This window comes from Diceros bicornis, chromosome 31, assembly GCF_020826845.1.
Source record: "Diceros bicornis minor isolate mBicDic1 chromosome 31, mDicBic1.mat.cur, whole genome shotgun sequence".
In the NCBI taxonomy this organism is placed as follows: Eukaryota; Metazoa; Chordata; class Mammalia; order Perissodactyla; family Rhinocerotidae; genus Diceros; species Diceros bicornis.
This window is the reverse complement of record NC_080770.1, coordinates 43425866-43570044: the sequence shown is the minus strand read 5'-3', so window position 1 is coordinate 43570044 and position 144179 is coordinate 43425866. Positions and strand designations below refer to the sequence as shown.

The 144179-nt window shown below is 40.2% G+C and overlaps 1 pseudogene; it reads left to right on the top strand.

The window, feature by feature from the left end:
• The first annotated feature begins 34917 nt into the window (after nt 1-34917).
• Nucleotides 34918-99894, top strand: LOC131395275 (centrosomal protein kizuna-like; annotated as a pseudogene).
• The last annotated feature ends 44285 nt before the right edge of the window (nt 99895-144179 follow it).

Sequence of the window (144179 nt, the reverse complement as noted above, 5' to 3'; positions counted from 1 at the left end):
TAGTATGGGGCTGTTCTCTGGTGAGTCAAGAGCAGATGTATTCAAGGCCACTTTCATTCCTTTAATAAATATTTACTCAGAGCCTACCACTTGCTGCAAGATAGCAGTGATCTACCCTAAGAACATTTATATTCTAGTAGGGTGACACAGACCATAAACAAAAAGAGAATCTTGAGGTGATCAATAAAGTTACATATACATCAAACATTTTTCATTCTGGACTGTTTTTCACCCTTTCCCTTCTTTTACTCTTTCCCAGAACTCTAAGCATGGACTTGAAAACCCAGAAAGCATGGGTCCCATGTTTCTTCTCGCAACACCCCTGTTTCAAAGACATAGTGTTTATCATCTGAGAGTATGTCTCTTTAAGACTAAGTTCCTATGAATCAGCATTATTTCATCACTTTCTTGAGAGGATGGATGATATTATGAAGGGAAAACAAAATATCATATGGGATTTATACTCGAAATGATGTTTCCACTCTAATTGTGTTATTTAATGTGGTGTGATTTGGAGCAAGTCAGTTACTCCTTCAGGGTCAGTGGTAATAATACCCTGAAAAGCATTCTATAGAGATTAAATGATACAAAGTATGAGAAACTGCTTTGTAAATTGCAAAGCCATCTTTTTCAGCTTATTTTTTCTAATAATATTTTCATTTATCCAATCCTTTTTGACTCTACACAACCTGCCTAGACTGAGTTTTATCATTTATTCAACCATAATAATGGGTCAAAATGGGTGAATATTAGAAATTTCATATGGTTCAACTTAATTAATAGGCCATCACAATATTTAATTTGGTTATAATTACAGTGAAATTTTTCATGTTGCCTTACCATGTGCCAGGCACATTCTAGGCATCTGACATGTATTCACTCATTTAATCCTCACAACAATGCTATGGAGACAATACTAGTAACCCCTATTGTATGGATGAGGAACATTAGAGGTTATATAAACGTCCAAGGTCACACATCTGGTACCCAGGCAGCCTACCTCCAAAGCCTCTTTTAGGGATCCATTAGAGGTTGTGGCACTCACATTGTAAAAGGATCACCCTGGTTTCTGGTTGGCGAATGGACCAGAGGGGACTAAGCAAGAAAGCACATGACTACTGAAATGATCCGCGCAAGCAATTCTGAATACAGGATTTCTTTCCTTTTTAAGGCTGAATAATATTCCATTGTACAGATGCCCCAGATTTTCTTCATCCTTTCACCCACAGATGCACAATTAGGTAGTTTCCATCTCTTGGCTATTGTGAATAATATTGCGGTGCATTTTGTCAGACATTTTCCTGGCACTTAGTGAGTTTGAAAAAATTCTCCTTCTACACATTAGTTACTGTAATGAACTACTTTCTAAATGTATAAAGTTTAAATATTTGTCATTCTACAGAAATACCTTGCCTAATCATGATTTGTGTTCTTATCAGTTCATGAATGATCGAAGATTTTTGTACAAAAACTTGTTATAATGGCTTTTTTTGCATGTATTCAGGAACCTTGCATAATATGGGTATTCCCTGATACTTGATTTTTAGTAGAGTTTTCTAGTAAGCCTTTAGGATAGGAAATATATTCCTAGATGTGAGGCAGAGAGCAGAAAAATAATAAAGTGATTGTTATATTTAATTATATCAAAAGAAAACTGTCGTTTTGCTAAATTGTTTTTACACACTCTTTGCTTATTTGTAAGAATGGCATATATTGTTTTATTAATGAAAAGAAAATTCAATAAACAATTTTAACATAAAACAACATCTATTGAGAAATTATATGAAAATTTTAGCAATATGCTGTCACCAATTTCCTCATCTGCAAAATGGAGATAGATAATACCATCTTCCTATGGGTTGCTGTGAAAATACTCAAGAGTAATGTATGTCAAATGCTTATCACCATGTCGGTTGGAAAGTGATGCCCCATTCATTTTTCTACTGGGATGATGAGAGCTTTTTTTATGCTTGAAGTCTGTAGTTTTCAAAATATGTTCTACTGTTGTAAAGTGAATCCTTTTTACAAATTATTTGTAGAGTTCGATGATCCCTTTGGAATGGAAATTCAGGCTCCCGTGTGTGCGTGTGTTTGTGTCTATACGCACATCTCTCAAATAATACTTCAAGCCTTTTAATGAAATCTACCTTCCCCACTCTTGACTCTCATTCCAAAAACAAGTTCTTTAATTATCTGGTTGAAAATCTGTATTTCTATATTAGCTACTCATACACTTTTTCATTTTTCATCTTTTGACTATTTATAGTTTCTTTCTTCTCTGAAAAAATCAGCATGAAGAGTTCTTACATACATTAAAAACATAATTCCCCTTGCCCAATATAACTATTTAATGAATTAGGATAAATCAAAATTCAATGTCTACTGTTTTATGACATAAGTGTTTACCATTTTATAGCATACGAATCTTATCCAGAGATGTGCTACATCAGATATTATGAACACATTTTCTTTCTCACTTTTTCCTTTGACCTTTTAAATGGTAAAATTCCCTTATTTCTTTCTTGTCTTCCTATGGATTCATCACTAGTTCATCTCCTTCCACCAGAAATTTAAATCTCTTTTCAGTAACTTCTGACGCATGAGACAATTCATGGGCTTCAGGTTTTGCTTGGGGACCTCCCTCTTGGGCTTGAACATATACACAGGCCCACATATACACAGTATGTCTGGAAGGATAGAGGAGAAAAGGATGTTTATCTCTGTGCAAAAGGACTGGGAGACAGTGGTAGAGTGAGAATATTTTACTGACTTTGCACCACTCTTTAAAGTTTTCCTATACGTGCATCTACGACGTAGTGGCCTCCCTCCCCCCAGATTTTTAAATTAAAATTAAAGTAGCGTTATATACTGCTTGGGACAGTAAGTTGTAGAGAAATGTGAATATATGATCCAATTTTTTAATGAAATTAAGAACAGCAAACACGCACAAAAAGTTTATAATTCTAAATATGGGCACATCATTCTATGAGGCTGTATAAACGTGAGGAAAGGAATGAAGAAAAGCTGTTCAACATCCAGCTACCTGTACAGTCTAGGGGTTCACGTAAAGCCCCGCCTCCAGCCCCGCCCCTGGAGCTGATTTCCTCCCACTGTGAAGTTGGCCAGACTTATTCCAGCCCCACCCCCGCCTCTTCCCGCCCCTGGAACTGGTCTCTGCACAGCACTCGGGCCTGGCTCCTCCCACAGCCTGGTCCCGCCCCTTGCCCCACCCGCACCCTTGTCCCCGCCCACAGCCCCGCCCCTAGAACTGGTTTCCACCCACAGCCCCGCCCCTAGACCTGGTCCCTGTCCCTGGTGCTGACCCAGCCCGCGGACCGGTCTCACATTAACTCTAGAAACTAGACACCTCCCCCGAGGCTGGGGTGCGCGGCCCCGCCCCGCCCCGCCCCCTGCCCCGCCCCCCACGCCGCCTCAACCCACAGCCCCCAAAGGTCCGTCCTCCCCGAACCTGCGTCCTCCCAGAACGCCCGCCCGAGACCGGAAGCGGAAGCGCGGGCGGCGCCGTGGATGGAGCGGGAGGTCTGCGCGGTGTGTCCAGTCTTCTCGGCGCGGACGGGATTCCCGTGGACCTTCGGCCGAAGGGGCGACGCGCGGTAAGCGGCGGGCGGTCCCGGCTCCGGTCGCGGTCCAGGGAGGGGCCTGGGCCGCGGGCAGCCCCGTCACGGCCCGGCGTCCCCGCGTCCCCCCGGAGCCCCGGTTCCCCCGGGCTGTTAGTCAGGGCGCCCGAGGCTGCTGTTCCTCCCGGCTCCGGGCGCCGCCGGCCCCTCCTCAGAGTCCCCGTCACCGTCCTCCGTGTGATTTTGTCCCCAGGGGGCTTATCCGCGTCTGGAGGCGGTGTTTGGGTTGTTACTAATGGGGGCGCTCCTGGCATCTAGGGGGGGAGGCAGGGATGCTGCTCAGCGTCCTCCGGGGCCCAGGACGGCCCGACAGAGAATCATCCGGCCCCAAATGTCAGTGGTGCCGAGGTTGGGAAACCTGCTCCAGGGCCTGAAAATCTCCCCAGCCCTGTATGAAGTGTGGGAAATGTTTACAAGTCAGCGAGCTACTTACAGGGGCCATAAATGACAAGCTTGTTTAAAGGGTCCAGAGTCACCAAAAAGTGTCTGTCCAGCCAAGTGAGTTGAGCGACACAAGTGCACACAGCACCAAGCTGCTTCCTCCCATCTTGGGGAGCAGGTGACTGGATAGGAATCGGGAAAATCCAGTCACAGCCAACAGTTACAGTTAAATCAGTAAATACAAAAAAGAAAAGTGAATGGGGTGAACTTTCCATCCAACACCCTAGAAAAGGCCTCAAAAGCTTGTTTGCGCTTTTGTTTCCCCCCCTCAGACACGAAAACATCCGTGGAGCTCAAGTTTGAGGTGAAACCAGCCTCAGGGTCCACCTGTCCTCACTGATCCATGGATTTCTGTGTGACCAGGTGAGTACCCTGTCGACCTGGTACCAGCAGGTTCCGGCAGCCTCCGCTGTGCAGAAGACCTGCTAGTGGGCTTTCCTGGGCTCAGGTTGTCACCACATGGACACTGAGAGTGAGGGTATCTTGAGAAAAATTATCGATCTTGGATGGATTATATTCAAGGGAAAGACGGTAAGCTGTGTGTGGTTCTATGTGGTAAATATTTCAGTAAGTACAGTTATATGCAAATAAGAACATATAAAACAAGTGTAAATAACTGCAAATGTGTATTATAGTAGAAAATATAGATTTACTGGCATTACATAATACTCAAAAATCAGGATTTATATGTAATATAAATACAGAAATGTTTTGCGTGTGTATGTAGTATTAGAAGACGTCCCATTAAATATTAGCAGGGATACTCAGCAACATTCCTTAGACCCATTCAACTTGACTTCTAAAGTCTTATAAATCCTCCACAAAAATTTGAAATATAGGAGCATTTAGGGAAAAAGATGATTGGAACTTCTTTGTATTAATAACAAATTTAACATTGAATTTGCCAGTAGCCAGATTTATTTTGAGCATTTTTTTCTTTATGCCATTTCAAATCATTGGGAGGAGTACTAAGCAACACTGTAGATTACAGGGCAGGGCACTAGTCTCTAAAAAGACTGTCCTCACCACTTTGCCTTCTAAAGGGAATTAACTTTGTTTCTTGAAACTTTTCTGAAATACCAGTCTGGTGATTCACGTTGCAGAGAATCTTGTTAAGTAATTTTGTATTTAGTTGTTGGCCTCTACTAATTGTGTGTGTATGTGTGTGTGGCTTTTTCATTCTAGCTTTCCTGTGATGTTCTTGAGGGGAATGTGTGCTTGTCATGTAATAGATAGTCTTTGAGTTTATAATTTATGGTGACCCACCATCCTCGTTTATTCAGGACAGAGGGGATTTCCAGGACACAGGACGTTTAGTGTTCAAACCAGGGCAGTCCTAGACAAACCGGGATGGTTCCTCATCTGACGAGCCAGGCCCTGGGCCACATGCATGGGGACCTGGAGAACCAGAGAGACCTTGTCCCACCTCCGTGGAATTTATCTTGTATTTGGGAATTTGGATTTTAGACAGTTCCTGATGAGAGTGATGTGGGAGTTTGGCACAAGGTGACTCAACCTGAGGGGGCAGGGAAGCCCTCTTGAGAAGGACTGATATTTAGTTTGAGAGCTAGAGTTGGGACTGGATTTAGCTAGTTGGAGGGTTAGACTGGAGTGAGGGTGTGGGAGTGTGTTCAAGAGAGCGTTTCAGACAGAGGGACCCGCATGAGGACACCCCTGAAGCAGAGAGCCTGGTGTGTCCGTGAACTGAGAAGAGGGATGGCTGAGCCGAGTCAACACAGGGGGAGGGGTGTGAGCCACGCCGGCGAGGGGGGACAGGCAGGACCAGATCAGGGGTGACTTGGGACTCTGTTCCAAGACCAGTGGAAAGACTCTGGAGAGATGCGAGTAGAAGGATGATGTGATTAGCGTTTGGTCTAAGCACGTGGGTTCAGATGGACTTCATGGTTAAGAATGTAGACTGAAGAGGCAAGATGGGAGGTGCTGCGAATAAGATGAGGAATAAAGTGACTGTTCCCTAGGCCTGGGTGATGGCTGTGGAGCAGGAAAGAAGTAGAAAGAAAAGACCTTGGAGTGTGGAACCGAGAGAACGTTAACGGTACTTTCTTGCCTGCATGTGTCAGATGGCACAGGGCACTGACTGTTCTCCTCGCTGCTGTCCGTGCAGACCTGCAGGCGCCCCCTCACCCAGGTCTGTGTGTTCACCCCTCTTTGTCACTCACAGGCCCCCCTCCACATCCTAAAGGAAGTCAGGCCTTACTTGTGAGGGGGTTGTCTCACACGGGAGACACCGAGGAGAGCCTCTCCAGACATCAGAGCAGCCCCTTCAGCCTCTCCCTCAGCCTCCTCCCTTCCCCTCTCTCGCTTTCCACACCCAGAAGGACCCCTGCTCAGTATTCCATGTCCCCAGGTTCTCCCTCCCCCAGGCTTGAGAAGGGTGGGGCAGCCACTGGGGTGGACATCATCTGCACCTTCCACTCTGACCCCCGCTGGTCCCGGGCTGGACAGAGAGTGACTCTACTGGGAGCCGTGCCATGAGACCCAGCATGTCACCCACCTGGCCTCCTTCACCCTGGACGGGGACAGCCTCTATGTCAGTGGTGAGGGGCTGTGCTACAGCCACACTCTCTCTCCCAGTCAGAGTTCTGTGTTGCCTGCGTTGCTCTAAAGTGAGCTATGATCCATCTCTCTATGCTCCTGGTCTGGGATCAGTCTTCTCATCACTGTGTGATCACTGGGTCCAGCCACCTTCCATCTCGTTGCCTCCCCCCTGAACACCACTCCCCTCTTCCCCTCTGCTTTCCCCGCTGCTTTCCCCACAAAGCTCCCTACACCCTCCCTCTCCCTTAATCCTTTATGTTCACCCCAACTCTTGCTCAGCTCCTCTCGCCTTCTCTCCACAGATTACACCTATGGAGCCGCAGCCCTGACGACCACCGGTGAGTATTCCTGGCCCTGATGTCCTGGGTCCCGTCCGCATTTGGGGTTGGGGAGCAGTGGTTCTCCTGCACCCACTGTCCTTGGTGAGGGAAGCACCTGGAAGGGCCCTAATTCATCCCTTCTCTCCCTCCCGGGTTCTGGTGGAGAGTTCCAGCCCAGGGTGAGAAAGCCTTAGACACAGACGTGTTCTCCACCACATTCTGACCCCACGTGGTTTTCACTTTAATTCTCCTGAAGCCCCGCCCTTGGTCCTCCTTTTCCAGGTGTCCCATCCGTCTGTCCAGTTTTCTGCCCGTCCATCTGTCTCTCCTCCGAGTTCAGTCTCTCTTGTTCACCTATCTCTCTCTCTCTTGGGCTCCTCTCATCCACAGGCTTGCTCATCCCTCTACTCACACAGTCACCCCTCCCCTCACTCTCATGTATGCTTCACCTGTGAATGGTGGTCCTGGGACAGCCACTGCTGGAGCCCGGGTGAGCCTGGGGGCTCCTCCCACTCTGTCCCTCCCTGAGACAGCCCTCGAGGCCAGCTCCCGAGCCGGCCACCACGTCCCTGCATACTTGATCATCACCTGTGCCACCAGAAGCCACCACAGGTGTCTGGGGGCCCCTTTTCCTTCCCAAGAGAAGCTCTCCAGCCCCACACCTCCACCAGCCAGTTGTGATCCAGGAGCTGGGAAGCCAGGGTGTGAAATTCTGGTTTTAGGGCAATCATGCTGATCACAAATTATAGATTATAGATTATACCAACGATTCAGTCTAAGGCCAGCCCTCAGAGAGCCCCTAATATTGTGAAATTAACACACCATTATAGTACAATGTGGGATGTTTCGGGGAGAGGCACCTGGCACAATTTGGAGGGGAAGAGCTTGCTAGAGAAAGTTTCACCAGAATGGAGTCTTTAAGAATAAGTAGGAGGGACCCTGGCAACTAGAGGATGAAGGGTTTTTCTGGCAGAGGGGATTCCATGATCAAAGGCTCCAGCCAGAAACAACATGCCGTATGGGGAGAATTGAAATGAATTTGGGTTGCGTGAAGCATGAAGTTTAACCCGCAGTAGATGGATAAAATGAGACTGAAAGGTGAGCAGGAGCCAGATTGAGTAGAGCCTTGAGTGCCAGGTCAAGAAGGTTGAACTAGACACTGAAGGCCATAGGGAGCCATGGTGGTACTAGAGCAGTGGTGGCCCTAGTGAGGTATTCATTTCAGAAAGATTCTTCTAGTGGTCCTTGTAGAACATCCTTTAGACAGAGCATGCAGTGAGCCTGCTGGGGTGTTGGTCCGGGTGAAGGAAGTTAAGACCTGAGCTGGGACAGGGATGGAGAGGGAGTGTATGTGAGGACCAGTGTTCAAGGTGAATGGGTGTTACTGGGAGGGAGGAGGAACTGAGCAGATGTGCTGGTTCTGACTTGGGTGACCACACGGGTGGGTGGTGGTGCCACTGGGAGAGAAGACGACAGATGATAATGAGTGCAGGACTCTGGTCTGGTCTCAGGCCAGCTCTCAGTGATGGCCATCGCTCTCCCTCTCGTCTTGCAGCTTTGGGGCACAACCTGAAGTCCCTCACAGTCACCTTCCCCATCTCCACCCTCAAGTATTCATCAGACAGAAGCAACGGCTCAGCCATGTTCAACTCCACTGAGAGGGTCCTGCAGAGCCTGGTGAGACCCTGGTCCCAGCAGCTCCTGTTGGGTTAAATCCCACCCAGCCCCTCCCCCACTCCCTGTCCCTCCTCTCATCCTCCTCCTCCTTCCTCCCCAGCTGGATCCTTGTTTAAGAAGAGCAGCCTGGGCCTCTTCTCCTTGAGTTGCAGACTGTTCTCCCTCAGGTGAGACCCTCCCCTGATTAGTTGCCCCTAATGACCACTTTTGTCACCACCCCTCTCTGTCTCGCCCCTGTCCTCCCATTTCCTCCTTCCTGTTCTGACCCCCACCCCAGAGGTTTCAGGACCTCTCTCTAGAGTCCCCACGTCCCTCTCTCCCCAGGCCTGAAAAGGATGGGGAAGCCAGCAGTGTGGACGCTGTCTGCACCCACCATCCTGACCCCATGGGCCACCATGCCTGTGTGCTGAGAGCGGAGAGTCTCCACCTGTCTGCTCTTCCTCTCGGTGGCTGCAGGCTCTGCAGCACAGAGTTTATCCATCCAGAGAGAGCACCAGCTACATTTCCACATCATCAGCTGGAACCTCAGCAACCCGGAGCCCACATCCTCGGAATACACCGCCCTGCTGAGGGACACCCAGGACCAGGTGGGTTCTCCCCTGTCCCGTCTCTCCTTGCCCTGAGGGCACCGTCATTCCTCCGTCTGACTTACATCTGTTACGTGATTGTTTCAACCCTTCACTTTCCCTGCGTGCCTGGGTTCTCTCAGTGTCCAGAGGTGATGTCCTAGCTGCCTTCCCCATTTCTCACGTGGGTAAACTGAAGCTCAGAAAGGGGATTATTGTGCCTAAGGTCACACAGTGAGTTAGGAGCAGAGCCAGGATTTGAAGTCAGGTCTCCCTTGCCCCAAGGTCTGTGATCTTTCACTGGCTCCAGTGGCCCCCTGCATCTCCAGGAGACCTCCATCTTCTCACCCACTCTCCCTTGTGTTTGTTCTAGGTCACCAAGCTTTACATGAAATTACATGAGAAATTCAGTTCCTCACTCACACACACTAGCCACATTTTAAGTGCTTGATAACAACATGGGGCTAATAATGAGTGTATTTGGTAGTGCAGGCAAATGTTGACATTGCTGCTGAAAGTTCTCTTGGACAGGACCCAGAAGCAGGGAATCTAGAATCAGGGTAGAATTCCAGACACCCTTGTTCATCCCTTGTGTCCTTGCAGGTCGGTCTCCCATGGTAACCACACTGGGTGGACTCACTGTGTACCCAGCCGCCTTGGCACAGAGACTGGATAGAGTTGCCATCTATGAGGAATTCCTGTGGCTGACCAGAAGGGTACCCAGCTGCAGAACTTTACCCTGGACGGAAAGAATGCCCTTGGGGATGGTAAGGCTCCCTGGTCATTGGGGAAGAAAGTGAGGCCTTTCTAGGGACTCTGGAGGCCTGGGGCTAAGAGAACACTGAACTTGCTCAGCCTGGCAGGAGGTGGCATAGTCCCCCAGTCTTTACCCACCATTGAGAGAGAGAAAAGGACACCAGTGTAGTGTGGGAGGCCCTCACCTTCTCCTAGACAGCTCTGTGACCTCAAGCTAGTCACCTCCCCTCTACGGACTTTTGTTTCCTTATCTCTGCACTGAGAGCCACTGGGCCAGATGGTCAATGAGGGCCTCCAGCTGTGTGTGAAGCAGACTTACAGGTTTGGGGGTGGATGTGGTTTCTGATCCACAGGCTATAGTTTGCCAAGTCCCGCTCTAGGTGAGCACCAACGCACTAGAACTTTCTGCAGTGGTGGAATGTTCTATATCTTTGCTGTCCAGTGAGTGCATAGCTGCATGTGGCTGTTGAGTGCTCGAAAGATGGTATTGTGACTGGTCTTTATTGTTACTGATTTTTAATGTTACTGAGGTTAGAATTTTTATTTTATTTAACTAAAATTAATTTTAATTCAAAAAGAGACTTGTTGCTGCTGCATATCAGACAGCACACCTCTAAGAGGTTGTCTGGGTAGAGGCACAAGTAGGGTGACCTGCACCCCTCCCCCCATGCCCACTCCCTCCTGGAGTTTATGTTGTAGCTGGCAATAACAAGAATAGAGAATTGAAACTTATCAATTATTTGATCTGAACAAACTCATATTTTTAGGGGGTAACCAGAGAAGACTTCCTGCAGGAAATTACATTGTAGGTTAATCCTAGGAAATGAATATTAAGCAAATAGATAAAGGAGAAGGGGATGATGTGTTTCTAGGCACGGAAGAACAATTTTGAGTGGGAATTTACGAATTTAGAGAGATCACATAGGCTTGCCAACTGTGATGACCCATTCTCCCCCCGGCCGTCATAAGATAGTCCACCCCAAATTCAGTCCTCTGTGCCCAGAGGTATTAATTTGGTTTAATTTATTACACTTTTGTTCTGTGATAATGGCCTTGGATTTTGTAGCAAAGTGTGCTCACTTTTTAGAGATGGAAAGTAAAATGAGGTGAAACATCATGATGTATACTTGACTTTAATATTTCATTGAAAACATGAGATGAATCAAGGTTGGCAAGTGTTAATAATTTATACATTGATGAAATATTGTTTTAATTGGATGGAATGTACATTGTTAAATCTAGATGATGGATGTTTATGAGACTGTTCCCTTTATTTTTCTGTGTCTAAAAAGTTTTATTAAAAAGAATGAAACACACTCACATGCATTCTCCATTTCATTCACTTCCAGAGTATTCTCCCAACAGAGATGACACCTTGACTGAGAAGCATGGTAAACCTGCAGGAAACCCCAGCCCATGGTAGGGGGCGAGTATCTTGATGCTGTGCCTCATTGAAGAGAACCATGCGCACAGGGTCTTGGATGATGAGGAAAGTTGGCCAACCCTTGTCAAGGACGGTTGAGGCACAGTGGGGTCAGCAGGAGCCCTGGGGCGATGACAGGAGGTGACTCACCCCACCACTTGTCTCCCCAGACCTCCCCTTCTGGACCCTCATCCTCATCTGCTTGGCAGGCCTCCTGGTGCTCATCACAGGCCTGATCTGCTGTCTCCTGGTAAGCCATGACGTGTTGATTGTCTTCTTACCATTGGGTTGTAATCGCTCTTTATATATTATAAGTACACGTCCTTTTCTAGGGATATGTTTTGCAGATGTTTTCTCCCAGTCTGTGCGTGGCTTGCCTTCTCCTTCACAACATGAGTCATTGGGGAAATGTAAGTGACAGTCATCATGAGATTCTACCACACTTGAGAATGGCTAAAATTAAAAAGACTGACTATAGCAAGTGTTGTTGAAGATGTCAAGTCACTGAAACTCTCATCGAGTGCTGGTGAAAAATAGCTTGGATGCGTCTTTAATAATTACATACGTCTATCCAGCCATTCCTCTCCTAGGAATCCATCCAAGGGAAATAAACTCATATGTCTATACACAGACTTGTACACACATGTTGATAACAACCTATTTATTCTAGACAAAAACGGAAAACAACCAAAATGTCCATCTACTGGTGAACAGATACACAAAGTGTGGTATATCCCCACGATGGAATACTATTCAACCATAAAAAAGAATGAATTATTTTTTTTCTTTTTTAATTATTTTATTGAAATTATAAAGGGTGTTAACATTGTGTAATTTCGGGTGTTCATTATTATTTGTGAATTTCTGTATAGACTGCATCATGCTCACCACCAGTAGTCTAACTATTATCCATCACCATGCATATGTGCCCCTTTAACTCTTTCACTCAATGCCCAGCCCCCGTCCCCTCTGGTAACCACTAATCTGTTCTCTTTATCCCTGTGTATGTTTATCTTCTGCGTATGAGTGAAATCATGCATATTTGATTTTGTCTGGCTTATTTCATTTAACATCCTACCCTCAAGGTCCATCCAGGTTGTTGCAAACATGATGATCTTGTCTTTTTTTTCTGGCTGAGTAGTATTCCATTGTATATAATACATACTACGTCTTCTTTAAGCATTCATCCGTAGCAGGGTGCTTGGATTGCTTCCATGTTTTGGCTATTGTGAATAATGCCGCAGTGAACACAGGGGTGCATAAATCTCTTTGAATTGTTGATTTCAATTTCTTTGGATAAATACCCAGTAGTGGGATAACTGGAAGGTATGCTATTTCTATTTTTAATTTTTTGAGAAATCTCCATAGTGTTTTCCCTGGTGGCTGCGCCAGTTTGCATTCCCACCAGCAATGTGTGAGCGTGCCCTTTTCTCCTTATCCTCTCCAACATTTGGTACTTTTTGTCTTGGGAATTTTAGTTATTGTGACAGGTATAAGGTGATCTCTCATTGTAGTTTTGATTTGAATATCCCTAATAATTAGTGATGTTTTACATCTTTTCATTTGTCTGTTGGCCTTCTGTATATCTTCTTTGGAAAAGTATCTGTTCGTATCCTCTGCCCATTTTTAGATTGGATTATCTGTTTTTTTGTTGTTGGGTTGTATGAGTTGTTTATATATTTTGGAGATTAACCCCTTGTCAGATATATGATTTGCAAATATTTTCTCCCAGTTGGTGGGTTGTCTTTCCTTTTTCTTTTTTTTTTTTTTTTGGTGAAGAAGATCAGCCCTGAGCTGACATCCATGGTAATCCTCCTCTTTTTTTCTGAGGAAGACTGGCTCTGAGCTAACATCTATTGCCAATCCTCCTCCTTTTTTTTTCCCCCAAAGTACCAGTTGACAGTTGTATGTCATAGTTGCACATCCTTCTAGTTGCTGTATGTGGGACGCGGCCGCAGCATGGTGGGAAAATTGGTGCGTTTGTGCGCGTCTGGGATCCGAACCTGGGCCGCCAGTAGCAGAGTGCGCACACTTAACCACTAAGGCTCGGGGCCGGCCCTGTCTTTTCGTTTTATTCATCGTTTCCTTTGCCTTGCAGAAGCCTTTTAGTCTCATGTAGTCCCATTTGTATATTTTTTCTTTTCTTTCCCTTGCGTGAGTAGACATGGTATTGGAAAAGATGCTGCTAAGATCGATGTCAAAGACTGTACTGTGTATATTTTCTTCTAGGAGTTTTATGGTTTCAAGTGTTAGATTCAAGTCTTTTATCCATTTCGAGTTAATTTTTGTGTATGGTGGAAGATAACGATCTACTTTCATTCTTTTGCATGTGGCTGTCCAGTTTTCCCAACAGCATTTATTGAAGAGACTTTCCTTTCTCCATTGTATGATCTTGGCTCCTTCGTCAGAGATTAACTGACCAGAGATGTGTAGTTTTCTTTCTGGGCTTTCAGTTCTGCTCCATTGATCTATGAGTCTGCTTTTGTGCCAGTACCATGCCATTTTGATTACTATAGCTATGTAATATATTTTCAAGTTAGGATTGTGATGCCTCCAGCTTTGTTCTTTCTTCTCAGGATTGCTTTGGCTGTTCGAGGTCTTTTGTTATTCCATATATATTTTAGGATTCTGTGTTCTATTTCTGTGAAGAATGTCCTTGGAATTCTGATTGGCATTGCATTGAATCTCTAGATTACTTTAGGTAATATGGACTTTTTAACTGTGTTTATTCTTCCAATCCATGTGCATGGAATATCTTCCCATTACTTCAGGTCATCAGTGATTTCTTTCAATAATGTCTTATAGTTTTCATTGTATAGGTCTTTAACCTTTTTGGTTAAATTTATCCCTAGACACTTTTTTCTTTTTGTTGCAATTGTAAATGGGATTGTTTTCTTGAGTTCTCTTTCTGTTAGTTCATTATTAGAGTAGAAATGCAACTGATGGTGGTAAGTTGATTTTGTACGCTGCAACTTTGCTGTAGTAGTTGATTATTTCTAATAGTTTTCTGATGGATTCTTTATGGTTTTTTCTATTTACAATCATGTCATCTGCAAACAGCAAGAGTTTCATTTCTTCCTTTCCAATTTGGATTCCTTTTATTTCTTTTTCCAGCCTAATTGCTCTGGACAAAACCTCCAGTACTATGTTGAATGGGATATGTCCTCTTGGTGGAAAGTCCCCTTTATCATTATATACTGCCACTCTTTGTCTCTCATAGTCTTTTTTATCTTGAAGTCTGCTTTGTCTGATCTAAGTATGGCAACACCTACTTTCTTTTATTTGCCATTTTCTTGGAGTATTGTCTCCCATCCATTCATTCTGAGCCTGTTTGTTTTTAGAGCTGATATGTGTTTCCTGGCGGCAGCATATCATTGGGTCTTCTTTTCTAATCCACCCCACCAGACTGTGTCTGTTGATTGGAGAATTCAGTCGATTTACATTTAGAGTGATTATTGATACATGGGGGCTTAATCCCACCTAATCTATATTTCCATTGTTCCTCTTCCTTTGTGTTTCTGACTACTATTTCATTTTGGGGGTTTTCTGTGGCAGTTTTCTCTATTTTTATGATCTATGGCTCTGCTCTGATTTTTTGTTTGCTGGTTACTCTGAGGTTTGTATGAAGATCTCATAGATGAGACAGTCCATCTTCTGATAGCCTCTTATCTCCATTAGCCTAAGCAGATTCCATCCCTTTCCTCTTCTCCTTCTGAGTTATTGTTGTCACAACTTATTCATTTTTGTGTTGTGCGTTTGTGACTAAGTTGAAGTGTTTATAGTTACTTTTGATGCCTTCCTTCCCTTCTTCTTTTAAGTTATAATTAAGTATTTGCTAGCCTGTCGTGAAACAGAGCTGTAGCTTTCTGATTTTGTCTATTTATCTCTTTGATCAAAGCTTTGTAGACATTTTCCTTCTTTTTGTTTCAGGTGTGAGGGCGTTCTTGATCATTGCTTGTATGGGAGATCTTGTAGCGATGAATTCCCTCAGCCTTTGTTTATCTGGGAAAACGTTTATTTCTCCATTGTATCATAAGGATCATTTCACTGGATAGAGTATTCTTGGCTGAAAGTTTTTTTCTTTCAGTATTTTTAATATATCATTCCATTCTTTCCTTGCCTGTAAAGTTTCTGCCAAGAAATATGCTGAAAGCCTGATAGGGATTCCTTTGTAGGTTATTTTCTTCTGTCTTACTTCCCTTCAGATTTTTTCTTTGTCATTGTCTTTTGCCAATTTTACTATTATACGCCTTGGAGAAGGTCTTTAAGCATTGATGTAATTAGGTGTTCTGTTGGCTTCATGTATTTGTAAGTCCGGTTCTTGCCCAGGGTTGGGAAGTTCTCAGCTATTATTTCTTTGAACAAGCTCTCTGCTCCTTTCTCCCTCTTTTCTCCCTCTGGAATACGTATAATTCTTAGGTTGCTTTTATAATTGCGTCCTATATTTCTGCAAGAATTCCTTCATTTTCTAAAAATCTGAGTCCTTTCTCCTCGTCCACTGGAAGCATTTCTATATTTCTATCCTCTAAATCACTTATTCTTTCAACCATGATATCAGCTCTATTTTGTAAGGATTCCAGATTCTTTTTTATCTCATTAATTATGTTCTTTATATCCAGAATTTCTGCTTGTTTTTTTTAATAGTTTCAGTCTCTTTGATGAAGTCTTCCTTTTCCTCATTAATTTTATTCCTGAGTTCATCGAACTGTCTGAACATTCTTGTAACTTGGTGAGTTTCCTTATGACCGTTATTTTGAATTCTCTGTCATTTAGATTGTAAATTTCTGTGACTTCAAGGTTGGTTTCTGGAGATTTGTCATTTCCTTCTGCTCTGAATTGTTACTGTAGTTTCTTATGGTATTTGATGAACTTATCTTTTGCCTGCGTATTTGTGGTAGTATCAGGTCGCAGACTGGTGAGGGTGGGCCTCTTTACATAGTCTATGGAATTGAATGCTAATCTCTTCCACAAACAGCCGTGTGAACACATCTAGAAATAATGCTTAACTAGCTTTCTGGGTATCCCTTAGCTCTGTCAAGTTGACACCTGAAATTAACCAAAAAGGGTCAAGTTACAGAAGTGAGATGGGGGATCTTTCACTGGGTCAGGAAGGAAAAGGACTGAGGTGGTTTTGGAAGGATCTGGAATTTTCTGGACTTTCTTGAAGAGCTTTGATAGAGCAGTCTTAGCAGTCATGGGGAAGGAAGCCTATTTCAGAGGGTCAAAGAGTGACTGAGAAACAGAAGGGCAGAGAGGGAGTGGAGGTGCACAGCTGTGCCTTGTGCCTCCTGACAATGGCCTCTGGATTTAACACAGTGATGGCTCCCTCCCAGAGCCCACAGCTTGGTGTGGGGCTGACTCCTCCCTAGGACTAGGGTGTTCTAATTCCTCAGTGTGAGCTAATCTGCATATTCCAAATCCCCAATGTCCTAGGAATGGGGTGTCAAATGGCCCTCTCTGGTCCAACAGGATCCAGGCACAGGACCCTTTATGGAACAGGAGGAGGAGCTGGGTATACACGGGGTTCTTACCTGCCAGACCTGGAGTTCTGGGGAGTGGAGCTGAGCGAGGTCACAGTGTAGGAGCCGCTGACAGGGTTTGAGGCCACCTGGGAGGAGAGCAGAGTAGGGGTGGGCATCAGGGACGGTCAGGACAAGACCTGCCCCCTCATTTGTATGCTGCATCTCTGTGCCTGGACACAATCTGCTCCTCAAGTCTCATTACCAAGAACTGATTTCTTCCCTCATCGACTCTTTTTTCCTTCTTCTTATATTGTTAAATTATTTTAAGTTAAATTTCGCTGGGTTTTCTCTCCCATACATTTAAAATTATTCCTTACTGATTCTTAGATGGAGACTGTGATTTCAGTGAGTTACAATGAGAAATGAAGGAGTTCAGGGGTGATAACTGTGGACCTGAGAAATTTAAATGATGGCATCGGGCATGGTCCATGATCTTCAGGACAGCCGTATGATAAGCCACATGATAATCAGAATTTTTAAGACAAGGTACTGTTAGGTTTTATGGTTTGAGTGAGAACAGAGGGAGAGGCCTACAATTGACACACAGTTTACCAACAGCAGAGAATCCTCCCTCACCTCTTCCAGCTCCTGGTGGTTCCTGCTTCCCTGCCTTGTGGCAGCAGATCTCCAATCTCTGCCTACGTCTTTCACATGATCTTTTTCCCTCCATGTCTCTGTGTCCTCATCTCTTCTTATAAGGATGCCAGTCACTGGATTGAGGGCCCACTCATTTAATCTTCTCAGCAATCCTGGAGGTAGATACTGTTGTTATCCTCATTTTCTAGGGAGGCTCAGAGGGGTAAGTTAACTTGTCTAAGACTGTACAGCTAGGCAGAGGCAAAAATCAAACCCTGACCATTTGGCCTCAGCAGCCATACTGTTAGCCATCTTGCTGCACTGCCTTATAAGTGAGCATGGGTGAAAGGCTCTTCAAATGTTGGGAGGAATTCCTGATCAGATAAAAACATCCTAGCTACATCATGTGAAATATTTCAATTATTTATTTAGATTCTGCATTTTTATCTAACTCTGGGAGCTAGTGAAATGGTCTCCCTTAGTGCTGTAATATTCCAGCTGAATCAGGTGAGCCATGAAAAGCAGAGTGCCCATCTCTAAACTGCTCACATTTCCAATAAAAGGAGCATCCATTTGAGTTGGCTTTTTTGGAGAGAAGAAATACCTTCAAGCTCCACTGAAGAAAATTTCAAGCAAGAAGACAGATGTGTGCCTAGTGTGCAGTGGCTTTGGCTGTGGATTTGAGCCATGTCAGGAGAGGTGGTGGAGCTGTGAGTGGAAGAAGCCCCACAGCAGGAGAGGCACCAGACGAAGACACCCCAGTGTTACACGGTGAGAAGAGTTCCATCCTGAGAGGGCAGCCTGCAGCTCCCAGGATCTGAGTAGTGTTCATAAGACCAAGGCAGCCACTGTAGAGCCCAGGCTTATCTCCAAGGGGTGAAGTGACCCGTGTTCTGGAGGGGACACCTGGTTAAAATAAACATCCTGGCAAGGGGAAAGGAGTCATAAGACTATCCTGAAGTGCCCATATTTAAAGAGGAAATGACTTAGGTTGGAGTTGCTGGGAAGCAGATCCTGAGACAAGGATTTGAGTATAAGTAGTTTATGTAGGAGGTGGTCCCAAAAATCCCAGATAGAGGAGAGAGGAAAGTGACAGGGCCGATAAAGAGTGTGACTGAGTAGGTTACCTCTGTGAGCAGCTGGAGCTCAGTCCCCTTGGAAGACTGTAGAACATGCCTCAGAGTTATTGCACACAGGGGTGGGAAAGGGAGGCGTTTACCGTTCCCCTCCCGTCTGTCACTGACTGACTGTTGTGCCTGGCTCCACTTCTGGCAGCTGCACAGCAGCGAGGGAAGTGCTCAGGCCAGGAGGCATGGGTGCTTGTAGGAGGACACTGTGGGCATGTACTGGGGTGGTGAGGGCCCCAGGGATATGGGCCTGGCCCTGTCATACTCGCTACAGGAAAGAACAGTAGGGGAAGGGGGTGAAGGAGTTGGGTTCTTACTTAAAGTTGTCTGTATAAGCCTCAGTTTCTTATCCTTGCTAGCCCACAGTGCTTCCTTCACCAACAGTCCCCTTGAATCACTGCTCAGTTATACACAGTGCACAAGAATCTCCCTAATGTGGGGCTCTGAGCGGTTGCCCAGGTTTCTAATACCAAGCCATTGTGCCTTCATGGGGATGGTGACCCCTCAGCTCTGCCATCCTCAAAGATGTGACTTCATTTGACCCAGAGCGATGACAAGTCGAAAGGTAGTCTCTCTGTGTTCAGCTGGACCTCTTTTGTCTTAATAGCTTTTAATTCATGTGTGTTTCTATTCAGAAAACAATTAGAAATTAAACTGAATACACAAACAGTTTTTCAAGTCCTGGCCCTAAAACTAGATCTGCAGGCCTGTTTTCAGGAGAGGGTAGTAACTGCTCTTCTCTCCAGGCTCGCTAGACCATGAGCTCCCATGGGGCAGGGCCCAGGGCCCCTTCCCCTGCTACACCTGGTGAGTGAGAATGGCCCGCTGACTTCAAAGAGGGAGAGGAGACAGCTGTTCTCTTTGAGCCAGGTGTGCATGCCTCCCATTTCACATGGAGTTAGAGGGCAAATGAAGTTTGAACTCTCCACATCCTGCTTCCTTTTAGGGGTGCCTTCCAGGTGGGTAGTGGGGAATGTGGCTCAGATTTACAGCTAACACTTACATTGGTCTTACTGTGTTTCAGGTACTAAGGTCTTTATATATGTGTGTATATAAATATTTATAAATATACACACAAACATAAACATATACACACTCTCATTGCAACAACCTTACAAAGTAAGAACTATTTTTGTACCCATTTTACAGGTTAAGAAACAGAGGCCAAAGAAGTTAGGTAACTTGTTCCCAGGTCACACAACTGGTCGGTAGAAGAGCAAATCTCAGCAGACGGGTTCAGAGCCTTAATTAATAAGTATATCTACTCACTTTTCAGTTACTGGAAGAAAGATTTCACTTAGGAAAATGATGAGAGGGAGCCTTTCTTTAAGGGATTTAGCTTCTCTCGTAGTCAAGAAAGAAAATAACAATAAAGTCTTACCTTTTGTGGAAATGTTTGGCTACCCAACTATCGTTCCTTTCGCCTTCTCTGTGGTGAAATTATGGGACAAGTGTGTTAGGTGTCAAGGCTCTTACAAGTGAGAAAGCTGTGTTCATACATATAGGTGCACATCTTACAGTGGAGTGATGGGGAAGAGAGGAAAAGTGAACAAGAATGGGAAAAGGAAACATAAGTCGATTTTGCATGAGGCAGATAAATTTTGTGAGTAACAGTTTCTTTTCTCCTTTTGATAGTAAAAGGGATTACAGAGGCCTCCACAGGAGAACAAATATTGATTTCTTGTTCTTTAGAAGACTTTCCAAACTTTGTGTATTTATAGTCTATGAAATACTGTATTAGTAGAAAAGGACAGCCTGCTTCATATAGCCTGAAAAAAAATGTTAGTGCCTAGAACTTTTTTTGGAAAGGAATCTAGCAATAACCATCACAGTTAATAGCCATATATACTTTATCCCAGCAATCCAACTTTTGGTAATCTATGCTCTAGGAATAGAAGCTCTAGTTAATTTAATAATGTTAATATAGTGAAAAAAAATTAAATATATGAGGAAGGAATGGACAGGTGGTTAATCCATTTTAGGAAAAAAGAGCCTGCCTGTGGATGAGATTGCTTTTTTAATTGTGGTAGAGTATGAGTTGCTTTTATCTTTACTCAGGTCTCTCAGAATTAGTAAAAGGAGTTGGTGTTCTGTCTCTCTGTGGTAATTCTTTAGTGAACAGGGAACTCTAAGAGACATAGTTATATCCTGAGTCACCCTATTTGGGAATTTCCGAGCAGATACAGGGCATATTAAATTGTATTATAAAAGAATGAGCAGTTGCCTTGATATTCGCAGACACTTGTTAAGCTTCTGTTCTTTACTTGAAACCAAGACTTAACTTGTATTGTTTTGGTGAAGGCAGTTGCTTTGGCCTAGAGGTATTGGGGAAAATGTTGAACAAAAAATGTTCCATCATTTTTTGAAAATCACCTACTGGTACAATTTAGGAATGCTGAATTTCTCCTGAAGCTTCTGTCTGCTTTTCTACTCTTCCCATTTACCCTACAGGGACTTGGTTTTATTTATCAGGTACAAGTTCCATTTAGAGTCTATTTTAGTAGATCTGGTTTTGTACTGGTTGTATTTAGTAAGAAATTAGACATAGACTTCAGATTAATTATTAGGGATTTTTATTTATTTTTTCAAAAAAGCTATGGTTCAGTAACACAATTTGAGTTTAAATGATTCAGTTTTGAGAATTGTAGCATAAGAAATGGGCACTGGAGTGCTTGTGTCTGGGTTTGAATCCTGTGACAGAGAGCAAATTGTTGAACCTTGCTAAATCTTGTAAGAGTGGGGATAATAATAATGGTTATTTTGAAGATTAAAAAAGGTAATAGATATCTGCTTGACATCTGGTAAGTGCTTGACAAATGTTCACTGATCTTGTCACCACCACTCTTACCACTGTCACCATCATCACCATCTTTGTTCTCCACTAGGTCAGCCATACTTTGGTCCTGGCTTCTTGTCGCTGATCTAGGATAGTGGAGAGGCCAGCTATGGGGATAGAGAGGCTAGCTATGAATTAAAGAAATGGGAGGTAAAGCCCCCTGGTGGTAACAACTCGTAAAATATTGATTTTATAGTGATTTATCCTACAAAATAACTTAGAATACATCCTTTGAAGCCTAAATTTAGTGGATTCATTTTAAAATTTAGATAGTTCCAATGACTATTGGATTTAATGGCCAGAGACATCTCTTTGTGGCCTCAGTTGAGAAAATTTGGTTGTGTCTATAATCTATCACAGTGGCAAAAAGGAAAGAACAGTTACAAATCACATTGGTGTGGTGTCTTAGTTGTGTCAGGCTGCCATAACAAAATACTACAAACTGGGTGGCTTAAACAACAGAAATGTATTTTCTCCCTCTTCTGGAGGCTGGAAGTCCAAGAGCACGGTGCCAGCAGGGTTGGTTTCTGGTGAGGCCTCTCTCCTTGTGTTGCATGTGGCCACCCTCCTCTGTGTCCTCATATGGCCTCTCCTCTGTGCCTGTGCGTGGAGAGAGAGCGATCTCTGCTGTCTCTTCCTCTTCTAAGGACACCAGTCCTATCAGATTAGGGCTCTACCCTTATGACCTCATTTAACCTTAATTACCTCCCTAAAGGCCCTGTCACATTGGGGATTGGAGCTTCAACATAAGAATTTGGGGCCAGCACAGTTCAGTTTATAACACATGGTAAAGTAAAATAATTCCTTCAGGATTGTTATATGTAAGTTTTTATTAAGGGATATTTTTGAAATCTTAATGTAATTTAAGGACTTGTTTATGTGGAAACTAAAAAGTGATAATTATACTGTGTGAAAAGCTGAAAATTTAGTCTGACAGCTCTGTTTCCATTCTACATTCACCTTGATGCTTCCCAATTCCCTTGTCTGGGGAAAAAATATACAAAGAAAAAATTAAAATTTCCTCAGCATATTGTAAAACGAAGTATAACAAATATTTTTTCAAAGTACAGTAGTGGTCAAGATCCTCTTGCTTTGAAAATTCCAGTTAGTAATTATTAACCGAGACATCATTACAATAATTCTAAACTTGCTGATATCTCCTTATATATGTCCCCTCTTTTCCTCCAGCAAAGAGGAATGCCTGATTGAAGAAGTTACCTTCTGTTCCTTAATAAGTATTTTCAGTTGTGTTTGTTTGCTTTGCTATCACTTTCCCCAACTCTCAATATTTTTTAAGAAATTGCAGATGGGTAACTGTGACAGGAAAAGGAAGAACTGAACTAAAATCTTTGATTATAGATTTACCTCAAGCACTCAACTACAGAAAGTAATAGGAAGGCGTAAAAAAGTTGACCATTATGTCAGATCCTTAAATTCTGATACACGGTCCTTCTTTCGGCAATAACATCTGTCTCTCAAAAACCTGTCAATTCCTACTGTTATTCTAGTGTCAACAATAATGTGAAACGCGACATTCTCTCTTCAGCTTCCCTGGTTCAGAAACTGCTTTGAGAAGACACATAATTATGTTCAGAATTTTAAGATTCAAGACCACCCTATTTCCTGTTGCTAAGCACACAAACTGACAGACTATTTTAAAAAAGAAAAGAGACGCCTGTCTTTGTGCCTGTTCTCGGCAAGTGGGAAATCTGCCAACCTGCAAAAGCCCAGCTTGTATTTTGCCAATATTTTACTTTGCGAATGTTGAGCCCGTTCAAATGTAGCATTACCTTATGGTGAGCAGGAGTTAATTTTTGCAGATTTCTTGTACATTTTTTGTTATAAAAGTTTAAACTGTTGCTGGTGGGAATGTAAAATGGTACAGCCACTTTGGAAAACAGTTTGGCAGTTTCTCAGAATGTTCAACATAGTTACCATGTGACCCAGCAACTCCACACCTAGGTATATACTCAAGAGAGGTAAAAACATATGCACACAAAATCTTATGTGCAAATTTCCAAGCAGCAGTATTCATAACAGCCAAAAAGTGGAAACAACTCAAATGTCCATCATCTGATAAATGGATAAACAAAATGTGGTATATCCATGCAATGGAATATTATTTGGCCGTTAAACGGAAGTACTTATAACTGCTACAGCATGGATAAACCTTGAAAACGTTATGCTGAGTGAAAAAAGCCAGTCAGGGGCTGGCCCAGTGGTGTAGCGCTTAAGTACACGCGCTCTGCTTTGGCGGCGCCGGGTTCGCAGGTTTGGATCCCAGGCACAGACCTACGCACTGCTCATCAAGCCATGCTATGGTGGCATCCCATATAGAAAACAGAGGAAGATGGGGACAGATATTAACTCAGGGCTAATCTTCCTCAGCAAAAAGAGGAAGATTGGCAACAGATGTTAGCTCAGGGCCGATCTTCCTCACCAAAAAAAAAGAAAAAGAAAAAAGCCACTCAAAAAAGACCACCTATTACACCTATTGTATAATTTTATTGATATGAAATGTCCAGAAGAGGCAAATCTTTAGAGACAGAAGGTAAGTGGTTGCTAGGGCTGGAGGTTGGGGAGGATGGGGAGTGATTGCTAAAGGGTATGGAGTTTCTTTCTGGAATGATGAAAATGTTCTAAAATTGATTGTGGTGATAGTGGCACAGCTTTGTGAATAAACTAAAAAACTGCTAAACTATATAGTTTAAAAAGATGAATTATATGATCTGTGAATTATGTCTCAATAAAACTGTTTTTAACCGTTTAAATTAAGTTAAATTTGTTAAATTGGAAAAAAAAAAAGCCAAGAAGACAATGTTCATTTTCCTGGCATAATCCTGTACAAACAGATTTTGGGTAATTTCTTTTTCCTGTGTTTAGATTGATCTTTACATAGGTATAAGCATACTGAATATATAATTTTTTTTTCATTTACCATATTTAAGCATTTCCCTTGATGTGACATAGTCTTCATTTGCCTCGTTTTTATGACTTCCTAATCTTGCCTATTTTGTTGTCATATAGGTCGCTTCCAACTTTTCATGATTATAAGTAATGCTGCAAATGAACTTGTTTGTCCACGTAGCTTTTTTTTCTGTTAGGTTTATTTCCTTAACAATGTTTCCATGTAGAATTATAGAATCAAAGGCAACAAGGATATTTAGGACCCTTAATGTCTGACTCTTTTCCAAGAGGATTCTGCCTGTTTATTCTGCTACCAAGAATGCAAGAGCTTCTGTTTTACCTATCCTTCATCAATACTGGGGGTTATAATTTTTTAAGTGAACTTTTCATTCTAGAATAATTTTAGGTTTGCAGAAAAGCTGCAAAGATAATATCAAGATTTCCCTTGAATCCCTTACTCAGTGTCCACCATTGTTAACCTCTTACATTATAGTGCCACACTTGTCAAATCTAAGAAACCAACATAGGTACATCACTATTGACTAAACTCCAGACTTTATTCAGATTTCACCAGTTTTTCTATTAATGCCTCTTTGCTGTTCCAGGACCCAGTCCAGGATTGAGTGTTATAGTTTTAATTTTAAAAAATTTAATGTAATGGGTATAAAATGATATTACATTGTTGTCAGTCTTGTTTTTTGTTTTTTTAAGCCAAGTTTTTAAGGGAATATTTCTAACTATTTTGTTTGATAGGAGAAAGATTGGAAGTTAATTTCCCTCCCAATAAACTTAGTTTATCAGGGCTGGCCCGGTGGCACAAGCGGTTAAGTGCGCGCGCTCCGCTGCAGTGGCCCGGGGTTCGCTGGTTCGGACCCCGGGCGCGCACCGACGCACAGCTTCTCAAGCCGTGCTGTGGCAGCGTCCCATATAAAGTGGAGGAGGATGGGCATGGACGTTAGCCCAGGGCCAGTCTTCCTCAGCAAAAAGAGGAGGATTGGCAGACGTTAACTCAGGGCCCATCTTCCTCACAAAAGAAAAAAAAAACTTACTTTATGAAAGTATTATTCCTGTCACTTGAAAACTAGAAACACACTTCTGTGGTCTTCCTGCCAAAAATGCATAACCAGAATGTAACCATGAGGAAACATCAGTCAAACACATATTGAGAGACAGTCTACAAAGTAGCCAGCCTATATTCTTAAAAAGATGTCAAGGTCAAGAATGACAAAGACAGACTGAGGAGCTGTTCCAGATTAAAAGAAATTTAAGAGACATGACCCTAGATTGGATCCTGAACCTGGAAAAAAGTTGGCTACAAAGGAGATTATTGGGCCAATTGACAAAATCTGAATGTGGACTGTGGAATGAAAAATAAGATTGTATCAATGTAAAATTTCCTGATTTTAATCATTGAACTCTGCTCATGAAAGAGAATGTCCCTGTGGACATTTGGAAATACATACTGAACTGTTTAGGGGGAGAGAGGGAAGATGTCTGTAACTTACCTTCAAATGGTTCAGGAAAAAATAGTATGCATATATATAAACATACTCACATGCATGTATGTAGAGGGAGAGAGAATGATAAAACAAATGGGGCAAAACATAAACAATTGTTAAATCCAGCTAAAGAGTATTAGGGAAGTTTCTTGTATGATTCTTGCAACTTTTCTGTAAGTTTGAAGTTATATCAAAATAAAAAGTTACCCCTCTCCCCCTCCAAAAAAGTAGAACTTTTTTCCCTATTGAGTCTCCTAAATAATTTTCTATTTATTCCTATTGGGTCTCAGCAGATCCTCAAATACAAGTTGCCTCCTTTGATCCTTATAGGGGAATAATGCACCAGACTGATTTTTATGCATAATTAAGGGTAATCTTTTTATAACGCCTGATTTATTACATGCCACTAAAATATAATGTTCTCATTAATTAGTGTATTACTAGAGTTTGTTGAGGACCCAGAGTTCCATATTCTAAAAAGTCTGGAATTCTTGTCAAAATGGCACTTAATAACTACTTGCTATCACAGAGAATTGTAACTTCTCCTGTTTTTAGGAAGTACCCACTGTTAACAGTGCTTTTTTGAATTGGTCATTGTTTTCAGTTCCTGTGGTTACGGAAGCGTTTACTGTAAGTTAAATCATGGTTTTGTGCTACTTTTGTTGATCGCACAGGTTACCATTTAGACTCTTGTTGTTTCTCTCCGCTTCTTGGCTCTCTGCCTTCTTTGTCCAGTGGAAATGGGCCTGGAGTCTTCTGCCTCTCTTAGTGGGTCAGAGGAGTTTGAGAACTACTGGTTGCAAGGAGTAACTCAAGGCACTTCCTTTGGCCCTCCCAGGTGGCTTTCTCATCTCTGAGACAGGCCTACACCTTTGCTTTATGTCTTGGCCTTTAACAGACCAACAAAGAGGGAGGGACTGCTGTGTACTCCCTGAGCTGGGTTAGTAATTTCTCTGGTATTGGTTCATCAACACTCCCTAAATGGGTCTTGAAAGTGAAATATCAAAGGCCTTCCAAACTCACAAGTCTGGTCACTGATTTGCCTCAGGTCTTCACTAAATGACCGCTATTGTGTACCTACTCTGAGTCCTCACGTGCAGCCAGCTGAAGCTCAAGCACAGTAGCACATCACTTGGAGCCATCTTTATAAATAACTTATTTTGAGAACAGGAAAAATGAAAGTAGTTGTTACATTAGGGTACTGGTAATAGGTGATTTTTGCCTGTTTTAAAATTTGTCTTTGTTATTATATCAGCTTTTCAATTACAAAAGGAATAGAAGACACATTGTATCACAAATACTGTTCATATTGATAAATCAGAATGTTGATTAATATAATTTTGCTAATTAAACCATATGGTATAATGGAAAACTCTTAGGAATGACGTAATGGCCTCTTTGGATGGTGAAATTGCAATATCCTCTAAGGCAATCTTGACCCAACAATTTTATTTCTAGGAAGCTGTCCCACTAGTATTGTCACGTTTGCAGATAGACATACACTCAAGGATATTGTTGCAGCATGGTTTGCAGTGGTAGATGGTGGGAAACAAACCAAGGTCCATCAAAATGAGACTGGTTAAATAAATTATGGTGCATCTATAGAACAGGATAATATGCAGCTGTTAAAATTGCAATATAGTCTCTTTGCCAGTCCAACAAGTAAGAAACTTAGAAGTCACTACTCCATCCTAACAAGTAAAAACACAAACAAACCAAAAAATCAGCAACTCTTCTTCAGTCTGTCAGAGAAGTGAGATCATAGGGCAGTCCACTACTCCTAAAATTGGAGGGACCGCCAGGTGCATAGAGAAATCACAACTTACCAGAACAGAGCTGAAACCTCTACAATAACCAGTGCTGAGGGAGAGAAACCTCAACTGTAACTGACAAATTGCTGGAGGCTCAGTGTAAATAGGTTCAAGAGATTAAAAACTCCGGGGGGACTAGTCATAGGGAGACTCCCCTCTTTTGTGAGTTTACAGGTCCTCACAGTGAACATCGGAGAAAAATTCCCTCATAATTCAGGTAGAGGAATGGGGAAAAGGAACCATTTTTGAAATGCACTAGAGCATTCTGTTCTTAGCAGTATCTGCCCTCAGGAGAAGCTATTTAACCAGAGCCTAACTGATCTAGGGAAAGGGAAATACCCAACTCCAGAAGGCCCTAGGCTTCTATGTGGAGAAAAGGAAATAACCAATTCCAGCCCCTTCTAGCCTTGAACCTAAAATTGCTCTAAAAAGATGATGTCTTAAAAATCAATTGACTTAGATGCATGGATTTATTTCTGGACTCTCAGTTCTGTTTCATTCATCTGTATGTCTGTCCTTATACCAGTACAGACTAGAATTACTCTAGTTTTGTAGTAAGTTTTGAAATTGGGAAGTGTGAGTCCTCCAACTTTGCACTTCTGTGGAAGATTTTTTTGGCTATTCTAGGTCCCTTGTATTTCCATATGAATTTTAGTATCAGCTTGTCAATTTCTGAAAAAATGCCAGCTGGGATTTTGATAGAGATTGCTTTGAATCTGTAGATCAGTTTAGGAGTATTGTTGTCTTATCAACATTAAGTCTTACATTGCTTGTACACAGAATGTGTTTCCATTTGTTTAAGTCTTCTTTAATTTCTTTCTTCAATGTTTTATAGTTTTCAGTGTATTTGTCTTGCACTTCTTTGTTAAATTTATTCTGTTGTATTTTATTCTTTTTGATGCTATTGTAAATGGAATTGTTTTCTGATGTCAATTTCAGATTGTTTATTGCTAATGTATAGAAGTACATTATTTCTATTTATATATTGATCTTGTATCCTACAACCTTGCAGAACTTGTTTATTAGCTCTGTTTGTTCCTTGTGGAGTCCTTTATATAAGATCACATTATCTTCAAATAGAGATAGATTTACAGTGATACATCACTTAATGATGGGGATATGTTTTGAGGAATGCATTGTTAGGCAATTTCACTGTTGTGCAAACATCATAGAGTGTACTTACACAAATCTGGATGGTATAGCCTACTACACACCTAGGCTATATGATACTAGTCTTTTGGAACTACCGTCGTATGTGCAGTCCGTCATTGACTGAAACATCATTATTCAGCATGTGACTACTTTTTCTTTTGCAGTTTAGATGCCTTTCGTTTCTTTTTCTTGTCATACTTCCTGGCTAGAATCTGCAGTACAGTGTTAAATAGAAGTGATGAGAGCAGACATTCTTGTGTTAATCTGAATCATAGGGAGAGAGCTTTCAATCTTTCACTGTTGACTATGATGTTAGCTGTGGGTTTTTCTTAGATGCATTTTATCAAGTTGAGGGAGTTCCCTTCTATTCCTAGTTTGTTGAGTGTTTTTTTCTTATCACGAACACGTTGGATTTTGTCAAATGCTTTTTCTGTGTCTATGGAGATAATTATTCAGAGGGATTGTCTTTTATTCTATTAATATGGTATATTACATTACTTGATTGTCATATGTTGAACCGACTTTGCATTGCTAGGATAAATCCTCCTTGATCATGGTGTATAATCCCTTTTATATGTTGCTGAATTTGGTTTGCTAGTATTTTATTGAAAATTTTTACATCTATATTCATAAGAAATATTGGTCTGTAATTTTCTTTTCTTGTGACATCTTTGTCTAGTTTCAGTGTTAGGGACTGGCCTCATAGAATGAGTTGAGAAGTATTTCTTCCTCACCTGTTTTTGGAAGAGTTGATGAAGGATTAGTGTTAATTATTCTTTAAATGTCTGGTAGAATTCACCAGTGAAGCCTTTGGTCCTGGACTTTTCTTTAGGGGAAGTTTTTTGATTACTAATTCAATTGCTTAACTTGTTATAAGCCTATTTAGATTTTCTATTTCTTCTTGAGTAGGTTTTGTTAGTGTGTGTCCATCTAAGAGTTTGTCCAATTCATCTAGGTTATCTAATTTGTTGGCATACAATTATTTTTAGTATGCCTTTATAATCTTTTTTATATCTGTAAGGTAGGTAACATAGTACCCATTTTCATTTCTGATTTACTTAGTAATTTAAATCTTCTCTCTATTTTTTTTTTTTTTTGGTCAGTCTATCTAAAGGTATCTCAATTTGTTGATCTTTTCAAAGAATCAACTTTTGGTTTTGTTGATTTTCTGTATTGCTTTTCTCTTCTCTAATTCATTTATTTCTGCCCTAATCTTTATAATTTTCTTCCTTCTGCTTGCTTTGGATTTAATTTGCTCTTCTTTTTCTAATTTCTTAACATGGAAGTTTAGGTTACTGATTTGAGTTCTTTCTTCTTTTTTGATATAGACACATACAGCTATGAATTTCCCTAGTCTAAGCACTGCTTCTGATAGGTTTTGGTATGTTGTGTTTTCCTTTTCATTCATCTCAAACTATCTTCTAATTTCCCTTGTGATTTTTTCTTTGACCCATTAATTATTTGAGTGTGTTTTTAAATTCCCACATATTTTTGAATTTGCCAAATTTCCTTCCTTTATTGATTTCTAATTTCATTCTATTGTCAGCAGAGTTCATACTTTCAATCCCTTTAAATTTATTGAGACTTCATTTATGGCCTAACATATAGAATGTTCCATGTGCAGTTGAGAAGAATATGTACTCTGCTGTTGGGTGGGTTGAGTCTTCTGTATATGTCTATTGGGTCTCATTGGTTTATAGTTGTTCAAGACCTCTGTTTCCTTATTGATCTTCTATCCAGTTGTTCTATCCATTATTGAATGTGGGGTATTGAAGTCTCCAACTACTATTGTTGAATTGTCTATTTCTCCTTTTAATTCTCTCAGTTTTCGATGCAGGTATTTTAGGGCTTTGTTGTTAAGATATGTGTAGATATATAGATATAGGTATAGATATCTGTTTCTCATTGTTATAAATTTGTCATAAACTGATCCTTTTATCATTATAAAATGTCCTTTGTCTCAAGTAACAATTTTGTGTCTTAAAGTCTATTTTGTCTGATATTAATATAGCCGCTCTAGCTTTCTTTTGGTTACTGTTTGCATAGTATATTTTTTCCATGAGGCTTTGTTCATATACCCTTTTCTGTCTCTTTGCTTGGAACCTCTTTGTGTCTTTGAATCTAAAATGAGTCTCTTTAGACAGCATATAGTTGGATCATGTTTTTTATCCATTCTACCAATCTCTTACCTTAATGGTAGTATTTATTCCATTTAAACTTAATGTCATTATCGAAAAAGTAGGATTTCCATTTGCCATTTTGCTCTTTGTTTTCTATATATCTTTTTTTGTTCCTTTAATCCTCCATGCTGCCTTCTTTTGCACTAAATATATATTTTCTAGTATACCATTTTAAATCTCTGTCATTTATTTTGCTGTGGGTACCCTACTGTCATAATTAATATCTTAGCTTATAATAATCTAGTTTGGATTAATACCAATTTAATTTAAATAGCATACAAAAACTTTGCTCCTGTATAGCTCCATTCTTTTCCCACTCCCTTGTGATGTTATTGTAATACAAACTATATCTTTATATCTTATATGCTACTCATCAACATAGATTTATAATTACTGCTTGATGCACTTGTCTTTTAAATTATATAGGAGAAGAAAAAGAGTTACAAACAAAAAATATATTTATGCTTTGTTTTATATTTCCCAATGTAGTTACCCTTACTAGTGCTATTTATTTCTTACTGTGAATGTGAGTTACTGTGTAGTGTCCTTTCATTTCAGCCTGAGGGATTCCCTGTAGTATTTCTTGTAGGGCGGGTATGGTAATGACAAATTTTCTCTGTTTTTGTTTAGCAAGGGATACCTCAATTTCTCCTTCATTTTTGAAGGAAAGTTTTGGTAGATATAGAATTCTTGATTGACAGTCTTTTTCTTTCAGCACTTTGAGTATGTTATCCTACTGCCTGCTGGCTTCCATGGTTTCTGATGAGACATCAACTGCTAATCTTATTGAGGATCCCTTATATATGAGGAGTCACTCCTCTGTTTTCACTTTCAAGATTCTCTCTTTTTCTTTGGCTTTCAATAGTTTGATTATGATGTATCTAGGTAAGGATCTCTGAGTTTATCATACTTGGACTTTGTTGAGTTTCTTTAAAGTGTAGATTAATGTTTTTCGTCAAATTTGGGAAGTTTTTGCCATTATTTCTTCAGAATTTCTTTCTGCACCTTTTTCTTTCTCTTCTCCTTCTGGGACTTTCATTGTGCCTATGCTGGTATGCTTGATGGTGTCCCACAGATCTCTCTCTGTTCATTTTCCTTCATTCTTTTTTCTTTCTTTTCCTCAGTCTGATAATCTCAATTGACTTATATTCAAGTTTGTTGATACTTTCTTCTGCCTATTTATATCTGCTGCTGAACCCTTCTAGTGAATTTTTTATTCTGGTGATTGTACTTTTCAACTGCAGAATTTCTATTTGGTTCTTTTTTTTTTTTTTAATAATTTCTATCTCTTTATTGATAATCTCTTTTTGGACATTGTTCTCATACTTTCCTTTATTTTTTTAGACATGATTTCCCTTAGTTCTTTGAACGTATTTAAAATAGCTAATTTAAAGCCTTTTTCTAGTAAGTCCAACATCTGGGCTTCCTCAGGGATAGTTTCTTTTGACTGCTTTTTTTTTTTTTTTCCTGTGTATGGGCTTTATTGTCTTGTTTTTTTTCATGTCTCATAATTTTTTGTTACAATTTGGACATTTGAAAATAATAAAATATGACAACTCTGAACATCTGATTCTCTTCCTCTCAGAGTTTGTTGTTGCTGTTTGTTTACTGACTTTCTGGACTAATTATGTAAAGTATTTTTTTGTCATGTGTGGTCACTGAAGGTTCTATTCACTTATTAGTGATCAGCTAATGATTAGACAGAGTTTTTTGAAATGCCTAAAACCAGTAAGTTTCACAGTCTTTGCCAAGGGGCTTTGAGTGTGTCTTCGGGCACACCTTCAGCCCTCATCCAGGCAGTTTACAATTCCACCTTGACCTTTGCTAAGTGCTTGCGCAGAGCCTCCGGGCAAGCCTGAGGTGAGAGCTTAGGCCCTTCTCAGGACTTTTCCTGAGCATGCCCAAGGCCTGAGCATGCAGGTGGCCATCTGGATTTCCAGGAGTGTGTTGGAGCTTTTCAAAGCCCCCTATGGACATCTTGTTAACCAGCTTTTCCTTTTAAGGTTTTTGGTTAGCCTGTTGTTTGCCCAACTGTTATCTACTGCCCAGCTTTTATATACAGCCTTGATGTTAAACAATTGTCTCTGATTTTTTTTTTTTTTTTTTGTGAGGGAGATCAGCCCTGAGCTAACATCTGATGCCAATCCTCCTCTTTTTTCTGAGGAAGACTGGCCCTTAGCTAACATCCATGCTCATCTTCCTCCACTTTATATGGGACGCCGCCACAGCATGGCTCGACAAACAGTGCGTCAGTGCATGCTGGGGATCCGAACCGGCGAACCCCGGGCTGCCGCAGCAGAGTGCGTGCACTTAACTGCCTGCGCCACTGGGCCGGCCCCTGTCTCTGATTATTTTTGACAAATACCCCCAAGGAGAAGGCTTTTTGCACTGTGTGAGCTCCAAGTTAAGTCAAATAAAGACAGTCTTGTGAGTGTAGCCTTCCAGGAAACCACCAGATAAGTCACGTAATGACAGTTCTCTGAGCATGGGGCGTTGAAGGAATTCCATCTCTTTTCCACTCCTTCCAGTAGCTGTTAGACTGCTGGGTTACAGGCTGTGGATTTTCAAAGTTACCGCAGACCTGAAGAGTGGGAAATGAGAATAGGACAAGTTAAAGCACCATAAAGTGTACTGTTCCTACCAAGATTCAGTTGTTTTTCTTGAGTAAATGCTCCCCTGATTGCTGCAAGCCTGTGGTCAATCTCCGGAATTCTAAGTTATTTTCCAGTGTCGAAGATGTTTTCTGGTGTCACTGTTTCTTTTATGAAACATAGAATTTTGAGAGGTTCTTATTCTACCATTTTCTCTGACATCTCTGTTCATTTGTTTTTAACATCAAAGTTGTTTCTTTTATTTTTTGGAATAGAAGAGATGGTATATTTGAAGAGAAGCAACACCTGATTCTGTTTCAGCTGTGTTTATGGCATTTTCTGTCTGAACATTTGGGCCTCAGTTTTTCCATATGCAGAAAAGGGGTGCAAATACGTCTCCCCATCTATTCTGTAGGGCTCTGTGAACTAAATGCTACTGTATATGTGGAGATGCTTTGGTTTCTTTGGAAGAAAAGCACTTAAATTCCTCAAGGCTTCAGGGTTGTTACTTCCAGTTCTGCTTCCCACTGCGCGTCCTTGATCAAGCCACTGAACCAATTGCTTCTGTTTCTTTTTCCACCTCTCCCCTCCCCTCTCTCTTTTCAAGGAAGAGACAATGTTCATTCTCCTGATAGACATGCCAGTAAATTTAAATTGCTTTAAATGTATTTAAAATTATTTGAAGATGTTCAGGAAAAACTGTTGTTGTTATTTGAGGTTGACTAGAAATTATGGCTGTTTGCACATATGCAGAATATTATAATGCAATCTTGAATGTGATTATTGGAGGGTTTTTTATATTACACATAATACCAGAAATAGAGTTTTGAAACCTCTGGTAGTCCTTTGTATGCATCTCTCTCTCTCCCTCTCCCTTTTTTTTTTTGCCATCAGGTACCTTCCTAGCTCCATCAAATCTGAGCATCTCTGAGGAAAGTGGCTAGAACTCACAGCTTTTTTTTTTGGCTTGTGCTAAAATATACATAACATAAAATTTACCATTTTAACCACATTTAAGTGTACAATTCAGTGGCGTTAAGTACATTCACATAGTTGTGCAATGTATGCATTTCTTTTTGAAAAATATAGATTCCATAGTTCCTTGACAATATTTGCTTTGTGAACCAACACTGTTTTTAAAATTAAAGAGTATGGACTATACCAGTTTTTTGCTCATTCATTTTGTAGGAAGCCATGAGTTTTATAAACATGGTAGCTGTTGATTTCAATGGTCATGCTTCCTTTACCTCATTTCATTTCTGAAAACAACCTAAACAACCTAATTGTTCATACACAATACATTTAACTCACGTCTCTTTTGGTGCTGCAGGTTGCAATGCAGGCAGGGATTAACTTGGGGACAGCTGTGTCAAGAGGATTGTATCAACCAGCAACAATCTTTATGGGCCGCCAAATGTCAGCCATCCCAAGCGCTGGAGATGTTAGTACAGAGCAGAAATCTCCCCAACCCACGAAGAACTTCAGAACAATTCCTGACCCACGTTCACAGCGACAGACAGCCAGAGCAGTGATGTGACAGACAGCTATGTAGTCTGCACTAATAGTGGCACACAGTGCTTAAATAAGTCTGACAAAATAGATGGAAGGACATCTCTTCAGATTGGTGAGAAAACGCCAGTCACAGCCAGCCCATTGTCTGAGGAGGAACAGACTCATTTCTTGGAGATAGGAAGCAACTCACGTCACGGCAAGAGTAATTTATCTGAAAGCAAAAAGTCTGCTGAACTCCATTCCCTGTTACGGGGAAGATTACGTCCAGGGAGCAGAACCACTGATTTAAAGTGTGACAGTTCCAGCAGATCAGGGGCATCAGAGGGAGAAATACTGACACGGGAACATATTGAAGTCAAGGAAGACAGTGCCAGACTACCAGTCGCTCCAATATCAGTCTCAGAATACTGTGCATCTGAAAGTAAGTGTTCTCAAGAGAAGCATTCTGCTCAGGAAGGATTCTCAGGTGGGGTGAGAGGCTGAGGTTGTTTGCTGATTTTTGTTGGTATTTAGTTTTTCTGGGTGGTAGTGGTCTTATGTAAGAACAAAGTGTACTCTCTAATTTTATCTTTTGTCAAAAAACAAAGTACAGTGGTGACTTTGCCAACAAATTCCATTCTAATGAATTCTTAAATATGTATGTGGAAATATTCTTACAAGCGAATTCTCTGATTTTTAAACTCATTGTTATATTTTTAATATATTTAATAAAATATTTTTAATGAGTTTTTAAATACTGTAATTAATCATGGATTGTTTCTACATGTTTTAACTGATGAATAATCCCACTCCGTGAGGTGGAACGTCTTACCTCGCTTCTCCCTGCACTTAGTGATCAGTAGTCTCTTCATATCCCCTCTTCCAGATCATCCTCCTCACGGGGACCCCGAGGCACAGAAGCCCTTCAGGAAAATGCAGCAACAGCAGGAAGAGGAAAGTCTGAGCAGCAGCAGTGACCTCACAGTTGCCGTAAGTGAAGATGGTCTGATTTTAGAGAGTCCAGAACCACAGCCAAATCTGAGTGACAAGATGGAGGGAGAAGATGGAATAGAGGCCTTAAAATTAATCCACTCTGAGCAAGAAAGAGGTGCCCTATCCACCGAAAAACATAATTGTATTTTGCAAACTCTAAGCTCTCCTGATTCAAAAAAGGAATCCTCCACTAACTCACCAACAAGAGAGTAAGCCATTGAATTTTTTTTTACTATTCTATAAATAATTATAGACATTTTTAGGGCTGGCCCTGTGGCTTGGCGGTTGGGTGCGCGCGCTCCGCTGCTGGCGGCCCGGGTTCGGATCCCGGGCGCGCGCCTACGTGCCGCTTCTCCGGCCATGCTGGGGCCGAGTCCCGTATGCGGCGGCTGGAGGGATGTGCGGCTGTGACATACAGCTGTCTACTGGGGCTTTGGGGGGAAGAAAATAAATAAATAAAATTATTAAAAAAAAAAACATTATAATTATAGACATTTTTAGAGATCATTCCACTGGGAATGTATTGTCGAGCACTCAGTCATGAATGTATAAGTTCCTTACTCATAAATAATCTCTTAGCAAAGGTCTAATTTGCTTTCTTTTCTTTTTTTATAAAATAGCTTTAAAAGTCTGAATACCATTGAAATCATGGTGATTTGCAGTTTATAATTATATCCAAACAATCCCTGGTTAATTCATAAGTCATTCCCCCCACCCCTACCCTCCAGCCTTTTAAGAAAACAAATCATTTTGAAGTTGTGGTAACACAGAAGGTGACAAACGGTTAAACTTACTAGGAATTCAGCTTTAGAGGCTAGGAACTTTGTATCTAATTAATTTGCTTAATCCTAATATCCCTTGCCATGGTGTCATTTTTGTCATACGATTAAATATGAGTTAATAAGTTCTTCTAAGTGTATATCTAAGCCAGCTTTCCTTTTCTGAATGTAAATATGAGGACACTGGAATCTTTAATGTTAAATAGGAACAACATCAGTGTTATACATTTTGAGCACTTATTATAATATCCAACTCATGAAAGCTCATGTATAATTTTTTATTATTGATTGGAGGTACTAGGTGGAATTGTGTAGAAAACATGGAAACTGTTGAAAACCAATTCTGCAATGAAAAATAACTCTAATAGCATCAAATCTCTTTTAGGAGTGGAAGGAACCTACGTAACAAACTAAGGTAGATCTCGCCTTTTAAAAATGAGGAAATCAAGGCTAGGGGCATAGGAATGACACATAGGCCGTTGGGGCAGACCTTCCATACAGCCTGCCTCCCCAACCCACATGGCACCACTAGAATTTTCTGTTACACTGTGATGCCGTCACTCTTTCTTTTCAACAGTCCCAGCAACAGTGAAAAGCCAAGTGGGCATCCTTGTATATGAGGGGATATGTTCTCTTTTAGAGCAGCGTTGCATCTTTAATGTATTGCCTCTTACCATTCATTATCTACTTATGGTGAAAATTTTAATTTATAGTCTGATTGACTTTAAAGTGATGTTCAAGAAATATTTATTAATAGCACATCCAAGTACAAAGTACTTGTACTGTGGATGGAAGAACCAACATGATTCCTGTCATTGGGAAACTTGATTTATTAGAGTGGCAAGCCAAATGGATGTTTTTGTGTGTGTGTGAGGAAGATCGGCCCTGAGGTAACATCTGCCAATCCTCCTCTTTTTGCTGAGGAAGACTGGCCCTGGGCTAACATCCATGGCCATCTTCCTCCACTTTATATGGGACGCCGCCACAGCATGGCTTGACAAGTGGTGCGTCAGTGCGCGCCTGGGATCCAAAGCAGCGAACCCCGGGCCGCCGCAGCGGAGCACACGCACTTAACCGCTTGCGCCACCGGGCTGGCCCCCCAGTGGATTTTTCTAGTAAGAATACTTCTCTCATCAGGTATTATATACTACATCATCAGAAACTTTATTACTAGAGATAGAATGTATCTGTTTTGGGTTTCGTATTTGTAGGCTTCTTTTTATAGCAATTCATTGGACAAGTAAGTAGTTTGGTGGATTAACTGGGGGACTAGCGTACTTACCCAGGACTCAGGCTTTTTCTGAGATGAAAAAAGTTGGGTATGTGTATAGAATTAAGAATGTTCTCTCTCTCCTTCTGCTATATGACTGACTTTTTCCTATGATCTTAAAGCCAAGTTCCTCAGAATTTTGGGATAGAGTTTTCCAAAATTTGTTAGAAAATATGGGCATTTGGGGAATTTTTGAATAGTTTGTCCTAATGGAATGGTCCCAGAATGAAAGGTCAGTCAGCAATGGTTGTTTTCTGTCTGTTACCAAATGTGAGCCCATTGATTTTCTGTGGTAAAAGTACTATCCAGGGGCCGGCCCTGTGGCTTAGCGGTTAAGTGCGCGCGCTCCGCTGCTGGCGGCCCAGGTTCGGATCCCAGGCGCACACTGACGCACCGCTTCTCGGGCCATGCTGAGGCCGTGTCCCACGTACAGCAACTAGAAGGATTTGCATCTATGACATGCAGCTACCTACTGGGGCTTTGGGGGAAAAAAATAAATAAATAAATAAACATTTAAAAAAAAAAAAAGGACTACCCAGGAATATGTTAAAGGTGGTTTAAATGATTCTGGTTAATCTGCTGACGTCCTCACCGCTTTTGAGGTGCTGCGTTCTCTTATTTCCTCTTTAGCATGAGCTCTTCTCCTTTTCTCTGAGGGTTAATTATTCATCTGAGACTGTAGTATCATATTTACAGAGCTAATACTATGATCTCAAATGTTCATTATCTCAGTTTACTTTAGGGTCCGTTGGGGGTCTGGAGAAAAGTCACTTGAATGAATTTTAGTTAACAAAGATCAAGAGATGGGACAAAGGAAGACACATAGAAGGATCTGAACAGGAAACCGGAACCTCTGATTTGATGAGAATGATGATAGATACTATGTTTGAGCACATCTATGTGCCAGCTGAGTTGCTGACCTTGAACATAAAACTTGGTCTTAAGCTTCCTGGCAGTGAAGGGGAAATAGATGTGCGGTATGCAGCGTAGTTTCCATCTGAGGAGAAAAGTGAAATCAAGGGTGACTTTTGGTGGTGTTGTCTCTTGTTTTTTGTTTGTTTTATTTAAAAAAACTTTTTAACAGCTTTATTGAGGTATAATTCACGTACCATACAATCCACCCATTTAAAGTGTATAATTCAAGAGTTTTTGGCATATTATATTATTAATATTTAAATGCTGTGTTAAAATGTATATAACATAAAATTTTCCATTTTTAAGTGTACAATTTAGTGACGTTAATTATGTTCATGATATTGTACAACCATCACCACTACCTATTTCCAAAACTTTTTTGTCCCCCTTATATATTTGTCCTTTTGGTCTATTTCAATTCACATAACATTTTCAAGATTCATCCATGTTGTAGCAGGTATCAGAACTTCGTTCCTTTTTAGGCTAAATAATATTCCAGTATATGGATATACCACATTTTGTTTATCCATTCATCTGTTGATGGACATATGGATTGCTTCTCTGTTTAAAAGCCAAGCATCTTTGAGAAGGTTCATGACCCACCCCCATGGATATTTCCAGATAATTGAAGACCAGCTTGTGCTTCCTGCACAGTTCCTTCATTGCAAGCTATAATTAACATTTCTTACAAGGAAGCATATTAGAATGAAGCTGAGTAAAAGCAATGTTGTTAAAAAGGAGGACCTTGAATCTCATTCTTAAAGAGTAGTTTGCTGCAAACATTGGTACAAAGCTCCATGACCTAAAACACCAGACATTTATTATTTTTCAGGTGCCAGGTGGTTGGCCCAGTGTCATTTGGGGCTACAAGAATTATTTGGCCAGGTGTCCCTCATCGTCCAGTAGAGTAGTCCAACCTCAGTCACCTGGTGGTGGTAGCAGGGTTCCCAGCACAGCAAGAGGGCAAGCCCCAGTGCACAAATGCTTTAAAGTGTCTGCTTGTGTCAGGTTTGCTCATGTCCCATTGGCTAAAGAAAGTCACAGGACCCAGCCTAGAGTCAAGAGGTGAAAAAATATAATCCACCTCTTGATGGGATGAGTGGCAAAGTCACATTGCAAATGATTGCACACAGGAATGAGAAGATTACGGTTGCTTTTTGCAATCCACCACAGTACTTGAGGACAAATTCAAATGAAGATAACCTCAGTGTGAGTCAAAAGCGTCAGGAAAGGTTTTATCCCGGTGTTGATGCAGCATCTTGAAGGCTGTAAAGGCTTGAATAAGAAGGAGCAGGGAAAGGAGTGAATGAGGTCTGGAGGAAGAGTGCAAGAAGGAATGCAGATACAGAGAACACAAAGGGCGTGGGAGGGCAGAGCAAAGCGTGTGACTAAGGGCTCACTGAGCAGGGCTTCTTGGAGTAAAGGTTTAAAATGTTGCCTGGGTCATGTTTGAGAAAGACCTTGAATATCAGGGTAAAGAATTTAAAGTTCCTTCTCTGTGTTTTCCAGAACTATTGAAGGTTATTTTAAGAGAAGAGTGGTATGGTGAGTAACTTGATTTAGGAGAATTAATCTGACATCATTAGTTTCATCAGGATTAACTGTATACACTGGTGGGCAGAATTCTGAGATGGCCCCTGAGGTTCCTGCCCCCTGATGTACACTCTGTATAATCCCCTCACTTTGCGTGCGGGCAGGACTGTGAGTTTGAAGGATTTCCTTTCTGTGATTAGGCTATGTTACGTGACAGAGATGAAGAATTTTGCAAACATAATGAAAGTCCCCAAATCAGTTGACTTTGAGGTAATCAAAAAGGAATTGTTCGGGGTGGGCCAGACCTAAACATATCAACCTTTAAAAGGGACTGGGCACTTACTGAAATCAGATTCAAAGCAGCTGAGATACTCTCCTGTTCACCTGAAGAAGCAAACTTGCCATCTTGTGACGAAGGCCACGTGGCAGACGATGGTATGTGCCCTGTGGGAGCTGAGGGCCTCAGTCCTATAGCCACGAGGACCTGAATTCTGCCAACAACCAGTGAACTTGGAAGAGGACCCTGAGCTTTAAATGAGATTGCCTGTGAGGAGATGATAAAGATTAAATGAGATCATAAGGGTGAAGCCGTTATCCAATAGGGCTGATCTCTTAAAAGAAGAGGAAGAGACACCAGAGCTTTCTTTCTCTGCCATGTGAGGACACAGTGAGAGGTGGCCATCTGCAAGTCTCACTAGGAACCAAATCAGCTGACACCTTGATCTTGGACTTCCCTGCCTCTAGAATTGCAAAAAATAAATTTTTGTTGTCTAAATCACCCAATTTGTGATATTTTGTTATGGCAACCTGAGCAGACTAATAAACCTGGCTAGAGGTTTATCCATTTTGTTGGGTTTTTCCCCAAAGAACCAGCTTTTTGTCTTTTGATTTTCTTTATTGTTTGTCTATTTTCAATTTCATTGGTTTCTGCTCTAAATTTTATTACTTCTTTTCTTCTGCTCACTTTGAATTTAATTTGCTCTTCTCTTTTCTAGTTTCCTAAGGTGGGAGCTTAGATTATTGACTTTTAGAGCTTTCTTCTTTTCTAATGTGTGCATTCAGTGCTATAAATTTCCCTGGAAGCACTGCTTTCACTGCATCCCACAAATTTTGATAAGTTGTATTTTCATTTTCGTTCAGTTCAAAATATTTTTAAATTTCTTTTGAGACTTCCTCTTTTACCCATGTGTTTAGGAGTGTGTTGTTTAATCTCCAAATATTTTGAGATTTCCTAGCTATATTTCTGTTATTGATCTCAGTTTAATTCTGTTGTGGTCTGAGAACATACTTTCTATGCCTTCTGTTCTTGTAACTTTGTTGAGGTGTGTTTTATGGCCCAGAATGTGGTTTGTCTTAGCAAACGTTCCCTGTGACCATGTGTATTTTGCTGTTGTTGGATGAAGTATCTTATAAATGTCGATTAGATCCAATTTAATGGTGCTATTCAGTTGAGCTATATCCTTGCTGCTTTTTACCTGCTGGATATGTTAGTCACCGACAGAGGTGACTAAATATTCAACTATAATAGTGGCTTTATCTATTTCTCCTTGCAGTTCTATCACTTTTTGCCTGTGTATTTCAATGCTCTGTTGTTAGGTGCATACACTTTAAGGATTTTTGTGATATTCCTAGGTGTAGATTTTTTGGGTAATTATCCTACTTGGTGTTCTCTGAGCTTCCTGGATCTGTAGTTTGGTGGTATATGTTGTTAACTTCGGAAAATTCTTAGCCATTATTACTTCAAATATTCCTTCTGCTCCTTTCTCTCTTTCTCCTCCTTCTGGTATTCCCATTACTTGTATGTTACACCCTTTGTAATTATCCTACAATTCTTGGGTGTTCTGTCCCATTTTTTTTTTATTCTTCCTTCTCTTTGCATTTCAGTTTGGGAAATTTGTACTGACATATCCTCAAGCTCACTGATTCTTTCCTCAGCTATGTCCAGTGTATTGGTGAGCCCCTCATAGATGGTCTGTTTTGAGTTTGATGTTTAGTTTTTTGGTTTTGAAATTATGTAGACCATTTAAAATTAATTATTTTTTATAAACCCCTGTATTAAAGAACCAAACTGTTCTCTCTTCTAGTTATAGTACCTTAGTTGAAAATCCCATTTTATAATTCCATTTTGAGTCAACCAAAATTTCCTGAATACCTAGTAGGCCCAAAGCTCTGTACTGTGAAGTATGGGGTTGTAGCAATCTGAAATATGGCTGCAAATTCTTCAACACTCCTCTTATTAAAAGATGGGATCTCTCTCCCCTTCCCTTGAATATGGATGGGCTTATGACTGCTTTAACCAAATAGAGCATGGTAGAATTGATCCTCTATGACTTCCAAAGTTGAGTTATAAAAGGCCGTGCAGTTGCCACTCTTTTTGCTGGAACATGTGTTCTTGGAACCCTGAACCACCATGTAAGAAGTCTGACTATTCTGAGACTGCCGTGGTAAAGAAATTATGTGTAGGTGCTCTAGACTGTGGTCCCAGCTGTGCCCATCCTTGGAGCTATCCCCTCCAAAGTACCAGACATGTAGGCGAAGCCTTCTTGGACCCTCTACCAAGTGCATCCACCAGCTGATATCACTGAATAACCTCTCTCAATAATACCTAAAACAGAAGAATCCACTCAGCCAAGCCCTGACTGATTTTCTGATCCACAAAGTCATTAGATATAATAAAATGGTGGTGGTTTTTTTCTTTTTACTATTGTTTTGTGTGTGTGTGTGTGTGTGTGTGTGTGTGTGTGTGTGTGTAAGGAAGATCAGCCCTGAGCTAACATCCATGCCAATCCTCCTCTTTTTGCTGAGGAAGACTGGCCCTGAGCTAACATGCATGCCCATCTTCCTCTACTTTATATGGGATGCCACCACAGCATGGCCTGACAAGTGGTGCGTGGTGCGTGCCCGGGATCCAAACCCAGGCTGCCAGCAGTGGAGAGCGCACGATTAACCACTACACCACGGGGCCGGCCCCAAAATGGTTGTTGTTTTAAGCTACAAAGCTTTGGGGTAGTTTGTTACGAGTCTGTAGATAGCTAGTATAGGACTTTGTTCATTTAACATTAAATATTTACTGAGTGCCTACTCTGTCCCAGGCACTACTCTTGCTCTTATGGTATTTATGATCATGCGTGTGGAGGGGAGGAAGAAAACAGAAACCAATAAACAATCTGTGTGAAAATATTATGACAAAGAACGAGCAGGTTAAGTGCATAGAGAATGCATAGATGCAATTTAGTGTAGGATACTCAGGGAAAGTCTCTGTGGTGATTTGACATTTGAGAGGAGATCTAAAGTGAGTGAGAGTAAGCCACATTAAATTGTACCCATGCCTTCTCTGTCTATTTAACCTGCTTTATTCTTTGTTACCTTAATTTTCACCCTGGTATATTTGTTTGTTTATCAATTTATGTTTCATTTCTCTCCTTCAGTGTCTTGGAGATGAGTGGGATATATCTTGAGGAAGAGAATACCATGCAGCAGGAACAGCAAGTACAGAGGCCCTCTAGTGGCAGCATACGTGGTGTTTCTAGGAACAGCAAAGAAGCCAGTGCAGCTGGACCACAACAGGTGAGTGAGGAAGGTAGGAGATGGAGTGAGAGAAATATCAGTGGGCCACATCACAAAGGGTCTTGTAGGCTGTAGGAAGAACTTTGGATTGTGCTTCAAGGGAGGTGAAGAACCACTCTGGCTGCTAATGGAAAATGAACTGTAGGGGACAGGGTGGGAGCAAGGAGACCTGTTTAGAGAATATTACAGTAATCTAGGCAGTAGGTGGTGGTGCCTTGGGCCAGGGTGGCAGCAGTGAGAAGTGTCAAATTCTGGATATACATATATTTTTTGTGTTTAAAAAAAAATTCAGGGCCGGCCCCGTGGCTTAGCAGTTAAGTGCGCGCGCTCCGCTGCTGGTGGCCCAGGTTCAGATCCCGGGCGCGCACCGACGCACTGCTTCTCCAGCCATGCTGAGGCCGCGTCCCACGTACAGCAACTAGAAGGATGTGCAACTATGACATACAACTATCTACTGGGGCTTAGGGGGGGAAAAATAAATAAATAAAATAAAATAAAATAATACATAACATGAGATCTATCCTCTTAACATTTTTTAAGACTTTATTTTTTGGAACAGTTTTAGGTTCACAATAAAATTAAGAATTAGGTACAGAGATTTCCTATATACCGCCTGCCCCTACACATACATAGCCTCCCCCATTATCAATATCCCACACCAGAGTGGTACATTTGTTACAACTGAGGAACCTGCATTGACACATCATAATCACCCAAAGTCCACAATTTATATTACAATTCACCCTTGGTATTGTACATTCTATGAGTTTGAACAATGTATAATGACATGTATCCATCATTATAGTATCATAAAGAGTATTTTCAGTACCCTAAAAATCCTGTGTGCTCTACCTATTCATACCCCCACCCCCACCCCCTGCTAACTACTGATCCTTTTACAGTTTATAGTTTTGGCTTTTCCAGAATGTCATATTCTTGAAATCATACAGTATGTAGCCTTTTCAGATTGGGTTCTTTCACTTAGTAATATGCCTTTGAGGTTACTCCATGTCTTTTTGTGGCTTGATAGATCATTTCTTTTTAGTGCTGAATAATATTATGTTGTCTTGATGTACTGCAGTTTATCCATTCAGCTACTGAAGGACATCTTTGTGACTTCCACATTGTTGGCAATTGTGAATAAAGCTGCTGTAGACATCCATGTGCAAGTTTTTGTGTGGACGTAAGTTTTCAGTTCATTTGGGTAAATACCGAAGAGTGCAATTGCTGGATTGTTTGGTAAGACTATGTTTAGTTTTATAAGAGGCTCCCAAACTGTCTCCCAAAGTGGCTGTACCATTTTGCATTCCCATCAGCAATAAATGAGAGTTCTTGTTTCTATAATCCTTGTTAGCATTTGTTATTGTCAGTTTTTTTGGATTTTAGCCACTCTAATAGGTATGTAATGATATCTTCTTGTTTTAATTTGCAGTTCCCTAATGACATATGATGTTGAGTATCTTTTCATATGCTTATTTACCATCTGTATATCTTCTTTGGTGAGGTGTCTGTTCAGATCTTTTCCCATTTTTTACTTGGGTTATTTGTTTTCTTATTGTTGAGTTTTAAAGAGCTCTTTGTATATTTTGGATATAAGTCCTTTATCAGGTGTGTCTTTTGCAAATATTTTCTCCCAGTCTGTGGCTTGTCTTCTCATTCTCTTGATGTTATCTTTTGCAGAGCATAAGTTTTTTAATTTTAATGAAGTCTAGCTTATTAGTTATTTTGTTCGTGGATCATGTCTTTAGTGTTGTATCTAAAAAGTCATCACCAGGGCCGGCCCCGTGGCTTAGCGGTTAAGTGCGTGCACTCCGCTACCGGCGGCCCGGGTTCAGATCCCAGGCGTGCACTGACGCACTGCTTCTCTGGCCATGCTGAGGCCGCGTCCCACATACAGCAACTAGAAGGATGTGCAACTATAACGTACAACTATCTACTGGGGCTTTGGGGAAAAAAAAAAAAAAGGAGGAGGATTGGCAATGGATGTTAGCTCAGAGCCGGTCATCCTCAGCAAAAAGAGGAGGATTAGTGTGGATGTTAGCTCAGGGTTGATCTTCCTCACAAAAAAATAAAAAATAAATAAACAAATAAAAAGTTATCACCATACCCAAAGTCATCTAGGCTTTCTGCTGTGTTATCTTCTAGGAGTTTTATAGTTTTATATTTTACATTTAGGTCTGTGATCCATTTTGAGTTAATTTTTGTGAAGGGTATAAGATCTGTGTCTAGATTCATTTTTGTTCATGTGGATATCCCGTTCCAGCACCATTTATTGAAAAGTTAACATTTTTACATGTACAGTACAATATTGTTAACTGTAAGCACACTGTCGTATACCATATCCCTAGAACTTTTTCATCTTGAATGACTGAAACTTCATACTCATTGAACAGTAAATCCTCATTTCCCTCTTCCCCCAGCCCCTGGCAACTGCCATTCTACTTTCCACTTCTATGAATTTGACTACTTCAGATATCTCATATAAGTGGAAGCAACCAGTGTTTGTCCTTCTGTGACTGACTTATTTCGTGTAGCATGAGGTCCTCAATGTTCATCCATGTTGTAGCATCTGACAGGATTTCCTTCTTTTTATGGCTAAATAATATTCCATTGCATTTATATACTACATTTTCTTTATCCATTCATCTGTCGATGACATTTAGTTTGTTTCCCCCTCTTGGCTATTGTGAATAATGCTGCAGTGAACATGGGAGTGAGGCTATGTCTCTGAGATCCTGATTTCAGTTCTTTTGGATAAATACCCAGAGTGAGATTGCTGGATCATATGGTAGTTCTATTTTTAATTTTTTGAGGAACTTCCATGCTGTTTTCCATAGCGGCTGCAACATTTTACACTCCCACTAATAGTGCACAGGGTTCCAGTTTTTCCACATCCTCAACAATACTTGTTCTTTTCTTTTCTTTCTTTTTTTTTTTAATAATGGCCATCCTAAGAAGTATGAAGTGATATCTCATTGTGGTTTTGATTTGCATTTCCCCGATAATAAGTAATGTTAAGCATCTTTTCATATACCTGTTGGCCATTTATATATCGTCTTTTGAGAAATATCTATTCAAATCCTTTCTCCATTTTTTAATCAGGTTATTTGGTTTTTTGCAATTGAGTTGTTAGAGTTCCTTTTGTATTTTGGATGTTAACCTCTTATCAGATATATGGTTTGCAGATATTTTTCCCATTCTGTAGGTTGCCTTTTCACTCTGTTGATTGTTTCCTTTGCTGTGTAGAAATTTTCTAGTTTGATGTAGGCCCACTTATCTATTTTTGCTTTTGTTGCCTGTGCTTTTGCTGTCATATTTAAGAAGTCATTGCTAAGACCAATGTCAGGCAGCTTTTCCCCTATGTTTTCTTCTAGGAGTTTTACAGTTTCAGGTCTTATGTTTAAGTTGATTTTTAAGTCTATTTTGAGTTGATTTTTGTGTATAGTGTAAGATAAGGGTCCAGTTTTATTCTTTTGCACGTGAATAACAGCACCATTTGTTGAAGAGACTATCTTTTCCCCATTGTGCCTCCTTGATGCCCTTGTCAAAGATTAGTTGACTATATATATGTGGATTTATTTCTGGGTTTCTATTCTGTTCCATTTGTCTGTGTGTCTGTGTTTATGCCAGTACCATACTGTTTTGATTATTGTAGCTTTGTAATATGTTTTGCAATCAGTAGATGTGACTTCTCCAGCTTTGTTCATTTTCTCCATGTTATTTTGGCTATTCAGAGTCCTTTGTGGTTCCATATGAATTTTAGGATTGGTTTTTCTATTTCTGTGAAAAATGCCATTGCGATTTTGATAGGGATTGCATTGAATGTGTAGCTCACTTTGGATAGTGTGAACATTTTAACAATATTAAATCTTTCAATCCATGAATATGAGATATCTTTCCATTTGTCTGTGTCTTCTTTAATTTCTTTCAGCTGTGTTTTGTAGTTTTTAATGTACAAGTCTTTTGCCTCCTTGGTTAAATTTATTCCTAAGTATTTTATTCTTTTTGGTACTATTGTAAATGGGATTGTTTTCTTTGGATTGTTATATAGAAATGCAACTGATTTTTGTATGTTGATTTTGTATCCTGCAACTTTACTGAATCATCAGAGTATAAATGCACTTTAAAGCCGTGGACCCTGAGAAGAACATTAGGCAATGAGTGTGAATAGGAAAGCAGCCCAAGGCCTGGCTCCACATTCAAGGTCAGGAAAATGAGAAGGAAACAGCAAAGGAGTTTGAGGTGAAGCTGCAGGGAAGAATCAAGAGAACCAAGAAGTTGTGCTGCAGATGCCAAGTGGAGTATTTCAAGTGAGGTTTAGAAGGATTAAATAACCTTAGAGGTGCAGCTAGCATTCGAACTGACCGCCGGATGCCAGAATTCATGCTCTTAATTTCTGTGCTCTACCATGCAAATCACAATCATAATGGTGATATACCCTTCAATAGCACCCACTCTGTGCCAGGCACTGTTGTGAAGAGCTTTGTTTATAATAATCCATTTATTCCTATCATCATTACCCTTTTACAAAGGAGAAAACTGAGACACAGAGAAGTTATGTTCAAAGTCACAAAGTGGCTCAGTGTACTTTGAGCTCGGCCGTCTGGGTCCAGAGTCTGTATTCTTAACTGATACCCTGGGCTGGTTCCCAGTAACTCTCTACTGCCTAAAAAACTGGAATATCAGAGATAATATTTCATTAGGTTGAATAAGGAAGCTCCAGAAGCAAATGAGATTATTTAATTAGGAAAAGAAAAGAAAACTAAGCGGTGGCAATTTGACCTTTTGCTCTGTCCGTATTGATTTTTGTGCCTTCCAGCCTCAAATAAGCTGAGGAAGTGCTGTGTGCCTTTCTTCAAGCTGAGCAAAGCACTCGCAGAGTTGCTTTGTTCCTTCCCCCCTGGAGTATGGCTGACAGCAAAACGTAATGCTGCCTTTTACACTAAATAAATGAAAGCCTTGGTTTCTCAGGGTCATAAAAATGTGATCACATGAAGTGAATCTCCTCTAGTGATTTTAATTTAGCCCCTCTTCAAAGTTAAATATGGGAAGGAGGTTCTTGCATCTGAAATTCTTGCATAAAACTGTGTTTCTTGTAGAATTTACCCGCAAGTCACTCTAAGCGGAGCTGGAAGCATGTTTATGGATTCAGTGTTCCTTCAGATGTGATGATGCCTTCAGGTGTCTGCTTCACTTGCTTTTTTTCTTCACCACTGTCTCTTGTTTTTCCTGGACCTGACCTCTGCCCCTCAACAAGTGGCCCCCTGAGCTTTTTCTTGCTGCCCCACAAATGATCACTTTTGTTCCCAAAGTAAGGTTGTGCATTACACTTTTGAAAAGATAACCTGGTGCCAGCAGGTGGGGCTGTCAGTGTATCCCCTTCCTGTTCTGCCTGGCACTTCATTCCCCAGTCTTGCCTGTGCCTCTCCTGTTAGCTCACCTACTTTGATCTGAAAAATCTAAGACTTTCCTTATCTTTATTTTGGTTTAAATTTTTACAAGTCCAGAACCAGGCTTCCAAGAGGGCAGCAGTCCTCAGACCAGATGGTCAGCGAAGTAGGCATTAACTGTCACTCAGTGTCTGTACGGGAGATGTTAAAAGAAGTCTCCATTGACCGACCTGAAACTGGTTCCCCAGCCTTTCCCACCCTTCTCACCATAGGCTTCTGGCCTCAGTCAGAAGAGGTGGGTGCCCTAGAGCAAAGGCAGGAGTCTGGGATACTGAGAACACCTGCAGAGGTTAAACCAGAGGAACTTTTAACATTTCTTGCAAGACAGGTGCACTGATGAAAATTCTCTCAATTTTTGTCTACTTTTTCTGTTTCTTAAATGCTTATACGTATATTGATGTTTTCATTCATCTTGAGTCAATTTTGAAAATGTAGAGTGTACTAGAAAAATTTTCTAGTTTCTTAATACTTTTTTAAGTTTTCAAATTTGTGGGCAGCTTTTATATTTTACAATTTTTTTTCTTTTTTTCTTTTTTTTTTTTTTCTGAGGAAGATCATCCCTGAGCTAACATCTGTTGCCAGTCTTCCTGTATCTTGGGTGTGGGTTACCACCACAGCATGGCTGCCGACAAGTGGTGTAGGTCCACGCCCGGGAACTGAACCTGGGCCGCCAAAGCAGAGCATGCCAAACTTAACCACTAGGGCACGGGGCTGGACCCTATATTTTAGAATTTTTACCGTGTCAATAATTATGTTTCTTTTTCATTCATAATTTTATGTCTGCCCAACTTTTTTCATCAATCAATCCTGCATGAGATTTGTCTATTTTATTAATTTCTCCAAATAATCAGATTTCATCCCATCTGTTGCTTTTTAAAAATCTCGTTTCTTTCTGTTATTATCTTTATTATTCCCTTTTTACTTTGCTTGGTTTTACCAGGTGGTTTTTTCTAACTGAGTTGAATGCCTAATTTTCAATCTTTCCCATTTTAGAACATATACTTTTGAGGCTTTAAATTTCCATGTAAGTACTGCTTGACTTGCACCCCACTGGTTTTGACAAATAATGCTATCACTCCCATTCAGTTTTAAGTATTTTAATTTAATTATCTAAATGTTTATAATTATTATATCTTTTTCTTTGACATAGGTATTATGTAAAATGATTTTTGGTTGTTTCTAAACATATTAGGGGAAAAGAGGATTCTCTTTTCATTATAGATTTCCAATTTTATCACATTGTTGGCAGAAAATGTGTTCTGAACAACATCTGTGCTTTGGTCTTTGTTGATTGGCCATAGTAATGGCCAATGTTTATAAATGCCCATAATGCTTGAAAACATGTATATTCACTCTTCATTGGGTAGGGTTCTGTATGTTTCCGTTAGCTCGAGCTTAATAATTACATGATTCTAATCACCTATATATTTACTAATTTTTGTTTCATCTCTAAGTTTCTGACCTTTCAAAATCTATTGTTAATTAATATTTTTACTTTCTTTCCAGACAGTATAAGTACCTTAGAGACTGGATCTCCATTTCTTCCCCATGGGTCTGCTTCTGTTTTCTTTTCTTTCTCTCGCTTTTTAATCACTCTTGTCTTGTTTTTCTCAAATCTCTGGCAATTTTTGAATGGATATTGTGTAGGAGCATTTTGGGAGTGATTTGAGGACAAGGAAGTTTTCCTCCTCTAAAGAGGATTTGCATTTGCTTCTGGCAGGCGCCTGGGGCAGAAGTGATCCTGGGTCCCTTTCATCCAGGTTGAAGAATTGAGACAGTGTGAAGCCAGGCCTTGGTCCCTTTGAGGGCCAGACTCAGTTTCACCATTATCCACAGGAAGCAGCCCTTTGAAGTTCCAGTTCAAAGTGTGGGTGATTTATTAGGGTTCCCCTTCGTTGGTAGACCTGGACTTCAGTTTTTATTCTCCCACTCTGTGGGATTGCCTGGAGCTCCACTCAGCTTCTCAGACTCTCAGCTGCCTTTTCTGGAATTGGCACATGCCCTTCAAAGAAAAATTGCCCCAGATGTTAGGCTTATCTCTCTGAATTTCCTTTTTTTCTAGGTTTTGATCCTGTAATTCATCACTGCCTTATCTCTCTAAGCTATCAAAGAGATATTTTTTATACTTTTTTTTGTTCTTAGTGCAAGGATTGGCCTGCATTACCTAGGATGCCTTTACAAGAAGCAGAAGTCCTTGTCATGTGCTCTTTTTAAAATGAATTTTATTATTGAAGTATAGCCTACATACTAGTGAACAAATCATGAGTGTACTGCTCCATTAATTATCACAGAGTGAACACAGCTGGTAACCCCCACCCAGTCAAGAAATAGTATCAGCACCCTGAAGCCTACCTGGTGTGTCTTCTTCCCTTCTCCCTCATAGTCGCTTCCACTTGGCTGCTGCTTCCTTTCTGAAGGCCGGGGAAACCAGATATTGTTTGGCCACTTTCAGTTTTAGTTATGAAATGCATAGCTTTGACAAAGTCATTTCTAATTTAGTTTGTGTTTTACCTTTTAAATCTATTGGTGGAACAGTTTTCTCCCCTTCCATTTCATCTTTCTTTCCTTGTGATGAGCCCTCCCAAGTCTTTTAACAATTTGTCCTTTTAGATTATACACAGTACTTTCTTATTTTATTATGTGTGGTTACTAGAAAGCCTTCCAAACTCATAACCGTCTGCTGACATGGAGAATATGTGATTTCAGAATATTATGTTTTGTACACATTTATGAAAAATTATCCAGAATATGAACCTGTTCCCTTTTATTTCTCCTGTCAGGCTAGCCCTGTCCCTAATTCCCTTTCTTTAACTAGAGATGATCACAAGAAACAAATCAGGAACTTACTGATTTGTTTGGAATGTTCTCTTTCTCTTTCCCTGCTCTAGACCACAGGAAGACTGGCAGAGCCATGACCTTTTGTGATTATAGTCTTGGATCTCCTTTTGACCAGTATCATCTTTTGACTAATTAAATTTGACTTCAAAGTTCTAGTTTACTATCTTCATCAGATTGATTTTTTTCAGCTAAAGCACCTGGTACAGTGGCTGGCACATGTTGGCATTTGATAGTTAATGGTAATCTGATAGTGTGGTTCTGGAAGTCAAGATGCAGGGACATACATGACATATAAAGGGAATGGCCAACCTCTTTTTTTTTTGAAGTCAGAAATGAACTTGGCTTCTGTCTCTCCTACTCTGACTCTTAGCAATTTGATAAATTTAATTTCTAGCATCAATGAATCAGAATCCTGACAAAATGGACAGTTTGTTTTATTTAGCCCTTTTCACTGAGAAGTGTTGGGTATGATGCACCATAAGTAGAGCTTGTGCTTAGCATCAGTACATGAGGTCACCAGCGAGGCTCCAGAAGTCTGCGAGTTCAACCAGGAAATCATCATCCAATTGGGTGTGATCAGAAGTTTTCCTAAAACCTGAGATACCTTCCAGAAACAAGATAATCAGGGCGGAAAATTGATCATAAAGGAAAATCGTAGACCAGGGAGCTGTAAGAGGCTCTCTGAAGCAAGGATGTGTGAGCAGCTGGAAAAGGGTCAGCCTGCAGCTGGGGAAAGGGAAGGCGAGAGGCAGAATTGAGCAATTATGTACTGGGTAGTACTGTTCTGCGGAGGAGGGTGCTGAGTCCGGGGTGGACAACTTGGGAAATGTCCTCTGGAGTGGGACAGTGGTGTTTTACCACACTTCACTGTGGCCTAACTGAAATCTTTAATCTTTTGTTAGAGTTAGGCTTAAGGTTGTTATATAAACTTGATATGCTAATGTTTATAATAATGGTAATAATTTCGATCATCTTTGAGTGCTTACTGTGTACCCGATGCTGTGCCAGCTGCTTTACATACATTATCTCATCTGCTGCCGCAGCCCTATGCAGTGGAGGTGTCGTTACCTGCGCTTTACTGATAAAGAGACCTGGAATCTTTTCTGGGCCTATGTCTGGTGAGAGGAGTTCTCCTGCACTCAGGAGGGGCAGGTGGGCCAGGCTGGCTTTCCTAGTTTTATGGCTCCAGAGCTCCCTCTTCTGTTGTTCTCCCAGAATGTTTGTATGTGGCCTCTTACTTTCTTAGATCCCTTGGCTCTTTTCCCCTCCTCCACTTGAAATGGGAAGATTCTTCCTCTGCCGTTATTGTCCCAGTTAAGTTCAATTTAGAGTTCCCTCCCAGCAGCTTCTCCTCAGTGCAGAGCTCTGCTGAAAGGGCACTTAGACTGGTAAGGTTCTGGAGTGGTAGGGCCCGGATTGCTCCTGCACCTACCGCAGTCCCTCTGTTCTAACCCTTGAAATGGACCTGCAGCCCCCTTCCAGATGGGCTGCCCTTCTCACCTCAGCCTGCCAGTGAGTACCGCTTGACGATGTGGAGGTTCTTGCATTCTCAGGAACGTCATTCATACTTTTGCTGTCCCTCCACTTCCTTCTGTACAATTGCAGATATAATGGGGGTTTAGTTGCTATCAGTAGTTTGTTCCACTCACTCATATTTTGTCACATAATTTTGTCATAGATATTATGCATGAATTTTTGGTTTGCTCTCCTAGTTGTTCTATCTTTTTTTTATATTTATATAAGGGAATTCAGGGAGATTTTTAAAAATAAAGGCTGTGCTGCCACTGTTTTCCTAGAATCCCTCTTATCATTTGATGTTTAAGTGAGTTACAACATTTTTGGGGAGATGTCTCTATGGAGTGTTAAGAGGCCCTATCCCAGCACTCCGGGAGCCAAATAAGAGATGTAGAGGGAGGGGAGGGAGGAGGCGATTGGGGAGAGGGAGAAAGGGAGGGCAGGGGGAAAGAGAGACTAGGGAGGCTGATGAGAGAATATAGCAGGCCTGCATCTCTGCTAGGGAGGGAACCAGCAGCCCAAATTCCACGAGGGCTGCAGAAAAATGAGACCTCTTTCAATACAAATTTGAGATCTAAAAGTAGTTTATTCTGAGTGGAACAAGTTTACCTATGGTTTCAAAAGTTGGAGAGGAGACTCTAGGGGTCAAGTCTTGGTTGTTTAAGATTCAAATAAGGTAGGAGAGACTGGAATATGGCCAGGTTTCCAAGAAAGTGGGGCTAACAGCAAACAAGCCTCAGGGAGAGGCCGTGTGTCAGTGTTGCAGTCAGCAGGCCCAGCTGAGCCTGAATTTAGTCCAGCCCAGGCTCCAGATGTGAGTGTAGAAGCCTCCAGATAATTCCAGTCACCTGTGTTCCACATCACCCCATGATATTCAGACTGAGGTCCCTGACATTGCAGAGCAGAGACAAGCCACCTGCCCTGTGCCCTGTCCAAATTCCTGACCCGCAGAAGCCATGAGCATAACAAAAAGTTGTCGATTGTTGTTTTACACCACTAAATTCAGGTTAGCTATTACAAGCAATAGAAAACCAGAATAGCCATGGTGATTGGTTTGGCTGATGAAAGGAGATTAGCCATTCCAGATTTTAAGAGAGGAATGGCTGGAGCACAGGCCTGAAGACAGACCAGCATGGCCCATGTCTAGGGAACTGTTGGTCACTCCAGCTGAAGGAGTGGCTCATGTGGCAGAGTATAGCACCACTGCAGGCCAGGGGAACACATTCAGGGGCTACAGGGGTCTTTTTCTTATCCCTCCACACCCAGCACATGAACAGCCCCTCGATCCTGCTTTGTGCTGGCCCAGCCACACCAAGAGCAAAGATTCTGCTGTTACTGGTATTTATAAAAAGGAGACATGGTAGGGGAGCAGAGTGACAGGGGTAGGATCGTCATTTTAAGATACCTCCCTTAAATTCTTTTCAATGAAATGTAAATTTGAATTATGGAAAAGCCATCCATCAGAGTTCTTTTTTCAAACTTGGCTTTCTGGCCTTGTTGAACATTTACCTATTAATTATCTTGATATACCAGGCTACAAATAACGGGAACACTGTCTCGAACTGCCTTAAACAATAAACACATTTTTGTTTATTTCTGGAAGTCCGGGAGTAAAGCAGGCCCTGGGATTGGTTGATACTGCCCTTCACTTTTGTCATCAAAGACCCAGGTCCTTTCCGTTTCCCTGCTCTGTCATCCTCAGTGCTGACCTCATCCTTAGGCCAGGAACAAGATGGTGGCAGCGGTGTTCTTATGGACTGAGTTGTGTCCCTGCAGAATTCATATGTTGAAGCCTGAACCCCCAATGTGATGGTATTTGGAGATGGGCCCTTAGTGGGTAACTAAGGTTAGATGAGGTTATGAGGGTCAGGCCCTCGTGATGGGATTAGTGCCCTTATGAGAAGAGACCTGAGAGAGCTCTCCTCCTCTCTCTGCCCTGTGAGGACACAACAAGAAGGCAGCCGTCTGCAAGCTAGGAAGTGGGCCCTCACCAGGAACCAAGCCAGCCAGCGCCTTGATCTTAGACTTGATCAGTTCCTTATGGCTCATCTTCCCTTTTATTCTCTTAAACTTATATTTCTCACCTTTTGAAGAGCAGTTGTTGAGCTATTGGTGATAGGCTTCTAGAAAAACGAAACTTATTTTAAGGTGGGATTTGATAAGGAACATTTGAGCTTGATAACTGAGTGGGAAAGCTTCCATTCAGTGATGGCTTTTGTGAGGGAATCTGTGCAGATAGGCCAAGCAGATAAGAAAAACTCAAAAAGCAATAAGTGAGACCTTGATATGTTTTCTTGTGCTTTTGTACTGAATCTCACTATTTTGAGTCCCAGTTAGGAGACTTACAGTATTACTTTAACCTACAAGAGAGATGTGAGGAGCACTTCTGAACACCTTGTGTTTAATGGCCTTCAACTAGTTGTCTAACTTTTTTCTATTTTCCTTTGTCAGTGTAAATTCATTTTAATTTCCTTGTCATTTTTGTGGACTGGAAGTGTGTTTGAATCTGCTGCTTAAAACAATGCTAGATTCGTTTTCTTTAGTGCAGTGATTCTCAGATATATTCCAGTAGAATTCTCCTGCTATTGAGTCAAGTGGTCTTTTCCAATTTTTAGGAAAATAAATCTTTGTAATTTTGAGAACTTCCTCAAAATTATTTTAATAAAACTTTGGTTACCTGCTATAGCTTGCCTACTGGAAGAGAAAATGAATGAGAGTACCAAATGAATAATAATGAAAAATGTGAAATCAGCTGATCCTGTTAGGTTTGATAGATTGGTTTTTCATCATGGGTATTTGTGTTAGTGGTTTGATTTTTATATTGTATACATATATTCATTGTCCGCTAGTAAAAATGTTCCTAATTTGTGTGATGAAATGACGTATATCAGTACTTCATGATATTTTACAGAAAGTTCTAAGAATTCCAGGTGTTCTGCCACCTTAAACATTGAAAAGCACTACTTTCTAGGATAATTGAATCCCTAAAAGAATTTCCAGTGCTGGGTCTGGGATTGATGGTGCTTGCTGATCAGATGTTATATATTACATGGATGTATGCTGGACATGGTTGTTTTGGAGCATTATTACATCTGTAATCATGGGCACAGCTGAAACTGGTTTCTGCTGTTTTGAAAGGTGTACTTACCTGGAATTGGGGATGTGCTTGTCTTACATCCCCTGAACTTCCACACTGAGGAGAAGCCTTTTCACCTGGCTCCCAGGGTCTACCCAGGAGGGCATTATTTCCTAGCTTGCATCCCGCCTGCCTTTCCTCCCGGTTAATCCCCTTTATTCATTCATAATGATGGTTTGTTATCATTCACTTTCTTGTTTCTTTTGGCTTCCTTTTAGCAGCTTCTTAGGTGAATGAGCATTTGAATAATAAATTGATTCAGCTTCTTCATTTTAGTACAGTATTGGCCCTCTGAAGGAGCCAGCAGAAAACCAGCACAATTTTGTCAGTAATTCTGTCTTTGATTTCTACCATACTCACATAGCAGGAGGCAATCATTAATAGCCAAGTGTTCAGTCTCCTTCCTGCTGGTGCCCTCCCAGGGTGCTGCCACTCCCATCTCATTGTCATCATGGAGGTGGGCCCCGAACACTGAGTCAGAACCCAGGGAGGGACCTGCCCTACAGGTCTGAGCTCTCCCTCAGTGGAGGGTGACTGCCCTAGACCCCATTCCCATTCATCAGAGTTAATTGGCTTCTAAGGAGACTCACTTATCCCAGAGAAGTGACATACTAACTTATTTCAGAGTCTGAACGTTGCCTGAGCCCTCAGTAAGCCCATCCACCATCCCATCATGCCTTCTGATTTGCCTTCTCCCTGGATCCCCTCACGTAGCATAATCTTTGCCAGCCCAGTCTGGTCCTCCTTGTCTCCTCTCTTACAGACGCACGTACACCCGCACCGGCACATACACACATGTGGAGACAGACGGAGAGACGTGTAACAGCAAAAGTCTGGTGTTTTGTTTTATGATCCTCTGTTAGTCCTTAAGCTCCAGCAAAGATGATTCTACCCTGAAAATATCAGATGCCCTTTTACAAAAAGCGCCCTCTAGAGTTTAATTATAGAACCAATTATGATAATGTCTAATAAAAAAATTTATTATGTTCATAGTATTCTTTAAATTTAGTCAAAATACAAGGCCTGATTGTATTACATTTCTGAAAGGTGTCGGGGGAAGAGAGGGAATCTCCCTCTGTCCTTTTCCTTAAGGTTCTTATGGCTGGCCAAATAACAAGACAGGTTAGCAGGAGAAAATAATACCAAGTTTAATAACATGTATACATGGGAGAAAGCAGGGACACTGCGTTTATCAACACAGTAGCAGAGATTCTCGTCTTAAATACCATGTCCAACCAAAGACAAGGAGGATGTTGGGGGCGGGGGTGTTAGTTACAGGAGATTATCACTAAAGCACTATAAACAAGAGTAAGGTTTATTATGCAGTTTTAAGGCCTCACCTTCTACATTGATAAGTCTCTAGAAATGAGGTCATCCCCTCTCTTCCCAATACAGAGAGGGAGATACCTTTACAAATGGAGACTTCCCTTGTAAATGATTGTCTGGTAACTCCTCGCAGGGCCATCTAGAGCATGTGGCCAGAGAGACAGAGCTTCCGATAAGATGGGCTTGTTGGTGCCTTTTCTATTGTAACCTCTATCCTACATTATCTTTATAGCAGTCATGATAATAACTCCTTCCTGAAACAGATCTTTTGTTTTAAATTCTTTAGGCAGTTTGGGAGGGGAAACTCAAATATTCTTCCTGAGTTCTCTGAGTCCTTATTGTCTTCAGCTCGAAATAATCCGCATACCAGAGTGGTGCTTCCTGGGGTAGCTTGCCCTGAGCACCATCAAAGGCATAAAGTTGTACGATAAGACATTTACCCTCCATGTTCTTTTTTGCAGCAGATATTTAAAGCTAGGTCACTTTAGGTGACTGGCTCCATAAATCCGTTGTGTGCACCTCAGATTGGAGGGTGCAGCCAGCACCCTAATGACAACACCCCACTGGCGACACATCTGTGCTGATTTAAAGGAAATCCAGGGAGCAAGAGTAAATGTTTCCAGTGTTCACCTTCCCAGCAAAGAGGATTTTTATCAACTCAGGTGTTGTTTGGGATCCACAGACCTATCAAAGAGCAAATTAAGAACACATCCATTTCAGGGCCGGCCCCGTGGCTTGGCGGTTAAGTGCTCACGCTCCGCTGCTGGTGGCCTGGGTTCGGATCCCGGTTGCGCACCGACGCACCGCTTCTCTGGCCATGCTGAGGCCGTGTCCCACGTACAGCAACTAGAGGGATGTGCATCTATGACATGCAACTATCTACTGGGGCTTTGGGGTAAAAAATAAATAATAAAAAACAAAAAAGAACACATCCATTTCATAAAGGAACCATCCTTTATGCAGCCATCGCCAATTACTCGGCTGCTAAAATCTCATTATGGGTTCAGGCTGGTTATCTCTGTTTAAGGGTAGAGGGAAACACCCTATTATAAATTCTCTCAGGCCTCCCAGCACCTCAGTAAGCAACTTAAAAAAAAAAAAAGGAAAGGTGATATGGGAGAAGGAGTAGTTCTGAAAATTAAAATGGAACAGAATGATGTTTTGAAGCCAAAGAGGGGGAAAAGGCAAGGGTTTTGCTTGTGAGGCCTCTGCTACAATAAAGAGGACCTTAACGCAGACGGACCATACCCTACAAAATGCAGCCCATAATTCAAGCTGTCAGCTTAATCACGCTGTTTCCAGGTATAGAGAAGGAGCCCTTGTTTCCAGGGCTAAACAGAGAGCCTTGTTTGCTGACCCCTAGTCTGCAGCCTGCCGCTGCAGACCGCCCCGCTCTGTTGGCCTTTGTGTTGCTGTCCCCTCCTTCCCTCATTTTTGGCATTGTGTTCCCTTCAAGTGGCCCCCTGGAAGGGACCACCCAGGGGGCTGCACAATGGGGACCAAGGGAGCCACCAAAACATAGGTTTTGTAAGACAGCCCGTTAAAAGAAAAATACTCTTTAACTATGTATGTGTTTGTCCTTTCTACAACTGTTTTGTGTGGCAAACAAAACCCCGTATACAGACTTCACTGTGGCCGCACATACAGCTGTTCCAGCCATCGGGTGTCAGGCTTGAGATAGTTCCTCCCAGTTTATTTTCCCAGGGCACTAATTCTCGATGTGGTTTATATTTACATGTTTGGATTTATGGTCAGGAAACTTGATATCAGAGTAAACAAATTGCACTGGCTTTATGAAACTATTTTATCAATAGTCTTCAGAATTGGTGGCATTGCTCTTGGGTGAAACTTGTCTGTAATGCTACTTAACAAAAGCTAGCAGCCGGAATTCAGTTCTCAATAGCCATTTACACCTCTGTAAAAGGATTAGCTCTCGCCAATTGTTACACTGTTTAAATCTTAATTTGCATCTTTATGGAGGTAGGGCTTCTACAGACCTCTCTGGTTCTCTGTTGTATTTGTGTACCTGTGGGTGGGAGGTCACTGGAGGTTTTCTCTTATTGGTGAAGGTGCTAAATTGCTTCAGGATGACCAGTAAGCTACACAAATTGAATTAGCATATCAGGGTTTGACTGACAACAGCCCGCTTTGGCTCGTTAGTTATATTTTGTAGCAGTTGTGGTCTTTAAGTGTTGGGTGCATGAATGCATTCTGTTACTTCTGTTTAAACTTAACAATTCTCATGGGTCTTAGGAGGATTTTAAATGTTGTTGATTGTAATCAACAAATTTCCTTGGGAATTAAATGTGAAAAACAGAACCAGAACGTGATCAAGTGATGGTTTTATTTATTTATTTTTTTAATAGAGATAAAATATGCAACTAAGACTTTATTTATTTATTTATTTATTTATTGGTGAGGAAGATTGTTCCTGAGCTAACATCTGTGCCAGTCTTCGTCTGTGTTGTATGTGGGATGCCACCACAGCATGGCTTGATGAGCGGTGTGTAGGTCCGTACCCGGGATCAGAACCTGAGAACCCTGGGCTGCCGAAGCAGAGCGCTCCAACTTAACTACTATGCCACCGGGCCAGCCCCAAAGTGATGGTTTTAAAAGTAATCTTTTCTATCCAGGCCATGTGTTCTTAGTTTAAAGATCAAAACCTTCTTATGTTTTGGAAGGAGTGTAGGGTCAAACCCATGAGAAGGAAGAAGTTGAGTGTGCAGGCCAGTGTTCTGCAGGCACTGGAATGGGAAGCAAAGGCCGGTCGTGTTGCCCTTTGCCCACTGTTCTGTATATGGGATGTTCCTAAACCCCACACTCAGAACTACAGACCACCTCTGCAGATGATGCCTTTTTGTTGTTGCTCATTTAGCAATACAATTTCCTTCCCCAAAACGTTGTTCTGGATGTGACCAACTATGGTGCTTTATTATTCTTCAGTCTCATTAAAAATACAGTAAATGTATAAAACTTTTTAAAAGTAACATTATATTATGTAAATTATGAAGTAAACTCATTACTAGTTATGGGCAGTGATTACCACACCATTTTGAGACTGTTGTTCCCTAGAGAAAATAAAACCTGAAAGTCATGCCTTTAGTGCTGCAACTGAAACATGTCCACTCTGATAGAACACCCACGGGAATGTGTGGAAGTTACCTGGTGGGGTTAAGGAAAAGTTTATTTGCTACAGCCCTAATACAGGGTCATTTTTGCCAAAAAGTAATTCTCAGTTTGCAGTACTGAAAGGAAAAGCATGGCACTTTTTCTCTCTTCCTTGCTTCCAAAAAATATTGTACCTTCCTTTGAGTGTTCCCATTAGCCTGGAGTGGAGTTGTTTTCTTTTAAATTCTCTCTTAAATTCTGTATGACTGAAAGATGAAAATGAAGCTAGAAAGCAATTACTTTAAATTTGGCCAAAAAAATTTATTTATTATCTGCCTGCACTGTTGGGTAAAATAAAATATACCTCTTTAAAGTGCCTTTTGTGCTTCTAGAGATTACTTGTCATCCATCACGTTTGTCCACTTGCTGGAGTTCACAGAGACAAACTGATGGTAAGGCCCAGTGTGTTAGTGCCAGGCCCGTCTACATATTCCCCAGGAAGGACTGGGCATGGGCTGGTCAGACTGATGCCCCTCCAGCTGGAATTATTTTGATGGGAATGCAAATAGAAGACATGAAAGAAATTGAGGTCTTGAATTCTAGGATAGTGTTTTTTATAACACATAGTCTTTAATCTTTAGCTTCATAGTGTTTGAATTCTTTAATAGAGGTTTTTTCAGCAAAGGACTGATGAATATTTTGTAAGCTAAAGTCAGGTATCACGTGGAGAAATAACTACTAGAAACCCTCAGCACAGACCAACTTGTCTTTTAGCCAGAGAAGGTTCTGAATTAATCTAGAGTAGACCATAAGCTCTGTGCAGACAGTACTTGTGGCCGTCTTATTGATCGCTCCTTGCCAAGCCATGGACGCCATGGAAGCCCTGGACTGGTCTAACAGCAACCGTATAAAAACATACTGTAAAAATAGGTGTCATGGATTTCTCTAATCTAGGTTTAAATCTTGGCCTGTCATTCAACTCATGATGTTAAGTATGTCTTCAGTATTGTGCTGAGTGCAACATGAAACTTCAAGTAAGATAAAAATTCAGAAGTCCAGTTGTTGTTCTCAACAAGCTTTTGGTCTTGTTGAGAAGACTAGACAGACATGACATAACTAGAGAACAGTACAATGTAGGATGTGGTCTGTATTGTGCTAAAGGAATTCAGGGATAAGAAAGATCCCTGTGAATGAGGTAGTCAGAGAAGCTCCTAGACAAGTATGAGAAGAGCTAGTCTAAGTAAGCCTGATATTTGGATTGATCAAATTGGAAAAGAACAAAGGTTATCTGGCATCTGTCCTGACTGGACAATCAGGTATTATTTAGCACTGGCATACCATGGTGGGGGGGTGGGGGATACAGGCAACAAAGGGTGCATTGTCTGTAGAGCATTTATAAACAGTAATAAAACCACTAAAACTGTTTTCTCTTATCACCATTCCTAAGAATGGCAGAGATAAAATACTCCTCCCTGGAGGGAGGCTGCTGCCACCCGAACACCCTGCCTATACCCCACTGTGGTACCCCAGCATTGGTGAGCGTCTGCTGACTTCCGCCATTGTACCAGCATTTCAGAGGAGGTGCAAAAACATCAAGCCCTGGTCCTTGCTCAGGGTCTACCACCTGGGGTGGGAGGTGAGACTAGAGGCAGTCTAAGCTGGAGACCCCAAGCCTGCAGACCAGCTCTGTTTGTCCAGCATAGTATTTAACCTCCTTTTGAATTAGCTGCCAGATTTTTAAATTTGGGAGATGTCACGTAAAAATAAAACTAGCAATTGTGAATTTCCAGCTTCTCTTGAAAACTAGGAAGATCGACGTCACTGAGACACATTCCACTGCGGGAGCTGGGAGTGACTGGCCCTTTGAGTGAGGCACACACCCCAGTTTTTTGCGAGCCCACCCCACCAGCTGTAGGCGCTTGACTTCCCCCCAGCTGAGCCGTGAATGACTGTTCTCCCTCTCTGCCACCCCCACCACTGCTCTCCCACTTACACACTCTTCCCCTGCCATCTAGAGCACAAGTTCAGTCTCCTGGCTGTGGTCTGGGTCTCGTGTCTGTCCCCTCACCAACTGCATCTGTGCACGGCTGCCAGGCTAACCCTCTCAAAAACACTGCTTTCAAGAAACGAGCCATAGCTCAGAAATCCTCAAGATTTATTACTATTTTCTCACCCGAGTTTCATATTGAATTTTATTTCCCATTACTATCTTATCACCACAAACAGCAACCCCCACCTGGCCAGACTTGTGTCCTTGCTGGTCCCGACACCCCTCCTACCATGGCATTTCCTCTCACCTTTGCCTGTGCCGCCCATTAGCTTAAAGGGTCATCTCCCCTTCTGTCTAAATCTTGCCCAGCTGAAGTTCCTCCTCCATAGTCAAGCCCTTGTGATGCCAAGGAGCTCTCTGTCTCTCTACTGCCTCACAACTCCTGATTGCCTTCCCAGTGATTATGTGCTCTCCTTTGCTGCTCTGAAATTGGCTTACCTCCGATGGGCCTGTCTTCCTTTTCTTAAGGGCAGATGTTATTTTGTGAATTGAGTGGTGACGAGATAAAGCCTTCCAGGAAGAATTAGGAACCAGATTTTGCCAAAGGAAAAAGAAGTATTATAGGTACTGTAAGTCATATAGGCCAGGAGTCTGGAAGGTTTTTTGTTTGTTTGTTTTTTAATTTATTTTTTAAATTATTTTATTGAGGTCATATTGGCATATAACATTGTATAAATTTCAGGTACACAATATCATATATCAGTTTCTGTATAGATTGCTTTGTGTTCACCACCAATAGTCTAGTTTTTATCTGTGACCATACATATGTGTCCCTTTACTCCTTTCACTCTCCGCCTACTCCCTTCCCCTCTGGTAACCAGTAATCTGTTCTCCGTATCCACGTGTTTATCTTCCACATATGAGTGAAATCATACGGTGTTTATCTTTCTCTGTCTGGCTTATTTTGCCTGGTATAATACCCTCAAGGTCCATCTATTTTGTCACAAATGGCATGATTTTGTCTTTTTTTATGGCTGAGTAGTATTCCACTGTATCTATATACCATGTCTTCTTTATCCATTCATCCGTTGATGGGCACTTGGGTTGCTTCCATGTCTTGGCTGTTGTGAATATTGCTGTGATGAACATAGGGATGCATAAATCTCTTTGAATTGTTGCTTTCATGTTTTTGGATGAACACTCAGTAGTGGGATATATGGATCATATGGTATTTCTATTTTTAATTTTATAAGAAATCTCCATACTGTTTTCCATAGTGGCTGCACCAGTTTGCATTTGCACCAGTTATGTATGAGGGTTCCCTTTTCTCCACATCCTCTCCAATATTTGTTATTTCTTGTCTTGTTAATTATAGCCATTCTGGTGGATGTAAGGTGAAATCGCATTGTAGTTTTGATTTGCATTTCCCTGATAATTAGTGATGTTGAACATCTTGTCATATGCCTGTTGGCCATTCATGAACAAAATGAAAAAACAACCCACCAACTAGGAGAAAATATTTGCAAATCATATATCCAACAGGGGGTTAATTTCCAAAATATATAAAGAACTCATACAACTCAACAACAAAAAACAAAACAACCCGATCAAAAAATGGAAGGTTTTTGGCAGCAGAGCTCAGAGGTGAAGGATCCAACACAGGATGTGGCCCAGAAGGACTAAGAATCTTAGGCTTAGAGTTTAGACAAGAGCTTGAGACACGGCAAGGAACTGGAGCGCCCATAGGGTGGCCTAGGGTCCAGAATAGGGCTTGAATGGGGCGGGGGGGACGGACATGACACGACATTTGTATTTCCTGCCCAGGATAAAAGCCTGCTTCAGAGTCAGGGTGCCTGAGCCTACACTTGTCACTCACCCTCTAATAGACAAACAGAGCACATCTCTTTCATCCTTTTGATATTAGGCACATGGCCATCAAGTGGATCCAGTAACTTAACCCACTGTTGTACTAACTACAAGTTAGTAAGATGTTGCTAATTAACACATTGCTTTACAAGTTGCTTCATTTTCTTTTTGGAGTACATGTTGAATATTCCCAACTACGTATGTCATCAGCTTCTTTAAAGTAGAAATACTGTTTTGTCTTTGATGTCTTCTCCTATAGCTTTTTAGAATCATGCTTTCCCCCAAATAGACATGTTTTTAAAGGAAGTTTCTAATCAGTCTCTTTGGAAGCTACTATGATACCGTGACAGACCTAACCTAAAACAGTGGCCAAATTGTTAGACTAGACCAGTCCCCCAGTAGACTGGAAATAGATAATGAAGGCTAAATCCCTCTTTCCCTCCCTTCCTCTTCTTACTAAAAATAAAGAAAATTGTATTGCAGTGGGATCTGAATGGAGAAATAATAGTCATTTTTCTGCGTTCAGAAATAGAGGACATAACCAGTATCCAGCCAGCAGTTTTCAATTTCTTAGCAGTGACGATTTAAGTAAATTTCACATGAGTTGTGGAGATCTAACTTTGTTATGATTGACAATAGAAAATTAGCCTTTTCTGCTGTTAAGATTATCTAGCATTCCTATCAGTCAGGTGGAATGTGGAATGAGATTGCATAGCTGTCGATTTGAAGGTCATTAAAGTCTTCAAAGGGTTAAAAGTTACTTCCACTGATGGATTTAAAACTGCCACATACACACAAACAAGGTTTTCAAAATGCCCCATTTTACATCTTTGTCGAGAGATAGTCTGGTTGCTGCATTTTTGTGTCTAGATTATGTTACAGATATGTCAATAAACCACGAAGAACCTCCGTAGATTCTAGAAGCTGGGCCATCTGTGCTTAAATAAACATCTCATGCAGCACCTGTTTTATTTTATAGGCTCTATAATCACAGTGACATTCTGAAAGAAGACCTTGAAGCCTGTGGAACAGCTGTCCTTCACCAGCCTCCGAGACTCTTACCTGGAGGTGGCAGCCATGAAAAGCAAGTCAGGTATTATTGGGATGAAATTGCTGCTGTGGAAGGATGGCCATTCTTGTTCCCAGATGCTTCCAAATGAAAACAAAACACTAGTCCACACGGTCACCACTGGGATAGACACTTGTAGTTGTCAGTTTAACTGTTTCATGGACTTGACCATTAACTTCTTTGTAAATGTATTTGTTTCTAATTGTTAATTGGATATATCCACTCAATCCCTACTCATAACAACGTTTTAAGGGCTTACTTGGGGGGAGGGAGCACAGGTAGCCTTCATCTGGTATATTAGCATACCTTCGTGAACAACCCAGGATATAATCTAGTCTAGCCACCCCCCTAGAGGGATGTCATTGGCAAGTCCAAACCCCAGATGGATTCCTCAATTTCCAAGGTCATGCTGGTGATACAGGCCCCCAATCTAGAAGATACAGGCCCCCAATCTGCAAGTATGGTCTCTGGACCAGCAGCATCAACAAGACCTGGGAACACGTTTTCCCCACCCAGGCCTCACTGAATCAGGAATCTGGGGGTAAGACCGAGCCATCTGGGTTTTATTGAGCCCTTAAGGGAACTACCCTCACTCAGGTTTGAGAGCCACCACTTCAAGGATATCCCTTAAAGGCCATAAAGCTAGGATGAGAGAGAGAGGGGGTTAATTATTTGCAGGGTAGTTGGCACATGTGAACCATGATTCTTGTACATCCTTCCTGAGTCAATCAGAAATCTGTTCTCTACCCTCTACCCACCTTTTAGGTAGTGTGGGTTTCTTTTCATGGCCTCAGAAGCTTTGTGGCATCTGAGTGACTTATTGAGGTCATAGAATTACATATGTGTAATTTGTGTAATGGTTTGTCCAGCGTTGGCACCTGGTCGGTGCCTAATTCATGTTGCATAATTGTTGCCAGTGACCTAACTCTGATTTTTATTTTGGGGACTGACTATATTTCCTTTTATTAAAATATATCCCCACTATTTACTAGCAGAGAACAAATTATTTCTCGAGCATGGTCAGCAGATGAGTGTCTGTGAAAGCCCACCTGAAAGGACCTTGTTTCGCTGAGTGAGAGGGGCTTTGGGTCTGGTTATCTTATATCTAACATCGTTTTCTCTACCTTCAGTGTGCCACATAGGCTGTTTTATGTTAATGATTTTCTTCAGAGTAGAATTCAGCATAAATCCCATGAAGGCGTGAGAAGTCAAGATGATGGTTTCTAAAAGGGCCTTGTCACAAGAAGACTTGGCCAATCATATGTTCCATTTAACAGAGCACAAGATGAGGTTCACAAGTCCTGAATGTGTATACATTACCTTCTGCATCTGTACTAGTGATCTCCAAACTGTGGAAAATGCTGGAAATGACCTTCCGGGTCAGTAACTTTTCAACCTGAAGCAGTAAAGGGCAATGCAAGAAAATCCTCTTTCCTGTTTTTTTTTTTTTTTTTTTTTTTTTTTGTGAGGAAGATCAGCCCTGAGCTAACATTCATGCCAATCCTCCTCTTTTTGCTGAGGAAGACCAGCTCTGAGCTAACATGTATTGCCAATCCTCCTCCTTTTTTTCCCCAAAGCCCCAGTAGATAGTTGTATGTCATAGTTGCACATCCTTCTAGTTGCTGTATGTGGGACAAGGCCTCAGCATGGCCGTTCAAGCGGTACGTCAGTGGGCGCCAGGATCCGAACCTGGGCCGCCAGTAGTGGAGCGCGCGCACTTAACCACTAACCCAGGGGGCCGGCTCCCCCTCTTTCCTGTTGTTTTATCATGCAAAATAAAAAACAGCAGTCTCAAATACTCCTTTACAAGGCGGTGGAAGAAGCTGTCTGGGGCGGAGTCTTTCTGCACTCTGTAGGTCATTTGGTGATTATGTGTTGTGAGGCTCTGTAACCAGGCCCCTGTTTCTTTCTCACTGCTTTTTGTATCTGTTGATATACTATTTTGCATAAACCACAGTTGTGGTATGTGGCGTAGAAAGCATATATGCATTTATAATTCTCTGTGCAAACTGACTTGTTAGACTAAATGATTCATTGTGTGACTCTCTTAACCTACGCTGCCAAACTGTGATTGTGGGTGATGAGATAAAATATCTACATCTACTAGACTAGACATTTGTATAGTTTCTCAACATGCATAAGAGAGCATTGATTTCCATTATGAAAGATTGCATTTTGCATGACTGTTGGTCTACAGTTATGTATAAATCAGCTTTCCCTAAGAAATGATCCTTCTTTATGACCAACACAAATTTTAAAATTAATATCTGGAGGCTGCAAGACTGCTTCTTTACCACAATCATTTTTTTAAGCCAGATAAAGAAGTCAGGAATGGTTACTAATGTCAGTGTTATGTTCTGTTACGATTAGGATTGCCCTTTTATGCCGCATTGTGTGTTGTGACTGGGGGTGCTGTTTAATGCACACTGATTGTCACTGGTTCACTGTCTAGCCTTGGAAAAAGTGCCAAGTGTTTATATGACCTTTGAGAGATAAGCAGTGAGGTCTTTAAATACAGATTCTTTCTAACGAGTTTTATTTATTTATTTATTTTTGCTGAAGAAGATTAGCCCTGAGCTAACATCTGTTGCCAGTCTTCCTCTTTTTTTGCTTGAGGAAGTTTAGCCCTGAGCTAACATCTGTGCTAATCCTCCTCTATTTTGTATGTGGGTCACTGCCACAGCATGGCTGATGAGTGAGTGGTGTGGATTCACACCTGGGATCCGAACCCGTGAAGCAGGGCTGCCAAAGTAGAGCACGCCAAACTCAACCACTAGGTCACCAGGCCAGCCCCTCTAACAAGTTTTAATCATGGCATCGGGCTCCTTGCTGCTCTTCTTGCTCTAGCCACCCTCTGTGCCCCTCAGCACCCAGGAATTATTTTGGGCACTCCCCTAAGTGATATATTCCCATCTGCTTTGAGATCTCCCCTGGACCAAAGCAGTCAACTGGTCAACTTGATAAACTATTTCAGAAACACAGATTTGGAGAGAATGATCTACTTTTGTTCCTTAATTGTTAATGACACTGATGTCATTAGAATTCTAAGCCAGGCAGAGTAGGAAGGCTCTAATGGGTTATGAACTCCTTAAAGCCTGTTGAAGAGAACTGTGTTTGGTGTGGCGGCAGCCCTGCTTGTGCCCCGACCCAACCATGGCTGTCGAGGTCTATCTCTTTACTATAATCTCATCTGCAAAATGGGATACCTGCCCCACAGCGTACTCTAAAAGATAGTGAGAAGACTTCTGAATTCCTGCTCACAAAGTGAAGCATCTTAAAAGGAAAAAGAACAAAACCGTTCCTATCATCATTATTGATTTTTGTTATATCAGGGATTAAGTGTTCAAAGACCTTCATATGAAAAGTTTACTGTTATTAGGTGGAAGACCAAGTTGTTATTTTAGACAATCGTGAATTATTAAAATATAATTCATTTCATTTGGGGTAATTGATAAAAAATTTGTTCATTATTGCCTTCTGGAAAACATATTTTAACATAAAAATGATTACTTAAGTAATTTTATCGTATATGAAATCCATATTGAGAGTACTCATTATTTTATTTTTTTTCCAGGTGCAACTAATTAATTGTCTCTTGTTAGTGGCTACTTTCAGATACAGTTGCCCAATTGTGCTCTCAAACTCATGCTGAAAAATTGAGTCAGCTTTATATTATTTGGATTACAGTATGTAAAAACCTCTTTATTTTATTCTGCCTATTATGTTCAGAATAAAATTCAGGGTACTTACTATTTTGTCTGCATTTAAAACTTTGGTCAAGTTACCAATCTGTTGTAAATCAGTTGTAATTAGGAAATGTTGGTACATTTACTTAAATTGCAGTTTTCTGATTGGAAGCCATTCCAAGTGTATGAAGTTAATTATAGACTGTTTAAAGTCTATTCTTTTATTATCTTTTTAATTAAAGGAGTATATCATTTAGCTGACATTGAACTTTGTCTTTTCTCTGTGGCATTGATGTTATAAATTTTCCAATGTAAAGTAGACGAAAGAGAAAAAAAAAACTCCTTTAAATCCTTTGTACCTTGGGCCGGCCCAGTGGCACAAGCGGTTAAGTGCTCGCGCTCCTCTGTGGCAGCCCAGGGTTCGCTGGCCAGGATCCCGGGCGCACACCAGCGCACCGCTTGTCGGGCCATGCTGTGGCGGCGTCCCATATAAAGTAGAGGAAGATGGGCACGGGTGTTAGCCCAGGGCCAGTCTTCCTCAGCAAAAAAGAGGAGGATTGGCATTGGATGTTAGCTCAGGGCTGGTCTTCCTCACACACACACAAAAAAATCCTTTGTACCACTTTGCAAATTTTCTGATTTGGTATGTTTATGTAGAAACATGGGCAAGACTCCATGCAAGGAGAGCCATGGCTGTTGTACTCCTCACCCAATTTGTCCTGAAATCAATCTGCACGAAAGCCTGGTTTTGTGCTGTAAGTGTTGGCTTAACTGTTCAGAAGTCACAGACTCTAGATGCTGTACCTCCTTCCATAGCTCATTTGCTATTTGACCCCATGCAAGTCAATTAATGGGTTTTGTCCTTTTGTGAGGTATGTATAATAATTATAGGAAACCTTAGCTAGTTCTTTCATACCAGAGCCCAAAGTATGGTTACAGTTGGTGGGGACATTAGTAGCCTCTTGCCTTGGCTTTGCCTCTGCAGAAGTCACGTGTATCAGTCACCAGCGAGACGGTCTCTGATAATTCAGTCCATCCCAACTACTTGAACTAACTTAATTCACCCTACTTCAACTTGTTTCCAAGTTTAACTCAACCTAAGTAAGCATCTTTTCAGACCAGAAGCACAATTGATTTACTCATTATGAGAAATGTAACGGCTGAATGGACTAGAATTTGCTGGTAGCCTGTGATTGCATTTTCCCGGTAGGGAAATCTCTTGTGAAACCAAATGTAGAAAAAGGTTGCTTCATTTACATAGAAACAGAACAAAGGAATTGGGTGGCATTATGACATTGGTGAGGTCTAGACAGAACCAAGAAAGGCAAGTTGCTGAAGGGGCTTTCTACCAAACCAGCCAGAAACCTTAGAATCCTTCTGGGAAGTTTTTAAATAAGTTCAAGGATTCCGATGACCCATCCCACTTTATTCAACTCTTGGGAAAAACTAGAGTTAGGTCAGGCAAAGATTATAACAATTAAGATTTATTAAAGAAGGTTCTGAATTGTACCTAGACTTACTTTTTTTCCAAATATTTTCTTATGAAAATTCCAAACATACAGAAAAGTAAAAGGAACTGTGTAATGAGCATCCATATACCCACCACCCAGAATCTACCATTGACATTTGATTGCACTCCCATATGTCTGTCTCTTCATATTTCCATCCATCCATCAGTCACAATCTCTTATTTTTATGCATTTCCAAGTAAGTTGCAGACATTAGTACACTGTTTTTTAACTTTTTACTTTGAAATTTTTAAAACATTCACAAAAGCCACTATAATAACATAATGAAGTCCCATGTACCCCTCACCCAGATCCACCAGTTGTCAACATTTTGCTAGTCTTGTTTTATCTTTCCCTCATCCACACTTTTTTCTTTGAGTAGTTTAAAAGAGACAACATATTTTACTTATAAATACTCACAAATACTTATATCTCTAACATATAAGGATATAATACATTACCATTTAACAAGATTCTTTACTTTATCTGATACCTATTTCTTGTGAGTTTGTCTTGATTATCTCAAAAAAGTCATTTTACATTTGCTTTGTTTGTATCAGGATCGAAATGCTATCACCTGTAAACTGCTGGTTCAATCCAGATACATGATTATACTCCAGCCCAGTTATTTTGGCAAGACAACGTCATAGGTGGTGCTTGTACTTCTTCTTTTTTTTTTTTTTGTGAGGAAGATCAGCCCTGAGCTAACATCCGATGCCAATCCTCCTCCTTTTTTTTTTTTTTTTTTTTTGCTGAGGAAGATTGGCCTTGAGCTAACATCCATGCCCATCTTCCTCTACTTTATATGGGATGCCGCCACAGCATGGCTTGACAAGCGGTGCGTTGGTGCATGCTCGGGATCCGAACCTGCGAACCCCAGGCCACCAAAGCGGAGTGCGCGCATTTAACTGCTGCGCCACCGGGCTGCCCCAGTGCTTGTACTTCTTATTACACCCCCTCAGGCCGCATGTGATATCTGGTTGTCATGTTGTTAGGAAGACTGCTCTGTGGGTTTGAACATTGATAGACTGATGCTTCAGTATAAAGTTTACTGTTATGCAGTTTCCACAAAATTATGATCATTTCCTAGATGCATTCATTAATTTGGACTTACAAAATGGTGACTTTTCTAATTTGTTAATTTCTTCTGCATTTATTAGTTGGAAGAACTTTTCCCATCAACTACTTGTTAATTGTAAAATGCATTTTTTGACCACAAAGGCAGGATAAATGCTTGATTCTATCCCTTTACTTACCAATTTTCAGAATATCAAGTTGTTGCCCTAGCAGCCTCCAAAGGTTTGTTTATTTGTTTATATTTTTAATTTTGGTGAAACACACATAACATAAAATTTACCATCTTAACCATTTTTGAGTGTACAGCTCAGTACTGTTAAGTACATTCACATTGTTCTGCAACAGATCTCTAGAACTTTTTCATCTTACAAAACTGAAACTCTGTATCCATTAAATAGCTCTCCATTTCTCCCTCTCCCAGCACCTAGCATCACCATTCTGCTTTCTGTTTCTGTGAATGTGACTGCTCTAGGTGTCTTATGTAAGTGGAATCATAAAGTATTTGTCTTTTTGTGACTAGCTTATTTTACTTAGCATAGTGTCCTTAAGATTCATCCATGTTGTAGAATGTGACGGGATTTCCTTCCTTTTTGAGGCTGAATCCAAAGACTTTTTATTATTTTTAAAACTTTTTATTATTTATTTTTTAAATGAACTTGTAGATTTTTATATATTTGCTGTGTTTAAGTCCATTGCACTCATTGTTCTTTTTGGTGCTCAAATTGTCCCATCTTTGGCCAGCAGGAACCCTTTCAAGATGGCCTCTGAGGCCTTTTGACATGACTCAGTAGTCTTTGATAGCTTCCATGCTTTCTAGTATGACAAGGTTTTCCAGGCTCATCTTGTACATTTCCTGCCCCAGAACTAGAACAGGGCATTTCCCTAAGGGAACCTGGTTCCTTTTAGTATCTAAATACCGTAGTCTAGGCAGCAATATAGGCTTCCTTTTAACTCTTTCCTAATAATATCTTAATTTTTAATAAATTTCATAGTAAGTATATAACAGGAATCAACTGTTGTTGAGATGGAAATGTGATTTGTTTCTCTTAACTACACTTAAGAGGAGGCTGACTATCTGTGCAGTGATTTGAAACCATGGCCGCGCATTAGAATCGCTCTGTGAGCCTTAAAGAATCCCAATGGCTGGACCACACCTCAGGCCAATTTTACTAGACTCTGTAGGGGTGGCATTAGGCACCTGGATTTTGCAAACCTCCCCAGGTAGTTCCAGTATGCAGCCAAAGTTGAGAATGCTCATCTAGCAATGAAATCATAACCAAAATAAAATTAAAAAAGAAATACCAAGACTCTGGAAATTCCCTTAGTCCAGAATATATTAGGTTCTAGACTTTTCTGGATGAACTGTCTTTTACCAACTTGATTAAGGGGCCTTTGAAAATATGGGAATCTCATAAGTAACCCAATACTACAAATTTCTAATGTGTCTCCTATTTCTGTGTTATAGATCTGAACAAGCGTCAGCCTCAGGCTTGTTGAGGGCACAGTTGGGTCAGCACATGGCCACCTTGAAAGAACGTGATAATTCTATCACAGAAGAGGTAGCTAAGAAGTCTGAAGTTTTCCTAGTCACAAACGTGGACCAGAGGACAGGGGTTAGTAATTTTTATTTTTTTTAATAAGTTTCAAGATGTACAAATTATTCATTTAAGGAAATAGTCATGTTCTTAACAATGGTTAACATAGTTGAAAAAAGATTAAATAATAGTGGGGTTTATGGTTGGTTTTAACTTTCTGCTCTCAGGCCTTTTGCATAGTGTTTTATGTAGGAATCTCAACTCCTTACATAAAGTTGATTCAGGTTTTGGAGCTAACCTAATTAAGCATATCTACCCCAGCATTTTCCAAGGAACTTAGAAGCCTCTTGTGGCGTCCTGGTTTTCTTCCTCCACTCCATCGAGACCCGGGAAACAGAGCCGTCTTCTGTGGCTGGTGTGTGGGCTGGGGCGAGAAGGTCCGAGGGAGTGGAGCCTTGTTGTGCCGGGTCCAGCCTAGGCTAAGGAGTTGGTGTTTATTGAGTAGATTCTGAAAAGCCGGTAGAGCTTTGCGAGCGGGGCTGTAATGAGGTCTCTGCTGCGCCTTGGGGAGTTCTGTCTGCTTGGAGTGGGACTGAGACGGGGAGGAGCGGGCCCTGCTGTGGGTCAGACAAGACAGCGAGGGGCCTGACTCAGGAGCTGGCGCAGAGGGGAGCGTGAGCTGCTGAAGAGACCAGGGAACCCATGGAGCAGACTCCCAAGGAAGGCAGGAGGGGCCTGACTCAGGAGCTGGCGCAGAGGGGCGTGTGAGCTGCTGAAGAGACCAGGGAACCCATGGAGCAGACTCCCAAGGAAGGCAGGAGGGGCCTGACTCAGGAGCTGGCGCAGAGGGGCGTGTGAGCTGCTGAAGAGACCAGGGAACCCATGGAGCAGACTCCCAAGGAAGGCAGGAGGGGCCTGACTCAGGAGCTGGCGCAGAGGGGAGTGTGAGCTGCTGAAGAGACCAGGGAACCCATGGAGCAGACTCCCAAGGAAGGCAGGAGGGGCCTGACTCAGGAGCTGGCGCAGAGGGGAGTGTGAGCTGCTGAAGAGACCAGGGAACCCATGGAGCAGACTCCCAAGGAAGGCAGGAGGGGCCTGACTCAGGAGCTGGCGCAGAGGGGAGCGTGAGCTGCTGAAGAGACCAGGCAACCGATGGAGCAGATTCCCAGGGAAGGCAGGAGGGGCCTGACTCAGGAGCTGGCGCAGAGGGGAGCGTGAGCTGCTGAAGAGACCAGGGAACCGATGGAGCAGACTCCCAAGGAAGGCAGGAGGGGCCTGACTCAGGAGCTGGCGCAGAGGGGCGTGTGAGCTGCTGAAGAGACCAGGGAACCCATGGAGCAGACTCCCAAGGAAGGCAGGAGGGGCCTGACTCAGGAGCTGGCGCAGAGGGGCGTGTGAGCTGCTGAAGAGACCAGGGAACCCATGGAGCAGACTCCCAAGGAAGGCAGGAGGGGCCTGACTCAGGAGCTGGCGCAGAGGGGCGTGTGAGCTGCTGAAGAGACCAGGGAACCCATGGAGCAGACTCCCAAGGAAGGCAGGAGGGGCCTGACTCAGGAGCTGGCGCAGAGGGGCGTGTGAGCTGCTGAAGAGACCAGGGAACCCATGGAGCAGACTCCCAAGGAAGGCAGGAGGGGCCTGACTCAGGAGCTGGCGCAGAGGGGCGTGTGAGCTGCTGAAGAGACCAGGGAACCCATGGAGCAGACTCCCAAGGAAGGCAGGAGGGGCCTGACTCAGGAGCTGGCGCAGAGGGGAGTGTGAGCTGCTGAAGAGACCAGGGAACCCATGGAGCAGACTCCCAAGGAAGGCAGGAGGGGCCTGACTCAGGAGCTGGCGCAGAGGGGAGTGTGAGCTGCTGAAGAGACCAGGGAACCCATGGAGCAGACTCCCAAGGAAGGCAGGAGGGGCCTGACTCAGGAGCTGGCGCAGAGGGGAGCGTGAGCTGCTGAAGAGACCAGGCAACCGATGGAGCAGATTCCCAGGGAAGGCAGGAGGGGCCTGACTCAGGAGCTGGCGCAGAGGGGAGCGTGAGCTGCTGAAGAGACCAGGGAACCCATGGAGCAGACTCCCAAGGAAGGCAGGAGGGCTCCCACCCAGGAGCCAGATTTAGAGCGTTCCCGTCGTGGTCCTCGTCATTCCCTGGAGAAGCCATATACTCAGAGAGGTGGCCTTTCCTTTCCTGAATTTAATGTCTTGTGCACGTGTCTAGTTTCATGTATGTTTTCTCATCCTTATATGTAATATAGGGTTTTCTGGCTTTGATGCTTTTTATTTTTATCGTGCGCAAAGTTCGAGGATTCTGCATGTGCCCCTCCCGGAGGCGCGGCTTGCCATCTCTGCACTGAAGTCACACACCTGTGTGGCTGTGCGGTCCAGAGCCTCGGCCATCACCCCTCAAGCCTCTCAGAGCACCTTCAGTCCTTCTCAAGCCCCCCTTTCTTTGCCCCTTTGATTAAAAGAGAGTAGAAGTGCTTTTTTAAGCATTTCAAACATACAGAGAGTGATAAAATGAACCCAGGAATCCCATGCCTACCAGCCCAGACTCACATGTGTTGTTACCATTGCACCCTATTTATCTCAGACCTGCTCCTCATCTTCCTTCTCCTCATCTTCCCACCCCTCCTCCTTTTCCCCCTCCCTCTTGGCTTCTCTCTCTCCCCCTTTCACGCACCTTCCCTCCCTTCTTCTGCTCTTTCTCTCCTCTTCTTCTCCCCTCCTTTTCTCCTTCTCCTCCTCTCCCTCCTCTAACCTCCTTCCTCCCCAATTTCTTTCTCCTGAAATAAATTATTATGGAGATACAGCCCCTGTGCGCTTCTCCTCAAGCCCATGCCCCTTTTCAGAGGTAATCTTGTGCTATCCTTCCCACACATATTTTCATTTCACTGCACTTCCTGTGACTCAATAAATAACCTATAGTTTTGTTTTGTTTGAGGTATGATACCAGTTGTGTGAATGTTCTTTGAGAAAGAACCATGTTCTTGAGGAAAAACAGAACCTGTGTTTTTTAGATCTGTTCCACACCTATTGATAAATGTAGATCTTTTTTTTTTTTCTTTCTTTCTTTTTTTAAGTCAGGAAGATTAGCCCTGAGCTAACATCTGTTGCCAATCCTCCTCTTTTTACTGAGGAAGATTGGCCCTGGGCTAACATCCATGCACATCTTCCTCTACTTTATATGTGGGATGCCTGCCACAGGATGGCTTGATGCACCTGCCATGCATATGTCCACGCCTGGGATCCCAACTTGTGAACCCTGGGCCGCTGAAGCGGAGCAGGGGAACTTAACCACTCTGCCACTGGGCTGGCCCAATAAATGTAGATCCTAAGAAGGATTTGTTTTCCGGTTTTGTTGTCCATTTTCTCTAGTACCATTTTGTAACAACATTGTATTCCATTCTTGTTCACTCGAGTAGGTCACATCTCAGCCGTGTCAAGGCTGAAATAAGCAGTGGTCCACTGCCCTTTCCTATCTAGTCATCTTCTTTTAAAAAGGTGTTGTTTATATTAGAAAACATATTCCCAGTTCCAGACAACCAATCCACTCATAATTTTTCAAATAATAACTCCATTATTTTTTTTTTAAAGGATCTCTCAGTGTTGCTTGGTTTTTTGTTTTTTTTTTTAATTTTATTTATTTATTTTTTCCCCCAAAGCCCCAGTAGATAGTTGTGTCATAGTTGCACATCCTTCTAGTTGCTGTATGTGGGACGCGGCCTCAGCATGGCCGGAGAAGCCGTGCATCGGTGCGCGCCCGGGATCTGAACCCGGGCCGCCAGCAGCGGAGCGCGCGCACCCAACCGCCAAGCCACGGGGCCGGCCCAATAACTCCATTATTAATGAGAAGGGGCTGCCCAATTAATAACTTATGAATCAAGTGCTATTCTGCCTCCCCTCGTAGGTTTTTTGTTCCCTTTTAAATCATCCTGATCTCATCTTAGTGACAATCATAAAAATTACCAATAAATTAATCACAAAATCTGTCCTTAAAAATCGAAGTAAGCAGGCAGTTTCTGAAACGGTTAGGTTGTGACTGAAGAAATGCACAGCCGTAAAGAACAATGTTACCAAAATGACGTGGGCAGGGCAAGCCTTGCGAACTTTAGAACAAAATGCTTTTGTGAGTTCTAGGACTGCTTTGATTTACATGTCATGCTTTTACTATTAGCAAAATCAAGTATCTTTGGTTGTTTCCCTGTATTGAAACAATATACACCTTTAGTAAATAGCATGAGTTACATATTTCTCTGTAGATAAAAATCTTAAAAATAAGAGATTTTCAAAATTTAAGAAAGTTCTACTAAAAATTACTTGGCTAAGAGTCTAATGCAGCTCAGAAATATTTACTTTGATCTCTTGGGTAAATGGCTAATTAAACAGTCACGTGTAAATGATGTTTACCTGTGGGTCCCCTTGCTGTCAGCTAGAGTCAGTCCTGTCTCTTGAGTAAATACATCATTAAAGCCGCTGAAACTCAGATTATGTCCCCTTGAGACCAGATAAGATCCACAGCACCCCCATACCCTATTAGGCAATTACATAATTGAGCTGCAGGCTTTTAAATCAGAAAAATTTATAATTACTTTATGTGGAAAAAAAAATGAGTTGGGTGCTTCATTAAAACACAAAGTGCCTTAATACTCCTTCTCTCCTAAGTAATGTCTGTTTCCACCGAGGAGAACTTCTCCAGGGAAAGCAGAGTGGCTTACTGGTGGCACTCATAGAGTGCCCCCACCACACATACCAGAAAGACACATGACTAGTCACAGAAATCCCTTCATCTCTCCCTAAGGATCGACTGTTCTCTTGGTCTTCTCTCTTGAATACTCATTTGCTGGCTCATATGAATACTTTCCCCTTTCTTTTAATTGCTGCACAGATAAAATCCCCTTCCTATAACTTAGATATACCTTAGGTGATGATGCTTGCATTTCTCTTTAAACATTGAAAAATTACTTCTGGTGTGCAAGAGGAAGGTTCTTGAGGAAAAAGTCAGTTAAATCTGTGTATTAGGGGAAATTGTCATCTGCTGTCTACATCCGTGGTTTTTAATTCTCCTGCTTTTCTGTCTCTGCATTAACAGCACTGATTTACATACAGAAGGAAATGTAATTTTATTAAATGCTTTCACATTCGCTTTCTGTTTGTATTTGTACCATCCATCGCAGAAATCAGATTCCTTTGGAGCTAGCATGTGTTTTTCTTAAAAAACTAGCAGGAAAAAAAGAAAACCAAACTTGGAATATTAAGGTAAACAAAAAGGAGAAAATAAAATTGCCCGTTGACGTTGTGGTGTATGGTTTTTAATATTTAATATATTGGCAAACATGGGTTGTACTGTTTGTGTCCATAGCTTCTTTTTTTCCCACTTGTCACAAGTGAACTTCCTTTCATACCATCACATGTTCTTCTACATCATTTCCAACAGCTGTGCAGAGACCCCTGTGTGGCTATTCCACTGTCCCTTTAACCAGCCTCTTGTTCAACATTTAAGTTGTTTTTAATTTTTCCTGTAGTAAAAAAATTTCAAAGAACATCTGAGCAATTCAGTTTGTACAAATATCCATGCTATTTCCTTAGAATGAATTCCTAGATGTAGAGTTGTTAGGTCGAAGGGAATGCGTGTCTTTCAGCCTTTTGCTCTGCACTGCCAGATCTCACTCTGGAGGGGTCATCAAAGTCACAAGGAATGGAGGAAAATATATATATATATAATCTGAGCTCTTTATGAAACTGGGTGCTATCAACCTTTTTTTTTTTGAGCACCAAATTGAGAAGTGCAAATGACATCCAATTTTTTTGTTCATTTGACCTTTATATTTACCATTGAGGTCAAACTTTTCCCCTACCTATTTGTGAGCCCTTTGTGGTTCTTCTTTTATAATTTGCCAGTTCGTGTCCTTTGCTCATTTTTCTATTAGGTTAGTAATGTTTTTCTTGTTGACTTGTAAGAATTGTTTTTATATAAATTCGTACAATTTGTTGCAATATTTTGAGCAGTTTGATTTTTGCCTTTCATTTTTCTTAATGATATTTTGGACACAAAGTCTTTTCCGTTATTATCTTCATCTGTCTATTTATGCATTTGAATATCACAGTTAAGTTTCTGGATATAAATTAAGAGGCAGCCTAGATGACTCTTGGGGTTCTAGACCTAGCAGGAACCGTAACTGACCTTTGAGAAAAATTCTGGTAGAATTGAGCCAGTAATTCTAAGTGTCCTGCTAAGTGTAAATCATAGGACGATTTGCCTTTCTAAGATGTGAAATATGACCATCAGTCATTCTACAAATAGTGTGTGCCTTGGCATTGAATTTCTAAGCCTTTTCTCCTGGCTCCTGGGAAGGCAGAAAAGTGAGGAACTAGTTTGTTCTATTGACTTAGGCTCCAGACTGCTGAGAACAGTGAGACAGTCCCCAGTCTCCCTCCTGGGCTCCAAATGTATGAAATCAAAGAGAGCCTTTATTAGCTAACAGATAAGTTGAGACCCAAGCATAGTATATTCATAAGCACCATCAGGAGGCCCATGGTAAAAGTGTTGTCTGGTGGCATTTTTCAGATAGAGAGCTCCAATTTGCAGAGCCCATTCAGTCCCAGCATGAGCTGTGTAAAGCAGCTTGTTCCCTCTTCTCTGGGCTTTTGTTTCTTTGTAGGTATGGGTTAGTGTTGTCAGTTTCAGACTGCAAGCTCCTTCAAATTGGGGACTTCCTTAGAAATATGCCTGGCTAAAGCATCTGCAAACAGTACATCCTGAGAATGTATTACAGATGTTTTTCCTGACTCTGCAGAAGTTGTTTTTGACTAGAAACCTCTAACCATTCCTTGTCTGAGATTGACTTTTGTTTCTGTCCCTGCTTATCATTATTACCTGCTTATTAGGGATTTATATTGTGGGTTCCCTTATGAATGACCCATTGGGCAGATCTGCTGCTCTCTTTCTTGGCTCTGTGGTCCAGTAAAGTGAAGCCAACCATTCTCATGTAATTTGACCATCCATCAAAATCCTTATAAAATAAAAGACTCATCTTTGAGAAATTATCTCTAGGATTATCTTAAAAGATGAGTCCTTTTATAAACATCTCTATCAAAAAAGTAAGAGAAATCCTAGAGATAAGAGTATTGAGTAGTGAAGATAAATGGGATAAAATATATGAAATAAGTGAAAACCTGCAGTATGCCCACTACTTTATTTACCTCACCATGGTAAAAAAAAAAAAAGAGGGCAGAGTGTAGAACTAGTAGCAGTGGTGGTATTCTTATCAAGTATACAAGGACTTATTAGAAAGACATTTGCAGGATTATTATAGCATTTTATTCTGTGTTCTTTTGAAACCCAGTTGGAACCCAGCTAAAGCAAAAGAGGGTCTTAATATGAAAGAGGTGCACAAAACAGTGAGATAAATTGTGTGTCATCATTGAGGGCCCAGTTACAAGTAATCTGAGTCATTGACAATCCAAAACAGTTTCCATTATCTGCAAATTCTACAGTAAAAAGTGTAGAAAGTCCTTTAACAATTTTATTCTTAAAATATGTGTTAAAACAGTGGCTCTTACGAAGTCATGCCAAGAAATTATTAGTTACAGCTATTGCATAAGGTAATACGACGAAGAAATACATATTTGAGGCTCTCTCAGAATGTTTGAATTATTTTAGGAAAAGAAAATTATAACTTTCACTTCAGAATTTGGGTCAGTTCTTTTTGTTCATATTCTAAAATGCTTTTCATAGATCCAGGATGATTGGGCACACAGAATAGGAGCTTATCTCTCTGTGGAAGCAGACAGACTAGAGCAGGAGAGGTGGAGGTCTGGAAATGAGACAGGCCACAGTGGTCCAGCTTGCGCACTGACAGTTGAGAGATGGCAGGTCAAGGAGGTGACACTATTCTTCACACCTGTCTTCCTGGACAGATTCTGGAAGCAGGTGCAGTACAGTGGTCCATGTAGGCAGCTGGGATTGAGGCATTATGGCAGCCAGTGATGGGAACCAGCCCTGGCCTGAGCTTCGAGGGCAGGACTCTACACCTGAACCCCAGTATGCAGAAACAGGGATACAATGCAGGTCATCCCAACAGAGAATTGTCACAACTTGAGTAAAATTCAGGGACTACTTTATGTAAATAGAGGAAGAGCTCCTGGTTACTAGAACTGGACCACAGACAGGTGCTGGCTACAAGGCTAACTTGACACCAAGTCCTTCGGCCGAGGAGACTAGAATTCCTTAAATCCCCTAAAATCAGCTGCTCCGGCCCCTAGGATAGGCCGTGGATCCAGGTGGCCAGCTGGTCCAGGGGAGGGCAGAGGGCAGGAGCCTTGCAGGGATATCAAGGCCGATGGCAGTGGCCTTGTATGTTCAAAGCCAAACTTACAAGGCAAGATCTTCCATATTCTGCCTCTGTGATTCTTCCTGTCAGGGCATCTTCATGAGAAGAGATGATTATCTTCCCCCTTGTTCACTAGAGAATTCTGTTGTTACCCCTTCGCTCTCAAACTAAAGATGACCTATGAGGCTTTGTCCAGTTTTGCTCTTCATATTAACTTGTAGAGTCTCGTGTCCATTCTACAGGTTGAGTTGGACATTTCCTTGTATTTACTACTGTTGCCAGAGACCAGGGAAAGGTCAGCACCACCACCGAGATTTCCTCTCCCAGCAGCCTGGGCAAATCATCACTTCCAAGTAGGAAATGAGAGAGAAACACACTCTGGCAGCGGGACAATGTCATCATTGGTTGTTTAACTCTTGTTACCAGTATAGTTTTATTTCTTGGGGGAAGAGTGTTGACCTAGAAATTAAGAGACATGGGTATTTACCTGTCCTGTTAATTTTTACTTTTTCTCTGCCTCTCAAGTTGGCTGTGATAAAATCTGTGCCCACCTCCCTGCCCAGGACACATGAGGCGATATGGGTAAGACAATTTGGTGCCCTTTGAAAACAGATAGGCAGTGTGGCTAGTAAGTTTCCTGAGCTCCCCAGCAGACTTAGCAGCAAAGTGCAGAGTGTGTTTATCCTTGATTGACAATTATGCTTTAAAATAAGGGCAATTCTCTTTTTGCTTAGTGTCTCCTTCTCAGCCACCAAGTTTTTCTACAGTCTTCTCATTTGAGGGAAGTTCAGGGGTCATTTCTGGAAGGATGGGGATACTGCAAGGTCACATTTTTCCACATCTCTTTCTCAATCCAAACCAACAGCATTCATGCAATGAGAGAGTCGATCTTGGATAAACCAGCCCAGGTTCACAAGAGTGGTCACATTTCACATACGTACTTCACAAGCAGAACACTTCAGCATGACATAAGATTCAGGCCACAAAAAAATGTATTATTACAAGTGTAAGTTGTTGTAAAGAATTAAATTATGCTGCAAAATAATCAGATGTTATTTTATCTTGAAGACATTTTAATTTCAATTAAATGTCAGGAAGCAAATTAAATCCAAAGTAAAGCTTAACCTAAAATTATGTCTGAAGGCTGGGTCTTTGAGACCAACGGGAATGTGGCTAGAGTTTATTTTTATTTCTTTTAAACACTGTAGGCAGCAGCGTTATTGAAAAAAGCCCCTACAGAAGAGTGTGACGATAGTTCGGCCGTTCACAGTAATGAATCATCTTGCAGCTTGCCATCTATTCTGAATGACAGTAGTGGAATAAAGGAAGCGAAACCCACTCTATGGCTCAACAGTGTTCTTACAAGGGAACAAGGTAACTGTTGTTAAAGGGTCTGTCCACAGCAAAAACGCATTCAGAGTCAACGCAAACACCCTTTCTCAAGGTGTACCTATAAAAAAGCAGACTCAAGAACACTTCTAATTTTAATATGTATAATATGTTATTTGTTTTATACCACCTTCCAATAAATATATGTTTTCATTCAGTCTAACAGGAATAGGAAACCTAATTGTAGATCTGCTGTCCTGCTGAATTTCCAATAAAATAAGTTTTTATAAATTGAAATCTTAACAGGACTAAGCACTTGGCAGTAGATAATTATTATCATCCCACAAAGATGAAGATGATTCTATGAAAATGAGTCCATCAAGTACTTCACATAGAGTACTGTGAAGTTTTTGATATCACTTAATAGAATTTACTCATAATTGGTAAACATTCTTTTTAATTATAATAGAACCTTTTATAAGTTTAAACAGATGATTAAGAATCAGAGTTTATGCCCCCCAAAACTTAATAACCAATTTTTAGTATCCAGAAATTGTGATTATTATTTTTTTTTAAAGATTTTATTTATTTATTTTTCCCCCCAAAGCCCCAGTAGATAGTTGTCTGTCATAGCTGCACATCCTTCTAGTTGCTGTATGTGGGACGCGGCCTCAGCATGGCCGGAGAAGCGGTACGTCGGTGCGCGCCCAGAATCCGAACCCGGGCCGCCAGCAGCGGAGCGCGCGCACTTAACCGCTAAGCCACGGGGCCGGCCCGAAAATTGTGATTATTTTAACGTTATTGTTAAGACATGCCAATAAACCGCTATAATGTATTCCCAAGAGAGCTATGAGTTGCTCAGGATATATTCAGAAGCTGATACACATGCACAGGATTTGAGGCTCGCTTGTTTTAAGCCCCAGTCAAATTTGATAGATGTCAGGCTAAATCATTTTGCATGAAAGCAACATAGAGATACCTTAGTTTTAGAATAGGTTTCTTTTTAGGAACAGTACTATTTCAGACAAGAAATAAACTAAGCAAAGAAAGGAGGTGGGGAAGCAGTGAAAATAAAAGGAATGGCAGTTAAGAAAAAAAAAAAAGCAAAGGCCTATTCCGTCAATATAACCTTGAAATACACTTTTATTATCTTGTGTTTGATTTTTAGACGTTTCAAGTGGCTGCGGAGACGAGAGCAAGGAAGAGAGCATGGCAGCAAAGATTCCAATCACAGGTAAAGTTATGGTTGCCTAAGAGTTTCAAACACAGGATTCAACCTTGTTTTATAATCAGAACATTCTAGGTTAGTGGTGTGTGGACTCTGCTAAGAGCAAGTATATTCAACTACTACGTGCTGGAGGGGACGATTAATTGTAAGAGCATGATGTGTGCGCTTACATTAGCAGAAACTGAGGTGGAAAATAAGCATGCCTATTGAATTCTTCATGATCATGTTACACAGTTACACGTGTGAGCACCCCATCACATAGCCTTTCAGCACCTGCGTCTGTGTGACAACGTCAGTCTCCGTGGGGAACACCAGTCATTGTGTGGCCAACTACAGCTGTTTCTGATTTTACTCTTTTCTTTCCTGTGATAATTGAATGTGTCTCATTAAAATAAGAGCAGGAAAAAAAAAAAATGCCAGACAAGGAGCTTGCTTGTGCCTCAGTTACAAAGCCCATGTGATAATTTAAAAATTTTAGCAGTAACGTTTCATCAAGACCTATTAAGATTTCTGCACATGTATTACGCTTGTTTAGCTGGAATCTGAATATCATTACATTTTTAGTTTTAGAATATCAACAGCAGCAATGAGTATTCTGAACAGAGTTCTATTTGTCATACGTCTAAATTTACTAGGATCTTATTTTGTAAAGTGGTACACTACTTCATTATAAATTCAAAGGTCTGACTTTAAATATTTATACAAGTAACCACACCACTGCACTGCGGTACTGAGGCATGCATCTGCATATGTGGTCGTTTTGTTGTTTATAAGCGGAAAAGAATAGCTTTCTTTTATGACAATACAATTCATAGCCTGATGATTAATTTTTTAAACTCATGTTTCTGTGATGAACTCTGGTTTTGAAAAAAGAGTTTATAATAGAGCAATTATTGTATATATTCTGCATCAGATAATATTTCATTCCGAAATACAGAGGTTTTCTTTTCTTTTAAACATTTTCCCAGTGATATGTTTATTGCATTTTTATTCTTCATTTTGAGAAAACTCTGGTAGCGTTCCCTCTTTATTTTTTTGTTAGTAGAAGTGTAGATGATCCCAAATTGCAGATAATCAAGAAGTCATTTGGAGACTTTTCTCTTGCATTTATCTTTGAATGCAGAAGTATCTAATGACCTCTGAATTTATTTCAGTTAAAATTATAAAGACTTATTGGAGAGAAACCAGGAAGTGATCTCGTTGCCCATTCTTGCTTCTCTTTTCAGTATTCTTTCCAGTCATTCCCTGCTGTGAGCAGATGACTGTCCTCAAAATTAGTGCAAACGTTATTTTCTCATAGACTTTCTTTATAAGAGAAGAGATAGTTAAGTACTGGAGTTTCAAATCTTTCTTTTTTTCTTGTAGAAAGAGGTGTGATGTGCCTAGAAATAATAAGGGCTATTTACCATTAAGATTTTTAAAGAAATTTTAATTCCAACAACCTACCATCAGTCAATTAATAGTTGGCAGTTTTAAAAAAATGCTTTGTGGGGCCAGCCCGGTGGCGTAGTGGTTAAGTTTGCACGCTCTGCTTTGGCGGCCCGGGGTTCATGGGTTAAGATCCTGGGCGCGGACCTACACCCTGCTCATCAAGCCATGCTATGGAGGCATCCTACATACAAAATAGAGGAAGATTGAGAAAGATGTTAGCTCAGAGACAATCTTCCTCAAACAAAAAGAGGAAGATTGGCAACAGATGTTAGCTCAGGGCCAATCTTCCTCACCAAAAAAAAAAAAAAAAGAAATAAAGAAAAAAATCCTTTGTGCCTGTTGCATGCCAAAGTTTTAGACATATAAAATAACTTGGGAGATATAAAAATAAACTTTCAAAGCCATTTACTTTGAGCATTTCCATTCTGTCCTCGCCACCATACTCTCTTTCTTCTTTGCTCCCCACCCGCTGGACTTCCCATGAAATTAATGTTTGAGGGCCTCATGTGCCTTGACTCTTTAATGCTGTTGTCATGTCTGTGATTGAAACTACTTTGCTCTCTAAGTTCTTTTTTCCCCAGTTTTTTAAATTGAGATATAATTGACATATAACATTGTAATAGTTTAATCTCTAAGTTCTTGACCATTATCTCTTTATTAAATCTTTGTGTCTTTGGCATAATTATTGGAGATTTGGCCTTGGTAGAGTAAAGCAGGTATATAGTTTGATTTAAGATAGAGTCTGGGGCCAGCCCAGTGGCGCAAGTGGTTAAGTACGCGCGCTCCACTGTGGCAGCCCAGGGTTCTCAGGCTCAGATACCGGGAGTGTACCGACGCACTGCTTGTCAAGCCATGCTGTGGCAGCATCCCATATAAAGTAGAGGAAGATGGGCATGGATGTTAGCTCAGGGCCAATCTTCCTCAGCAAAAAAAAAGAGGAGGATTGGCATGGGATGTTAGCTCAGGGCTGAGCTTCCTCACAAAGAAAAAAAAAAAAGATAGACTCTGCCTCCCCCTTTATAATAGTTTTATTGAGACTTTCCTGTTTTATGGGCTGCATTCCTTCTAGAATATTCCAAAGAAAAGGAATATTCCAGAGGCTGTTCTCAGGGTTGAGGGGATGTTGCAATTGAGCCTGGGCTTTGGCATCAGCCGTCAGTGTCAGCATTTTACTCCCTGCTCTATTTCTCCACCTCCCTGAGCCTCTGTACTGGGAAAGCAGACATACCACCTGGCAAGATGGTCTTAAAGTTTACATGAGATCGTGTGTGTGCAAGTGCCAGGCGTGCACTACACACTCAATACATGTAAGCTGCGATTTATAATAATAATATTCATGTGAATGTTAGTAGTAGTATTGATCTTCTGCACTGGCCCCACAGTCCCCAGTTTTTCAAACCAATGCCATCTAGTTAAAAGGAATCTCACAAAGCAAACTCAAAGAGGAAAAGAAGCAGGGGGCTGGGGGTACAGTGCCACAGAAAGCATAATCCTGAGACGAGTCTTGGAAAGGCATCTGAACACCACCTCCTGAATTGCGGTAGCCACTTGGGACCAAGACTCGCCCAAGCCCTGTGCTGCCATAATTCCTCCTAGACAGTGCTTCCCAGTGGTACCGCTAAATTAGTTTCTGCAAGAAGTTTCCACTTAAGAACTCAATTGATGATTTGAATCCAGAAGGATATTTACCCCATCAAAAAGGAATCTTGAGGAGAGTTGCATGATATTTTTGGAACTTCTAATTAGTCCCGTGGAGAAACCCTTAGAGAAGAATCACAACAACGTGGTGCAGTGGCTCCTGGGGCTCTCACTGGTCAAGGCCCAGCATCTCTGCCTGTGAGTGCCTGTGTGCCATAACTCTTACAGGCTCACAGGTGAGGGCGTTGCAGGGCACATGGTTCCCAGGCGACAGTCCTCCCCTGCTGTGCCGCCTCACCGTGTGGATGGGCGGATGCAGCGTTTCCCCAAGCGTGTTCTGTGCAGGCTCCACCCCGAAAATGCTTCAGGGAATACACATTCTCTGACCAAATCCCGCATAATCGCGCTCTCCCTCTGCAACATGCACAGTGCAGGGAGCACGTTGAAAACTTTTAGACTTTCAGTAAATGACCCATTTAAAGGTGTGAACTTAAAGTTTCAAATAATTATCTTCTATTTGAAAATGGAATCCTTCCTATGAACAGCCAACAGAATTAATATTCTGTGGAACACGTTTTGGGAAATATACACAGATATACACAGAATGTTTTTTAAAACCTTGAGTCTAATGAGGGCACCAGTATTCTTAATACCCTAAAATTATCGTCAACGTTTTCCCATGAGTCCTTTTTGTGGGAATCTCCCTTGTGGATGAGATTGCTTTATAATGAAGCTTTGGCTACTTTAGTGTAACTAAACCCAGTTGATGTTATGATTGAAAGTTACTTGTTAAAGCTGCTTCCTGAATTGACGAATTGACGACCAGCATGTTCCAGTAGTGAGTTTGGACAGTCCAGAAGTGCTCTTCTTTAGTGTGGGTCCTTCTGCGTGACTATTTGCTTTACAGCCGTCTCAGAGGAGATGTAGTAGAGAAAGACACCGAAGTGAACCCAGGCAGGCACCAGGAGTTTGGGCAGAATGGAGGGGAAGCTCTGAATGATGAGGGCCCTGGGGAAGTTTAACCTGAGAAGGGTACAAAAGCTATCTTTAAATATTTGCGAGGCCTCCACGTACAAGACAGAACGTTGATCAAGCGTAATTTTAGAGTCTCTCAGGGGGCTCTGTGTGTGAGTGGTGCAGGGAAGGAATTCACAGCTCAGTAATGGAAGAACTTTCTAGCTCTTCTTTGAGGCAAAACCAAGCTGAGTGTCTTCCAGGTATAAGATTCTGTGCTGGGTGCTTGAACCATGGCAGGAACCTACTCTCTAGAGGGACACTGTGGAAGGAATTCTTGTTTCTGGAACTGACGTTCCTTCTAATGCTAAGAGACTGTGATTCTCATTCCATATGAAAGAAGTCAAATGTGCCAATATTCTCATTTCTTTATTTCCCTTTCTTATTTGCTTATCACTTCCAAACATAGGTCTCCTTGGCAGAGGGGCTCATCCTTAAAGAGTTTGCTGTCACTCTGAAGGCATCTGCTTTGTTAATCATTTGCAGAGTGTTGGTTTCATAAGTTGAGCTCCTGCAATCTGTGCTAAGATTTACATAGAAACCCTCCCGTACACAGACCCACACACACAACCAGAATAAATATTCCCACAGCCTGTATGATCTGTTGTTGTTAACACAATCTACCCCTTTCATTAGTCTGGTTGTTCACAGTGAAGAATTAAGGTAGAAATCAAAGAATAATTTTGATATCTATGAATGTGTGGTTTTCTCCCTATAATAGATAGTATATCATTTGCATGTATATTACACCTTTACTTTGGCTAAGTCCTGGGAATAAGACTGGGTCCTTGCCCCTCCTAAGTCTTCATCATCTCTGATCCTCACAACAGTCCTGTGGGGTAAACATTAGGGACCCATTCTACAGTCAGTCCAACAGAAACTTAGGAAGGTTGAGTCCTGCTCAAGGCCATATAGCTAGTGTGTTGGATCTTGAATCGAACTCAAACTTCAAGATTTAATCCCTGAACTCCTTCTGTTCCACCAGCCTGCTGCTTTCGTTTTACAAGAGAGGCGACTGCATCAAGGTGTCTGGATTAATTAAACATCAGTGTATATCATCACAAAAGATGAGCTCCACAAGGATGCTTTGCGAGTGATGATGAGCGAAGCTATACCTTTCCTTTCTCTCGTGTTAGGCCTAGAGAGGTGGGCACTTGCAAGGATTTCCGAGTATGGATTTTGCCAGGAGGTGTGTGTGCCCTTTATACAGCGGGGCGAGCCTGAGTACACGTGCAGGACTAGAATACTCAGGTCAGTGCTTCCCTGGAACACTTAGACCAGGATTAAAGCCATGCTTATCTAGATTATGAGGGAAAATCTCATCTGAACTACTTATACCCCCAAGTGAAATTTCCCACGTTGGCAATTTTATTTGTATTCATACTGAATTTACCTCTGAGAGTGAAGTGAGTTTTAGTTTTAGCAAGTGACACAGGTTATGCTAAATGTCATAGAAACCCGTCACCTGACACGGTATCTGGCACACAACACAGTGGGCACTCAGTTTGTCAAACGAATGAATAAAAACGAGTTGGAATCCAAAGATTAAGGAGTTTCCTTAAATGCTTGTTGATTCAGGCCAGAACGCTGTCTCTTTCACTCAGTCACTCTACCAATACTTTCCCCACCCCACGTGCCCATCCTGGCAAAACTCATCTCCTTAAGCTCCGTGTGAAAAGGGCTCTCAGCTTTTATCTGAAGAGGATTAAGCCTCTAAGAATGTCCATTCAGCCTCTCATTCTTTTGACTCCTATTCTCTCGGTCAAGCTGTGTTGAAAGTGGTTGCCTGACAGTGCCGTTTCTCACTGATATTCTTTGGCAAGCTGAAATATTCAATGTCATACTAAGGTATGTCCATTTAGAAGCTGTGAGGGAGGTCAGCCACTTGGGGTTCTGGGCAGTGCTTCTCAAAACGTTATTGCTTGAGTTTTACATCAAATTGGAAAAGGCTGGGAACATACAATAGCCAGGTTGTCATTGGTGACTGGATTTACCCTGGGAGAGAAGACTGTGGTGACAACGTTGGACGCCGGAGTACAGTGGCGTAACACTCCACTAAGGAGACTTTACTAAGAATGTGTCTCACCTGTCCTGTCCCAGAAATGCACGAGGATCAGGAAAGACGTGTTACCTGCCAAGCCTGGGAGCCCCAACTCGTGCAAAACCAGGGGAACCATCTCATGCTGCTGGATTGTCCATTGCAGTCCCTGTGGCCCTGTCTCTGTGGTAGATGTCAGGCTGCTGGGGCTTCCCCTTTGCTGCTACAGCAAAGCGTCTTCACTCATGACATTACAGGGCGGTGGTGTTTGTTTAACATGGTCAGTAAAGAATGAAAGGCACCTTTCTGAAGAGTGTTTTCGATTGGTTGCTCCTGCATTCAAGGAAATTAATTCATAAATGCCTAGAGAAATTCTCCTTGGTCGTTGACAGTAGAATCCTGGGTGGATACCTATGCCCCAGCCACACCCTTGACCAGTTACATCAGAACCTCTAGGGGTGGGGCTCAGGCATCAGTCTTTTATAACACCCCCAGGTGACTCCCCAGGTTTGAGAACCATGGAGCAGGGGGTCTCAAAGCTGAAAGAGCCTTTGTAGGTCATGTTGTGAAACACCTTCATTTTATGCAAGAGACTCAAGTGGGGAGAGAAGAGGTTGGGCTTCAGATATTTTAATAAAATCGAGGATCATGAAGTGTATTATTTTCCTAGGGCTATTGTAACAAAGTACCACAAACTTAAAACAACAGAAATGTATTCTCTCCCAGTTCTGGATGCCAGAAGTCTAAACCAAAGGCCAGCAGTGCCGTGCTCCTGAAGGCTCTAGGGGAGAAGGCTTCCTTGCCTGTTGCAGCTTCTGGTGGCTCTCAGTTTGTGACAGCTTGACTTCAGTCTCTGCCTCCATCAGCACATCACCTTCTTTTCTGTCTCTGTGTCCACTCTTCCTGTCAGGATGCCTGTCATTGGATTTAGGGCCCACCACAAATCTAGGATGATTTCATCTTGAGATCCTTAACTAATTACATCTGCAAAGAACCTATTTCCAAATAAGGTCACATTCTGAGGTTCTGGGTGGACATGAATTTTAGGGGAGACATCATTCAACCCACTGTAGGGGGTGAAGAGAGATTTCTTCATATTTTACATTTCTAACATCTAGTTCATCTTATACATTGATTATTCCTGACCCTACTATAATGCTAATGATAATATTATTGTCTTTATTTCTGATTCTTCTCATTATATAAATCATTGAATGCAAATTGCTAAAAATATTGTTTTTAAAAATATTTAATTATGCCAATAAAATATAGCTTCCTGATCAAGATTACTCAATCTTTGAAAAGTTCAAGATTGCATGACTTGGAGAGTTAAAAATTCCCCTCCCATGGCTGAACAATGTTAAGTGGCAGGCACTATGGTTATAAATTTACATATGAAGTAATACCGGCAGGACTGTTCAGTTCAGTTTTGGAACATTCGTTAAAGTTCAGTTACAAGCCTGACATTTATCTTCAAGTGTAATTGTTGAATTACTCCGTAGAAATTAAGAATGTGATGTAAATATTTTTTTTTTAACTGAGGAAGATTCACCCTGAGCTAACATCTGTTGCCAATCTTCCTCTTGTTTTTGCTTGAGGAAGGCTAGCCCTAGGCTAACATCTGTGCCAGTCTTCCTCTATTTTGCATGTGGGTCACCGCCACAGCATGGCTGACAAGTTGTATAGGTTGGTACCCAGGATCCGAGCCTGCGAACCCAGGCTGCCGAAGCGGAGCATGCCGAACTTAACCACTATGCCATAGGGCTGGCCCCTAAATATTTATTTTCTGAAGCAGCTCCAGGCAACTCATGTGAAGTAGGAGTTTCTCTTCTCTGTACATCAGCAATCTCTGAGAGCACAGAGAAACCTTGGCAATAGATTTACAGGCCCACGACACTGGGGGAGTGGAGTTTATTGCAGAAAGTCTGGACATGAAAAGTGATTCTGGTCATGGATCCAACCTATGTATCTCAGGTTCACATTGACTTATGGCCTTTGAAAAAAATCCTAAATATAGATGAGTTTTCTGTATTTTCAGAATTGTGAAGGCACCCATATCCTAATATTTTCTTGTTTTCATTTGAGCAGATTACTAGACAAATGACTTCTGGATTTTCAGTGATAATATTTATCTTTAGAATTAATTTTAGAAATATATGTCACAATTTTTATTTTATTTTACAAAAATGACTATGTTTGCTGCATCAGCAACACATCTAGTAACAGTGTGGAAAAAAATTTGCATGGGTGTAGAAATATGTGAAAAGTAACAGCACTGGGAAACTCAGTGGACAGAAAATACTTTTCAAATTTAATTTTTAAATTTCTACATACTTCCTATAGGAATAGTAATTCCCCTTCCTTACTCAAAGATGCCCAGTTCTTTGTTGGTTCAAGGTTTTTCTATTTGTAGTGATGGTATTGTTTGCATCTCCCTTTGTTACTCCTTTTCCGGGCCCAACTTTTCTTTCTTTCATTAGGGATTTCTGCGCAAGCCAGGGGCAGATTCTCTGCCTGGAGACACCCCTAGGGGCTGGTGAACCCTGTCTCTCTCTGGTTCTTGTAATGAGTTGTTAAAAGCACTTGTTCATCAGATATTTTCTTTTTCTTTTTATTTCTAGATTTAGAAGTATTTTAGCAGGTGTACATTTGCATATAAAAGAGAATAAAAGATAAGAAGTTGAGGCTTTTTCTTTCTTCCCTCCTCAACATCATCTCTCTCCTACCTCCCTTTATTCAGCATGTTTTCACTTTCCTTCTCTGGCTGTTTCCGTTTTCTAGACACGAAATGCATATCAAAAAAAAAAAAAAAAAACAATCTCAGTGATTCTTCACCACTTTGTAGGAAGATAGATGATTGGGTTTGGCTGGCTTATGTAACAAAGTAGGGAAAAACATATTTATCTCTTTGTGTCATCAGTCTGGAATTAATAGCCAAGGATGGATTTTAACCCCCTGGACTCCTTTATTTTATGTTTTAAATTGCAATATTTTCTACTTTTTAAATTAAATCTTGACACAGATTTGAGTGTATAATAGATGCTTGACTGAGAGATCCAGAACTGAAAGCTTGAGCATGCAGATATATTTGTTTCTGTGTGTACCAGAACATTCTAATTGACAATGATTGTATTCTTTAGAAATATTTGTTTTATCTAATTATATGCACTTCTCAATAATTTTCTGGGAGTTTGACATGACTAATGAGCGGAAATGTTGCTCTGGAGTTCTCAGTCACAGGCTGGAAAGTAAAGCCTTAAGGGGCTACCTAGTCCTCGATTTTGCAGACTTAGGGTTTACTTGCAGTTGAGAAGACTCAAGTCTTTTCTCCTTGGAACTGGAGGAACTCGGCCCCCACTTGTCTATAGCAGGCTGATTTGAACTCTAGACTTGTTACTTTTGCTCTTTTGTTCGTTCATTCATTTCGTAACTATAAATCTGCAGGGCAATACAGTGCAGCTTTGAACTGCGTGATTCTTCACTATCCTTCTTCCTTCTAGGAAAGCCTGGGCCTGAGTTACCAGAAACTTCACGCCCATAGCTTTGCCTCCTTGACTTATGAAGTTGGCGTCCTGGCCAAGACCTCTAGGCTTTTCCAGGAGGAGGTCTGAATTGTTTGAGTGCCCCTAGCAAGACGTAGACTCTTGCCTCCAAAGAGTCTGAAACCTGGTCTATTTGATACAAACAGCTGCTTAAAAACCTCCACACAGCTGTTGCAGCCTGCCTTAGATAGTGTGTTCCCGGGTCTCTCAACTCTGTCAACTACGAAAGCTTTTGCTAACATCTAGCTTCTAGCCCTTGGCTGAAGTTTTTCTCCGAGTGTTCTTGTGCCACTTTTAGGGAACACAGAAAAAATTGCTCACCACCATCTAGTTTCGAGGTTTCCAGTGTGTTCTGTTTGGCCTGTGCAGTGTTGTATTTTTTTTTTTAAGAAAGGCGGGAGTCTGGCAAGACTAGGCCCACTTTCCCACCTGGCAGCAGTTGGCTGTAGCCGGAGAACAGCTGTCCCCCTGGCCAGGCATGTGCTCTCCAGCTGGCCAGACTCACTTCTCTCTGCTACCTGCTTGGCCCCAGAGCATCTGCATTTATAATCCTGCCCTGTCCAATCTATGCAATTTCTGTTCTTAAACCCTCTTCCCTTGTTTCTACGCAGGCTATGTAGCCTTTATCCTCTCATTGTTATTTTTTAACCAAACCTTAATTTTGTTTTTCCTTTTTGGGTTGTTTCCCAGTCCTTCAAATGTTTTGTGCAGCTCTTCTGACTAAAACAGGGGTGACTGAGGGTGTGATACATGCCATGGGAGAATGACCACAGCTCTGAGCATCTGCTGCCCGACACAGACCTCCTGTTAGACAGCAGCACCTGCCGCCTGCTCCAACCCCTCTGGCTGGTTTGGTGTCTTGGTCCTGCCTCAGTTAGTGTTTCTTCCTCCAAGTGAATACACTTAATCCTTTCACCTTTTAAACTTCACTTTGCCCTTAAACCACACGAGGAAGCATGCATCGGGGATGGGAGCAGGCCATGTGCCCAGCAGTCCTCAGCTTGATTTTGCCAACCCTCTATTACTTAGGTCAGGGCGGCTATGTCCCAGATAAAAATTGTCCAGGTGAGCTTCACTGACTTTCCGCTTAGAGAAGGGCTACAGAAGGTTTAAAGATCAAATACCAGTAAGGAGCTATGGCTGGGAAGCGGGGTGGGCTCTGGGAGAACGAGACTGGAGAGACAAGCTACATCCCTCCAAAACTGTGTACGGTTGAAAGCAGACTCAGGGCAGCCTTGAAGGGAAAGGCCAGTTACAGAGTCCAAGTCCTTCAAGAAGCAAGGGAAGGGTAGATCCTACAATTCCTCACCCACAAGAAAAGAAACTTTGTAACTATGTATGGTGACTGATGTTAACTAACTGTGGTGATCATTTCACAATATGTACAAATATTGGATCATTATGTTGCATACCTGAAACTAATATAATGCTGTATGTCGATTATACTTCAATTAAAAAAAAAGAATGAGAGGAAGGAAGAGAAGGAAACCAGAATGGAAAGTGTGTGGAACATGGAAACGGCCTTTCTTTTCCAGAGTGGTAAAATGGTCCCTTGCTGCTAATGTGAATTCACTTCACATTCCTCCCTTGCTAGACTCAGACCAGTGATAATATCCGTACTGTCCTATATTTGGACAGAATACTTAATCCTCCCAAATGTGAAATTAACTCACAACTACTAGCTTTATATTTTTCACGAAAATCTTCTCCTAAAAATAAAAGGCACGTGTTTTCTGAGGAGCAGGAGAGCCAGCTCACTGGAGTCAGATGATTTACCTCACAACAATAGATGAGAGGAAAGCCTAACTCCAGCTTCCAGCTGCCAGGAGCCTTTGTTTACCAAGAAGCTACTCTTTTTTTCTTTTCCTATTCTTTTTTTTTTTTAACTTTTATCTTTGCTCTCTTTTCCTTGACCAAGTCAGTATAATTGAGTGCAGAAATAGCATATGGTCATTATGATCTGGACTTGTATCCTAAAAGCTGAAAAACTTTTTGGTTGATCTTTTAGAATAAAAACAAAACAGAATATTTTTACCTCTTTTACAGTGATTCCTTACCTTTTTAGAATTCTTTGATTTTATTGATACTTCTCCTCTCCCAAAAGTACCTTACCACAAATCTGAAGTAATATAGGTAGTAGGACTGACAGGAGAGTGTTATGATGCTGTCCTAGGACAGTGGGACTAATCTACAGCAAGAAACACTTTCTGTCCCAGGCCAGTACCCAACACATTTACAGAAGTTATGCAAAACAGTACTTTCCCCTTCTGCATGCATGACATCTGGTGTTTTCTTTATTAAATTTGTCAAAATACTAGTTCAGGTTTGCCCAACTAATATCACAATCCAGCAATGTTAAAAAGTGTTGCCTTAGGATTTATTATTTTCAGAGTTGAGTCCCTGATCTGTACATATTTTAACTATATAGCATTTAATATTTCAAAATATGATGCTCATTTTAAGTACTTATTTTTATCTCGATTGATTCTCAGTAGGGCAAGATAAGTTACATTTTTATTCGTCAGTGTGACGGTAGTTTTAATCCAGTAATAAGGGGCTCATGGTTAAGTTCTTAAATTGAACCAGCAAAAGCAGGAAAGCAGTGATTGCCAGCCTCTGGTGCTGACAGCAGGAGTCCTTTTGTTTGTGGCCACGTTGGAGATGTGGACGTGGATGCTGTTTTGTTATGTCTGTGCTAAAACTCTATTTCTCCAGCCTCTGTTTCATCCAGGCATCCTTGAGACTTGAGGTAATGGGAAAGTTGTGTCTCTCAGGTTCTTTACGTGATCATTATTTATTGTTTTTCCCAACAGTCTTCCCCACTTTAACTTACAGCAGACACGTTAACAGTCCTGCAGGGTAAGGGTGTCCTGTGGGTGCCCAGGCTGCTGCTGACCCCTCTGGGGCACCTGGCTTTGCTCCCTGCAGATGCTCTTCTCTGTCCCTACCATGAGCCTGGTTAGATTTTCTCAGCGGTGGGTCCCCCAGCTCATCCTGCTGCCGCCTCCCCTTCCTGACCTTCCCGCCCCTCACTCAGCCCAGAGACCCCACACTCAAATGTGCAAGCCTGAGGGCCAGGGCAGCGCGTGCTGCAGAGGAGCAGCTGAGCAACCAAGGCAGTCAGTTACGTGTCCTCTGATTCATTCCTGTAGCCGCTTCTGCAAGGCCTGGACTGGAGAGAAACCATTTTACTGTGAGGTGAACCTATCCACAGACCCACTCAAAATAATGACTGGAATTTGGCCACCTCAAATAAATTCATACAACTTGACTTCGAGTCTTGAAACCTGGGTTCAACTAAATTGTTTTTTGTTTGTTTTCAGAGTTTCTAAAAAGGGACAGTTCAAAAAACTAATTTGCATGCATTTGAAAAGTGTTAACGTCGTAGGAGGAATTCAAGAAACTTGTTTCTAGGTAGTAGAAAATTCAGTATTTCTGTGTATTTTTTTCACACCTAAAGCAGTTAATAACAATTTAGCAATATCATATATCCAATCAGTGTTCAGTCAGGAGCCAAGCAAATATCTTTTCAGTTGATTTTTTTTGATGAGTAGCCCAACTGTGCCATTGCATTGCATTTGCTTCATATGTCTCTTAAGTAGCGTCACCATATAATTTATTGTCTAAATTAGGAAACTTTTGATTAACAAAAGACAACTCTATTAATTATTATGCTGGGACAACAGGCAGAAACCTGAATTGTCATGGACAAATTCTACTTTTTATTTTAATTGTGGTAAAAAAATACATAACTTTAAATTTACCATCTTAACTGTTTTTAAGTGTGCAGCTCAGTAGTGTTAAGTATATTCACATTGTTGTGCAACAGATCTCTAGAACTTTTTCATCTTGCAGTACTGAAACACTATACCCACTAAACACTAATACTCCCTCCCCCTTCTTCCCAGCCCTTAATAACCACCTTTCCACTTTCTGTTTCTATGATTTTGACCACTTTTGTTACTTCATATGAGTGGAATCATACAGTACTTGGCCTCTTGTGACTGGCTTATTTCGCTTAGTATAAGGTCCTCAGGGTTCATCCACACTGTAGTATGTGACAGGATTTCCTTCTTTTTAAAGGCTGCATAATATTCCATTGTATGTACATGCCACATTTTCTTTATCCATTCAACTATTGATGGACATTTGGGTTGCTTCCATCTCTTGGCCATTGTGGAAAATGCTGTGATGAACAAAGGTGTGCCAATAACTCTTTGAGATCCTGTTTTTAGTTCTTTTGGATATATACCCAGAGTGGATTGCTGGATCATATAGTAATTCTATTTTTAATTTGTTGAGGAAGCTCCACACTGTTTTCCCTAATAGCTACACCCACCAGCAGTGCACAAGAGTTCTGATTTGTCCACATCCTCCACAACGCTGATTTTCTGTTCTTTTGATAGTGGTCATCCTGATGGGTGTGAGGTGATATCTCATTGTGGTTTTGATTTACATTTCCCTGGTGATTAGTGATTTTGAGCATCTTTTCATGTGCTTATTGACCATTTGTATATGGAGAAATGTCTATTCAAGCACTTTGCCCATTTTTAATTGGGTTATTTGATTTTTGTTATTGTTGTCAAGTGGTAGAAGTTCCTTATATATTCTGGATATTAACCCCTTTTCCAAATATATGATTTCAGTTATTTTCTCCCATTGTGTAGGTTGCCTTTTCACTCTGTTGATTGTTTCCTTTGACATGCAAAAGTTAAGTTTGAGATAGTCCTGTGTGTCTATTTTTAATTTTGTTGACTGTGCTTTTGGTGTCATATCCAAGAAATCGTTGCCAAAACCAATGTCCTGAAGCTTTTCTCCTATGTTTTCTTCTGGGAATTTAATAGTTTTCAGTCTTATGTTTAAGTCTTTAACCCTTTTTGAGTTGATTTTGTTTATGGTATAAGGTAAGGGTCCAACTTCATTCTTTTGCATGTGGATATCCAGTTATCTGTGCCTTTTTTTAAATCTGTAGAAACAAAAGCCTACCAGTTGCTGAAGTGGTCTACCCTTCAGGATAATACAAATCAAACTGAAGACAGGTTCCAAAAGGCAGATGCTTCTGCATCACAACTGTCAGGTAAGTGAGCAGATTCAGCACTCACAGCCAGTGTCTAGGTGATCCAAGGCAGCAGCTAGTGCTGTGCTCAGGGAAGGGTGGTCATTCTTTGAAAGTTTCTGGAGTTTGCTTTGTAATAAGCTATCACTGGATCAGAATCAGCCAGTACTTTTTCAGTCCTTAACAAACAAGAGTTTGGAAGAGTCTTCCCTCCGGGATATGTGCCAGCCCTGGCATGGCGATGGTCCTTACAGGCCCTTGGATTATACCTGGCATGTCATGATAGTAACTTGTCGCTAAGTACCACAGGAGACACCCCAAGTTCTTTCTTTGCCCACATCTTCCAGTTTCTTAATCATCAATGGGGAACATCATCCTGGGCTATTTTCCCTCACCAGAATGTTGGAAAACTTTGGGTTTTTTAAATGAAAAGACTGTAAATCCCAGTAAAGCTAAATTTTAAGCTTAAGTGTAGTTCCTTCAATCTAGGATTTTTGTTTTAATTGTAATTTTCTTTGTTTTCGTATACTTTATTGCATTTTTATTATTTTCATTGGTTTTTATTTTATTACACCTTTTTTTAGTATGTCACTTCAGCTCCCTTTGTGAAAGTAAATGGATTCATACAGAAGGAAGTACACCTTAGTCACTTCCTTATCCTTACATAAACCACCATTCCATAATTTCACCCATCAGAATGAACAGTGATCTCTTAACATCACATAATTCCCAGGCCATATCCAGATTTCCCAATTGTCTCAAAGATGTCTATATCAGACAGGCATTTTTTCGAGGGACATGTGGTGCATTAGACTTAGCTGTCTGTCTTCAGAGAGCTATTTCCTAGATAATATTAGTGTTAGAATTGGTTGCTCTTTATATGGTTCCACATCCAAACTCCCTGTTTTATTAGGTATTCTATCAAGTCCTCTTTCTTCTTGGAGACTCCTTCTTGAGGTCTTTATTTCTGTTGCTGTCACACCTGGTTCTTTAGGCTTGCTGGAAAGCTGCTTCCTGGGATTTTTAAAAATTCCTTTCTTCAGTTGAGGGTACTATTTTCTGATCATCTTTCTTGGCCTAAATCCTTCCTTGGTTTTTATTCTCAATTGAATTCTTAAGAAATGCCGTGCGGGGTGTGAGTTTTCTGAATCTGTTCTACCCTTGTACACATGAGTGGTCATTAGCTAGGCATCAAGTTCGAGTTTGCAAATTAGTTTCCCTCAAATCTTTGAAAGTGCTGTTCTTTTGACTTACGTCATCCAGTATTTTTGATGAGTTTTTTTTTTTTTTGGTGAGGAAGATCGGCCCTGAGCTAACATCTGCCAATCCTCCCCTTTTTGCTAAGAAAGACTGGCCCTGGGCTAACATCCGTGCCCATCTTCCTCCACTTTATATGGGACGCTGCCACAGCATGGCTTGCCAAGCGGTGCGTTGGTGCCCGCCCGGGATCCAAACCGGCGAACCCCGGGCCGCCGCAGCGGAGTGCTAGCACTTAACTGGTTGCACCACCGGGCCGGCCCTTTGATGAGAAGTTGAATGTTAATGTGATTTATTTATTTAACCGATACTTATGTAGTATTTAACACATACCAGGCACTGTTCTAGGCACTTTATAGATTAATTTATTAAATTCTCATAACAACCACATGACTGTTACTCCTTACTATTATTACTATTACAGATGAGAAAACTGAAGCACAGAGGGGTTAAGTAATGTACTCAGGGTCACTTGGCTAATACATGGCAGAGCCATTGTCAAAATCAGGAAGGTCATGCGCTTAATTTTTATGTTCTGCTTTCGTTCTTTTGTAGTTGATCTATTTTTCTTTCTGAATTTTTTCAAGATCTTTATCCTTGGTAGTGTAAGTGTTCATGATTATGTACTTAGGTATAGATTCTTTTAAAATTTCAGTTTATTTTGATCGGTGCTTGGCTGACTCTGAGGCTGAGGACTTGTGTTCTTCAGTTCTAGGGAATGCTCCTTGATTGTTTCTTGACCTCTTTTTTCACTGCCCTCTCTGAACTCTGGATCCTGGTCCTCCTAGACTGATTTATTTTTCTTTTGTCTCTCTGTTCTCCCCCTCCTCTCGCAGCTTTATTGAGGTATTATTGACCTACAACAAACTGCACATATTTAAAGTGTACAGTTTAATACATTTTGAGATATGTGTACATCCATGAAACCGTCACCATAATCAAGATAATGAGCGTCACCTCTAAAACATTCCTTCTGGCCCTTTGTTATTCCTCCCTGCAACTGTGTGCTGCCTGTCGTTAGTCAACCACTGATTTGTTTCTGACTCTGTAGATAAGTTTTCATTTTCTACAATTTTATATACATGGAATTATATAATATGTACTCTTTGTTTTACCTGGCTCAGTTACTTTCATTCAGAATAATTATTTTGAAATTCGCCCATGTTCTTCCATATATCAATAGTTCATTTCTTGTTATTTTTGAGTAGTATTCTGTGTTGTGCATGTATCACATTTTGTTTGTTCCTTCACCTGATTGAGGAACATTTGGATTGTTTCCAGTTTTGGGCTATTAAACAAAACACTTCTGTGAACATTGGTGTACAAGTCTTTGTGTGGACATGTGCTTTCATTTCTTTAGAGAAAATACTCAGGAGTGAAATGGTTGAATTGTGTGGTAGGTGTGTGATTATTTAAAAACTTGCCAAGCTGTTTTCCAAAGTGGTTGTACGATTTTACATTGCCGCCAGCATGTGTGCAGGTTCTGGTTGCTCCACTCCCTCTCCAGCACTTAGTCTGGTTAGTCTTTTTTAGTTTTAGCCGTTCTAGTCTAGTGTTATCTCGTTGTCGTTTTAATTTTCATTTGCCTGATGACAGATGATGTTGACCATCTTTTCAGGTGCTTATTTGCGTGCTGTATATCTTCTCGAGCAAGGTGTCTATTCAGATCTTTTGCTCATTTTTAAGTTGGGTTGTTTGTCTTATTGAATTGTAGAGTTTCTTACGTGTTGATATATCTTTTGCAGGTATTTTCTCCTACTCTGTGGCTTACCTTTTTACTTCTTACCAGTGCAAAGAACAGAAGTTTTTAATTTTCATGAAGTCTGTTTTATATATATTTTTTTATATTTCCTCTCTTTGTATTGTATTTAACAATCTTTGCCAAAGCCAAGGTCACTAAGATTCTAATCTCTTGTGTTTTCTTAGAGATGTTTTATAGTTTTAATTCATCCCATGGTTTCTGTTTTTAGTTTTTTAATATGATGAATTATATTGATTTTGAAATGTTAAACTCGCCTTGCATTCCTTGGGTAAATCCCACTTGGTCATGGTATATTATTTTTATATACTGTTGGATTCAATTTGCTAAAGATTTCTTCATTTACATTTTTACATTTATGTTCAAAAAGGATATTTGTCTGTAGTGTTCTTGAAATGTCTTTGTCTAGTTTTAGTTTTTGAGTAACCTTGGCCTCAGATTGAGCTGCGCGGTATATACCCTCCCCAGTTTTCTGGAAGGGTGTGTCTAGAATTGGTGTTATTTCTTGCTTAAATATTTGGTAGAATTCACCAGTGAAGCTTTCTGGGCCTGAAGTTTTGGGGGAAGGTTTTTGTCTACAAATTCAATTTCTTTAGTAGATATAGAGCTATTCAGATTATCTATTTCTTTTTGAATGAGCTGTTGTAATTTTTAACTTTCACAGGTTTTGTCCATTTCATCTGAGTAGTCAAATGTGTTGACAAAAGTTGTTCATAGTATTCCTTATTATCCTTTTACTATTGATAGAAAATGTGGTGATGTCACCTCTCTTATTTCTGATACTAATTTTGTCTTTTCTCTTTTGTTCCATTAATAGTCTGGTTAGACTGATCTCAGAGAACTATCTTTTGGTTTCATTGATTTTTCTCTGTTGTTTCTCTGTTTTCTTTTTCATCACCTTCTGCTCTTATTTGTTTCTTATGCTCACTTTGTGTTTAGCTTCCGTTTCTTGTCCTTATTTCTTAAGGTGGAAACTTAGGTCATTGCTTTGGTACATTGCATTTTCTATAATAAAGGTGTTGAGTGCCATAAACAGCCTTCTAGATACTGTTTCAACTCTATGCCACAAATAATGACATGTTGTGTTTTCATTTTCATTCAGTAACCAATATTTTCTGATATCCTCTTTGACTTCTTCTTTGGCCCATTGCTTATTTAGAAGAGTATTATTTAATTTTCAAATATTTGGGGGATTTTCCAGACTTTTTTTCTGTTATTGATTTCTAGTTTAGTTCCCCTGTCAGAGAACATGCTTTGCATAATTTGAATCTTTTAAAAGCTTATCTGATTTGTTGTATGTCCCAGGATATGGTCTCGGTAGATGTTTCATTTTGACTTTAAAAAGATATATGTGCTGCTGGTATTGGGTGGAGTGTTCTATAAATGTTATCACGTTTGTTGATAGGATATGAAAGACTTGAACAACATTTACTGATTTTCTGTCTCCTTGTTCTGTCAATTATTGGTAGGGGTGTGGAAATCTCCTATTATAATTTTTTGGATTTGTCTGTTTCTTCTTTTAGTTCCATTGTTTTTTGCTCCTTGCATTTTGAAGCTCTTTTATTAGGTACATAAATGCTTAGGATTGTTATGTCTTCTTGATGAATGTACTCCTTTATCGTTATAAAGTGGCCCTCTTTATCCCTGGTAATATTCTTTGCTCTGAAGTCTACTTTGTCCAATATTAATGTAGCCAGATCTTTTGACTAGTGCTAGCGTGGGCTATTTCCATCCTTTTACTTTTAGCCTGTTTGTGTCTTTATACTTAAAGTGTTTGTTTTTGTAGGCAAAATACACTTGGGTCCTGCTTTTTTATAGTTTGATGATCTCTGCCCTTTTTTTTTTATTGTGGCAAAATATACGCAACATAAAAATTGCCATTTTAACCATTATAAGGTTTAGAATTCAGTGACATTAAGTACATTTACAATATTGTGAAACCATTGTGACTCTTCATTTCTGTAAGTTTTTCATCATCCTAAACAGAAACTCTATACCCATTACACAATAATTCCCCGTTCTCCCTTCTCCCCTACCTTCTGTCTTATGAATTTGCCTATTCTAGGTACCTGAGATGAGTGGAGTCATATAGTATTTGGCATTTTGTGTCTGGCTTATTTCACTTAGCATATTTTCTAGTTTCATCCATGTTTAGCATATATCAGAGTTTCATTCATCTTTAAGGTTGACTAATATCCCATTGTATGTGTTTATCACATTTTGTTTGGACACTTGGGTTATTTTTACCTTTTGACTATTGTGAATAATGCTGCTGTGATCATTGGTGGACAAGTATCTGTATGCCACATCAATGCTTTGGGTGTATACCTGTGAGTGATTCCTGCTTTCATTTCTTTGGGTATGTACCTATGAGTGGAATTGCAACATCATATGGTAATTCCGTGTTTATCTTTTTGAGGAACTGCCACACTGTTTTCACAATCTCTGCCTTGTAATTGGGGCATTTAGAACATTTACGTTGAATGTAATTATTGATATGGTTAGATTTAAATCTATCATCTTACTGTTTGTTTTCTGTCTCATCTGTTTTTTGTTTCCCTTCTCCATTTCTTCTTCTTTTGGTTTAAGTATTTTTTATGATCTCGTTTTATCTCTTTTTTTAGCCTTTTAACTATTAATTCATTCAACCATCAATTTCTTCACTTTGTGTCCTTGGCTCATACAGTCCTCCATTCGTTAGCTTTCTGATCTAGGGAAAATGACTTAAACTCTCCTGAACTCTAAAGAACTGGAGCTTCTTGCATTACACCACACTGCTCCCTACCATCTCTATTCTCTGGTCATTTCTGTATGAGAGCTGAAGTAAGGCAGAGTGTCACCTTGTTTGACCTCAACTGGAACGTGTGTGTTGATAGACTGAAATTTTTCACTGCTCTGCTCATGTTTACGAATGACCATGAGAATGCTGCAAATACTGATTTGGGATTCCAAAAAAATTTTAGTGAGTAGGTGAATTCACAAATATGGAACTTGTAAATAATGAAGATCAGCTATGTATGTACCACATAGGGTGGTTGTGTGGGTTAAGTCAATTAATACAAGTTAAGTTCTTCAAACAATGCCTTACACAGACTCATTTGATGTTTCAGAAATTTATTTGGTAAGTTAGTTTTTAGTAGTTTGTATGTCCAGGTATAAGTGAGGATTTTTTTTGTGTGTGTGTGTGTGTTTTGAGTTAAATTTAATATAAATTTTGAGTAAAGTTTTTTCCTCACCCTTTGGATTGCAAAGTAGCAGTTAGACTTCTTTTTTTTTTTTATTGATGTTTTAATGGTTTCTAACATTGTGAAATTTTGGGTTGTACATTTTTCTTTATCCATCACTCCATATATGACTCCCTTCACCCCTTGTGCCCACCCCCCACCCCCACTGCCCGGGTAACCACAGTCCAGTTTTCTCTGTCCATGTGTTGGTTTATATTCCACATATGAGTGAGGTCATACAGTGTTTGTCTTTCTCTTTCTGGCTTATTTCACTTAACATAATACGCTCCAGGCCCATCCATGTTGTTGCAAATGGGACGATTTTGTCTTTTTTTATGGCTGAGTAGTATTCCATTGTATATATATATACCACATTTTCTTAATCCAATCGTCAGTCGAGGGACACTTAGGTTGCTTCCACTTCTTGGCTATGGTGAATAATGCTGCAGTGAACATAGGGGTGCATAAGCCTCTTTGGATTGTTGATTTCAGGTGCGTTGGATAGATTCCCAGTAGTGGGATGGCTGGATCATAGGGCATCTCTATTTTTAATTCTTTGAGGAATCTCCATACCGTTTTCCATAGAGGCTGCACCAATTTGCATTCCCACCAGCTGTGTATGAGGGTTCCTGTTTCTCCACATCCTCTCCAACATTTGTTGTTTTTTGTCTTGGTGATTACAGCCATTCTAACGGGCGTGAGGTGGTATCTTAGTGTTGTTTTGATTTGCATTTCCCTGATGATTAGTGATGTTGAGCATCTTTTCATGTGCCTATTGGCCATCTGTATATCTTCCTTGGAGAAGTGTCTCTTCATTTCCTCTGCCCATTTTTTGATCGGGTTGTTTGTTTTTTTGTTGTTCAATTGTGTGAGTTCTTTATATATTATGGAGATCAACCCCTTGTCAGATGTATGTTTTGCAAATATTCTCTCCCAGCTGGTTGGTTGGTTGTTCATCTTGATTCTGGTTTCATTTGTCTTATAAAAGCTCTTTAATCTGATAAAGTCCCACTTGTTTATTTTTTCTTTAGTTTCCCTAGTCTGGGTAGGCATGTCATCCGAAAAGATTCCTTTAAAACCAATGTCAAATAGTGTGTTGCCTATATTTTCTTCTATGAGTTTTATAGTTTCATGTCTCACCTTCAGGTCTTTGATCCATTTTGAGTTAATTTTTGTGAATGGCGATAGCACATGGTCCACTTTCATTCTTTTGCATGTGGCTGTCCAGTTTTCCCAACACCATTTATTGAAGAGACTTTCCTTTCTCCATTGCATGTTCTTAGCACCTTTGTCGAAAATTAGCTGTCCGTATATGTGTGGTTTTATTTCTGGGCTTTCAATTCTGTTCCATTGATCTGTGTGTCTGTTTTTGTACCAGTACCATGCTGTTTTGATTACTATTGCTTTGTAGTATGTTTTGAAGTCAGGAATTGTGATGCCTCCTGCTTTGTTCTTTTTCTTTAGGATTTCTTTAGCTATTCGGGGTCTTTTGTTGCCCCATATAAATTTTAGTATTCTTTTTTCTATTTCTGTGAAGAATGTCATTGGGATTCTGATTGGGATTGCATTGAATCTGTAGATTGCTTTAGGTAATATAGACATTTTAACTATGTTTATTCTTCCAATCCACGTGCATGGGATATCTTTCCATTTCTTTATGTCATCGTGGATTTCCCTCAATAATGTCTTGTAGTTCTCATTGTATAGGTCCTTCACTTCCTTGGTAAGATTTATTCCTGGGTATTTTATTCTTTTTGATGCAATTGTAAATGGTATTATGTTTTTGAGCTCTCTTTCTGTTAGTTCATTATTAGCATATAGAAATGCAACTGATTTTTGTAGATTGATTTTGTACCCTGCAACTTTGCTGTAGTTGTTGATTGTTTCTAACAGTTTTCCAACAGATTCTTTAGGGTTTTCTATATATACAATCATGTCATCTGCAAATAGTGAGAGTTTCACTTCTTTGTTGCCTATTTGGATTCCTTTTATTCCTTTTTCTTGCCTAATTGCTCTGGCCAAAACCTCCAGTACTATGTTGAACAGGAGTGGTGAGAGTGGGCAGCCCTGCCTCATTCCTGTTCTCAGAGGAATGGCTTTCAGTCTTTCCCCGTTGAGTATGATGTTAGCTGTGGGTTTGTCATATATGGCCTTTATTATGTTGAGGTACTTTCCTTCTATTCCCATTTTATTGAGAGTTTTTATCATAAATGGATGTTGTATCTTGTCAAATGCCTTCTCTGCGTCTATTGAGACGATCATGTGGTCTTTATTCTTTGTTTTGTTGATGTGATGTATCACGTTGATTGATTTGCGGATGTTGAACCATCCCTGCGTCTCTGGTATAAATCCCACTTGATCATGGTGTATGATCTTTTTAATATATTGTTGTATTCGGTTTGCCAATATTTCGTTGAGGATTTTTGCATCAGTGTTCATCAGCGATATTGGCCTGTAATTTTCTTTCTTTGTATTGTCTCTGTCTGGTTTTGGTATCAGGGTGATGTTGGCCTCATAGAATGATTCAGGACGTGTTCCATCTTCCTCTATTTTTTGGAATAGTTTGAGGAGGATGGGTATTAAATCTTCTTTGAATGTTTGGAAAAATTCACTGGAGAAGCCATCTGGTCCTGGACTTTTATTTTTTGGGAGGTTTTTGATTACTGTTTCAATCTCTTTACTTGTTATTGGTCTATTCAGATTCTCCATTTCTTCTTGGTTCAATTTTGGGAGGTTGTATAAGGCTAAGAATTTATCCATTTCTTCTAGATTGTCCAATTTGTTGGCATATAATTTCTCATAGTATTCTCTTATAATCCTCTGTATTTCCATGGTATCCATTGTAATTTCTCCTCTTTCATTTCTAATTTTATTTACTTGAGCCTTTTCTCTTTTTTTCTTAGTAAGCCTGGCTAAGGGTTTGTCTATTTTGTTTATCTTCTCGAAGAACCAACTCTTTGTTTCATTAATCCTTTCTACTGTTTTTTTGGTCTCAATATCATTTATTTCTGCTCTGATTTTTATTATTTCTCTCCTTCTGCTGGCTTTGGGCTTTGTTTGTTCTTCTTTTTCTAGTTCTGTTAGGTGTAATTTAAGGTTGCCTATTAGGGCTTTTTCTTGTTTGTTAAGGTGGGCTTGTATCGCTATGAGTTTCCCTCTCAGGACCGCTTTTGCTGCATCCCATATGGTTTGATATGGCATGTTATCATTTTCGTTTATTTCCAGATAGTTTTTGATTTCTCCTTTAATTTCATCAATGATCCATTGGTTGTTCAGTAGCATGTTGTTTAATCTCCACATTTTTGTCACTTTCCCAGTTTTTTTTTCCTGGTTCATTTCCAGTTTCATAGCCTTATGGTCTGAAAAGATGCTTGTTATGATTTCAATCTTCTTAAATTTATTGAGACTTGCTCTGTTTCCCAACATATGGTCTATCCTAGAGAATGTTCCATGCGCGCTTGAGAAGAATGTGTAGTCAGCTGTTTTTGGGTGGTGTGCTCTGTATATGTCTACTAGGTCCATCTCGTCCAGTTTTTCATTTAAGTCTACTATTTCTTTATTAACTTTTTGTCTGGATGATCTATCCATTGCTGTAAGTGGGGTGTTAAGATCCCCTACTATTATTGTTTGTTTTTGATTTCTCCTTTTAGGTTTGTTAATAGTTGTTTTATGTACATTGGTGCTCCTATGTTGGGTGCATATATATTTATAAGTGATATGTCTTCTTGATGGAGTGTCCCTTTTATCATTATATATTTCCCTTCTTTGTCTTTCTTAATCTGTTTTATCTTGAAGTCTACTTTGTCTGATATGAGTATGGCAACACCTGCTTTCTTTTGTTTGCCATTAGCTTGGAGTATTGTCTTCCATCCTTTCACTCTGAGCCTGTGCTTGTCTTTAGTGCTAAGATGTGTTTCCTGAAGGCAGCATATTGTTGGGTCTTGCTTTTTAATCCATCCTGCCACTCTGTATCTTTTGATTGAACTCTCCAATCCATTTACATTTAGGGTAATTATTGAAATATGAGGGCTGAATGTTGCTGTTTTGTCACTTATTTTCCGGTTCTTTTGCATTTCCTTTGTTTCTTGTCCCATTTGTTTTGGACTGCCAATTCAGTTTGGTTGTTCTGTCTTATGATTCTTCTAGTTTTCTCTTTGTTTATCATATGTGGTTTTAATTTGATTATTTGTTTAGTGGTTACCTTGAGGTTTGGGCAAAAAATCTTGTGTATGAGATAGTCCATTATCTGATAGCCTCCTATTTCCTTATACTAAGTCAATTCAGTCACTTTCCTCTTCCCCTTCTAAGTTGCTCTTGTTATACCTTATTCTATCTTGTGTTGTGGTTGTGTGTTTACAGTGATGAGGTTAAATTTATTTTTGGTGAATTTCTTCCTTTGATCTTTGAGTTTAGTATTTAAGTGGTTGCTAATCTATTCCGGTAAAGATCTACTATTTCTCTGATTTTGTCTACCTACTTTTCTCCTTACTCCAAGCTTTGTGTTCCCTTTCTCTTCTTTTTTTTAGGCCTGAGGGCCTTCTTGAGTATTTCTTGTAGTGGGGATCTCGTGGCCATGAACTCCCTTAGCTTTTGTTTATCTGGGAGAGTTACTATTTCTCCATCATATTTGAGGGATATTTTTGCTGGATAGAGTATTCTTGGCTGAAAGTTTTTGTCTTTTAGTATTTTGAATATATCATTCCAGTCTCTTCTAGCCTGAAAAGTTGCTGTTGAGAAATCCGCTGAGAGCCTGATGGGAGTTCCTTTGTACGTTATTTTTTGTTTTTGTCTAGCTGCCCTTAATATTGTTTCTTTGTCGTTGACCCTGGCTAGCTTTACCAGTAGGTGTCGTGGTGAAGGCCTTTGTCTGTTAATATATATAGGCGTCCTGTTGGCTTCGCTTACTGGTATTTCCTGCTCCTTCCCCAGATTTGGGAAATTTTCAGCTATTATTTCCTTGAATAGGCTCTCTGTTCCTCTTTCTCTCTCCTCTCCCTCAGGAATACCTATAATTCTTATGTTACATTTTCTAATAGAGTCAGATATTTCTCAGAGTCTTTCTTCATTTCTTTTTAGTCTTAGTTCTCTCTCTTCTTCCATCTGGAGTATATCTGTATTCCTATCCTCTAAAGTACTAATTCTTTCCTCCATATTGTCAGCTCTGTTCTTTAAAGATTCCAGATTCTCCTTTATCTCTTCCATTGTGTTCTTCATCTCCATCAGCACTGATTGGTTTTTCTTTATGATTTCAATCTCTTTTGTGAAGAAACTCCTAATCTCATTTAATTGTTTGTCTGTGTTGTCTCGTATTTCATTGAGTGTTTTTATGATAGCTATTTTGAAATGTCTGTCATTTAGTTTATGGATTTCTGTGTCTTCGGGGTTGATTTCTGGGTGCTTGTCATTTTGTTTCTGGTCTGGTGATTTCATATATTTTTGCATTGTCGTTCCTGTGTTGGTTTTGATTTTCCTCATCCTGGAAGTCTCTGGTTGCAATTTCCACCTGCCGCCACTGTCTGGTGGTAAAGGGCTGTGTAGTCTAAGCCCCCTGTGCTCTGCCCCAGTTTTTCTGCTGCGATCCGCAGTTTTTTTTGTTTTTTTTTCCCCCCCACTGCGATCCACGGGTCCAGTCCAGTTTGTTCAGGTCTGCCTCGGATCGCTAGGTCTGGTCGAGCTGCAGACCACGGGTTGCGGGCAGGGGGGAGCTCTCTCTTTTGCCCTCTGGGTCCCTGACGTGGGAGGCTTCTCGTTTGCCCCTCTTTATCCGCTCTCTGGGGTGCTCAGATGTTGATGGTAGCCCTGTGGCTCCTCTGAGCCCTCTGTGCGGGAGTTTCCCACTGGCTGAGAGAGCCCGAAGAGCTACAGTTTCCCGCCGAGGGCCGCCCCTCCCCCCTCTCTGGGAGCCGCGCGGACCGGATCGCTGATCTGATGGGGAGGGAGCGGAGTTCTCCTTACCTCTCCCCACTTCCTCCGGGGGCCCAGCACGTTCCGCTCTCAGATGTGCGGCAGTGTGGATCCCTCCGCTCCAGCTTTTCACTGTCTGGGATTCCGTTGTTGGTCTGTGGCTGTTGCTTTTGTTGTATCTTGTGGGGGAAGAATTCACGGGAAAGCTCACTCCGCCATGATGCTGACGTCACCCCTCTAAGTGAGAATATTTTTATGTCTAATTTTTGGTGACATTGCATAGTGTAGAATTGTGCTCTTTTCATGTGGTGAAATCCAGGTTTCCTACCCTGCTTTTTTCCTGTCACTCGTCTACTTCATTTAGTCCTTTTTTTTTTTTGCAAACATGCAGGCATGGCTTTAAGGTCAGGAAGGATTAATAATGAACAAAAGCGATGTTGCTCCCTGACCCTACATTCTGCTTTCTTCACTATGATGTTTTTTTTTTGGAGCTGGCTACTACATTTTTTAGGCAGCTTTATTGAGATATGATTCACATACCATACAATTCACCCATTTAAAGTTTATAATTCAGTGGTTTTTTTTTTATATATTCACAGATGTGTGTAACCATCACCACAGTAAATTTTAGAATATTTTCATCACCTCAAAAAGAAGCCTGAACCCTTCAGCTACCATCCCTTTATCCCCTGACCCTGTTTACCCCATCCCTAAGCAACCACTAAGCTACTTTTTGTCTCTATAGATTTCCCTATTCTGACTTTCCTATGAATAGAATCATATAGTATATGGTTTTTTTTTTTTTTTTGGTTGGCTTCTTTCACTTAGCATTATATTTTCAAGGTACAGTTATGTTGTAGCATATGTCAGTATCTCATTCTTTTTTATGACCAAATAATGTTTCATTGTGTGGATATACCACATTTTGTTTATCTGTTTGTGTGTCAGTGGACATTTGGGTTGTTTCCACCTTTTGACTATTATGAGTGATGCTGTTACATTCATGTACAAGTTTCTGTGTGGACACGTTTCCATTTGTTGGATATATACCTAGGAGTAGAATTGCTGGGTTACATGGTAGCTCTATGTTTAATTATTTGAGAAACTGCCAGACTATTTTCCAAAGTGGCTGCAACATCTTACATTCCTGTGGCAGTGTTTGAGGGTTCCAGTTTCTCCACATTCTCACTAACACTTGTTATCTAACTTTTTTAATTTTAGCCATTCTAGTGGGTATGAAGTGGTATCTTATTGTGGTTTTGATTTGCGTTTCCCTTATTACTAATGATACTGAGCATCTTTTCATGTGCTTATTGGCCATTTGTATATCTTCTTTGGAGAAATATCTGTTCAGATTCTTTGCCTATTTTTTTTTTTTTTTTTTTGTGAGATCAGCCCTGAGCTAACATCCGCCAATCCTCCTCCTTTTTTTTTTTTTTTTTTTTGCTGAGGAAGACGGCCCTGGGCTAACATCAGTGCCCATCTTCCTCCACTTTATATGGGACGCCGCCACAGCATGGCTTACCAAGCAGTGCATCGGTGCGCGCCCGGGATCCGAACCAGCGAACCCCGGGCCGCCGCAGCGGAGCGCGCGCACTTAACCACTTGCGCCACCGGGCCGGCCCCTCTTTGCCTATTTTTAAATTGGGTTGTCTTTTTATTACTGAATTGTAAGAAGTTTTTTTGGGGGAGGAGGTGGGGAAGATCAGCCCTGAGCTAACTTCTGTTGCCAATCCTTCTCTTCTTGCTGAGGAAGATTGGCCCTGGGCTAACATCCGTGCCCGTCTTCCTCTACTTTATATGGACGCAGCCACAGCATGACTTGATACGCGGTACGTTGGTCTGTGCCTGGGATCAGAACCCATGAACCCTGGGCCGCCAAAGTGGAGCGCGCGAACTTAACCGCTACACCACCGGGCTGGCCCCAAGAGCTTTTTAATATGTGTTCCGAATACAAGGTCCTCATTAGATATATGATTTGCAGATATTTTTTCCCATTCTAGATTGTCTTTCCACTTTCTTGATAGTGTCTTTTGAAGCATAAAAGTTCTTAATTTTGATGATGAAGTTTAACTTATTTATTCATTTATTTAGTTGCTCCTGCTTTTGGTGTCAGATCTAAGAGTCCATTGCCAAATACAAGGTCATGAAGATTTATGCCTGTGTGTTCTTCTAAGTGTTTTATAGTTTTAGCTCTTCAATTTAAGTGTATGATCCATTTTGAGTAAACTTTTGCTTATGGGATAAGGTTAGGGTCTAACTTCATTCTTTTGCGTATAGCTATTCAATTGTCACAGCACCATTGGCACCCTTGTGAAAAATCAGTTGACCATAGGTGTATAGGTTTATTTCTGGTCTTTCAGTTCTGTTCCATTGATCTGTATGTTTGTCCTTGTACTAGTACCACACTGTCTTGACAACTGTTGCTTTGTAGTATCTTTTGAAATTGGGAAGTATGAGTCTTACACTATTTATTCTTCTTTTTCAGAATTGTTTTGTTAGCTGTAGCTTGTTGCCTTAGAATTCCGTATGAATTTAGAATCAACTTCAGAGTATGAGTTTTGCATTTCTTTGGTTAATTTATTCCTGGTTTTGGATACTATTGTGAATGGAATTGTTTTCTTAATTTTACTTTTGGGTTTTTCAATGCAAATGTATAGAAATTAAATTGGGTTTTGTATATTGATCTTGTATCCTGCAACCTTGCTGAACTCATTTATTACTTCTAATAGTTTTTTGGTAGATTCCTTAGGATTTTCTATATACAGGATCACTTCATGCAAATAGAGATAGTTTTACCTCCTGCTTTCCGATATAGATGCCTTTTATTTCTTTTTCTTGCCTAATTGCCCTGGTTAGAACCTCCGCTACAATTTAGAATAGAAATGGCAAGAGTGGAAATCTTTGTCTTGTTCCTAATCTTAAGGGGAAACCATCCAGTATGTCACCATTAAGTATGATGTTAACTGGAGATTTTTTGTAGATGGCCTTTATATTGAGGAACTTCCCTTCTGTTCCTAGTTTATTGAGTGTTTTTTTAAATTGTGAAAGCATGTTGGATTTTGTCAAATGCTTTTTCCTACATCTGCTGAGATGGTCTTGTGATTTTTTGTTTTTCATTCTATTTGTATGATGTATTACATTAATTATTTTTGGATGTTAAACCAACTTTGCATCCCTAGGGTAAATCCCACTTGGTCATGGTGTATAATTCTTTTTATATCTTGCTAGATTCAGTTTGCTAGTATTTTGTTGAAGATTTTTACATCCATGTTCGTAAGAGATATTAGTCTGTAGTTTTGTTTTCTTTTTTTTTTTGGTGAGGAAGATTAGCCCTGAGCTAACATCCGTTGCCAATCTTCCTCTTCTTGCGGGGGACGATTGGCCCTGGGGTAACATCCGTGCCCATCTTCCTCTATTTATTTTTTTTTATATGGGACACTGCCATAGCATGGCTTGACAAGCGGTACATCAGTCCATACCCAGGATCCAAACCTGTGAACCCTGGGCCGCCACAGTGGAGCGTGCAAACTTAATCTCTACGCCACCATGTTTAGCTTTAGTAGAAACTGCACAATAGCTTTTATGAGTTATTTATTTTCAATAACATGTGAATACGAGTTTATACTAATCAGTTTAATGGAAATCAAACAGACACCTGTGCTGTATTGCAGCTGTTTTTATGTTGTGATGGTGAGAGGTGACCTGAGTCCCAGAGTTTTTTCCTTTGAGGTGGTGATCTTGGAGCAGAGTCCTCCGGGAACAGAGCCTTGGGTTGCCTTGGGACCTTGCCCTGGGCAGCGCAGAGAGTCTTCCTCAAGAAGACAGGAATCAGAGAAGAGGCCATAGTTGGCAATCCAATTGGTAATCCTCCATTGGCCACAGCTGCCAGACTTGAATCTTTGGGCAAATTAGAAAAGTCATCCCTGTGGGGATATAACTGGTGGCCCCTCTGGATGCATCAATTAGCAAAAAGCTCCCCTTCCTCTGCTGCCCCAGCCCCATGCCTTGGGACAGGGGGTCTCAGTCTCCACTGGTCCCTCTCTTGAGTGGTGCCCTGTGCTTCACTGCACTCAGGAACCTGCGGGAGACTGTCTTGCTTTGGCTGTGGTGGTTGTAAATGAGGGGAAAGAACCAAATTAAAATGGGAAGGGACCTGGTAAACAACCCCAAGCCTCCAGGGGATGCTACAGACCAGGCTGCCTTTCCTGCCCACTGCTTCTCAGGCCTGCCCTGGGCAGCTCCAGCCAGTGGTAAAGGCTGCCTGACTTAGTTTGCATTCCCCCTCAAAAAGTTCTCTGCTTGAGTTCCTCAAGCAGAGCTGAGGCATCAGGTGGAAGGATTTGAGTTCAGATGGTCTGCTTGGGGGCTGATCCCAGGAAGCCCTGTGAGGAAGTGATGCAAGTGAGGCAGGAGGGAACCCAATGTGCATTAGTGAGTGTGTTACCACTGTGGGCACCCAGAACTCAATCCAGCGGGACCCTCTGAGAGGCTATGGGGAATTGTCCTGAGGACATTTCCTCAGAAGCCAGGACACTGGAATGTTTTTGTGCTAGTGCCTGCCACTCATTGATTGAGGGTCCCTCCTGGCACTGGTGGTCTGCCCTATGCATAATGACGGAAGCTTAGTGGGTGAGGGAACTGTCTGCAGGCCACCTCAGGGGTAGGCTAAAGGAATATGGGCAGGGTCCTGAAAGCATCTGCTACACTCCGGCAACTGCCGAAACTCAGAATTCAGATTTTCTCCTGCCCTTCATGGGCCTACTGGCTAAACCATTCAGATTATAACAGAGCAGTGAGTGGGACCCTGACTATAATTTATGTGCCCTCTTCCATCACCCTATCTGCTGGAGGAGGGATGGAGAGAGTGGGAAAATTTTGATGCAAAAATGTGAAAGACCACAGCTTGGAGCAGATAAGCTGTGCTTGAATGAATTGCTTGTTCTCAAAGAGAGAAGGAACTTTATTTGAATGGTTAATCCTCACGTGTTGCAACATCCAGAGATCGCCCCACAAAGACTATTATTTGCCCAGGGTGTTGCAGACTGGGGAAATCTTCATGTGCCTCTTTTCCTTTTAAACAGATTCCATGGCCAGACCAAGACGTTTGAAAGCCAGTTGTGAGCCCCGCGTGCCAGCTGGGGGCATGCGGAGACAAAGGAAGGATTCTCACTGGCAGAGCTCACCGGCCAGGAGACCCTTAATCCAGTCAGACTGATTTTAACACATTTGTTCCCGTGTTGCGTGGACGTTCCTCCATCCTTGAAGATGCTACACCAGAAAGAGCTTTTCTGCTTGTTAGCAGCTTATTTACAGTTTTAGATTTAGCTGTAGCTCATGTCATATCAATCTCGGCCAGCTGAGGGGAAATCTCCCCAGGGTTCCAGCTCAGTTATAAGTAAATAGGTGGTGTAGCTGGAGGGGTCACCAAATGGAGCCCTTGTGATTCTGTAGGGTGGCTTCAACAGGACCTCTTCTAGAAAACAATGAGAACTGAGGGAACAAGAGGGTATATATGCCACAGAGTAATCCTTGAGGTCATGGGTTACTTTGAAAGGAACCATTTAAAAACTTGCTCTCCATAAAACTTCTCCAGTGAGCTCCAGTCGGTTGAGCAAGCTCAGTTTGGCAGAAAATCACGCAACATTGCGGAAATTAACAGTCTCTCGGGCTGTCAGGTAGAAAAACTCTAGGAATGAGCCACTGATGCCGAGTTTGAGAGTGAGGAAAGAAAAATAAGCTGAGCCCCAGTTCAGAAAAGGTTGAGCATATTTTTACAAATGCTCTCAGAAACACACTCAAAAGTCCATTTAAAATTCTAAACAAATAGGCTTAGAAATATAGTTAGATTTTCAATAGTTAACCGTTTGCTCACGTCTATGCAATTAATACATATCCTAAAGCGGAGACTTCGTTTATCCAGATTGCAAAGCCTGGGGCTTCAGCTGGTATTGTGATCACCTATTTGGAAATTTCTATGTTATGAAGGGAAGCCTTCCTGAAGGCAACATTAGTAAAATTAGTCAAATATAAAGAAGAGTACTGCAATTTTCAAGGTCGTATAAAGTTTGTTTACTTTAATTGAGAAAAAATTTTAAAGGATGCTTATAAAAGAGACACGGTAAAAGATGAAGTCATCATATATTCTAGATGGTCTTCTATGTTACTGTCCTTGTAATTCATTCATTTATTCATTCATTCAATGAAGTAAAATTTTGCAATTCCTTCATTCATCTGTTCATTCAACAAAGATATGCATGACTTCTCTGCCAGATACTCTGCTGGACACTAATGGTATAACTGTGTGGAAGTTGGCTGGGTTCCTGCCCCTTGAGCTTACCATTTTGGACACAAGTGAAAAGTGAGATATTTTATATTGTGCATGGATGCCCACTATAAAAAAAAAAAGTATTAGTTAAAAACTAAAAGAATTTTAATAGTTAAAAACCGGAAGGGTCAAAAGCAAAGATGTTGAGCTGGGTTCTGAAGGAGAAATGAGCAAGGTTGTGTGTTTCCAGGTATTTCCCTTCCCCCATAACAGGTCTCCAGATGAACCAAGGAAATACCTAGCCTCTCTCACCTATACAACAGGGAAGTAATGATACCTAACTCACAGGATAGCTGCAGGGCATATGCATGAAGAGCTTAGCCTGGTGAGACCCATCATAAATAATCGATGTGACCTGCTGTGATATTATTAAATAACTCACATAGCACAGTGCTTGGCACTAGGAAATGGCTTATAAATGTTGATTCACTTCTCTTGCTACACAGACACACACACACACACACACACATCACCTTAAGCCAGAGTCTCCAAAGTGGGATATACACAACAATCCATTGGGTGAAGAAAAAAAATAAGACTTCTATTTGTAAGTTTTTATACAAAAATGGCAAAGTGATTAGGCTTCACTGAAATATATTGTACAGATTGACACTAATGCCTTTCCTGGGTCTGTGTGTCAGTCTTGCATTATTGGTACCTGAAGTACCCCAGGGGCATGTGGGAATCCCACCACTCCAAAGAACTGAGAGGGGCACGCTCGCTTGGTGGCTTTCCAGCTACTGTGACAAAGGGCACTTCTGTGAGCTCCTTAAATGGGTGTACAGGTTATATAATTCTAGCTTTAACTAAATTAACTCTCCCAATTTGGGAAAGTGACTTTAAAATATTCTAGCCAAGAAATCACAGATTGAATATAACCCTAATACCACAAGCAGAAAGGAACAAAAAAACGGCAGAGCTGACACTTCCATTCCCCTTATTCCCCGTTTACCTCATTACAAGGCAAAAACTATAACGATCCAATTAATATGACAAGAATCCAGCCAAAAACTCATAGAAATTACAAAGAAGACTACTGGTAAAAAGGATATATAACCATTATTATTGACAATGAACCTAACTCTACGTGTCTGTTGTGGTTTGAATATGTCAGCTGATGGCAGTGTAAAGCCATGGTGATAACAAAGACGTATATAGTAAGCATCAGTGTGTAAAAGGAAATGTCTACCATTTTTTTCAGCAATGTTTAAAGTTGTGAGATACTCAATCCAGGATATTATCAAAGTTTCACTCAGTTTAATGAAAAACATTGCAGTTTTTAAATAAATAAAAAAACAAAAAGTGACTTACTGTTAGGTAAATCATTTTCTTTAATGCCACAGTAAAAATGGCTGCAGTAACACAGAGAGAACAATATGGCAGCAAGTTCAAGTGCCTTCCTTTCTTAGCAACACTGTTGGAACTGCATAGCAAACAATGCTGAAGATTTAAAGATATACACATTAGAACAAATCATGACTTATGTGAAAGTTGTTAGGAAAGTATATCTTAAAACTTCTCATTACAAGAAAAGAAAATTCTGTAACTATGTATGGTGATGGATGTTAACTAGACTTATTGTGGTGATTGTTTCCCAATATACACAAATTTCAAATTATGTTGCACCTGAAACTAATATAATGTTGTACGTCAATTATACCTCAATTTAAAAAAAAGAACAAATTATATCTTACAGAGATTTACCATGGAGTTGAATGAAAGTACAGATATCTCCTGCATGTCTCACTTTGGAGTGTTTGCTAGATTCAATTTAAATAATGAAGGGCCATTTTTTATGAGCCACTAAACCATTACATTCTCAATAGTAAATGACTAAAAAAGGTATTGGGGGAGGAAGTCAGTAAGTGTAATTAGTAAGGGAATGGCTGAATTATTGATCTTTTTGAAGAAAGAAAGAATTATGATAAAGTTTACAAAGAAAGCACAGCACATAAAATGCATTTAGTACATCATTCTAGCAACCTAGAGCAGCAAGATGTCAAACCAGAAAAAAAAAACGGAGTATGACGGATGTCATTTATGGGGTTAAATTATAAAAACAAGACTTTAAAAATATGGTTGGATCTTTACCACATTTGTAATGTGCATGGAAACAACCATAAAAATCCTTTAAACCACACAGAGCAACAATGTACCTAAAAGAATAGGGAAACCAAAAGGGCTCCAGATTTCTGGACTTTTCTATAATGACAAGAAGCTGTCACTAGTATACGATCTTACACATATTTTCCAAATAAATAAACACACAATCTGTTCCTTTAAGGTAAAAAAGAGGGGAAGTTCCCTTCACTTAACAAGAAGCGTAAAAGTCACCGCTTTTAAAAAGAAACACGTGATCTGATGAAGCTTTTTGAAGAGTGTGAATTTGGAAATGTTTTCATCATCACATAAATACGTTTATTCTCCAAAACTCTCGTATTCATACCCTCACAGACAGAATTTTTAACTTGTCTAAAAATCTTCTAAGCACAGACCTTGTCTTTGCTCTGAACAAGTTTTCAAAAATACAAAAAAGCAACATTTTCCAACTATTTTGCAAGATTGATATTGGGGAAGATAAAAAGTCTACCAGCCAATTGCAATAAAAATTTTTGAAAATTGAAGGATGATATTAAAAATATGTTTTACAACTTAGACCAGCCATTGATGCGATTCTTCCGTTTGGATATACAAAACTTTGTGAGGTATCTTTTTTGAGACATTAAGGGCAAGAATTGAAATAAATTAAACTTAGAATCTGACTTTCAAATTTACCATATCAAAAATCAATCATTCCTTAATATCATCAAATAACCATTTGATGTTCAAACTTCCAATTATTTCATAAATGTCATAATATTTTAGTTTGTTTCTTTAAATTGTGATAATAACAGAAACCTCAATAAATTGGAGTCAGGAGGCCAAAATGGGGAGCTCTCACACCCTACATGGATAGGAGAGCCCAAGAGGAGGAAGAAAAACTTCCTCTTCTTGATGGGCAAGAAGCTCAGCCAATGAGAGACTATCACAACTCAACCAATAAAAGGCCAATATGCCTCGAGTTCTTCGTTTACAATAGCCCTCCCAACTTCCTCTTCCCCTCCATAAAAGAGTTTCTCTTCCCTTTGCTGCAGGGGGACTTGCACATGACTTTGCCATTGTTGTAGACCCTGAATTGCAATTCTTTGCTGATCTTGAATAAACCCATTTTTGCTGGAGAAATAACTGGCTGTCTATTTGTCTAAGGTCAACACTTTGGTGGCCCATACTGGGACCCAGAGAAGACTCCGAACTACTCCAAGGCTGGTGAGCAAACAGGTGTGGCACTCTCCATAGAGCTTATTGAGATCACTGCGTTTCTTGTGGACCCTGGAGTTTGAGAGTCGTTCTCCTGGATCCAAGCTTCCACCTCTTTGCATTTTGAGCTCTCCAGGCTTTATTCGGTATCTATTTTAAGGCCGTTTCTGGTTAAGGCCTTAACCAGAAAGGCCTTTTGTCTGCAAGTACTCAGGTGGCACTTCGTCCTGACTCTCTGAATCAGGCTGATCCTTGGAACTGCACTAGCCATCAGTCTGATTCTTTTTGGAACTGGACTGTTTCTACTGAGACTGTGCTAGCCTTCAGTCTGACTTTCAAACTGTTTCATCGGAACTGAGCTGGTGCAGCTTTCAGCCTGAATCCCTTGGGAGCAGACTGTTCTATTGGAACTGCATTGATTCAACCTTCATTCCACCTTAATGAAATTGGACTATTCCTTAGAACTGGCTGGAATTAAGCCTGTAGGCTGTTTGAGCTGTTTAGTCTTTTGGGGAATTATTTCTTTGCTCTAAAGATAAAACCTCTAAGAAATGGGATCTCAGTTATCTAAATACTTTGAGGGCACCCCCCGCCCCCCACAGGAACCCTGGTCGATTTTACTTTTAAAAGCCACAGTCGTTCCTCCTGTGCATGTCTAACTAAATGGACTTGTTTAACCACAAGTAATTTAAAATACAATAGCCACTGTGAGGAACTTTTGAACTCCCCAAACTTACTTCTCTTAGAGTCAAATTGGACAACCATAGGTCTGTAGTTTCCAAAACCAAATGGAACACCTATTTTGATTGGTATTTTGAGGCTTCCAAACATTATCAGGTGTCTAAAATTACCTCTTTGAACAGCAACTAGAAGGATGTGCAACTGTGACATACAACTAGCTACTGGGGCTTTGGGGGGGGGGAGGAGAAGGATTGGTGATAGATGTCAGCTCAGAGCTGGTCTTCCTCAGCAAAAAAAGGAGGATTGACATGGATGTTAGCTCAGGGCTGATCTTCCTCACAAAAATAAAGAAATAAAGAAACAAAACTATTTAAAAAAATAAAATAAAATAAAATAAAATTACCTCTTTGAAAAAAAAAATTAAGATTAACTGAGGCAACCAAATAAATAAGAAAGGGAAAATGGCTTTCAGAGCCTCAGGTTTCTCTTCTCCAGTTTCTTTGTCTCAGGCTCTGCCTCTGGCGCCATCATGTCCCTCTTGCCCAGCTCCTCGGCTCCTCGTGCGCAGGCCTCACCTCTGGTGCCATCTTCCTCCTTCCTTCTATACTGCCTACACCTCCTCAATACCCTCAGTTCCCCCATGCTAACTCTCTTACCAAACTTCCCCTTTTCCCTGAATCTCGCCCCACTCCCTCTTCCTCTGAACCTATCAGAAACTGTCCCTTTAAAATTAAGCCTTCTCAGGATCCAAAGGCTAAACCCTTAATTGCTTATATTCTCTGGACTAAAGCTGAACTGTGAACCATAGTCAAAGATTTTCCCAAAGTAACTGAAGATCCTCACAGATTTGCTGAGAAAGTTAATATAGTCATTCAAACTTATCAACCTGGTTTCTGCAACTTATATCAGCTGGTTCATATGCTTATCAGTGAAGGGCAGTCCCAGCTAGTTTTATTGAATGAAAACTGCTAGCTGGGAAAATCCTGTAAGGTCTCTAGAATTACAGCCAGGAGACCAATCTGCTGACCTATTGTATGATCAGGTTCAACAATTTCTAGACGACTTCATCAGGCAATTCCTAGGGCTGTCCCAAAGCCTGTTGATTGGAATGAAATTCAGCCTTATGTACAAAAACCTGGTGAACCTGTTCATGACTATTATGATCAACTTCAGATTGTTTTTAAAGAAAATTCTGGTCTTCCTTTAGATGTTGATTCCACCAAGGTAACTTTTAACTCTATGTTTATTAATAGGCTGAACCAAGACTTTTCCTTTCTAGTGAAAAGGACCAGATTGGAATGGGAGACTGCGTCCACTCCAGACTTAGTTAATCTGGCAAACAAACTCTCTCACACTCTAGATGAGTCACCTAAAAGACAGACTGCTAAAATTCTTCATCTTCAACTCCAGCAAATGAAGGCCCCTAAAAGAAACCAAAACCTCCTAGTTTCTGTTATTATTGCAAAGATCCAGGACACTGGAAAAGAGATTGTTACAAATTTAAATGCTTCAGGTGCCTTCAGCCCTCTAACTAGCCTTTCCAATGTCCTCCAAATTCTCAGTATTGGGGCTCTGAGGAACTACAGGGGCTCTTCCCAATCCTCCCTCTTAATCAGCCTGGAGAAACATTTCTCCAACTTGGAGATCAATCTGTTTCTGTCCTAAATAACACTGGAGCCACCCTCTTAGTGCTCAACCCCACTACTACAAAGCAGCCCCTGCCTGCCCGGTACAAAAACAGTTCAAATAGAGGGGGTTTCTAATAAACCTCAAAAGGTTCCTGTCTCTGAACCTATTCCCTTTGTGTAGGCCCTTTGAGAGACAACAACCTTTTTCTCCTAAGTCCCTTCACCCCTATTCATTTATTAGGCCGAGGCTTCTTGGAAAAGTTTGATGCCAGATTTTCTTTCTCCCCAAAGGGGGAAATAATTCTAGAATTTGACAGTAGCCATCAAAATTGTCAAATAGGTGAATTAAATGGCCCTTTGACATCTTTTATTTGCTCCATCTCTGATGATACTAGAGCTGATTCTGGAAACACTGATCATTTGTCCCTGTTAAATCAGCTACCTCCCTCCTTATGGGCAAAATCTCCAACCAATATTGATAAAATTCACAGTGCATCTTCCATCAAGATTCAAATAGGTTCTTCAAAACCTCTGCCCAGAATTAATCAATACCATATAAGTAATGAAGGCCTTCCGGGTATAAAGCCCATAATAGAGGATTACAAGGCTCAAGGCCTCATTACCCCTTGTACTAGTCCCAGCAATACTCCTCTTTTACCTATGAGAAAACCCAAGGACTGAGGGTGGATATTTGTTCACAGCCTTTGAGCAATCAACAACACTGCTATCCCTCAACACCCTGTTGTTCCTAACCCTCATCCACTACTAACATTTATTCCCAGTGGAAGCAAATTGTTTGCAGTAATTGATTTACGTGGTGCATTCTTTCGCATTCCAGTTGATGAAGCTAGTCAATACTTTTTGCCTTCACTTGGGAAAGAAAACAATTCACCTGGATGGTAATGCCTTGGTTTTACTGAGAGCACATCTGATTTCTCACAAATCTTCAAGGCTGATCTGGATGATATAAAGAGGTTCTACTTTGTTGCAATATGTGTACAATTTGCTTCTTTGATCTCCTTCCCAAGTCTCCTTACAGGAAGACAGCATCCACTTGCTAAATATTTAGACTTAAAGGGACATAAGGTCACCAAAGAGAAATTGTAGTTTGCCAAACCTTGGTTCAATATTTAGGGCATCCGATATCAGAACAAGGGCTACACTCAGATCCAGATAGGCTCTATGGTGTCTTAAGTTTCCCAAAACCCAAAACTAAGCACCAACTGCGAGGTTTTCTTGGGGTAGTTGGTTATTGCTGAAACTGAATTTGAAATTTCTCTCTTATGGCCAAAGCTTTGTATGTTTTACTAAACAATGAAAACCTTAACCCAATTTTATGGGAAGAACCTGATGACACAGCATTTAAAGCCTTAAAGCAGAGTTTGATGAACCCACCTTCCCTTGGATATCCCAATTACCAGATTCCCTTTTTCCTTTTTGTATATGAAAAGAAAGGGAATGCCCTTGGGGTACTCACCCTAAAACACAGGGACCACCTTCGACCCAAAGGGTATTATAGCCGGCAACGGTCCCTGTGGCATTGGGATACCCCCCTTGCCTTAAAGACCTTACTGCTATTGCTCTTTTAGTTAAAGCCACCAAGAATCATTATGGGATTCCCTTTAACCATTTTTGTACCTCATGCAGTAGAAACTCTCCTGAATTCTCATCACACTCAACATTTTTCAGTCAACCACGTCACCTCCTATGAAACCTTTTGTTAACTGCTCCTCACATAACTCTTTTACATTGTAATCACCTACTCTACTGCTCTTCTCTTCTCCATTACTGACAAAGTCCCTCATGACTGCTTAACACTGACAAATCACCTCCTGACTTCTAGTGATGATCTGCAGGAAACTCCTTTGGGTAACGCCAACTTCTCATGGTTCATAGATGGTTATTATTTAAAGAGTGACAATGGCAAATACTGTGCTGGGTATGCTATTGCAACTCCTTTTGATATCATTGAGGCAGCACGTTTGCCTATGGCTACTTCAGCCCAACAGGCTGAGTTATATGCTCTTACACAGGCTTGTACTTTAGCCAAAGGTAAAACTGCCAATATTTGTACTGGTAGTAGGTCAATATAAATGAGTAGCTCATGACTTTGGAATGTTCTGGAAGCAATATGGCTTCCTTACTTCCAGAGGAAATAAAATTAAAAATGGCCCCTATGTTCTGGAATTATTATACGCTATACTTTTACCTGCCACTGTAGCTATTATTAAGACCTTGGGGCATTCTAAACTTGACTCTCTGGAAGCTGAAGATAATCACCTTGCTCATATTTCCAAAAGGAATGCAGCCCTTAAAGGAACCAACAACAACCAAACCTCTGTCATTGTCCAGAGGGATATTTCCCCAAATAATAACTTAGAAAAACTGGCTAGATAAGCCCAACAATTGGCCTCAGAAAAGGAAAAACAAAAGTGGAAATTCAACAATTGGTTTGAAACTGAGAACAAAGAAGTTAAAATCTTCCCTAGAGAAAAACTTTGAGATAAGCTTTGTTAACTGCAGCTGTGCATATTCAGCGTAATCAACTGTTGTTTAAAACTAACCAGGTCTTTCTGTTCATCTTTAGTACATGAGTGAGCTGTCTTTCCCAGAAATTCAAGGTCTAGATGTCCAGATTCAGGCTTACAAGGCCAAACACAGGCTGAAGATGAAAACTAACTGGAGAAGCCCAGACAGTCAAGGGAAAAGAAATTCAGTCTTCAAGGCCAAACACAGGCTTCTGGGAAGGTGCCAACCAGCAAGGCCACATACTCCCCCTCCCCTACCTAAAACCCTAGGAAAAAAAACCTTAACTTTTTCCCTTTGAGGAGGTGGATCTGAGTTTTAACTCCCATCTCCTCATCTGGCTGCCTTTCAATAATAAACCTCTTTCCTTGCTGCAAGCCTGGTGTTCCAGTTATTGGCCCCCCTGTGTGGTGGGTAAATGAACCTGTGTTTATGTTTGGTAAGAGGTTTGATAAAAAGAGAAAGCTCTTGTTTGGACCAAATAATAACCCAGTCCTACCAGAAACGCTAAAATTCCCATTTTTAACCATTGTATGTGCATTAAACCATTGGTCTACTGACAAAATGATAGCATTCATGATTCAATATTGGTGGGAAAATAATGAGGCCAGAAACAGTGCCTATCTCATTTGTCCCATTTGTTCAAAATACAATCTAAGGAAGCCTGCTCATACCGCTCCCAGACATTTTAAACTACCTAATGGGCCATTCAAGTTTTGGCAAATTAATTTCATACAACTTTCCCCATCTCATGGATATAAATATGTTTAATCATGGTTTGTATGTATTCTCACTAGACTGAAGCCTTCCCTTGCAGACGGGCTACTGCCTCTTCTGTGGCTAAAGTCCTTTTGGAAAAGATTATCCCTACCTGGGGACTCCTCTCAAACTTCATAGTGATCAAGGAACCCATTTTACTGGTCAGGTACTTTGACAAGTCTGCACTGTTTGGCTGGTTTTACACTTTCACTGTGCTTACCACCCTCAACCCTCTGGTTCAGTCAGATGCACTAACAGCATTATTTAGACTCAATTGGCAAAATTTGTAGACCCTCCAAATACCTTGACCAAAAGCATTGCTATTGGTCTTTCTAAATCTCAGGTCCACCCCCTTTAGAACTCATAAACTCTCACCATTTGAGATAGTCACAGGATGCCCAATGCACTTGGCTTCTGCCTCTTTTGACCCACAGCTGATAAAAAGAGATATACTCCATTATTGCAAAGGCCTAATTGCTTCTAGTAAAAATAATCATGTTTTGGTAGGGAAATCTTTCACAGTGTGCTCCAGAGAGACAAAGACCTTAAGCAACCTGGAGATTTTGTCTACTGGAAAAAACACCTCCAGAGGGACTCCCTTGGATCTCGCTGGAAAAGCCCCTATCAGGTACTATTAACTAACACTTGTACCACCAAACTCTAGGGAATAGACTCTTGGGTTCACGTGACACACCTGAAAAAACCACCAAACCCTGACTGGACCTGCACACCATCTAGTGACCTGAAAGTAAAGATTTCCCAGAATTGAAGCAGGTGACATCTGATGAGACAGCTTTCTCAAGATGTCCAGACCAGGCCTGTTGGAAGTTTGTCTGCCAAACCTTTGATGATGACATATCGCCTCAGATGATCTCCAATGCCTATGATCTTGATAACTTATAGAATTTAGAAAAGAAAAGTGCCTGAGAGTGCTCCCTCCTACCCCTCCTTATTACTTGAATGTGACCTCAATAGGTTTCCAATCTGTGCACTTTCCCTCCAACTTGGGACATGACACTCAGGAAAGGTCCTTCCTGGCATCAAGGGACAAAAGATTGATAAAACCAGAAAAAACCTGACTCTTGATCAGCAATGCTTTCAGAGAAAGATCACGATCAAAAGTGGAAAATGTGAAAATTAATAAGCAGAAACCTCATTAAATTGGAGTTGGGAGGCCAAATGGGGGAGCTCTCACACCCTATGTGAATAGCAGAGCCCAACAAGAAGAAATAAGACTTCCTCTTCTTAACCAGCCAGAAGCTCGGCCAACAAGAGACTGTCACAATTCAGTCAATAAAAAGCCCTACACCTCAAACTCTTTGTTTATAACAGCCCTCTCAACTTCCTCTCTCCTTCTATACGAGTTTCTCTTCCATTTGCTTCAAGGGGACTTGCACTGTGGCTCACCATGGTTGCAGACCGCGAATTGCAATTCTTTGCTGATCTCAAATAAATCCATTTTTGCTGGAGAAATAACTGGCTGTCTATTTGTTTAAGGTCAACAAAATACAGAAACAAGTAATGCCCACACATTGCACTTGATTGCTCTGTCTTTTAGGTGTATTTTATTCTGTGGGTCCTCCACTCCCGTCTTTTCTTTCCTTGCAATTTATTTGTTGAAGAAAGTAGGTTTATTGGCCCATATGAATTCACACAGTCTGCATTTTACTGAGTCCATCTCCATGGTGTAGATTTTCATGTTCATCAGTCCTCTGTATTTTCTGAAAAAAAATAGTCATTGGATATATATACAAGTTGACCAAACTCTGGCTTTTTTTTCTTTTTGGAAAACTGCTTTATTGTGGAGTTGTGTATTTCCATCAGGAAGCACATAATGCCTGCTTCTCACTCTTTTTGTGATAACAGGCTGTGATATTGTGATTTATAATAAGAAATATATATTTGGTCTTTGTCCCTGTTTGACACAGAACTTCCAAATCCCTTGGAATTTCCTAAGTGATGATAGCTATAAAAAGTGTCTTTTGTAATGTGGATGATGTGAATTTTGGGCTACATCTGAGGATGGGAGCTGGTTGCCAGTGAAGCCAACCATGTGATTAGAGGGTTGAAACTTTCAGTCCCACCCCTGACTTCTGGGGAGGGGAGAGGAGCTTGAGATTAAGTTCAATCACCAATGGTCAATGACTGAATCAATCATGCCTACATAATGAAGCCTCCATAAAAAACTCAAAAGGACAGGGTTTGGAGAACTTCTGGGTTAGTGAACCCGTGGAGATTTGGGGAGACTGGTGCTCCTGGAGAGGGCATGAAAGCTCCACGCCCCTTCCCACATACCTTGCCCTATGCATCTCTTCATCTGGCTGTTGGTTAGTATCCTTTAATGTCCTTTGTAATTTACCGGTTAGTGAGTGAATGTGTTTTCTGAGTTTGTGAGCCACTCTAACAAGTTAACTGATCCCAAGAAGGGGGTCATGGGAACCTCTAATTTATAGCCAGTTGGTCAGAAGTATGGGTAACAATCTGGACTTGCGATTGGCATCTTGAGTTGGAGGGGGTCATTGGAACATCCAATTTGTAGCTGGTTAGTTGGAAGCACAGGTAACAACCTGGGCTTGTTATTGGCATCTGAAATGGAGGGCGGTCTTGTGGGACTGAGCTCCTTATCTGTGGCCTCTGATGCTATCTCCTGGTAGATAATGTCGGAATTGAGTGGAAACCCAACTGGTGTCCAAGTATTTCTTGGTAGTGTGGGGGGAACCCCCCTCCACATGTTGGAATTGTGTCCAGAACATAAATATAGGCATTGACAGATCTCTTTTAAAAAGTATTTTATTATGAAATGTATAATATAAACACAAAGTTTAAAACATATGATTTAAAGAATGAATTAAACATCCATATACCTATCACCCAGGTTAAAAAAGAAAAATAATTATGCACAACTTCCATCTCTTATTATTCTCCTTTCATTCTGTCTTCCCAGAGATAAACAACAGAACTTCTATAATAATCATTTTTTGTTTTTATCTTTTATTGAAATGCATCTAATGCCTATGTATGTATTCCTAAACAATACATTACTACTTTTTTGACTACATAAGAAATACAAGTTTCTCTGTGTAAAGAAAGGACAGTATTACCACTGTGAGATGATGGCTTCTAGAGAAAATAAGCTGAAGAGTCTCTGGGATATGGTTTCTCATCAACCATCTCACTGGTTTACAAGAACCCCTTTTGAAGAAATCAGAGGGCGAGGTTTTGAGTGGAAGCCTGGCAGACTTAGAGCTCAGTACAGTCAGGGCATCTGGAATGACTTCAATGTGATGAGCACTGGAGGCCTTGCCAGAACATGATTAATGAGCATGGATCACTCTGCATTTTCTGTTTCTCGACTCACCATGCCGTACCTCAATCTTTCAGGTGTCGGTTCAAGCAGACCACTTCTGTAAGTTGAAATGAGTGCCCTCAGCCAATCCAGGCTGCAGAGCATGGACCAAAGAGCAGCAGCTTCTTCAGAACAGGGTCAATATGAACAAAGGGCATATAAGAATCTGGGCCGGGCCCAAGTAGATGGTCTGTCTTCACATTAAAAAAAATACATACAATGGTAGTGAATATCTTGATGATGTTGCTGTTACCAAGTTGAATCTTGAGTTATTCTGATCTATCTATACTAGTTGCTCTCTGTGTTTGGTGCTTAGCTCTTATCCTGGGATCTTATTTCTCCATCATTCTGGAGACTTCCTTCACCTCTCTTATGATGGGCTCCTTTGTTTTCAGTATCCCATGTCTTCCTCTTTCTTGGTTTACTTCCTAATTTTGATGGAGCACATCTTCCAGTAGCTTTTTGAGAAAGATCATATGGAAGATAAATTTCCTTTATTGAATGTGTCTTTATTCTACCTTTATAACTACTTGATAGTTTCACTGTCATAGAGTTCTAGGTTGGAAATCACTTTCCTTTAAGATTTCAAAAGCATTACTCTGTTGTCATTTTGTTTCTGATGTTTGCTTCTGAAGCCATTTTGATTCCCAATCATTTGTATGAAACTTTTTCTTAATTCTCTAGGAGCTTCTCTTTGTCCCTTGTGTTTCACTGTGATGAAATACCATTGGGCTTGTAATTGGTGAGAACATTCAACCTGGTAACTCCATCTTCTGTTCTGGGACTTTTTTCTTAAATTATTTCAACCACTTTTTTCATTCTGTTTCTAGAATTGCATTATTTGGATGTTGAATCTGAACTGGTCCTCTAATTCTCCTTTTCTATTTTCCATTTCTTTGCTCTAGTTTCTAGGCCATTTCCTCGACTTTATTTTCAAAACCTCCTATGAAGGAATTTATTTTTGCTATCATATTTTTAATGTTCAAAATTTTCCAAATATTCTTTTATTAAGAAAACTTATTAGAGAAAGAACATCATATAGAAAAATGCAGAAGTCATCTGTATAGTTCAATGAATTTTTAAAAATTAAATACACTTGCCTAACTACGACCCAAGTGAAAAAATATTATGTTATCAAAACCAGAAAATTTTCCTCATATCTCCCCCCATAGTTATCCCCCCACAAAAGTAATCACTATTGTGCCCTTAATCACTATAGAGTAGTTTTGCCTGGTTTTGAACTTAATATAAATGGAATCATACAGTATACATTCCTTATGTCTGGCTTCTTTTGTTCAACATTTGTTGGTGAGATGCATGTAGAAATAGTTTCATAGTTCCTCCATTTTTATTGCTGTATAGTATTCCTATTTATTCATTCTATTCTTGGTAGACTTTTGGGTTATTTCCAGTTTAGAATCTTTAAATAATGCTGAAACATTCTTATACAAGCCTCTTGAGCACATGGGCACACATTTCTGTTGGATATATAGGAATGGAACTCTTGGGTCATAGGGAGTATGTATATGCTCTGCTATAGTAGATATTAACCCAGGTTTCCAAAGTGGCTGTACCAATTTACACTCCCACAATCAGTATATGAGAGTTTCAGTTGTGTCACATCATCATCAATCCTCAGCATTGTCTTTTTTTTCTTTTACTGTAGGCATTCTGGTAAATATGTAGTGCTAACTCATTGAGGCTTTAATTTGCATTTGCCTGCTGCCTGATGAAGCTGAGCAGTTCTTCACATCTTTAAAAGCTTTTTACCCATTTTTCAAATTGTGTGATCTATCTTTTTCTAACTGATTTGTAGGAATATTTTACATATTCAATGTATCTATCTTTTGTCATATATATACATATTACAAATATCTTCTCCTACTCCATGGCTTGACATTTTATTCTTTTATGTTTAGTGACTATTGAGTCCACTTAAGAAATGTTAGCCTTCTAAGGTCATGAAGATATGCCCCTATGCTACTTCTATATTTGTTTTAGCTTTCATATTTAGATGTACAATCCACTTGAAATTGGTTTTTGTGTATGGTGTAGGTAAGAGTCAAAGATCCTTTTTCCTTGTGGCTAGTCAAATAAATTGGAATTATTTATTGGAGAGACCATCCTTTCCCTACTGTACCCTAGTGGCAATTTTGCAATAAAATCAAGAGACTAAATTTGTATGAGTCTGCTTCTGGACTATTGATTCCATTGGTCTATTTGTCTACGTTGCATTTGTTCCGTATCTTATTATAAAGCACTAGTAGTTAAATAAATCCATCAACTTTGTTCTTCTTCACGATTGCCTGAGCTATTCTTGACCCTTTTCATTTCCATATGAATTTTATAATCAACTTATAAATTTCCACCAAAAAATAAAATCTGCTGATTTTTGCTGAGATTGCATTGAATCTACAGATAAATTTAAAAACAATTAGCATCCTTATAATGTTGTTTTCCAATTCATTCATATCTCTCAGTAATTTTGTGTAGTTCTCTATGTAGATCTCTTGCACAAAAAAATTTATTCCTAAATACTTCATTTTTTATGCTATTGAGAGTATTGTTTTTTGAAGTTTCATGTTCTAATTGTTGCTAATATATTGAAACTAAACTGATTCAGGTATATTTTTATTGCATTCAGCAGCCTTGCTAAGCCCATGTATTACTCCTAATTATTTATCTGTAGATTGCTTTAATTTTTCTATGTACCAAAACATATCATTTTATTTCTTCCTTTTTTTTCTTTCTTCCTCTCTTCCTTTCCAACCTTCTTTCCTTTTCTTCTCAATTTGCACTGGCTAGAACCACCAGTATAATGTTGAATAAATGTCGTGATAGCAGGCATCCTTCTTTCCTTCCCAATCACAGAGGGAAGACTTTTAATTAATAATAATTAGCAATAATTTAATAATGTGATATTTTTGTAGGGCTTTACAGACTCATTTTGTCAGATTAGGAAAGTTCTCTTGTATTCCTAGTATGCTACGAGTTTTTAAATTATGAATTTAACTCAATGCTACATTTTTTTTGCTGTGAGATAATAATTTGATTTTTTTCTGTTAACAAGAGTGACATCAATTGATTTCCAAATATCAAATTAAGCTTGAATTCCTGGAATCAACTCAATTTAATCATGATTACCTTTTTGATATATATTGCTGAGTTAGATTTGCTAATAATTTGAGATTTTTCATCAATATCCATGAGAGATATTGTCCTGTTATTTTCCCTTCTTATACTGTCCTTGTGAAGTTTCTGTATAGGGGTTATTCTGGCTTCATGAAACAAGTTTGAGTGTTTTCTCCATTTATTTTCTCTGAAAGAGTCTACGTAAGTTCAGTATATATCACCCTTAAATGTTTGGAAGATTTCAACAGTAAAGCCATCTCTCTTGGAGTTTTATTTATTGGATGGCTTTTAAGTTATAAATTCAATTTCTTTAATAGATATAGGAGGACTATTCAGATTTTCTATTTTTTCATGTGTCCATTTGGGTAGGTTGTGTTTTCCAAGGAATATATACAATTCATCTAAATTTCAAGCTTATTGGCATAAGTTGTTCATATATCCTTTTATGATCTTTCTAATGTATAAAAGACTTGTAATTATGCCCTCTTTTTCATTGCTGATAAATGGAAATTTGTGACTTTTTTCTTCTTGAGAAGTCTTGCTGAAGGTTTAATAATTTTATTAAATTTTTTCATAGAGCTAACATTTTACTGTATTGGTTTTATCTATTATATGCCTATTTTCTACATAACTAATTTCTGATATTATCTTTTTTATTTCCTTCCTTTAGCTTTAATTTAATATTTTTTTCTGACTTCATAAGAGAGATATTTAGATCACAAATGATCTTCTTTTATAATATATACATCTAGAGCTAGAAATTTCCCTCTAAAAACAGCTTTAGCTACCTCCCACAAATTTTATATGTCATATATTCACTGTAAGTCAGTGCATAATATTTTCCAATGTTCATTGTGATTTCTTCTTTAATCCAGGGGTTATTTAGAAGAATATTGCTTAATTTACATTAGAGATTTTCCTAATTATCTTTTGTTATTGATTTCTACCTTAATTCCACTGAAGTCAGAGAACATGCTCCCTATGTTTTTAATATTTTGAAGTAAAACTTGATTTATGACCTAGAATTTGGTCATTTTTGGTGAATGTTCCATACGAATACGTCTAAAAAATTATTCAATTTCCAGTTGCTGTTTGATATATTCTATATGTTATTTAGGTCAAGTTGGTTAATCATGTTGTCCAAATCTATAATTTTACTGATTTTTCTGCCTGTTTGTTCTATCAGTTACTGCGAGAAGTTTTCTAAAATTTATAAAGATGAATATGATTTCATATATTTTTTCTTTTCATTCTGTTGCTTATATATTTTAAAGCTGTGTTATTAACTGCATACAAATTTAGTATTGTCATGTCTTCCTGTTGGATTGAACATTTTGTCGTTATGAAATGTTCCCCTTTATCTCATAATTTCTCATTCTTAAAGTCTATTTTGTCTGATATTAATGTAGCTATACCAGGTCTCTTTTTGTTAGTGTTTGCATGGTGTATTTTCCCAGAGTTTTATTTTCAACAATTCTGTGTCCTATTAGTAAAACTGTGTCACATTTAAGTAGCATATCATTGAATTTTTAATGCAATATGACAGTCTTGATTTTTAATTAAGACATTAGCCTGTTCGTATTTAACATATACACTAATATATATGGGTTTAAATCTACCGTCTTACTATTTGTTTTCTATTTGTCCTATCAATTCTTTGTGCTTTTTCTCTTCTTTCTTGCCCTTTTTGGGATTAATCAAATATCTTTATTATTCCGTTTTTGCTCTCTGTTAGTAAGTTATACATTTTTTTATCATTCTTTTAGTGTCTGCCCTAGAGATTACAACTTGAACCTTGATTTATTAGATCTACTATAAATTAGTGCTGTTACCATTTCTTAGGCAGTTCAAAGATTTTAGAACACTTTACGTCCATTTATTCTCTCTGATTTTTTGTGCTACTATTAACTTTTATTTTTAATTAAGTATTTTAACACTATAAGACAATATTTTAGTTGTTCAATACAATCAATATTCATTTAAATCAGAGTTTCTCAATCTTGGCACTCAAATTTGATATTTTGGGTTGGTAATTCTTTGTTGTGGGGGGCTCACCAATGCATTATAAGATGCTTAGCAACATCCTTGGTCTGTACCTACTAGATGCCAGTAGCACTCCTCTCTGTTGTGAAAACCAAAAATGTTTCCACACAGCGCTAAATGTCCCCCAGAAGACAAAATTGCCTTCAGCTAAGAAGCACCAATTTACATTTCACATATATTTACCATTTCCAGTGCTCTTAATTTCTGTGTTTCTGTGCTTTTCTTTGGGATAATTTTTCTCTGCCTTCATTTTTTTTTTTTAAATATGATTCGTCTGGCAACAAATTATCTCCGTTTTTGCTTCCCTGAAAACATTACCTTTTCACATTCACTGTTAAGGATATTCTCACTGGGTACAAATTTGAGATAGGCAATTGTTTTCTTTTAGTGCTTTACCTTCAAAGGAGCAACAATTAAACTTATAGTTAATTTTTCAACAGAAACTGTGGAATGGTATTGTTAATGTATCTTCTCCCACCCTACTCCCGATCTACTTTCAAGATTTTCTCTTGGTTTTTAGTTTTCTTCAATTTTAGCATGATATCTGTAGGTATGGTTTCTTTGTATTCATTGTGCCTGACGTTCATAGGGCTTCTTAAATCTGTGGCCTGCTATCACTTATCAGCTTTGGAATATTCTCAGCCACAATCTCTTCAAATATTGCCTCTGCCCATCTTTCCCCCACTCCTCTGGGACTCCAAATCCACATGTTTAGAACTTTTTACTGTGTCCTATTTTGCATATTGCTTTATATGGGGCTTTTTGATTTTCAGCCTTACTTCTGGGTGATCGGGTGGGCTCTTTGTTTAGGATTTCTGCATTTATGTTCAAAACTTCAATATCCATATCTTTGAATATTTCCTTTGGGCCTGTTCAGATTTCCAGGAATGTAGTCTTCTAGTCTTCTATCTGGATGGAGAAGATTTGACTTATAGCTTTCTGGAAAGCTCCAAAAGAGGAGTGAGAATTTCAACATGTAGAACTTATAGGAATTTGATCAACAAATTCCTCTTTTCATTATGGTAATATTGTATTAATTGTACCTGGCATCCTCCAGCCCAGTGATCCCATTTTACACTCTCAAACAATGGCTTTATACTGAAGAAAATGAATTTAAAGTCTCCATCAAGTATAATGATTGCTGCAACTTTTGGTGTAAAATTTTTATCAACTCAAAGAAGTTCCCTTATGTTCCCAACTTGTTAAATTTATTATAAATAGGTGTCGAAACTTATCAAATGCTTTTTCTTCATTAATTAAGAAAACCCTATGATTTTCCCCTTCATTTTATTATTATAGTGAATGTACCATCCTTACTTTCCTAGGATAAATCCTACTTGATCCTGAAATATTTTAATTAACTATTGGATTCAGTTAACTGCTATTTTATTTAGGATTTCTGCATTTATGTTCATAAATGAAATGGACCTATGATCTTTCTTTGTACTGTCCTCCTTAAGTCTTAGAACCAAAATGATGCCATAAAAGGGATCAGGCAGGCTTTATTCTTTCCACTATTTTTCTGGAACACTTGTTTATACGAGAACTAGCTTCTCCTTGAAATTTTTTTCTTTTTTTTTTTTTTTTTGTGAGGAAGATCAGCCCTGAGCTAATATCCATGCCAATCCTCCTCTTTTTGCTGAGGAAGACTGGCCCTGAGCTAACATCTGTGCCTATCTTCCTCCACTTTATGTGGGATGCTGCCACAGCTTGGCCTGACAAGAGGTGCTTCGGTGCGCGCCCGGGATCTGAACCCGGGCCACCAGCAGCAGAGTGCACGCGCTTAACCACTACGCCACAGGGCCGGCCCCTGAAATTTTTTTTAAGAATTTGCTTTAACCATCTAGGCATGTGAGGTTTAGAAAAAAAGAGGTCTTTAACCATGATTTCAATTTATTTAATATTTATTGGTTATTCAAATTATTTCTTTTTATTTCTTTTTAAATTATTTCTATTCAAACAATTTTCTCTTAAAATTATTCAATTTGGGGATATTATACTTTGTCTAGGAATTTAACCATTTCAACATAGAATTTTAGGCCATTAAAATGATGAATTATTCATTAATGATGAATAATTAAAAATATTCTTCTACTTTATGTAAATTTCTGGTGTTTCTATAGTTGTTTGCATTTCATCATCATTTATTTGCAGAGGTCAGAGGTTGGCCTATCTTATCAACCTTTTCAAATAACTAGTTTTTAGTTTAAAACTCTTATGCATTTTTTTCTGTATTTCATGAATGTCTGCTATTTATTCCTTTCTTCTTTTGGACTTGTCCTGTTATGTTTTTTCCCCAAATTTTTTAGTTAAATATTTATTTATTATTAAACTTGCTGATTTCCTACTTAATGTATTTAAAAGCTTGAAAAACTCCTTGTAAGTGCCATGTTTAGCTATGAACCACAAATTTTGATAAGTAAGGTTTAATTATCATTCAATTCTAAATATTTTTTCATTTCTTTACTAATTTTTAACTCAAGGTTAATTAGCGATATGTTTTTAACATATAGACCTATCAGATTTTTTAGCTATCATCTGTTCTTCATTTCTAATTGATTCTATTATAGCAGAGAAAACAGCCATATACAGAAAATAAAAATGTTGGTTATTTGGAATGTATTGAGGTTTCCTTTATGACCTAATACATGGTTTGTTTTCAAAAATGTTCCATGTGCAATCAAGAAAAATCAATCTCTCTCTCTCTCTCTCTCTCTCTCTCACTCTCACTATAGAGCTCTATATATGTCTATGAACTCAAGCCGTACTGTACTGTTCAGATTTTTATATCTCTGCTTACTTTTGAACTACTCAGTCTAATAGTTTCTGAAAGGGCTGTATTGCAGCCCCAAAAACTACTGATAGTTTATCTAATTCTCTCTGCAGTTCTAGCAGTTGTTACTTGGTATATAAGGGCCATATGTAGTTAAGATGGATTTATATTTTTGTCTTATTATTCCTCTATAATTATATAACATTTTGTTTTGTTGTTAATGATATTTTGCCTTAAATTTTATTTTGTTGAATATTAAGATTGCTACATCAACTTTCTTTTTTTATTGAAGTATAATAGACATATAACCTTATATTAGTTTCAGATGTATAACATAATGATTCAATATTTGTATATATTATGAAATGATCATAATAAGTCTAGTTAGCATGTGTCATATACATAGTTACAGAACTTGTTTTTCTTGTGCTGAGAACTTTTAAGATTTACTCTCTTAGCAACTTTCAAATATGTAGTATAGTAGTATTAAGTATAGTTGCCATGCTGTACATTACATCCCCATGACTTATTTATTTTCACCAACTTTCTTTTGATTCACATTTTCCTGGTACAGCTTTTTCATCCTATTATTTTCTTTACCTTTCCATTTTAAGAGTGTCTTTTGTATATATCATTGGATTTTTAAACCAGTCTGAGGGTCTGTTTTTAAGTCACATAAATTTATTACAATTACTAATATATTAGAAGTTAGTCTATCTTTTTATTTTATATCTTCTAATTAGTGCTTTTTCTTTTCTTCTTTTTTTTTTCCTTTCTATCCAACAGATTAAATTTACTTCTGCTGATTTAAAATGAAATCTCTTCATTCTTTTTTATGGCTGCATATTATTCCATTGTGTGAATATGCTGTAATTTATTTAATTCATCCATTATTGATAGACATTCAAGTTGTTTCCAACTGTATTCCAGTTCTATTCTATTCTAAATAATGAAAAATCTTGTTCGTACTTCCCAATTGCAGCTTGTTTTTCAGGTTTACCTCTCCGAGTGCCTTTGGCTCCAAGAATTCATAGACCCTTTCATAGGTTCTGTCTTAGGCTTGGTTCTCCAGAAGCAGTCCCTAAGATGAGCATTCCTGTGAACATGGCTTATTAAGAACACAGCCCAGGAAAAACTGGTGGGAGAGTGGGGAAGGAGGACAGGGAAGGATGCCAGCCCAGGTACATATCAAGCAAACTACCTGAGAAGGTGACTTGGTTCAGTCCAACGGGGAGCTCTGGGGACAGTATAGGTCCCTCCTCAGCGTGTCCTGACCAGGGCAAGCATGCTCCTCCCATCTGACATCGTTACGGGCTGCCCCTAAGGAGACATAAATTCTAGCACCTCCACTGGCATCAGAGTAGAAGAGCCCTGAGGGCAGCCTGTGGACAAAAAGATACAAGCAATGGCTTTGGGGAGCTAGTGTGCACAAGACTGCCTGGGCAGACATGATGTCTGCCAGGGTGTCCTGGCCCTTGACTCAGTGCAGGCCAATGAAGAATCTGGAGGAGACACAAGGGAAGCACCCTAATCTCTGATTTTCAGCCTCAAAATAAACAATGGCCTTTAAAGCAAGGTGTGTCTAGGTTGACTCTTGTTTCCACCACTTATAGGTCATGTGACCTCAGGCAAGCCACCACTCAACCTTTTTAAGTCACATTTCCTCATCTGTAACTGTAAGAACTGACAGTTCTTACAACATAAAGCTTAGCACAGTGCCTGGTACAGAGTAAGTGGTGATCTGAGTTCCTGTCATTATTATTATTCAGCAGAACTTCTCTCAAACAATACCTGAGAGACTTTGAGCTGGTTAAACAACCACTAGAAAGCACCTTACAAAGCAAAGACGCCAGTTAATTTATTATTTATATAAAATACATAAATGGGAGGAAATCACATAAATCCTAAGTTGCTATTTTCCTTGGGGTCTATTATGTTATGAAAAACTGGATCATATTAAATTACTCAGGCCTTGGAAATTTGTAAACCTGTAAATTCCACATTGGAAATAACCATTTATATGTACTGTCACTTAAAGCACAAATTATGGTTTGTATAAAAGATTTTAATTCACCATAAATAACCCAGTAAAAACTGCATACCAGGAGAGTACTACTCAGGGCTTGCCACACGTATAAAGAGGCTACTGGAAGTTATCACAGTTGGTTAGAGTGATGAAGTATTGGGAATGGATGGTAAAAAGGGAAGGTTTTTTTTGTTGAGTTCCTCCAAAAGCAGACCCTGAGGCAAGGGCTTGGGTGTGGGCAGTTTATTTGGGAGGTGTATTAGTCAAGATTCTCCAGAGAAACAGAACCAATAGGAGATTATATGTATATAATAAGGAATTGGATCACAGGATTACAGAGGCTGAGAAGTCCCACGACTTGCTGCCTGCAAGCTAGAGATCCAGGAAGTCCGGTGGCATAATTCAGTCTTGAGTCCAAGGGCAGGAGAAGATGTGATGTCCCAGCTTAACAGCAAGGCAGGAAAAAAGGGGGCAAATTCCGTCTTCCTCCACCTTTTGTTTTGTTCAGGCCCTCAATGAGTTGGATGATGCCCACCCACATTGGGGAGGGCAATCCACTTTACTGAGTCCACCAATTCAAATGCTAATCCCATCAAAAACACCCTCACAAACACATCCAGAAATAATGTTTAGTCTGGGCACCCACCAGCCAGTCAACTTGACACGTAAAATTAAGCATCATAGGAGGTGAGCCCAGGAAACACAAGTGAGGGAGTCAAGAAGGGAGACAGGGAAGGGAGAAAAACCAATAAAGATAGCATTAACAAGCAGGTTACACTACAAACAAATGGTACTCCGTAGTGCTGGGGACCCTCTGTGAAACTGTGTGGAACGTACCCTCAGAATTGTCTATCCAAAAGATGGGGAAGCTGGGGTATTTCTCCACCACCTCCGCCTTTGGTTGAGACTTACCCCAGAGTTGTTGAATCCTTGACTCTTACAGGTTGCCCTACGAGTGGCTTGACCAAGCTTATGGGGGTGCTAAAGAAAGCATTTGGGAAGAAAAGCAGAGAGGTAAAGATGCTTGGGGGTGGGAAGTTGACAGTATATACAGGAACTGTCCACTGCAGCTGCAGGTGAACTAAGTGACCCAGGGAACACAGGGTGGGACATCCATAGCATCTGCTATAAATGTCTTGAAAATCTATCGTGACTCAGGACACAGTGAAACGTATTATCATGTGAATCCATTTTAGAACCAAACTTTTATTACAGGAAGCAAAATGTCACTAAAATGTTATTGCTTCTAAAACTTCGTTCCATAAAAATGAACTCCAAAACTGTGCTCTTAGAGGGCTCTGGGAAATTATAAATAGTCATCTTTTCTCTTATAAAGAACTATTTCTTAATCCAATTCTCCTTAGCTGCGTGAGAAAATCACTATATATATTTCAGTATATAATATACCCTGAGTCAATAGTCAAATGTATCATAAATTAATGCCAGCACCAGAAGAACATTTTGGTCACCGTATCTGTTACAGAAAAATCTAAATGTTAATACCATCCAATAATTCTGCCCTCAAGTTTTCCAGGCCATTTAATTATTAAATTTCTTTTTTGAAAGGGATCCCTATTGTAAGCAATTCAGCTTTTGGTGGATGGCAGGGTTTTTTTCCTGAGGTCACCAGAGCTTTTAACCACTGCCTAAAGTACATCCTGTGCTGATTACCATACCCCGGATTAACTAGATGTAGCATGCGGCAATCACACTCCATTCAGTAGGGCCCATCTCTGGTGAATCGTAGACATTAATGACAGTTGCAAGAGCTCAAATATTATATAATCACTAATTACATTCTGTGCAATTAGTGAAGCCTCATCAGTGTGAATCACTAATGGCTGATCACCCTGTTCTCTCTGGGAAGGAGTAGACAGCCTGCATAATTTTCTGATTGTATTAGCATAGACACAAATGCCATTAACAAAGTTGGGCGATCATGAAGAAGCTCAACGTCTGTGGTGGACAAAGGCAAGTGGCTCGGGCTGATGGGCATGGACCCTTCATTTTAAACCTCAAAGCCACGTGTGTGTGGTTTGTTGATGTGACTCATTCACTCTCCACTCCAAACGGAAAACAACATCCTGTCCAACCAATCACTAAAGACCTTGCATGCAAGGCCAGTTTTAAAAACACCCTGTGGATATTTCTTTTTCTTAAAATGGTTTTTGGAGAGCCAAGCTCTAAGGATTTGTGGAACATTAAAATATGAAGCAGGTGACAAAATAGAAGGCACACATCTGAAATGATGAAGAGCTTATCTGAATTTTTTTTTAACCCTCTATGTGCTGGGCCAGTGTTTTAGTCAGCTGAGGCTGCCAAAACAAAATACCACAGACTGGGGGGCTTAAACAACAGAAATTTATTTCCTCACACTTCTGGAGGCCGGAAGTCCGAGATCTAAAGAAGTATAAGAATGGTTTTCTGTTAAAAACAATTTTATTGTTTTAGTAGGGATACATTTCACATATTGAAAATTTAGTATCTCAATTGAGATATGCTATAAGTATGAAATATATACTGAAATTTGATACTTAGGATAGAAATATGTAAAATATATCATTAATAATTTTATATTGATTAGAATATTTTGAATATATTGGGTTAAATGAAATACATTATTAAAATTAATTTCACCTGTTTCTTTTTACTTTTATAATTTGGCTATAAGAAAATGTAAAATTACATGTCTGGCTTGCACTATATTTCTATTGGACAGCATTGAATTAGAACTTTAGTCCTCCAACATCTCTTTGCTCACCAAAGTTGAGTCAGTGGGTAAACTGAAAGATAAATTCCTTTTGCCAGAATGATTCAAGTTCCAGGTCCTTTTGTGTCCTCTGTACTCAGATTAAGATAACTGAAACCAACCATTCCTTCTTGGATACTAATATATTATTAAATGTCCCATTACTTGTCTCAATAATATTGTAAGTTTTCTCAATAATATTTTCAACACTAAAATCTTGTTAACACATGCCTATATTTAGGATTCTGGAATAATTTTTTTTCATAATGAAAAGATTCTTATAAATTAATCCTGCTGTCCTGGTACCTGTGGCTTTTCCCCACAACACCCTGACTTCATTTGTCCTCCCATCCCTCTCTCTTTTTGTTCTGTCCTCCTGCCTCGGTTGCTAGGAAATCCTTGGGTAAGGAATCTGATATCCTTTCCGTATTTCTATTTAACACTTGCTGAAAACCCACTCTAACTTCTTCATCTGCAGTTGGGAAGAGCCATATTGTATAGTATTAAAAGTTAAAGAATTAAAAGTTAAAAATTCAAACAAAGCAATTATTTGATATTAGGTCAGAATAACTGGTTGGTTGTCTCTAACCCTCTTTAAGCAGTTTAATCCCCAAGTGTCAGAAAGAACAACTAACAAACAGCACACAGAACTTCTGAAAACCTGACCCCATGGTACAGTTTTCCTTAACCCACTCACCAGCCTGTCTTAGCCCCCAACAGGAGATGTTTAAAATTCCCTAAATGACCACAGAATTTGTCCAATATCACATCCTCATTCTAAAATACTGGATGGGGGGGGCAATAAAAGAGATGGGTTTTGCCTTATCTCTTTGTTCTTTCTGGCATCAATCAGCCTTTGGAAATAATGAAATCAATGCAAACATTTGTTGGAAGGATGCCCACTTTGAAGATCATTTGCT